The sequence below is a fragment of the Emys orbicularis genome, chromosome 6, assembly GCF_028017835.1.
Source record: "Emys orbicularis isolate rEmyOrb1 chromosome 6, rEmyOrb1.hap1, whole genome shotgun sequence".
Lineage (NCBI taxonomy): Eukaryota > Metazoa > Chordata > Testudines > Emydidae > Emys > Emys orbicularis.
In genome coordinates this window covers 5,526,682-5,658,337 of record NC_088688.1, presented here as the reverse complement: position 1 = coordinate 5,658,337, position 131,656 = coordinate 5,526,682, and the positions used below count along the sequence as shown (strand labels likewise).

At 50.9% G+C, this 131,656-nt stretch overlaps 1 protein-coding gene across 1 annotated transcript; it reads right to left on the bottom strand.

Annotated features, from left to right (window-relative positions):
• Nucleotides 1-66,130: 66,130 nt before the first annotated feature.
• On the bottom strand, nucleotides 66,131-126,701 carry NOL6 (nucleolar protein 6). The gene is made up of 26 exons (XM_065406314.1): nucleotides 126,660-126,701; nucleotides 124,010-124,231; nucleotides 122,286-122,402; nucleotides 121,602-121,781; nucleotides 120,505-120,673; nucleotides 119,303-119,437; nucleotides 118,530-118,693; nucleotides 117,690-117,810; nucleotides 117,148-117,206; nucleotides 116,737-116,838; nucleotides 114,300-114,415; nucleotides 113,567-113,744; nucleotides 112,777-112,899; nucleotides 111,623-111,771; nucleotides 110,618-110,693; nucleotides 106,899-107,039; nucleotides 105,901-106,018; nucleotides 105,516-105,670; nucleotides 102,720-102,883; nucleotides 100,748-100,900; nucleotides 99,015-99,112; nucleotides 92,332-92,456; nucleotides 91,805-91,894; nucleotides 76,250-76,450; nucleotides 68,056-68,157; nucleotides 66,131-66,624 (listed from the first exon to the last, which is right to left on the bottom strand). Exons 1-26 carry the CDS (start codon nucleotides 126,699-126,701, stop codon nucleotides 66,472-66,474), a joined length of 3,453 nt encoding a protein of 1,150 aa, XP_065262386.1. The 3' UTR covers nucleotides 66,131-66,471.
• Between the last annotated feature and the right edge of the window lie 4,955 nt (nucleotides 126,702-131,656).

Below are 131,656 nucleotides of genomic sequence, written 5' to 3'. Positions count from 1 at the left end.
TTTGAAAATATGGCCCTTCCGAATCTTTCGAAAATGGGACTAAGACGCTTTTGAAAAATGCACCCGTGATCACCTGAAGAATCAGCCTGGGGATGTTAGTTATGTGCGGCGCATTGAAGAGCTGCAAAGCCAGAGGAATCCCATTTGTTGTGTGGTGAGGGGAGCAGGGGGATGGAAATCAGAACTCCAGGGATGAAATCCGGGCCCCATCAAAGTCAATTGGAGTTTTGCCATTGACTTCAGTGGGGCCAGGACTTCATCCCGAGGTGGTATTCCCACTGTGCATCTGATGCCTTCAAAATAGGGCTGCTGCTGGACTTACGCAGCACACAGGCACTCTGCGTAGGGCTGAATTTCTGCCTGTATAATCACTGGACCTCTCTGTGCCTCAGTTTCTCCATCTGTAAAATAACAGCAACACTTAGCTGCCTTACACAGGTTGTTGTGGTGCCTAATTAACGTTAAAAAAGGGCTTTGAGATCCTCAAGTGCTAGGTGCTCTGGGACTGCAAAATGTTAATTACTATTTACTTATAATTATTATGAATCAAGTAGAGATGCCAGTTGTTTGTTTGTTACCCCTGCTGCTCAGAGGATGGCAGGGCTAGAGAAGTGGAGCCCAGTTAACCCAGCATTGCCATATGGATATTCTGATGACTACTATTTAACGTTTGTATGCAGTGCCATGGCTGTGCTTGGGGTCCATCAACACCCCACACTTGCGCACTGGGAGTGCTACTTAGGTGTGTAAATGCTCACTAGCCTGGTGGGGGCCAGCAGGAGATTGAGATGTGCTACAGAGTTCTCCACAAAAACAACAAGGAGTCCGGTGGCACCTTAAAGACTAACAGATTTATTTGGGCATAAGCTTTCGTGGGTAAAAAACCCACTTCTTCAGAGTTCTCCATGTGTCCATTGTATGAAGGTATTTGCTCCCGAGCACATAGGATAACAATGTTCCCAGTATCGATCAGTAACTAGTCAATATGAACGTTATATATTGTTGCTGTTAGTATTACTGTAATGCCCATAATGTTCCATGTACTTTCCAAACACAGAGCCCAAAATAGCTTGCAATCTAAGGAGACAAGAAAGTCACAAGGGGAGGAGAGGCATTAAACTCCAGGAAGGGAGAAAAGCTATGGAAGCTAAAGGACAATATTGGTACAAGACCAAAGGGGGATAAACTGGCTCTGGGTAAATTTAGGCTGGAAATGAGAGGGGTGGTTCCTAACCAACAGAGGGAGGTTCTGGAACAGCTTCCTGATAGAAGTAGAGTGGGCAAGAAACCTACCTAGTTTTAGAATGGAGCTTGATAAGTTTATGAACATGATTATATGAGAAGTTTGCCTGAGATAGCAGGGACTAGAGTCAATGGCCCAGCAGGTCCCTTCTAGTCCTATGTTCCCAGGAGAGTGGGGTAAAATATATGATTAGATAGATAGATAGTTAGATACACCTCTACCCCGATATAACGCTGTCCTTGGGAGCCAAAAAATCTTACCGCGTTATAGGTGAAACCACATTATATCGAACTTGCTTTGATCCGCCAGAGCGTGCAGCCCCCCCCCTCTTCCCCCCCCCGGAGCGCTGCTTTACCGCGTTATATCCGAATTTGTGTTATATTGGGTTGCGTTATATCGGGGTAGAGGTGTAGATAGATATTCCACTTCCCCTCTACCTCACCATTATGAATTGGAAGTATCTTGCAGGTATCATGGTAGAACAGGGTCTTGAGTAGGAGCCTGAAGAAGAACAGGTGGTGGGTTTTGTGCATTAGTGCAAAGCAGGTGTTCCATGCATGAGACCGCATGGACGAAAGTTCGGATTAATGGGTGAGGCGGATATCATTGGCAGAGCACAATGGACAGGTGGTGATGGATTAAGAGATAAGGTTGGACAAATAGGGGCAGGCAGTCATATGAAGGGCCTTGAAGGTGAGGACAAGAATCACAGAATCAGAGGCCTGGTCTACACTTACCCCCCAAGTCGAAGTAAGGTACGCAAATTCAGCTACGTGAATAACGTAGCTGAATTCGACATACCTTACTTCGAATTTACCGCGGTCCACACGCGGCAGGCAGGCTCCCCCGTCGACTTCGCGGTACTCCTCTCGCCGAGCTGGAGTACCGCAGTCGATGGGGATCACTTCCTGGTTCGATTTATCGCGTCCACACCAGACGCGATAAATCGAACTCGGAACTTCGATCCGCAGCCGTCGAACTACCGGGTAAGTGTAGACTAGCCCAGAGAATTGGAAGGGACCTCGATAGGTCATCTAGTCCAGTCCCCTGCACTATTATCTAGATCATCCCTGACAGGTGTTTGTCTAACCTGTTCTTAAAAATCTCCAATGACAGAGATTCCACAACCTCCCTAGGCAATTTGTTCCAGTGTTTAATCACCCTGACAGTTAGGATGAGCTAACCTAAATCTCCCTTGCTGCAATTTAAGACCATTACTTCTTGACTTACCCTCAGCAGTTAAGGAGAACAATTTATCACCCTCTTTTTTATAACAGCCTTTTATGTACTTGAAGACTGTTCTCATGTCCCCCTTCCCCCCCCCCCAAGTTTTCTCTTCTCCAGACTAAACAAATCCAATTTTTTCAATATTCTTTCATACATCATGTTTTCTAGACCTTTAATCATTTTTGTTGCTCTCCGCTGGACTTTCTCCAATTTGTCCACTTCTTTCCCTAAGTGTGGTGCCCAGAACTGGACACAATACTCCAGTTGAGGCCTAATCAGCGCAGAGTAGAGCAGAAGAATGACTTCTTGTGCCTTGTTTACAATCCTGCTAATACATCCCAGAATGATGTTCGCTTTTTTTGTTAGTCTCTAAGGTGCCACAAGTACTCCTGTTATTTTAGTGTTACATTGCTGACTCAGATTTAGTTTGTGATCATTATGACCCTGTAGAAGAGTTGCGCCGGGGCTCTACCCTCCAGGACGGAGGGGCGCCACACCGGCTCACTATAGCACAAACAGTCAAAGCTCAGGCCCCTTTACGTAGGGGCTGGGCGACCCACAGTTCAGTGAGCCCAGGTCCTCAGGCAGGGGCTGAGCAGACAAACAGTTAGTTCTGGGCTCAGGCCCTCAGGCAGGGGCTGAGCCAAACGACAGTTAGTCCTGAGGCCCAGGCCCTAGATCTGGGCGGGGCACAAACAGTCACAGATCAGGCCCTTTGGGGCAGGGCTGAGCGAGCAATCAGTCAAGGGGCTCAGGCCCTCTGGTGCAGGGGCTGAGCAGACAACCAGTTAGGGGGCCCAGGCCCTGGATCAGGGCGGGGCACAAACAGTCACAGCTCAGGCCCTTGGATGCAGGGGCTGAACAAACAATCAATTGGGGTAAGCCCAGGCTCCTACACCTGAGCGTTGGGTGAGGGGGGAGCCTGCCACCCGTGAGTGGGGGTGGCAGGGGGGGACGCAGGCCCACCCACTCCACTGCGTCCCAGCCCGGGGCCCTAGCAGCGGTTACTGCCGCTGCTGGTCAGTGGGGTGTCCTGACCGAAACACACTGACATCGGCTCACAGGTCTCTGCAGCCTGACCGGGGTCGGCTACCCCCGGGCTACTTCCGTGTTCCCCCTCGGGGCCTACCTCGTTGGCGACGCCGGGTTCGGGCCAGTCCAGCAGCATCGGTTCCTCGGGTGCGGGACTTGGGGGCCGGGCCGGCAGCTCTCCACCAGGGTAGCTGGCCCGGGGCAGGCTTGGCTCCTCCTCGGGGTAGCGGGCCCGGGGCAGGCTTGGCCAGTCCTCCTCGGGGTAGCGGGTCCGGGGCAGGCTTGGCTCCTCCTCGGGGTAGCGGGCCCAGGGCAGGCTCGGCCAGTCCTCCTCGGGGTATCGGGCCTGGGGCAGGCTTGGCTCCTCCTCGGGGTAGCGGGCCCGGGGCAGGCTTGGCCAGTCCTCCTCGGGGTAGCGGGTCCGGGGCAGGCTTGGCCAGTCCTCCTTGGGGTACCTGGCGAGAGGTAGGCTCGACCGGCGCGGTGGGGTGGCAGGCGGCTCGCGGCCTGCGGCTGTCTCCCAAGCGGGAGCTCGGCCCGGGACGTCTGCTCTCTCTGCCAGCCTGGGCTTCACTGAGGTCTGCCAGCGGGCTTTTATACTTCCGGGTCGGGGTCGGGGCCGTGACCTCGGAGGGGCGGGCGCCGGACCCGGTGGCTCCGCCCACGTTGGGGTTAGGGGAAGTTCGGCCCCATGCGGGACGGAGGGGCGCCACACCGGCTCACTACAGACCCCCAGATCCTTTTCTGTAGTACTCCTTCCTAAGTAGTCATTTCCCATTTGTGTATTTTGTAATGATTCCTTCTTAAGTGTAGTACTTAGCATTGTCCTTATTGTATTTCATACTATTTATTTCAGACCATTTCTCCAGTTTGTCAAGATCATTTTGAATTCTAATCCTGTCCTCCAAAGTGCTTGCAACACCTCCCAGCTTGGTATCATCTTCAAACTTTATAAGTGTACTCTCTATGCCAATATCCAAATCATTTATGAAGATATTAAATAGAATCAGAGCCAGGATAGATCCCTTTGGGACCCCACTCGTTATGCCCTTCCAGTTTGATTGTGAACCACTGATAACTACTCTCAGAGTACACTTTTCCAACCAGTTGTGTACCACCTTATAGGAGGTTCATCTAAGCTATATTTCTCTAGTTTGTTTATGAGATTAAGTGAGACAGTATCAAAAGCCTTAGTAAAGTCGAGATAAATCACATCTGCTGCTTCCTCCCTATCCACAAGGCTTGTTACCCTGTCAAAGAAGAGAATTATGTTGGTTTGACGTCATTTGTTCTTGACAAATCCATTTTCGTGCTCAGCCCCAGGCCCCACCCCCACTCCACCCCTTCCCCCAAGGCCCCATCTCCACCCCTCCTCTTCCTGCCCCTGCTCTGCCCTCCTCCCCCGAGCGTGCCCCACCCTCTCTCCTTCCCCTTCCCCCCAGCACCTCCTGCATGCTGGAGAACCGAGGGTACTCCAGGGGTTCACTGGCCCTGCTGATCAACTCCTCTTTCTGCTGTTCCCCGGCGTGCAGGAGGCACTGGGAGGGAGGGGGAGGAGTTGCTCAGCGAGGCCGGCAGCCCCGGACATGATTCCACCCCTTCCCTTGAGCACGCCCCATCCCCGCTCCTCCCCCTCCCTCCCAGCACCTCCTGCATGCCGCTGAACAGCTGTTCCCTGGCGTGCAGGAGGTGCTGGGAGGGAAGGGGAGGAGTTGAGGGAGGGAGGGGGAGGAGTCAATCAGTGGAGTTGGCGGACCCCCCTGGAGTACCCTCGCAGACCCCAGTTTGAGAAACGCTCTTTCTAGGATGTATTTCATCAGGCCCTACCGACTTGAAGAGATCTAACTTTTCTAAATAATTCTTAACTTGTTCTTCTCCTAGTGTAGCCTCAGATCTTACCCTGTTTACACTGATGCTCACGATGTTAGTCATCCAATCACTGCTAACTTTTTTGGTGAAAACAGAAACAAAAAATGCACTTAACACTTCGGCCTTTGCTGCATATTCTGTTATTGTCTCTCCCTCCTCATTGAGTAATGGGCCTATCTTGTCACTGGTCTTTCTCTTGCTTCTAATGTATTTGTAAAATGTTTTCTTGTTACCCTTTATGTCCCTAGCTAATTTAATCTTGTTTTTTCCCTTGGTTTTTTTAATTTTGTCCCTACATTCTTGTGGTTTTTTTATATTCATCCTTCATAAATTTGACCTAGCTTACATTTTTTGTATGACTTGTTTTTGAGTTTGTGGTCACTGAAGATCTGGTTAAGCCAGCATGGTCTTTTATTATGCTTCCTATCTTTCCTATATGCTCTGGGACAGTTTGCTCTTGTGCCCTTAATAACGTCTCTTTCAAAAACTGTCAACTCTCCTGAACTCTTTTTTCCCTTAGACTTGCTTCTCATGGGATCGTACCTACCAACTCCCTGAGTTTGCTAAAGTCTGCCTTCTGGAAATCCATTGTCTTTATTCTGCTGTTCTCCCTCCTACCATTCCTTAGAATCATGAACTCTGTCATTTCATAATCACTTTCACCCAAACTGTCTTCTGCCTTCAAAGTCTCAACCAGTTCCTCCTTGTCTGTCAGAATCAAATCTAGAACAGCCTCTCCCCTAGTTGCTTTCTGCACCTTCTGTAATAAAAAGTTGCCTCCGAGGCAGTCCAAGAACTTATTGGATAATCTGTGCCCTGCTGGACTATTTGCCCAAATCTGGGTAGCTGAAGTCCCCCATGGATGATGTTGTTAGTTGTTTAAAAAAATCTGCATCCATCGCTTCTTGCTGGCTAGGTGAGCTGTAGTAGACACCAACCATGACATCACCATTGTTTTTTATCCCTTTTATCCTTCCCCAGAGACTTTCAACAGGTCTGCCTCCCACTTCTATCTCAACCTCAGTGCAAGTGTAGACATCTTTGATTCACAAAGCAACACCCTCCTTCCTTTTTTCCCTCCCTGTCCTTCCTGAACAAGTTGTACCCTCTGTACCAATATTCCAGTCACTTATCCCACTAAGGGTAGGTCTACACTTACCTGGTAGTTCGGCGGCTGGCGATCGAACTTCTGGGTTCGACTTATCGCGTCTTGTCTGGACGCGATAAGTCGAACCCGGAAGTGCTCGCCGTCGACTGCGGTACTCCTGCTTGGCAAGAGGAGTACCGCGGAGTCGACGGGGGAGCCTGCCTGCCGCGTGTGGACCGAGGTAAGTTCGAACTAAGGTACTTCGAACTTCAGCTACGTTATTCACGTAGCTGAAGTTGAGTACCTTAGTTCGAATTGGGGGGTTAGTGTAGACCTGGCCTAAGTTTCTGTGATGCCAATTATATCGTAATTGTGATTAGTCACCAGTATTTCAGGTTCTTCCTGTTAATTCCTCATACTTCTTGCATTAATACACAGACATTTAAGATGTTCATTGCATTTCCCCTCTATATTCCCTCTTGTCTCTGCTTTGTCCCTGTTGTGATTGCCCATGTTCCCCTCCAGTTTCCAACCCTTCACCCAGGTCTCCATGTTCTGGATCTACATGTGGGCTTTTGTCTCCTGCCCCCGTTGAACCTAGTTTAAAGCCGCCTCACTAGGTTAGCCAGTCTCTATCCAAAGATACTCTTCCCCTTTCTTGATAGGTGGACCCCATCTCTGCTCAACAGTCATTCCTCTTGGAACTGCATCCCATGGTCAAGGAAGTCGAAGCCCTCCTGGTGACCCATCTGCACAGCCATGCATTTGCCTCCAGGATATGTCTGTCTCTGCCTGGGTCCCTTCCCCTGACCGGAAGGATGAATGAGAACACCACCTGAGCCCCCAACTCCCTCACCATCACTCACAGAGCCCTGTAGTCACTTCTGATCTGCTCAGGGTCATATTTGCATATCATTAGTGCCTACATGGATGAACAGCATGGGGTAGTAGTCAGAGGGCCAGATGATCCTCAGCAATCCTTCCATAATGTCTCAGATATGGGCCCAGCAGGCAACAGAGCTCCCAGGATAACAGGTCAGGTCAGCAGATGGATGCCTCTTAAAAGTGAGTCACCAACCACCGCCACCTTTCTTTTCTTCTTGGGAGTGGTGGCTGTGATCCTCCCAGCCTTGGGGGTACATGGCTTCTCCTCCTTCACCATTGGGGGAGATTTCTCAGCCCTCATTGCCAGGACAGCCATCTTCCTCCCAGTGAAGGAGACATTTCCTCTGCTGCTGCAGGCCTCTCTGGCTGGATTGCTTCCTCAACCTTGAAGGGCTCCTTAGGCATGTTTTCAAGAACCTTGAACGTGACATGGCAGAAAATGGGGAACCAGCTGAAGGGTTCACAGAGAGCGGCAATGTGATCAGATGCCCCGGGCAGGGCAATGTAAGTATGGGGGAGGCCAGAGAGAAGAAGGAGGCTGCAGTCATTGAGAGGAGAGGTGATGCTGTTGTGTGGGTGAAAAGCAAAGGCTGGATTGTGGAAATGTTACAGAGGAAGAGGTGCTTCAGCCAATACAGAACCTGGCTAAAAATAAAAGCCGTGTATCTTTTATGCTACCTGAATATCAGGAAAATTCACTGCACTCATAGTCTTATTCCTCCTATACCACGGGGACTCTATTAGGGGAATAACATTCATAGAGCCTTGGGATTTATACTCACAATGGTCCCAAGCCACAACGTTTGGGTCCCAATATTCCGAAAGGGCAGAAGCATTTGAATCTGAGGTCTTGCTTCAGAGCTACCATGAGGTTAGACACAGGCTGTAGTTTATTAGTCCAGAGGAATTTACCTAGGGCTGATACAATTTGAGCACGTTGCATGACAGGGCAGCTGATAAACCAAATGCCGACCTGATTCCAAGATGCCAGAATACATAGCGGGTCAGGGCCAGCGCAACCCATTAGGCGACCTAGGCGGTCGCCTAGGGCACTGCGATTTGGGGGGCGGCGACCGCGGTGGTATTTCGGGGGCGGGACCTTCCGCTGCCTCTGCGGGGGGCGGCATTTCGGGGTGGGACCTTCCGCCGCTTAGGGCGGCAGAAAAGCTGGCGGCGCTCCTGTAGCTGGTACCAAGCCAACACTGCTCACCATGTGGAGAAGAGCCAAAGGCCTCGAGATCCTCCAGGTTCCTGGTAAGTTGCCAGTGTGGCCCTTGGGCAAAGTTTGGGTCCCCCTGCTTAATCCCACCACGACGTGCCCAGGAGGGTTCTAAGTAGTGCACGGCTCAGTCTGGTGACCCTACAGTCCTGCCGGCGGAGAAGGGTGTTAGAGATATGCAGGACGCAGAGTTGATTTGCTACAGCCCGAGCAGCTTGCAGTGTCACTGCACCTCTGTTTACTCTAATGGTTCATAAATCACTAGCAATGGTGGAGGACCCCAGCCTCAGCATTAGCGTTTTACACCGCTGTCGTGAGGGCGTGTGGCGCCTGCCCTGCGTGCCACCCGGGATTGCTTTAGAACTCCCCAAGAGGAGAGGCACAGATCCCATTAGGAAACCATAGCTGTTCTCCAGTAGTAATGCAAGGACTCAGGCCTCCTGTTTCAAAGCTTTGGTGGCAGGAGGGAGTAAGGCCTAGGGATTCCTGGGTTTTGCTGCCAGCTCTGACACTGACGTGCTGTCTGGCCTAGGGAAAGCCACTTCACTAATTACTGCCTTGGTTTCCTCTGTATCCCGGGAGGATTGTGAAATCTGATTAAGCCTCAGACCCATGTGTGAGGTGGGAAAGTTTCCTTCTTCCTGTTTTAGAGATGGGGAAATGGAGGTGCAGAAGTTAAATGACATGCCCAAGGCTAGTCAGTGAGTCAGTGTCAGAATTCAGATGTTCCTTGTCCTGCATTGTGACCAACCGGATGTATATCTTTCCCTTGCACTGTGCACATATTTCTCTTTATAAACTGCTGTTCTGGGAGACAGAATGAGCTTGTGCAGAAGCTGGAATTTAGCACTGATTATGCAGGGCTGCCCCAAAATGCCATGTGCTCTCTATAGCAGCACTAGTTCCAGGACCGCAATGATTTAGCAACACTCTCCTCTGGTGTTCAGAGGCTGTTGCACCTCCACCTTTCCAAAAACCAGTCCCACTGAGCTGTACTGAGCCCCGGGTTGTCACCTTGCCATGGCCCATCAGGGTCGGGCTCCAGCATTCCGGGAGAACCAGTACCTCTAAGCAAGGTGTGATTATATCACATCTTTGGCACGTCTACACACCCCTTTTGTTCTGTGCCTCTCAAAGACCAAGGGGGCAGATTTTCCAAAAGATCTCCGGGGGCAGATTTTCAAGTGATCAGCACGCAATGGGTTGAGTTCTTCTGAGACTCCCGCCTCTTCTTTCAGGGCCTCATTGGGAACTGAGCTCTTCTGAATATCTGGCCTCAGTTATGTAGTGTAGACGGCACCTCTGGCCCCGTACCTGGGCCAACTCTTGGGTGCTCAGCACTTATCATCCGGTCCTAACTGTGGAATTCGATTCTCTTCTACCTCTGCCTGACGTGCCCCGGTGCTGAAGCTTGGAACTGGGGCATTTGCAAACATCCAGATCCAATACAAAGGCCCAAGTGTTGATCTCACTTGAGGCTGCTGGGGGGTCAGTAGGGGAGGAGAGCCACAAATATGCTGATGAAAGCCACCTCAGAAGGTAAATTGTCGCTGTGCACAAATCAGTGTTGTCACCTCTGAGATTGGCCAACGTGGAAAAAGCCAACGAGTCGCAGCATCTCCAGCTGTCGCACGCCGTCGCACACCGAGGGGCTCACAGACTCCGGAGTGAAGGAGTGGTCCGAGGGGCTCACAGACTCCGGAGTGAAGGAGTGGTCTTAGGCCAGATCTTGCCCAGCATCACAAAAACCACCAGCGAATCAGCAGGCCAAGGACTGAATGACCCCTAAAGGTGACACTCCTGTCTGGGCACAGGTTGAAGCGCACTGGTGCAGGGAGGGAAGCTGTCACCACCACTGCCCCTGCTGCACTTTTCCCAGCCTGGAGCTCATCCGTAGAGATCAGACCTTCGCCAGCAGCCTCTCAGGATGGCAAAGGTGCTTCTGAAACCCTTGTTGCCTTGGGCTTTCTTTAGGGTCTAGGATAATGGACACACCGTGGGTACAATGTGGGCAGCCTGGGCTCTCTCACTAATGCTCCCACTTCCATTGATCTAGCCAAGGGCCTGTCTTCACTGCAGAGTTCACTCGGGCGCCCATCTGGGCGTTGCCCCTGCCTCCCATCCACACAGAAACCTCTCACCTGAGTTTGGTGGTGGCCTTAACTCAGGCTAGTGCTCAGTTGTGGGTGAGGCTTTCACTGGGGCTGGCAACACATCCGATGAGGCTACTGGCTGCACCGCTCCAGTGCTGATAGTCCTCCAGTGCCTTCCCACAGTTCACTGGGAAAGGATTGTAGTGGCTCTGCTTGCTGCAAGGGATCATAGAATCATAGAATATCAGGGTTGGAAGGGACCTCAGGAGGTATCTAGTCCAACCCCCTGCAGATTTTTGCCCCAGATCCCTAGGTGGCCCCCTCAAGGATTGAGCTCACAACCCTGGGTTTAGCAGGCCAATGCTCAAACCACTGAGCTATCCCTCCCTCCCAGAAGGATGTCCTGCCAGAAGGCCTAGCAACACACCCGGGTGAGTGCCGCTGCACCAGTGAGGACTCAGGACTGGGGATAGGACTCAGGCAAAGCTAAACCAGGTGCTCAACCTTGCACACCGCTCACCCGCGTTAACTCTGCAGGGAATTCATACCCCAGGTGCTTAGCATCCCCTCTGTCAGCCACTGGGCCGGTGCTTGGAGGAATTAATACGACTGCCTGCTTAGGCCTGTCCAAAATATTGCTGCCAGGGACATGGATGTTCAACCCCTGCTCGGTTTTCCGTGTCTGTTGACTCGAGTTCAATAGCTTAAGGCGAGCAGCATCAGAGGGTCCATATCTAGGGACCTTCATCCAACTTGTAGAACCAAACCCACAGCCTGGGAGAATTCAGCCGAGTGCAGACACAATCCGGCGGTGCTCGGGGCAGGCTGGTGTTTGCAGAGCTCTGGGGAGCCTGCAACTGGAATAGCAGGGAGCGGGGGGCTGCAAGTCAGGACTGGGGTGCATTGGCAGAGCTGTGGGGAGGCAGGCACTGGAAAGACAAGGGGGGCTGCAGGTCAGGACTGAGGGGTGCTGGCAGGACTGGGTTGGGGGACATTTGCACAGCACCTGCCTATGCACCACACCTGGTTCCGGTGAGTGCTGTTACTAATCCGTCTCTTTCCCAAGCACTCCAGGAGGCCCAGAGATTAGAGCTGCTGCTGTATTGCTGGAAGCCAGCCTTGTGCACTCAGGGGCGTATGCGTGGGAAAGACCTTCCAGCTACTTGGGCGGGTTTAGCACCGAAGCCGTGATCGGGAGCAAGTTCCCTTGTTTTAAACAGACCCAGCCTTGATAAACGCTGCTTCACCCACAGGGTCTTTTCTCCTGGCGCCTCCCCAACATTAACCCCCAGGGGCCAGTCCTGAGTGATGGCCCCCAGGGGTTCACTCAGCCCAAGCCAGCCAGCCCAGCTTGACGCCAAACTTCCTGCTGGAAGATGCCAGAGCAGATAAACGATGGGCTGTGTGACAGCAGAAGAGGGTGAGGGAAGCAGGATAAAGGGAACCTGGGTCAGTTTCACACCTTGCTCAATTGCCTGACTAATCCCCGGGGTTACAATGCCGCAGGCACCCACAGATGACGCAGTGGAACAGAAAGGCTCCTGCAAGGAAGGAAGCATGCAGCTCTCTGCTTAGGCTGCTGCATTTCCAGGCCCCCCACGGCAGCCAGCCTGCTCCCACCCCACCTCCTCCTTCCCTCCCTCACACTTTGCTGCCACGTTCCAAAGCTTCGGCCCGCCCGCGCCGGGTGTGCCGGAGCTCACAGAGTGCCCCCAGGGTGCAGTGCCTACCTAGAACCTGCCACAGGGCACTCCCTGGGCACAGGGCACTGCATAGGACCACAGAAATGGAGGGCCTTGAAGCAGGACCAGGTAAATCTAGACCATCCCTGACAGGTGTCTGTCCAACCTGTTCTTAACAACCCCCAATAACGGAGATTCCACAACCTGCCTTGGAAACCTGTTCCAGAGCTTAGCTCCGCCGCTGCGCCGCTGTAGCACTTAAGTGGAGATGCTCTTTCGCCGAAGCGAGAGCTTCTCCCGTTGGCGTAGTTAATCCACCTCCCGGAGAGGCAGTAGCTATGTTGCGGGAGAAGCTCGCCCATCGACACAGCAGGCATGTGGATTTTTCACACGTCTCAGCGATGTAGTTCCACCGATATAGGTCTGCAGTGTAGACCTGCTCTTAGAAGGATTTTCCTAATATCTAACCTAAATCGCCCCTGTTGCAAACTAACCTGATTACGTCTTGTCCTCCCCTGGATGGCCGTGGAGAAGACCTGATCACATAAACAATAACAGCGCACAAGACGGGGAGCCAGGAGAGCTGGGATCTCTTCCCGCCTCTGACACATTGTGTGAACTTGGGCCAGATCCTTCCCTGCTCCAGGTCTTCACCCGTAGGGTTTTATCCTCCCCCCATCACAATAGCAGCAGTGCCATCCCCAGCAGACTCCACGGAGTCTTTGGTGTTTCTCCCATTTCCGAGTGAAAACTCTGCTTGGGTTTTCGGTGTGGGGGTGTTTAAAATGTTAATTTAATTTTACTGGGTTTGTTTAAGGTGGCTTGCATTCAGGGGCTTTGGTAGGTTGGGGTTTTGGGTTCGTGGAGGGTCATTCTTAGGGTGGAACTCATTTTCAAAGAGGAAGCTTTTGCAGCATTCCTAAAGTCTTGGTCTACGTCCTTCCTGCAAAACGGATGTGTTTTTACATGGAGATCGCTGGCTCAGGGTGAATCCTAGCACAGACAAGGCACAGGTCGATTTTACCTCGACGTAGCTAGTCAGGGTCAGCCCTATCCCTCCCACCTGGGGTGGCTCCTGACTAGCTACATCGAGATGGAAGCTACCGGGCCTGGTCTCCACTGGGATTTCACATTGAGATAGTGATCTCCGTGTAAAAACACCCCTTGTTTTTACAGTGACGGCGCCTCGGTTACCCTGTCTGTAAAATGGAGATATTGCCTGAGCCACCTTTTTAAAGCACTTGGAGATCTCCTGATGAAAAGAGCTCTCGGGTCCATCTCCATTTCCATTAGCCTTCATGCGTGCTCCAACCCGTCTGTTCTGCTCATTGGGCTCTGACCCGCGGTGGAGGCGAGAGGTGTGGCAGTGACTTTCCTACTAGAACACCCTCCCAGTTCTACTGCAAGGCAAGTTGCAGGACAAGGTGGGGCCTTGAGCCATTACTTGTAAAGCTCATGCCTAAAGCCAGCCCTGTCCAGGGCCAACGTACCTGCTTGAGCTAGCGCACTAAAAATAGAAGTGTAGCCCCAGCGGTGGGGGGAGCTATCCACCTAAGTACGATCCCCTCCGATACGCTAAGTATGGATTTGGGTGGCTCGCCCCATGGCCTCCCTTCTGTTCTTAGCACAGTAGCTCAGCCTGGATTCATGTGGCCATGTCTCCTCAGCCTGGAAATTCCACCTCGAGCTCGAAGTGGAGACAATCCCTTAGAATGGGGGCCAAGCAGTGACGCCTTCCACTCCCATTGCTGGAGCGGGGAAACAGGGCCTCCTCCTTCAGCCTCATGGCCAAAGCAGGGGAAATCAGCTGGCACGTTGTCTCCCTCTCCACTCCCACTGCTCGCGGGTGAGGGCTGAAGAATGAGTGACGCTATCAAAGAGCTGTTGGAAGCCCAGGGTCCAAGCAGACTCTAGTCTTGCTTGTGTTTTAAAATAACCTCTTTTCCTCCTTCATGATGAATGAGGAAGGCCTGGAAGGTTTGTGTGTTTTGTAAGAAGTGTGTGGGTGGGGGAACATCTGCTTGATTAGCTCTTCTCTGCTCTGGAAGCGGGGGAATTAGTGAAATGATGTCACAAGAGAGGGAACGTTTAGCAGTTGAGAAGGGAAAGGAATTCGCTTCTTGAAAACATTGGGTTTTGTTTGCTTTTGTTAACATCTCCTTGATCCAGTGCTTAATGAACACTAGGGAGAAAGGACATCTTCAGTAAAGACTCACTACCTGTCGGCGTACACACACTTGGGAGAAAGGACAAGCTCTCAAAAATTCACGCACCCCCATGCCCAGACACACACTGCCTTTTTAGTTAAGTTTCAAGAACATACAATACACATCCCTGAGACCTCCAAGGAGTTCTCCAACAAGGACCAGACTGAATAGTCCTATGGTGAAAAAAAAAACAACCAGAAAATCAACCAACTTGTTTTTTTAACCTTTCGGGCCTTCTTTATCCATCACAATAAAAAAACTGCACAACCCATTTTTTTTTTAATCCTGATAGGTCACCTTTGAGGCCACCCCAGCTTCCTTCAGTGTCTCTCAGCACTGGCAGCTCCCACTCCACCGGTGTAGGTCCTTACATGACCCCTGGCATCACCGACACTTTTGTTACTCCATTTCCTCCTTTTCTAGTCTGAATTTTGCAAAGGGGCGCTTGGTTCAACCAAAACCCAACTCTCTACTCACAGTTCTGCAGGCTGGGAACTTGCTGCATCACACTGGGGGTGGGGGCATGACTCCAGGAACAAAGGGAGCGAGGGAAGATAGATCCATCCCATAATGCTCTGGGTAACCCAGTTAACCCTATCAAGACCACTTTATCCTGAGCCTGGGCAAAGAATTCCCCAGCCAGCCCAGGACTCTGTCTCCTCATATTGCTTGATTCATACACTTCTCTCTGTCCAATTAGCTGCTCGTCAGCACCTCATTATCTTTAATAAGCAACAGAGGGTCCTGTGGCACCTTTAAGACTAACAGAAGTATTGGAGCATAAGCTTTCGTGGGTGAATGCCCACTTGCGTCTGATGAAGTGGGCATTCACCCACGAAAGCTTATGCTCCAATACTTCTGTTAGTCTTAAAGGTGCCACAAGACCCTCTGTTGCTTTTTACAGATTCAGACTAACACGGCTACCCCTCTGATACTTGACATTAGCTTTAATGTATTTATCCTTGCAACACCTTTGCACTCTTTATTAGCCCCACTGCACAGAGGGGGAACTAAGGCACAGAGAGCCTGGTGTGAAAAAAACCCACCCCTGACTGACAAAAGTTTTACTGACGAAAAGTGCCGGTGCGGACAGCGCTTTGTCAGCGGGGGACACTCTCCTGTGCTGCTGTAAGGTGTAGACCAGTGGTCCCCAACCTTTTTGTGGCCAGTAGCACATTCATGTTTTCAGAAGAGTGTGGCGGGCGCCAACAATTACTCACATACAGGGCTGACTCCAGGCACCAGTGGAGCAAGCACGTGCCTGGGGCAGCACATGCTACGGGGCAGCATTCCGTCCATTCGGCAGAGTCGGAGCGTTTGTTTTGGTTTGGTTTGTTTTTTGTTTTGGCAGCAGTTCTGGGCAGTGCAGAGAGAAGCCGGAGAGAAGCCGCGAGGACAGAGAACACCGGCGCCCGCAGCCTGCAGCCCCGGAGTTCTCTGTCCCCAGCAGGTGCGGGCCCGCGGCTTCTCTCCGGCTTAAGCTGCGGCCCTGCGCCTGCCAGGGACCGAGAACACCGGCACCCGCAGCCTGCAGCCCTGGAGTTCTCTGTCCCCGGCAGGTGCGGGCCTGCGGCTTCTCTCCGGCTTAAGCTGCGGCCCTGCGCCTGCCAGGGACCGAGAACACCGGCACCCGCAGCCTGCAGCCCCGGAGTTCTCTGTCCCCGGCAGGTGCGGGCCTGCGGCTTCTCTCCGGCTTAAGCTGCGGCCGTGCGCCTGCCAGGGACCGAGAACACCGGCACCCGCAGCCTGCAGCCCCGGAGTTCTCTGTCCCCGGCAGGTGCGGGCCCGCGGCTTCTTTCTGGCTTCGAGACGCTGGAGAGAAGCCGCAGCCCCACGCCTGCCGGGGACAGAGAACACCGGCGCCCGCAGCCTGCAGCCCCGGAGTTCTCTGTCCCCGGCAGGTGCGGGGCCGCGGCTTCTCTCCGGCTTAAGCTGCGGCCCTGCGCCTGCCAGGGACTGAGAACACCGGCACCCGCAGCCTGCAGCCCCGGAGTTCTCTGTCCCCGGCAGGTGCGGGCCCGCGGCTTCTCTCCGGCTTAAGCTGCGGCCCTGCGCCTGCCAGGGACTGAGAACACCGGCACCCGCAGCCTGCAGCCCCGGAGTTCTCTGTCCCCGGCAGGTGCGGGCCCGCGGCTTCTCTCCGGCTTAAGCTGCGGCCCTGCGCCTGCCAGGGACCGAGAACACCGGCACCCGCAGCCTGCAGCCCTGGAGTTCTCTGTCCCCGGCAGGCGCGGGGCCGCAGCTTCTTTCTGGCTTCAAGACACTGGAGAGAAGCCGCAGCCCCACGCCTGCCGGGGACAGAGAACACCGGCGCCCGCAGCCTGCAGCCCCGGAGAAGCCGGAGAGAAGCCGCAGCCCCGCGCCTGCCAGGGACAGAGAACACCGACGCCCACAGCCTGCAGCCCCAGAGTTCTCTGTCCCCGCCAGGCGCGGAGCTGCGGCTTCTCTCCCCTGCTGGGCACTCGGCGGGTGCACATAAATGCCCCGGCGGGCGCCATGGCGCCTGCGGGCACCGCGTTGGGGACCACTGGTGTAGACATAACCTGAGTGACTTGCCCAGGGTGACACAGGAAGTCTGTGACAAAGCTGGGAATTGCATCTGGATCCTCTGAGCCTTGGTGCAGTGTTTTAACTACCAGACCATCCTGGCCAGCCATAGGGAAGAGGGCTGGTGCTGGGTATGTGGACCATGTGTTGTGTAATAATGTGAAAAGGCTCCATTCTTATTAAACAAAGCTGGATCTTAAAGCAATTACTTATAGAGCCACTCCGACTGCAGCTTCGTGCTTAGCCATCTGACTCAGGCTGACTTCCCACCTCCTCCTCCCGACTCGTCCCTTGGGGAACCCAAAGTTCCAGGCAGGTTGCTACACATGCATACTCCCCCCACTCCAGCATCACATGCTTGTCCTGTCTTCCCTCGCTGGCAGTCATGCTGGGGACAGTACAACGATTACACCGCAGAAAAGCAAACCGGCTGGTAAATTAGGTCCTAGTGCAGTGGTTCTCAAACTTGTGTACTGGTGACCCCTTTCACATAGCAAGCCGCTGAATGCAACCCCCCCCCTTAAATATATAAAAAAGTGTTTTAAATTTATAACACCATTAAAAATGCTGGAGGCAAAGCGAGGTTTGGGGTGGAGGCTGACAGCTCGTGACCCCCCATGTAATAACCTCACAACGCCCTGAGGGGTCCCGACCCCCAGTTTGAGAACCCCTGTCCTAGTGGCATGACATTTTCCCACGCAGGGAGATGGGGCCATTAACCAGCGAGTGTCTGAATTCTCCCTCTTGACTGAGTCTTATCCTACTTTTCAAAATGATTTTCCTTGAAGTTCTCCATTTTGTGTTAATAGGAAATGTTACCTGAAAGCGTGCTGCCTGATGCACAGGAGAACACCGTCTCTGCTCCAAAGATCTCACAAGTGAGATGGTCCAGCGAACACAGGTGACTATCCAGCCATTCTCCCTTCCATCCAGGTACTTATACTGCCACCGTCCCCACTGTACCTGAGCATCTTGAGCATTCTGCTTGTGCTGCTCACGCTGCTTGTATGTTGCATCAGTCCCTCCTCTCCCCAATCCGTCCTGCCTATTTAGACTGTAAGCGCTTCAAGACAAAAAAATTTGTCTTTCGGGGAGGGGGACTTTTTTAAGCACCTGTGAACGACAAAAGTTTTGTCCTTCAATTGGCAGTGTAGACAAAGCCAAAAGCTGTGTCTTATTCTATGCATATACCGCACCTAGCACAATGGGACTCTGATCCCTGACTAGGGCCTTGAAGCACTATTGGAATCCAGCTAAATAATATGTGAAACACCCAAAACAGAAAGGAGGAGATGGGTCGAGGGCGGATGAGAGTTACAGTGATGATAGGCAGTCACTTTCGGTGTTTTGACTAATGTATGCTGGCTAGCATATACAAATTGGCCTATACTATACTATAGTTCGTCTCTCTGTGAGCTGAGGGGTGAAAACATTATATATCCTCCCCCTCCCCACCCTACCCTACCCCACCAAGGCTACCTTATCATTTATCTCCCCTTTTTTTTAATTAATAAAGAAAGAATGCATGGTTTCAAAACAATAGTGACTTTATTTCCTTTGTCAGCTGTGATCGAAGGGGGGAGGGTGGTTGGCTTACAGGGAATTAAAATCAACAAAGGGGGCTGGTTTGCATCAAGAAGAAACACTCACAACCATCACACCGTAGCCTAGCCAGTCATGAAACTGGTTTTCAAAGCCTCTCTGATGCGCAGCACGCCTACCTGTGCTCTTCTAATCACCCTGGTGTCTGGCTGTTCAAAATTGGCAGCCAGGCGATTTGCCTCAACCTCCCACCCCACCATAAACGTCTCCCCCTTACTCTCACAAATATTATGGAGCACACAGAAAGCAGTAATAACAATGGGAATATTGGTTGCACTGAGGTCTAACTTAGTCAGAAAACAGCGCCAGTGAGCTTTTAAACATCCAAAGGCACATTCTACCACCATTCTGCACTTGTTCAGCCTATAGTTGAACTGCTGCTTACTACTGTCCAGGCTGCCTGTGTATGGCTTCATGAGCCATGGGAGCAAGGGGTAGGCTGGGTCTCCAAGGATAACTATTGGCATTTCAACATCCCCAACATTACTTTTCTGGTCTGGGAAGTAAGTCCCTTCTTGCAGCTGCTCAAACAGCCCGGAGTTCCTAAAGATGCGAGCGTCATGCACCTTTCCCGGCCATCCCACGTTGATGTCGGTGAAACGTCCCTTGTGATCCACCAGTGCTTGCAGCACCATTGAGAAGTACCCCTTGCAGTTTATGTACCTGTTGGCAAGGTGGTCTGGTGCCAAGATAGGGATGTGCGTTCCGTCTATCGCCCCACCACAGTTAGGGAACCCCATTGCAGCAAAGCCATCCACTATGATCTGCACATTTCCCAGAGTCGCTGCCCTTGATAGCAGAACGTCAGTGACTGCATTGGATACTTGAATCACAGCAGTCCCCACAGTAGATTTGCCCACTCCAAATTGATTCCCGACTGACTGGTAGCAGTCAGGAGTTGCAAGCTTCCACAGGGCTATCGCCACTCGCTTCTCAACTGTGAGGGCTGCTCTCATCTTGGTATTCTGGCACTTCAGGGCAGGGGAAAGCAACTCACAGAGTTCCAGGAAAGTGGCCTTACGCATGCGAAAGTTTCGCAGCCACTGGGAATCATCCCATACCTGCAACGCTATGTGGTCCCCCCAGTCTGTGCTTGTTTGCCGGGCCCAGAATCAGCATTCCACTGTATCAACCAGCCCCACTGCTGCCATGATGTCCCAATTGCCACATCCCGTGTTTTCAGGAACGTCTTGTCCATGTCCTCCTCACAGTCGTCCTCGTGCTGCCGTCTCTTAGCCAGGTTCTGCACATACTGCAGTATAATGCGGGAGGTGTTTACAATGTTCACAACAGCAGCAGTGAGCTGAGCGGGCTCATGCTTGCCATGCTATGGCGTCTGCACAGGTAACCCAGAAAAAAAGGCGCAAAATGATTGTCTGCAGTTGCTTTCACGGAGAGAGGGAGGGAGGGAGGGGAGACGGACGACTTGTACTCAAAACCACCCGCGACAATGTTTTTGCCCCATCAGGCATTGGGAGCTTAACCCAGAATTCCAATGGGCAGCGGAGACTGCGGGAACTGTGGGATAGCTTCCCACAGTGCACTGCTCCGTGGGTCGATGCTAGCCACGGTAGTGAGGACGCACTCCGCCGACTTAATGTGCTTTGTGGGGACATACACAATCGACTGTATAAAATCGATTTCTAAAAATCGACTTCTATAAAATCGACCTAATTTCGTAGTGTAGACATACCCTGAGAGGTCAAATGTCCTTCTGAACTGTGTGGAGCAGGTCCTGGCCTAGCTAGCTCCAGTTCAGCTCAGCTTGGAGATATTTCTCTTTCCAATCTCTCTTTGAATTGCTCCACCAGTACTGGATGTCCCTTCCAGTTCCTTCACCAACCGAAGGCTAGCTTCACAACTGGGTGTCCCCTTCTTTTCCTCTCTTGACAAAGTTCTCTTCTCCTCAACAAAGCATTCCTTCTTGACAGCTCTCACTTCAACAAGTCCTGTATAAATCCGGTTCTCTGTGGGCCATCTGTGATCCAGAGTGTGGCTAGCAGGGCCGGCTCCAGGCACCAGCGCAGCAAGCAGGTGCTTGGGGCGGCCAACGGAAAGGGGCAGCACGTCTGGCTCTTCGGCAGCAATTCGGCGGCAGGTCCCTCAGTCCCTCTCGGAGGGAAGGACCTGCCGCCGAATTGACGCCGAAGAATGAAGCAGAGCGGTAGAGCTGCTGCTGAAGTGCCGCCGATCGCGGCTTTTTTTTTTTTTTTCCCGCCGCTTGGGGTGGCAAAAACACTTGAGCCGGCCCTGGTGGCTAGCAATAATTCTGCCAACAACTTTGTAAAAGAGTATTCAAACAAAAATCTGTCTCCTTCCCACTGCTTCAATCCCTTGCTTTGCACTTAAAAATGTAATCAGATGCTGCAATATAAAGTAGATATGTTACGTTAGCACTTACTGAGATGAACGGGGCAGTTCACACCTCGCAGAGCTATTGTTTCAGGGTCTGCAAAACTAAGCAGATGCGGCTGCTTCTGTTACACAGTTGTGTTTTTAAGGTTTTCTTTGCATCCATAAAGAACTTTTTTTTTTTTTCAACTGAAAGCTGAGATTCTGGAGAACAAGCAGGTAGCATGAGAGAGGTGCTACTTCATCCTAGCCCGGTCGGAGCCCCAATCATCTCCCTCGCTCACCCGGAAGAGGCATGTACCCAGGGGACATGGTAGCACTAGCCGTGTTGATCAGCTTGATGTCTATGAAGAATGCTCTGTAGAATGTCATTTGCTGTGCCCGAGGGCCCCATGGCTATGTTTGGCAGCCATCGGTATTTGCTGGCTATTTCTAATCCAGTGTTTGTTCTGCTACAATCTGGGCGTGTTTGTTTCCACTCCTTGAGCAAGGACGAGGTGGGGTTCACACCTGCAATGACTCGTCAGGCCATATGAATAATTAATACGCTTCATTAGTTTGGATTATGCCTGCTGGATGCACCAACCCTTGAAGATAAATTGGATTTTTGTCCCATTCTGCAGAGATCACATGTTCAACCCAGGACTGTCTAAGTCACACTCCGGCTCAGAGCCACTTCCACCATGATCCTATCCACCTCCTTGAAAACATACACATAAAGGGCCCGATTGGCCCCTCTCCTTTGCTCCAGTTTTACAACAGCGTAACTCAGCTTAATTGGCATGACTCCTGATTCACACCCGGTGTAAGTGAAACTGAGAGCAGAATCAGGACTAAAGCCTCTTTCCTTCTTTAACTTGCGGAGGGATTTAGTGCAGGTGACAGCTAGGCTGGTAGCCCTGGAGACTGAAATCTATTGATCCCCAGAAAAAGGTAGGGCATATTCCATGACTGTGCAAGCTTCCCCCGGCCTAGAGACCACACCAGTCCCCGAGCCCATTCACTCCTTGACCTGTCTGATTCATAGCATTTAAGGCCAGAAGGGACCATTGTGATAAGTCGGATTTCCTGCATATCACAGGCCATGGGACTTCCCTGTATTAATTTCGGCTTCAAGTCTATTAAACCGTGGTTGAATCTGAGCACATGATGAGACTGTGACAGCTGCAATGGTGGTTCTCGTAACATCGGCCAGCCAGGGACTGAGAACATACCAAGCTCGCCCGGCCCTGCATTGCCTTGGAGGGGGGTTCACTCCGGTGGATTCGCTGAGAACTTTCGGGGGCAGATCCTCAGCTATTGCAAACCAGGATGACTCCGCTGAAGCCAATGGCAGAATCAGGGGCGGCTCCAGGCACCAGAGCACCAAGCGCGTGCCTGGGGCGGCAAGCCGCGGGGGGCGGCCTGCCGGTTGCCGGGAGGGCGGCAGTCAGGGAGCCTTCGGCGGCATGCCTGCAGGAGGTCCGCCAGTCCCGCGGCTTCGGCAGCAATTCGGCGGCAGGTATGCCAAAGGCGCAGGACCGGCGGACCTCCCGCAGGCGCGCTGCCGAATCCGCGTGACCAGCGGACCTCCCGCAGGCATGCCGCCGAAGGCTGCCTCACTGCCGTGCTTGGGGCGGCAAAATACATAGAGCCGCCCCTGGGCAGAATTACACTGAATTACACCAGCCGAGGCTTTGACCATTTAACTCTACCCTCTGTGGCTCTCTGAGCACCCTTGCCCAGCAGGTTGCTTTGGCATGGAGCCATCTGCGCGCCTTTACCCCGCCCTCCACCATGCGGAGGAATCAACCTGACATTGAATTGGATAAGGCACTGAAGAGATGTTACCTAATAAACCCCAAATTACCTAAACCGCATTGCCCAACAATCTGTTACATAAGTCCCAGCCCATCCGGAGAGCACTCGGCCCCGCCACAGAGGGAAAAAAGACAAAACAAGACACAGTAAGGAAGAAAAAAAGGAAAAGAAAGGCAGTGACTTTAGGGCAGCTTCACGCCCCCTCCTCCCAGAATAGTCATGTAGGCCAAGGGGATGCAGCCACATTGTGAGGACAGCTTGAGGAAGGGGTATGGTGCTCTTTGCACCCATTGGTTATGCTGGTTCATTACATTTAGGGCTTGGCTACACTTGCAGATGTAGAGCGCTTTAAGTTAGACCAGCCTTCGGAGACCGCAGTAGGGAATGCGCTCCAGTCTGTCCACACTGACAGCTTCAAGCGCACTGGCGTGGCCACATTTGCAGCACTTGCAGCTGCATTGGGAGCAGTGCATTATGGGCAGCTATCCCAGCATGCAAGTGGCTGCAACGTGCTTTTCAAATGGGGGGTGGGGTGGGGTGGAGTGTGACAGGGAGTGTGCGGGGAGAGAGAGTGGGTTTCTGGGGTGCTGAGAGTGTGTCAGCATGCTGTCTTGTAAATTCAGACCTCCCTCCCTCCCCCGCCTCTCTCTCACTCACTCAAAGCAAACATTAGCTGTCTGTTTTTTCCTCAGACCAGATAAGCAGCCGGCACTCCGAAACAGAGCTTTGAAAGGGCACTTCCGCATCCCGAGTTCACAACAAAGACAAGAGAGGCCACTTCAGTTAAGGGGATTATGGGACGTTTCCGGAGGTCAATTAGAGCGTTGTAATGTTACTTCTCGTTTACACTGGCACTGAAGCGTCTCACCCAATACGCAATAGCTGTTAATCCTCTCGGGGAGGTGGAGTACCAGGAGCGCTCCAGCCAGGGAGCCAGAGCGCTCTACATGCCTTCAGGGCCGGTGCAAGGAAGTTTCGCGCCCTAGGCGAAACTTCCACCTTGCGCCCCCCCCCCCCCCCGCCCTGTGGCAGCTCCCCGCCCCCCCCTCCCTGAGGCGCCCCCCCCCCCCGCAGCAGCTCCCCGCCCCCTCTGCCCTGAGGCGCCCCCCCGCGGCAGCTCCCCCCCCCCCGGGGAGCCGTGTGGCAGCTCCCCACCCCAGCTCACCTCTGCTCCGCCTCCTCCCTGAGCATGCCACCCCCGCTCTAATTCTCCTCCCCTCCCAGGCTTGTGGCGCCAAACAGCTGATTGGCGCTGCAAGCCTGGGAGGCGGGAGAAGTGGAGCGGCGACAGCGCGCTCGGGGAGGGGGCGTAGGAACGCTGTAAAAAAAAATTGGGGGCACCGCTTTTTGGCGCCCCCAAATCTTGGCGCCCTAGGCAACCGCCTAGTTTGCCTAAGTGGTAGCACCGGCCCTGCGTGCCTTGCCAGTGTGGACGGGGAGTAAGGTAGAGCACTCTGAGAGGCTTTCTTGCAGTATAATGTGCAAGTGTAGCCAAGACCTCAGTTACAGTAAAACCCATCCCTTGATGCCATTGGGGCTGCTGCCCAGATGGGGTCTGGCCACTAGAATTTCTTTGGGCATTTCTACCGGGGCAATGGACCTGCATAACCACAGTGGAATGATTATTCTGCTATGGCTATGCTGGTATAACGCCTCCAGGTGGACTCTATTCCAGAGGTCACTTGCATAACGAGGCCGGTCAGTTTCCCTATGTAGATACGCCTTTTCCATCGTGAATCAGTTTGCGGGGTCTTTGCTGTGGAACAAAGGAGTGTTTAAAAAGAGACGAATAGGCCAGTTCTCTAAGTGTCTCTCTCTAACGCAAATGCTGCACACTATGTAACACACATGCTTGCCTGGCCAGTATGCCAGCACAGGGATCAAGGAATAAGAGGCTTGTTCAGCCTCCATTCCTAAAGCAATCCTGGGTTTCTCTGAGGCTGCCAGCAAGGTGCCAGTCCCAGGTATGGGTTGTACGCAGGCACGTGTCCACCAGGAAGCAGACCAAGCCCCCCAGCTTATAGGCCATTGACCACATCATAATAATGTTCAGCCACCTCTTACCTGGGCTGGATTTAATGTGGTGATGTAGAGGTAAAAGGTGACGTATTCCATTAAATTGGGCTTAAATTGCAGCAAGGGAGGTTTAGGTTGGACATTAGGAAAAACTTCCTAACTGTCAGGGTGGTCAAGCACTGGAATAAATTGCCTGTGGAGGTTGTGGAATCTCCATCATTGGAGATTTTTAAGAGCAGGTTGGACAAACACCTGTCAGGGTTGGTCTAGATAATACTTAGTACTGCTACGAGTGCAGGGGACTGGACTAGATGACCTCTCGAGGCCCCTTCCAGTTCTATGATTCTATGATTACCAAACCTCTGAGCCATCAAGTCTTCAAGGGGAAAAAAAACTGAATAATGTTGTTATCCGAACAAGTTTCCCCAACCCCGATTCCTCTTCCATTTGAAAGTGGCAGGGAATAGCCATAGGGGACATTTTAACACAGATTCAAATATCAAACTTCAGGGTGACAGCCATACTGTGCGGCTCATGGGGCTGGGACAGACTGTTAACCTCTGTACTGGAGATAGATACAGACTTTCAGGTCCAGATCTCAAATCCTCCGCCTCAAAGTTCACAGGTTCACAGGCCAGAAGGAACTTTTCAATCAGCTCTGGGAGTTTGACTGACGCCATCACAGAGCTGGCAGACAGCCACCACCTCTCTAGTCCTTTGTAGAAATACAGGACCACGTTAGACTTGGGTGAACTAAGGTTTGAAATTGAGTTGGGATATTAACAGGGGCAACAGGCTTTCAGCATGTAACCAAAAAGAATGAGATCATGAGAACGAAGAGTTGTTCTGTTCAACTTAAAGTGACCCTTGGAAATACCGGTGTTATCCTGCTTTGTGTTTGTTTTATTGGGTGACCGCTAGTTCTTGTGTTATGTGAAGGGGTAAATAACATTTCCTTATTCACTTTCTCCACACCAGTCATGGTTTTATAGACCTCTATCATATCCCATCTTAGTCATCTCTCTTCCAAGCTGAAAAGTCGCAGTCTTTTTAATCTCTCCTCATATGGAAGCTGTTCAATACCCCAAATCATTTTTGTTGCCCTTCTCTGTACCTTTTCCAATTCCAATATATCTTTGGGCATACCATGGATTTATATAGTTGCATTATGATATTTACTGTCTCATTCTCTCTCCCTTTCCTAATGGTTCCTAACATCCTTCTCCTTTGAAATATTATTTTGACCAGCTCTAACCTACAGCAAACAGAGTCTGAGAAATCAGCTCCCTCTTTCTGTGCTCTGTTGTGTCATGTTACATCTTGAGTTGCCTCAAGTCATTATCCTGGCTCTTTTCACAGTATCAATATCTGATTGGCTTTTGCGTGATACCAGTGGTAACATTGACCCACGTGTACTGGGAAGAAGCTGCACAGTGCTGGGAAGTAGAAAATGCGATGAATTACACGAATACCAGAAGGGCAAAGCAATCACGTCTACTCATAAGCTAAGAGAGAGAGACAAATTAAAAAACACTTTTATTTCTAGTCACCTTTCATCCTGAAGGATCTCAAAGATCAGCCAGCGAGAGTGACCTTGCAAGCACTGAGTTCAGTGGTGAAGTTCCAGTAACTTCAGTATATATCCAGGTACTGCTCATGGGTGGTGCGTGAACTGCCCATTCGGGGAGGCTAGCCCACAGCCCAGCCCCTTCTGCCTGAGGCCCCGCCCCTTTGACCCCCCCCTCCTCCGCTGGAGCCCCGAACCCACCACCATGGCTGCTACCCTCCCAGCCCTGGGCCACCTGAGTGGCGTGGTCCCAGCGCCCCCAGCCCTGGAGTGCCGGGTGGGTAGCCCCAGTGTCGGGCGGCCCGAGCCCCAGCCCCAGCCCCAGGCCAACCCAGTCCTGGCCACAGGGAAAGAATGGGAAGCAGGAGGGGGCCTCGGGGCGGAGTGTGGGCAGGGCTACGCCTGGCTGTTTGGGGAGGCTCAGCCTCCCCTGGCCTGTGATACTCACCACCCATGGTACTGCTCAATCACTGCTAAAATGGCTCCATCTCTGGGGTGGAATGTCGCAGCCATCCGGATCAGGGACTCAGCTCAGCATTTCTGGAGCTGTGTCTAACTTGTCCATTTAAAACTTCAGGAGGGGTCTGAGAAGCCGGAATGCTTTGGGTACCGTGGGCCAGATTCTGCGTTCCATCATGCCCCTGGATTTGGTGCAGCTATCTCTGAGGATGCTCACAAACGTAACGAGGGAGGGTGGCCGATTTGTTACAGGAGCAAAAGTCGGAGTGACAGGCATCCCAACCTGGCGCATGGGGTCGCATCACCACTCCCTCAAATTTGGCCGGGACGCCACATCGCCATGATGGAAGGGTGGCCAGACCAATACCTGAGCAGCGCTGCAACCCCACGCCCCAGGGGGAGGGGTCGGTGGACCCAGGCTACAACCAATTCCGGGAGACAACAAATGACAAACCAGGAATGGGAGTGAAGGTCATAAGGCCAAAAATCAGGTGGCCAGAAAGAGGCAGCGAGCCCCTGACAGAGCCCACTAGGGAGTCAGTACGCCCAGCAATCACAGACTACCCCCCATCCAGCTTCCTGCTGGCCGCCTTGGCCACTGCCAAGAGGAGGCTGATGAGATAGTCCCGGGACTTTGTGGGGCCATGGATGGGGTGGGAGTGGATGCGGAGGTGCAGGGAAAAGTGCAGCCGGACCCTCAGTCAGAGGTTCTGGAGGAGCCGGAAGAGGGGCTGCAACCTGATGCCCTCGGCATAGATGTGCGCCAGGGTCTCTCTCTCAGCACAGAAAGGCCGGGTGTCAATGGAATCGGGGAGCCCTGCCAGGTACACACCCGTGCTCACAGCTCCGTGAAGGAGCCATCCACTGAGATCCCCAGCAGGCTGTGGGACCGGAGGGGGGCACAGACTGGCCCACCAGGGCTCCTCGCCCTCCTCAGGTAGCAGCAGATCTTGCCACTTGGTGTCAGGCTGGGTCACGCGGGCGAGGAAGTGAAGCACGAGCAGGTGCAGATGGTCTCTGGGTGCGGTTTGGAGCAGACCGGCAGCAGGGTGTTTAGCTGACGGAGGCTGTGCATAGGGGGAGGCCGGGGGAGGCCAGGGGAGCACAGGGGGCAGGGGCCCAAAGACAAGGTCCGGAGGGCCCGGAGTGAGAGGTGGGCGGCAAGCACCCTGCCACAGGAGGTGAGGGCAGCCTTGCCTCCCACTTCTCTTGCCTCCTTAAGCCCACCGTTTGCCTGGGACCTACAAGAGGCAGAGCTCTGTGTAACTGACTCTCAGTAAAGATCTGACCTGGTTGTTGCCAAAAGAACGATGCCACACACTGTATCGCGTCAGCCAGGCTGTCAGTCACAGCCCTGGAATTTATTACGCTGCCAAAGATCAATGCTTATTTCATTGTTGTTGCTGGGTTGTTGTTTGTTTTTTTTTGACTCATGCGCGCTGACCCCTCCACAGCACCTGTGGCTCTTACAAACCTTGGCAGCCTTCCTAGCCACTCTGATTGCTTCCCAATGCTGCACCATTCTAGATCTGCACCAATTAGGTCTCAGGCCAGGCTTGCGGGTTGGTTTTGCACTGATATCTGGCGCTCCAAATTCTTGTTTAACGTGGCTGCGTGCTGGTAAACACCTGGTGTGTCCCATCCTGAGCAGTGGCTAAAGGGATTCCTTATCTAATATCTCTTGCCTCGCTCACCAGGGTGCTGTGGGCCTGGGTTTTGTGTAATGCTTGCAATGCCCTTTGGCAGGGCCGGATGAAAGGCACTATTGACTGAAGTGCAGTGTGGCTGCGGTTCAGCCCCGGGGCTATTCAGGAGTTGGGGGGTTGGAGCCAGTACTGCATACGCAGGCACAACGGCTTTTTGTATTCGCTGCTCATTTGCGAAGAGTCTGCACGTTACAGACTGATCATGGGAACAGCTACAGAACTTGTGATTTCCCGCCTCCCGGCTGTCAAAGGCCAAAGTCTACAGGGCTGACTTTGGACCTTGTGCAGTCATTAAGGAGGATTAAGATGCTACCATATTCGATAGGGTTCTCCAGGCAGTTTGCACAGTTATAAATGGCAACAGTGAAGCATCTATCTACAGTGCTTATATGGCCCCCATTCCCGTAGGCTTTGAGCACATCACCCCAGTAAGGTAGGGCAGTGCTGTGACCTCCATGTTACACATGAGGACCTGAGGCAAAGACAGGCGAGGTGACTTGCCCAAGATCACACAGCAAGGTCTGTGGCGGAGCAGGGGATTGATCCCTGTCTCCCAAATCTTAGGCTGGTGCTGTAAACAGTGGACCATCCTTCCCCTCACACTCTGCTCAGGTCCTCAATCCCAAATCTCGCTTTTGTTTTTGAAAACTGATAAGAAAAACCACCAACCTTGGAAATGATCCATCTTTACCTTTCTTATCAGAAGAGCAAGAGGTGATTTAACAAGTATAAGTACTTCATGGAGAGAAAACAATAGGCACAAAGGGGCAATTGAACCTAGGGGAGAAAGGCATTGCAAGAACCGATAGCTGGAAGATAAAGCCAGACCACTCCAAATAAGAGATAAGGGGCAAAATTTTAACAGTGAGGGTGATTTCACAAACTACCACGGGGAAGTGGTGGAGTCTCCATTTCTTGATGTCTCCAGATCAAAGCTGGCTGCATTTCTGGAAGAGATGCTTTAGCCATACACAAGTTATCGGCCTCAATCCACAGGCCAGATTCTCTGGCCTGTGTTATGCAGGAGGTCAGACGAGACGATTTAATGATAATGCACGTGAGACAAAGTGGCTGGTGTTACTGAGGAGTGAGGCTGAGACCAGCAAACTGACTGTACGAGTGAGCTGTATAATTCAAACTCAGATCTGAAGACCTATAACCAGGGGCGGCTCTATGTATTTTGCCGCCCCAAGCACGGCAGTGAGGCAGCCTTCGGCGGCATGCTTGCGGGAGGTCCACCAGTCCCGCGCCTTCGGTGTACCCGCTGCCGAATTGCCGCCGAAGCCGCGGGACTGGCGGACCTCCCGCAAGCACGCTGCCAAAGGCAGCCTGACTGCCACCCTCACAGCGACCGGCAGGCCGCCCCCCGTGGCTTGTCGCCCCAGGCACGCGCTTGGAGCGCTGGTGCCTGGAGCCGCCCCTGCCTATAACCCCACTGTACAGTCACTGTCACCTCTTGGATTAACAAATTTATTTGGGCATAAGTGGGTTTTAGCCCACGAAAGCTTATGCCTAAATAAATTTGTTAGTCTCTGAGGTGCCACAAGTACTCCTCATTGTTTTTGCTGATACAGACTAACATGGCTACCCCTCTGAAACCTCTTGGATTGTTGATGGTCAGACCCCCTTTCATTATTCAAAGCAGAAGAATGTGACGGGTCTGGTTAGCCCAGGGGATTGCTAATAGGCAGACAAAGTCTGTTACCTCTAGGTCACCAGTCTGAATCCAGGTCACTTAGTGACTGAAAACAGCCACCAGGTAATAACTGTTTGATGGTAAGGCAAGTTGGTGGGTATCCATCTAGCTCCCACTAAACAGTGCCCAGCTCACAGCAGCCGTGAGTGGTGATACCTGTCCCTTTTACAGGCAGCCTTGGCAAAGCAGCCAAGGACTGAACAGACATGGAATAGAAGCTACTGTCACACCTGTCCCAGTGATTTCTTCCAGGTGAGGGTTGAGGCGCGCTGCCAGGAGAGAGAGGGGAAGCTTGAATTGTTGCAGCATCTGTTCTTTGGATAAATAAGACTTCAGGCTGCAGAGTGGTCAAAACCTAGCACTGAACAAACACACGCAAGCATTTTCAAAACAAAACAAAACAATGCCACTTACTTGTCACCGTTTCTGCTTCTCATTCACTGGGTGCACCTAGCTCCTATTAGCCGATTACACTCGACATGTCAGTTTCGCTTTCTGGTTCTCATGCATTAGTCGATGCTGCTGAGTTTGGGTCTCCGTCATGGCTGGGACGTCTTTTTTAAATTCCCACTCCTTCCAGCCTCTGTTTTCTTTGAATTTTTTTAATCGTAATGAAAATATTTCCATTCATATTGGGCTTTGTAAAACCTTTAAACATCTCAAATATGGGCCCGCCACTTGATATTTAAAAATATGAATTACTCTTCAAACCCCTATGTGGGATATGTAAGGACTATCCCCAGTTTAAAGAAGGGAAAACTGAAGCACAGAGAGGTTAAAAGGTTTTCCCAAGGTCAAAGAACTTGGATCCCATGCATGTTCCCTTGTCTCTAATTTAACAATGGTCCTGTATAATTAGCAAGGATTTAGCCTCCCAGAGGCTTTTTCTCTTCATTATGCAATAATCTGACAAGATAAAAATGCAACTCATAGACTTTACAGCCAGAAGGGACCATCACGCTCATCTAGTCTGACCTCCTGCACGTTGCAGGCCACAGAAACTCACCCACTCACTCCTGTAACAGACCCATAGCCTCTGGCTGAGTTACTGAAGTCCTCAAATAATGACTTAAAGAGAATTACAGCGAATTCACCATTGACACTAGTTTAAACCAGCAAGTGACCCCTACCCCATGCTGCAGAGAGAGGTGAAAAACCCACAGGGCCTCTGCCAATCTGACTTGGGGGCAAATTCCTTCCCAACCCCAAATATGGTGATCAGGTGGACCCTGAGCATGTGGGCCAGACCCACCAGCCAGACAGCTGGGAAAGAATTCACTGTATCGACTCAGAGCCCTCCCCATCTAGTCTCATCTCTGGCCATTGAGGATATTTGCTACTTGCTGTTGCGGATGGGCCATTGTAGGCAATCTCATCAGACCAGCCCCCTCCCCTTTGTGGATGACTCCTTGAAACACTGGACTAGGGTGACCAGATAGCAAGTGTAAAAAATCAGGACAGGGGGTGGGGGTAATCGGTGCCTATATAAGAAAAAGCCCCCAAAATCGGGACTGTCCCTATAAAATCAGGACATCTGGTCACCCTACACTGGACTAACAAGACCGAAAAGCCTGAATCCTTAGCTTCACCATTAACTCTAATTTTAGAAAAATTGTAATTCCCTTCAGCATATGAGGGATCCAGCCATGGGAATCTGGGAAAGACGAGGAAGCAAAATTCACAGCCAGTTATTTAAAAGGAGAGTGGAATTATCACCCCAGAGAATCTGCAGACTAAGTGTAGATCAGCCCTTATGACTGTCCCTTCTAGGCTGTGTAGATATATCTTTATTTACACTAAGAGCTCTTAGAAAGCCGGCATCCCTCTGGGCAACCCTGACTAGCCCCGGGAAAGATTCTTGTGAGAGTATCGGAGTAAAAAACATCACTCTTAAGACCTAAGATTTCTCACTTCTCGATTCTTCAGTAGCAGTAAAGAACGACATAGCTGCTTGGCAGGAACAGGGGTTTTAATGGTTTTTGACTGGTAAATGTTGAAGTTACTTTCTACATTTTTTACTTGAGTTAAAGTCTTTGCACTAACATAACATTGTGTGTGTGTGGGGGGGGAATCACTCAGTATTTATTCAAAAGGTTGATAGCTGAAATAGTCAAGGTTTCCAACAGGTTCAGAGCTTAAATCGTAGGGGAGCAGTTTGCTGTGATGTGTAAAAATGGAAATGTAGCAGGACAGTCTGCTCCTTTAAGGGCTTGTGGAGCCAGGGAACAGCAAGCCCTAGCCTCAGGAGAAGCCCAGAAGGCACCTGCTGGGAACCAGCTGATCCAGCTAAGCAGCAGTTAATGATTGGCTCTGGAAGATATGAATGGGGGCCCAGCCAGTTGTGTGAGGGTATGGCAGGAGAGATGAATACTTCCCTGGGCAGCAGCAGAAGGCTGTAATAGGGCAGGTAGGGCCTGCAGTGGGACACCAAAGTGGGGGTGGGAGGCTGTGACCCTTGATCAACTGGGGTAGCAGACCCTGCAGTGCCAGGCCAGGCCTGTCACTTTTCCATATTGCTTGTGATCATGTGGTAGAAGACTAAAAAAGCGTGTGTAGAAGGGTGAAACAGAGCTGGGGGTGGCTGGCTGTTTCGTTCCCAAGCCAGTGAAGGTTAAGAAATCTTTATCAGTTGGATTCAATATTCTTTACTAGTGCCACAGATCTTTCTCACTCTCCCACACAGAGCTCCTATTAACTCAAACAATTCACAACACCCTTTTAAAACTTGTAGCGCCAGTTTTGGGGCAGAAGGTGAAATTGGCCGTTATTGACATTATTATTAATAATTTGTACCTAGGGAGCCTAGTCCTAGCCTCCCACGTATGCTAAGCGCTGCAGGAACACAGAACAAAAAGACAGGCCTTGCCCCGAAGGAGCCAGGTCAAGTCTTGCAGGATGCTGAGTTCCTCCTAGGTTTAGGCCCTACGACCTAAAACCTTCCAAGACTAAAGACAGGGCAGCCTGGGAAGATGTACAGCAGCCGTCGTTCCTGCACCACAAGAGAATGGAGCAGAATCGGAGGCATAACAAAGCTCTATAATAGTTGTGCCTTAAATGTTTAACCTCTGCAGAAAGCTCAGAGAGGCCACCCATCCTGTAGGACACGAAGCATCACCGTGTTTCTTTCTGACTCTGCTCCACAGACAGGAACCAATGGCCGAGAAGAAAGCCAGGCTGGATTACACCAGCATCGCTACGGGGTTTACTTGTTAAGTTGCCCTAAAACCTGACTATGTTACTATGACCCACTGCGGTAGAGCTCCAACAGGTGGCTGCACCTCCTACTAAGTTACATGCAACCCATGTGCTATGACAACTCTCCTCCCAGAACGCTGGCGGGAATGCAGAGGTGGCTACACCTAAATGGTGGCGCGATCCTAAAATCAAACCTTTTGTGACTCATAAAACGGCAAAGTGGAGAGCAGTGCAGCCTGACCTTTAGGGTGGTGGGGAGGCCAGGTACAGGATTTGTCTTATGCACAGCAAATATTAGCCTGGGAGACGGCGGGAAGTTGCATCTCTAGAAACATGGTCTGTAAAGATACAAAATGGGAAAGCTGGCAGCTAAGCCAGGTCATTCTGCAAAATGTTAATCTATCTGGCTCTGTAATTATATTTGGGGAGGGAAGGATCCACACCAACCATGTAACCATTAGCATAACCACTCCCTACATGGGCCATAGCTAGAGCTTCCCATCCTGTGGGGAAATTCTGCTATTTTGATATTTGTTTTCATTCCAAGTCAGGATGAAATGTCAAAATATCGTTTTGTGGTTTTGCAGAATGGAACGTTCCCCAAAATTTTGATTCAGAAATGTTGAAATATTTCATCCTCAGCTAGTTTGAGAGTGAATTGTTGTTGCCTCAGCTGCTGCAGTGCCTCCTGGGAGTTGTAATTTGTGTGCCTTGTGCTCCCGTTTTCCTTGATGGGCCAAGCTCGTTGGATGGACTACATCTCCCATGATGCACTGTGGTTGTGGAACTCTCATGAAGCAGTGCATTATGGAAGTTATAGTCCGGTCAGAGTCCAGCCCGCAGAAGAGAAAGACACTCAAATTATAACTCCCATGAGACACTGTGGCAGCATAGGGGACCCAGATTAATGTGAAACTGACCTGAAATTAAATGTTTTGATTTGTGTCGGCTTGACATGAAATTAAATATTTTATTTAGATTTTCCCAGGGGACATTCCCTGCCAGCTCATACTCCAAGACCTTCAACACTGCTGCCCCAGCCTCTGTCATTTGAGCTATAGGAATAATTTGGTTAGCTGGGCACAGAAGAAGGTGATTGTTCTCTGTTGGACCAGCCTCTAGAAGGAGATTCAACATAAACTTTGTCAGTGCATCACACCAGTTCCACAAAGTTCTTTGCAATTTTTTTTACCAGACTGGTTATTGGGGTAAAGATAAAGGGGGAGCTTTTCAAAGGCACAAAAGCTGGTTGAGTCCCCATTTCTGCCTTTGTAAAACTCCCCCATAGTGCACAATATTCTGAGCTTTGATTGTCCCACCTACTTGGGACACACTCTTTGGATCTGCCTCTCACATATTTTATATATTCGGGCTCTGAGTTTTGCCCTGACTTCTGTGGGAGCAGAATCAAGCTCTTAAACTGATGCAAATGGTGAAGAGGGGTGTGAAGAACCGCTGGCTCACCCTGTGAAGGGATTGGACATGTAACATTCTACAATCAAACCAATGGTCTGTCTAGTATGACCAGGGCTACCACTACCTGATGTCTCACAGGGAAGTGTTACCTTCACTTCTCCTTATGCCTAACCAGCTGTGCAATGCAAGTACCTACATGGGGAACAAATATTTGATAATGGGCTCCTCAGTCTAGCAGAGGAAGGTCTAACACAGGGTGGGCAAACTTTCTGGGCCGAGGGCCACATCTGGGTGGGGAAATTGTATGCAGGGCCAGGGCAGGGGGTTGGAGTGCGGGAGGGAGTGCGGGGTGTGCGGTGTGCAGTGTGCAGGAAGGGGCTCAGGGCAAGGGATTGGGGCAGAGGAGGGGTGCAGGGTGTATGAGGGGGCTCAGGGCAGGGGGTTGGGGTGCAGAGTGCAGGAGGGGGCTCAGGGCAGGGGTTGGGGTGCAGGAGGGGTGCAGGGTGTGGCAGAGGACTCAGGGCAGGGGGTTGGGGTGCACAGGGGTGCAGGGTGCAGCAGGGAGCTCAGGGCAGGGAGTTGGGGTGGAGGAGGGGTGCGGGGTGTACGAGGGGACTCAGGGCAGGGAGTTGGGGGGCGGGGTGCAGGCGGGGTTTGGGCTCTGGGGTGGCAGCGGCGCGCACCGGGGCCAGGGCAGGCTCCCTGCCTGCCTGCCCTGGCCCTGGACCCACGCCACTCCAGGAAGCGCTGCTGCCCCTGGGGGAGGGGGGACAGAGGGCTCTGTGCGCTGCCCTTGCCATGCCTCCAGGTCCCTCCCCCGAAGCTCCCATTGGCCCCATTCCCGGCCAATGGGAGCTGCGGGGGGCGGTGCCTGGAGCCAAGGGCAACGCACGCGGAGCCCTCTGCCCCCCCACCCGGGGCCGCTTCTGAGAGTGGCGCCGGGCCCGCGGAGCCACTGGGGTGGCAATCCCGCGGGCTGCATCCAAAGCCCTGAGGGGCTGGATCTGGTCCGTGGGCTGTAGTTTGCCCACCCCCGGTCTAACAAGATACAGTGGCTGGAACCTGAAGCTAGACAAATTCAGACTGGAAATAAAGCGTACATTTTTAACGGTGAGGGTGATTAACCATAGGAACAATTTACCAAGGGTTGTACTGGGTTCTTTATCACTGGCCATTTTTAACTCAAGGTTGGATCTTCTTCTAAAAGTTATGCTCTGGTTCAAACAGGAATTAAACAAAGAAACTTCTCTGGTCTGTGTTCTGCAGGTCAGGCTAGATGGTCAGAGTGGTCCCTTCTGTTCCTGGAATCTATGATCAAAGGGATGAAGAGAGGACATTAACGGTGAAGGCCGGGGGGGAAACTCAGGACCAGTGCCTAAAAAAATCCAGGCTTTCTCCAGAGAACGAAGAAGATCAACTCAGTTGTTCAGCCTGTGTGGCAGCCTTCTCTTCTCCACACCCTTCTTGCTGTGTCCAAGTCCCAAACATGCCCTGGCAAGACACTGGTGCAAGTACCACAATGAGTAGATAATTACCAGAGTGCTGATGCTCCTGCCAAGATTTAAGACCAGACTTGCCAATCAGTTTTATTAAGAATTTCCACTCTGCTACTGCAGATTACCTGGGAAGGCTTCAGTTCTCAGGTCAAGGAGTGGCACAAAACTGGGGGGCAGAGGCCCAGTCGGAGCTGTGCGTCAGATCTTCAGCTGCTGTAAATCAGCTCCCTTGGAAGGGGTGCTGTTTACACAGCTGACCTTTGGGTGTGGTTCTGAGCTTGCAAAATGCCTTTTAATTTATGGCATGCAATAAAGACAGTGGCCTGTTTTATGTCAACAAGTGGGAGCTTCAAATACATGTCAAAATAATTTAGTGGGGAAGTAACAACTAATGTGAAAGTAATTGTTAATTGTCACCATAAACCCACATCTCTTCTCATTCTTATCCCCTTTGCAGGCTGTTTCTCCTGAAAATGAGCCAGCAGAAATGTCTTCTCAATTGGTTGCATCCTGGTGGCATCTGCAATGCACAAGGCTCTGATGACACACACACTCACATCAGGACCCAGTCCCTGCCCCGAAGAGTATACAGTCTAAGACCCACTCTCCAAAGCTGTCTTTTGCTGTTATAAGTAAGAACTCCCCAGAAATGCCCCTTGGTCAGCTGTCATTAGTTATGATGTATTTGCATCACAGCAGCCCGGGGAGGCCTCAGCCAGGTCTATCTGTCTTGGGTACTTGTATGGTCCCCAGCCCTGTAGTATCTGAGCACCTCACAATCTCTGTGGGGTACAGCAGGGCTATAAACACCATGCTACAGATGAGGAACTGAGGCACAGAGAGACAAAGGCCCAGATCCTCAAAGGTATTTAGGTGCCTAACTCCTATTGGTTTCAGTGGGTCTGGGCCCAGGGTGTCTGTGGCAGAGCAGGGACCCAGTTTACATGAGTTGCAGGCTAGTACCATAACATTAAACCACCCGTCTTGGTAGGGGCTCCATTCTATTTATGTGCTGTACCAACATGTATTAGAAGAGGAAACAAACTACTCCCCAAAATGTATTATCTTAATTACTTGTAGGTATCGTGGTAGAAATGAGCCTTCTGGAGGGACTTAAAGGGGAAGGTAGTGGCTTTATGGATCGCATGCGTAAGGGATGAATTTAGTCCATCTCCTGGAACCTGCACAGAATTGTTCACCATGATATGGGTTTTCGGTGTGCTGTCTAGTTTACATGCCTGGCGTTTCTGCGGGAGACTGTTCCACCACGTGATAGATCTCACTGTCATGACGTTACTCCTGACAGCCTACGTTTTCTTTCTGAGTTTCATCCAGTTGTTTCTAGTTACACCTCCTTGTCTCACCTGAAGGAATTCCTTGCCTTTCTTTGGCCCAGCTTAGCCAAGCTATCCACAATGACCTCTTGTCATTGCTCCCCATAAGCAAGTCCCTCGAGCATTCTGATAATTCGTGTGTTGCTCTTCTCTACACTCGGTCATTGGAAGGGAGCATGTTCTCTCTCTGCAATCAAATCAGTATGAATGGGTACCAGGGCTTCAGGGTTGCCACCGGCGTTTGTAGTTATGCAAGCTAAGGGTCTGTCCACACAGGGAAATTGACCGCAACAGCTACTGTGGAATAAACTGTTCCACAATAGCTATTCTGCAATAACTCCCTATGTGGACACACTCGTTCTATGAGTGCCCTTTTCTGATTCAGTTTAATCCTCTTCCATAGCCCTGAAACCCTTTTACCCATTTCTATCGACTTTCATTTGGCTAGAGACATTGATGGGAGCTTTGGGTGAGGAAGGGCTTCAAGCCCATAATTAATGATAATAAAATTACCCCTATCATTATCTTCACTTGTGTAACTGCCAATAGCAAGCCTGCTTGCATTTCTAGCTAGTGAGGAGCCACTGAATGGATAACTCCGGTGATGCATAGAGGCAGAGGAGGGAAAATGTGTCATGCTGTGGAAAGTGTAAATGGAAGTGGCAATTTAGGTCTATTCCACACACAGAGTCAGATTGATAATGATGCTAATATTACTTGACACACTTTCTCCAGCTGCACCGTGGAACCAGTTTCCAAACCGGACTAGCAGGGGAAAACCTACAGCTGGGCGTCCGTCTTCTTCCCAGGAAATTTTACTTCAAATACAAAAGCCTATAGTCACCTTTGGTGCTAGGTGTGCATCTAGTCATGCTAGTCATCTAGTTTAACGCTAGCCTTGTGCAATAGCTCTCTTACTATTGCGTTACATGCACCACCTCACATTATCTCCCCTTGCAATCAGATCCTACTTGCTGAGCAAGTCAGAAAATAAACTTTAACACAGAAAAGCCAACGCAAGCTAAGCCACCCACAGCTGCAACAGAAACTGCTTTGGGGGGAAAGGGATGAAGACGCAGGCTGGTGGCCATAGCTATTAAAAACCAGAGTTGCAGTGGAGGCTGCTCGATGCAGGGGTGCGGGGGGGGGGGGGGGAGGCAGTTGGAGACAGTATGATCTTTACCTGGTATCCATGCCAGTTTCACCCCTCCACTGGTGGCTCTGTCCACTGCCATTGGGCACACTACACTAGTCACAGGGCACGAATATGCCACGGAGACACTTCCAGTAAATGGGTTTCTTGGGGCCTCCTTGGGCTTCTACTCCATCTCACTTCAGCCGCTGGGCAATGCCAGCCAAGTAGGGAGGTCTCAGCAGAGCTCCCTGCTCTAGCTTTATGCCCATGGCTAACCTCCCATTGACTCACTTTCGTTCTGTTTCTATCACGGTCTGATTATTTCCTCATCACTCTCAGTATATTCTGTTTTTAAAGGATCAGTGTGGGGACCAACAGTTCCGTATTTTCTGGATTCCTTTCATTTCCTCCCCACCCTCCCCTGCTCTTTAATCAGCTCCAAATGTTCCCTGAGGTTTTCCTCTCTGGGATCGGAGCCTCTGAGGCTGGTGAAGGGCACAACGATCTCTCTGGCCTTTCCGCCCCGGGATCTGCTGCCACTGCCAGCTAGCTGTGAAGCAGAGAACAGCTGTGGATTTATAACAGCCACACGCTGCTGTTTGAGCAACAGCTGTTTCTTCCCAGGTCCCACGCTTCGGGCTGGGGCTGTTTGCTAGATGGAAGGCTGCTGAGCGTGTTGCAGGAACCAATGGTCCCATCTGTTTAATGCAGGAGGAGTTATTAATACTGACCAGGCCTCAAGGCTCAGAAACGGCTGGTGCACAGCTGTACGCCACACTGGCACCTCTCTGAAGCTATTAGCTTGTTCTCTAGAATCTCATCATCATCAAGGCAAATCCCAAGGAGCCGTAGCCTCCTGGCAGATTGAGCGCCACTCAGCCAGTCTCTATTAGGTCCTTAAGACAGTCTGTCAGGGTGTTCAGTCTGTCTCCCTCACTGGCATTCTTATTGCACCATCAAAACTTTTGCCAACCACATGATCACCGGCTGCATAGTGGCATTCCTTGGTCAATGCTTTCATAATTTGTTGGTCTTCCATCCGAATAATTTGCTTGCACCGAGAAAGCCACTGTGCCGGTGATGATGGAGGCAGCTGCTGGTTCAGCTACAAATATCCTCGTTTGTTGCCGATCTTGTCTTGCCACCTCATATGGAGCAGCTGACAAAGACGACAGCTTTCATTTAAAGAAACCCCAACAAAGCCTAAGTAAGGGCAGGTCTGCACTTCAAACACTGCATCGGTGCAGCCGCAGTGCTCTAGCACTTTCACGAAGACGCTCTATGCTAATGGGAGAGAGCTCTCCCATCGGTGTAGTTAATCTACCTTGCGAGAGGCGGCAGTGCTGTCGACACCGGCGCTTAGGTGGGTGTAACTACATCACTCAGGGGTGAGGGGGAACCAAGCTCAACCAGATGGAGTGATCATATTTGGAACATCTGCGCAATCTACTGTAATGTCTCATCTTAGTGACTCGCATGGGTGGGGCTTATTTTATGGGTGGAGCTTAGAAGAGCACCACCACCATTCTCCCCCTCCTTACAATAGGACACCTGGATGGCCCAGAAAAGGGAGAGGGGTCCACAAACACAACACACTCAACCTGACACTGCATGCCAGGGGAGGAGAGGGGTGTAACAATCAACTCTGCAAAATTCACTATTTTTTGTGTGTGGAATTTTTGCACAAATGTTGTTTTGTGCCCTTTTGAACACCCAAGTCCACCACAATTTACTTCAGGGGACAAAAGTTACACTGGTCTGAGATTCCAGACCTGCTCTATTCAATCCCGGGCAAGTACCAGAGCCAGAAGTGCTAGACATTGGAGTGTAGTTAGGATCCTTCCCATTACTAATTAGACCAGGCCTGGAATCCAGGAGACCCTGTGGTATGACACTAGATAGAACAGGTGCTAGAGAGAACCGCAGGTTCTGGCTGTGTCCAGCAGCCACAGTAAGGAGAAACCTCTTTACATTCATTACAACTTAGTCATGGCTTTGCTTTACTGAGGCACATTGTAGAATGAAGGACCTGTGATCATTTGAAGATCCAATATTTCATGAACCCCTGGGGGCTAGGAATGAATGCAGTATTGGAGAGCTGGGCTCGTCCACTTTCCAGGAGAATAGTATTCATTTGTAGACCGTCAGATATTTGATCTCAAAACCACATGGAGTACCATCTTCCTCTATCCCCAACTTCAGCTCCAGGAAAATGTCAGTGCTAACTACCACACTAACCATTAGCGAGCTGCAAAGTGATGCTTTATCCCATCTGAAAACAAAGAGAATCCCAGCTATCAGTGCTAGAAGCATTCATTTCTATTTCTATAGCAGTTCATGACAGATCTGCTGCTGAAACCAACTTGGAATTTAAGTGTGTGTGTGTTTGGGGGTTGGGTGCAGGGGAAGGAAAGATGGCCTGGGGTGTTCCCACACTCTGTCCATGGCTGTTTCTTCTGGGTGGAGTGAAGTGTTTGGGTAGAGAGTTCAATTCACATCGAGAGGGATCAGGGATGGGCTGGTTAGCTATTGGGGGTTTCAGGTTCTCTGCACTCGAAAGCCAACAGAGTGGCACGTTCATAAAAGAATCATCCACCTAGGAAGCTGCACTCGCTGTCATCTTCAGAAGCAACAGACTCCTCCTTGGCCATAGTTGAATGAATGGAAGGCCGCAGGGCTGGCTTTAGGCACTGCAGGGCCCGATTAGGAAGAGCTGCTGCCGAAGACAGCCGCGGGACTTTGGCGGCAGCTCAATTGGCTGCCGGTGCCTTCGGCGGCAGGTCCTTAGGGACGTTGCGGGGCCCTCTTAGGGGCGCGGGGCCCAATTCGGGGAAATCGCCCTAAAGCCGGCCCTGGAAGGCCTCAGGGATCTGGAACCGAGGCCTGTAGTGCTACCTGGTAGCTGGCACCTCCAGGCTGCCACCCAACAGCAGATGTGAACAATCTGCGCTCCACTTTCCATGACCCACTGCGGATGCAGACCATGGGACGTTCCACCTCAAGGGTTTGACAGACAGCAGCCCCAGGGCACCTGATTGGCTCCCTGCCCTATATAAACCCAAGGGGCGCTCCAGGAAGTGTCCAGGCAACAGTGTTGATCTTCTGTAGCTGCCATGGCTGTTCCTGCTCTTTGCTCTTGAATTCCTGGCTTGACCGTGGCTTGATTTGGACTTCACCTCCCGAGTCAGGTCCTGGAGCCTGACTCAGACTCTGACCCTTGGTATTGTCCCTGGCCTGGGCCTGACTATGAACTCCTCAGCTACTCCCAGTGTCAGGTTTGCCCCTGCTCTGACCCTTGGCCCTGACTGCCCTTCTTGGGATCTGGACAATGACCTGCATCAGGAGGTGGCACTGGAAACTCAGGTTCTCTCAGCTTCCTGCTCTGAGAGACAGGAGGTCTTTGGAGAGGTTCCAGTACTGCAGTTTTAGTACTGGGGGGTAGCTGTCCAGTTGGCAACAGGTGGTTTCTGTGGAGAGTCTTGCTAGACCCTCTTCCCTCCTTGGGCCAAACTTTGTAGACAGGACGGTCTGGCAACCTCTCTTCTATGACGTAGGGTTCAGCCTTCTGATGGTCATCAATCCTGTGCTTTCCCTGGATTCCAGATTCCATATCAGAATCCAGTCTCCTGGTTGTAGGGCTTGATCCTTCCCATGGATAGTACATCTGGCTTTGCTGGGCTTTCTGTTTTTTCCTTGCAGCTTCTGTTGCTACTTTATAGGCCTCTTTCGACTGCACTCTCGGTTGGGTGACATACCGGAGGGAGGTTTCAGGGTAAGCTCCATCGGCAGACAATCCAAAGCACAAGTCCACAGGCAGTCTTGCCTCTCTTCCAAACATCAAAGAGTAAGGGGAATACCCGCTACAAACAGGCAATGACCAGAGGCCCCAACATGATCAGGCCCCATTATGCATTGCTAGGCATTGTGGAAACTGTTACGAGCACATGGTTTCTGCCCTGAAGAATTTACAATCTCCAGGTCTGATCCAGCGCCCATTGAAGTCAGTAGAAAGACCAGCCATAGGCACTGTGATGACATATAACATTCAAAGATATTGGAGTTATTATTAACATAGGATATTACCATGACACCAATTTAACCCGAAATCCCTTTATTAAATCTAGAGGCCAAATGGTATTTCTACGATTGTTCTAAACATGTCTAAAAAGCCTAACTAATAAGCATCCAAACAGTAATAAAACATTTATAAGCATTTGATTAGAAATACTTATAACCCCAGGGGTGGTTAAACCCATACTGGTCGGCTCCAACGTGGTCAGGCAGATATTAGCAATGAAACCTTTAAGAGTTTACCTTTTTTATACCGTTTAACATACACGTGATGTCATTGTATGTCTTCACACAACGCACAGTCAACCTGTGGAACTCATTGCCAGGGGATGTTGTGAAGGCCAAAACTATAACTGGGTTCAAAAAACAACTAGATAAGTTCATGGCGGATAGGTCCATTAGTGGCTATTAACCAAGATGCTAAGCCTCTGTCTGCCAGAAGCTGGAGTGGATGATGGGATGGATCACTCAATAATTGCCCTGTTCTGTTCATTCCCCCTGAAACATCTGGCATTGGCCACTGTCAGAGACAGGATACTGGGCTAGATGGACCTTTGGTTTGACCCAGGATGGCCTCTCTCATGTTTCTTAAGTTCTCGTCAAAAAAGATTGATTTTTTTTCTAAAATGAAAATTGACATGAAAAATCATGTATTACCACAGCATCTCAGCACCCCTGTCAGTCACAGACCTGGAGCCCATTGTCCTAGGCTTTCTACAAACACAGAACAAAAAGACAGCTGCTGTCCCCAAGAGCTTAATTGTGCCTCTTATTTTTAAATCAAAAACGTTATTGAAAGTTTTTTGGTAAACAAAATATTTGAAGATATTTTCAATTAAAATATTCCCAATAAAAAAAATTTTAAAACCCCAAATGGGTCAATTTCAAGCCCTTTCTAAACCAAAACAATGACATATTGAAATTATTCATCAGATCCCCCCGCCCCCTTTCTTTTAAAGCCGCCCCTCCTATAAGTGGTTAGGTTTTGTTTGTTTACAGATGGAGTTTAGAGAAATTTTACCTTCAATTCTGAATATAGGCTCCAATCCTGCATGAAACTCAACCAGAGGTAGAGCCTTCGCTGCAGAGAGCACAGAATCTGCTCTTACTACAGGCAGTTTCTGGGCGCTCTGAATCAAACCAAATTTACTACACTTTCTACTAAGGGTTCATTGGTCAGTAACTTATGAAGGGTTAATACATGATTAACCAATGTTATAAGAGATGATTAGTATGCATGATAAGTCATGGTAATAAGCAACCTATTGGCTTCTGTAACAATGAGTTACAATAGCTGTTTTATTGAACGGAGCTCAAAAGCTTGTCTCTTTCACCAACAGAAGCTGGTCCAATAAAAAATATTATTGCCTCACCCACCTTGGCTCTCACACATCCTGGGATCGACACGGCCACAAAAACATTGCAAACAACAATGGAAAATATCAAATTTTGCCGTCTGAAATGGAAACTCCACGTAGGCCTGAAGAAGAGCTCTGGGGAGCTCGAAAGCTTGTCTCTTTCACCAACAGAGGCTGGTCCAATACAAGATATTATCTCACCCATCTTGGCCAGATCTACACTACAGACCTAGATCGGTATAAATATGTCGCTCAGGAGTGTGAAAAATCCACCCCCCTGAGCAATGCAGTTAGACTAACTTAACCCCTGGTGTAGACAGTGCTCTGTTGCCGGGAGAGCTTCTCCCCTTAATATAGCCACCGCCTCTCGGGGAGATGGATTAACTACACCAATGGGAGAAGCTCTCCTGTCGGTGTAGTAGCGGCTTCACGTCAGCTGTTTAGTAAAACAGCTCCTACAGCTATTCATCATGTTTAACCCTTTACAAACTATTTTAAAATGTACCCTTAATATGCAGCGTGACTGATTTTTCCAATGCAACATTTAATGGGTGTTCTAGGCATTCGTTATTTTGCCAGCTAGGGGTGAAATCCGCACCCTATTGAAGTCAACAGCAAAACTCCCATTGACTTCTATAGGGCCAGCATTTCATCTTTGGCGGTTAGTGAATGCCACACCTACCCACCTGCTCCACCCGTCTGAATGAGTCGCTTTGGTGGGCTCACATTGGGTGGCAGATGCCTGAAGTCACCGCCGCAGGCTCATTGGTTTCTTTTGCTGCTCTTGGCAGGTGAGCATATGGACTCCTAATAGATCACCTGTAAGTGTCAGTGCAGGTGCATGGGAGGGGGATGGAAAGTGTAGGGCAGCACCAGGTGCCCGTTTGCACCCAGGATCAGCTTCAGAGGTGTTACTGGCCATGGTAACCGGCAGGGCTACAAATAGAACCAGGCACGTTCCACGCTGCTGCAGCACCCTCGTTGGAAAGACTGGCAGCACCAAATTAACGTCCTGAACCCGCTCACGGTGCTCTACCGGGTCTGTGCTGCTTGCTGGGCTCTCACACAAATCTTTTGTCCCCTCTGCCATTGACAGAAATGCAATTTGCTTGGTTAAAAAATTAAATCTCCGCAAACCCCCCCCCCCCCCAAGGGCTTTGCTGCTCTCCTGCAATAACCTGGCTGAGTTTTGCCTGGATCCGCGAGCCTGAGAGTCCAAAATGCTGTTGGTCCACAGCGCTGGTGGGTGGGGTAGGGTGCCATCTCCAGAGCACCCCCTCCTGGCCTGGAGTGGTCCTGCCAGTACACCCCCATTCCCTCCTGGGGCTCACAATAACTTTCCACAAACAGAATGCAAAACAAAACCTTCCTAGCAAAGTCTCTCTCTCTCTCCCTCCCACAAGAAGATCAGCTCTCCCCACCTCAGTCCTTGCTCTCCTGGGCTGGAGAGGCAGCCTTTCCCCACTTCTAATAGCTCTCCTTTAGCAGGGAAGAGGCAGCTTATATACTGCCCTCTTTCCCAGACCTTATCCTGATTGGCTGGGAGAGAGGGGAGCTTTACAAAGCTCCTGGTCGCAAGGCCTTAAAGAAACAGTAACCCAACTTTCCCCCAGACACTATTACCTCGGGTCCACTTCCTCTCCCAGAGTCTGCCTCTGCCATTTCCTAGGAGGCCTTTCTCTGCTTCCAAACACTTGGAACCTTAAAGGATTATGGCCTGGAGTAGGGGTTGGCTGTCCCCGGTCTCCGCTACCCCTTAAAGGGGACAGACTACCTTGTTACAACTGGTGTATCACAGATCATGGCAGAGCAAGGGTCTACCACACATAGGCGCCGACCCCATGGGTGCCCCAGAGCTGGAGCACCCATGGGAAAAAAATTGTGGGTGCTGAGGACCCAGTGGCAGCCCCCCCATCAGCACCTCCCCCTCCCTCACAGTGCCTCCCACCCGCCGGCAGCCCCACTGATCAGCACTCCCCCCTCCCTGCCAGTGCCTCCCCCCCCACCGTGATCAGCTGTTCCGCGGTGTGCAGGAGACACTAGGGAGAAGGGGGAAGGAGCGAGGGGCTATTGGGCATGTGCATTGGTCCTTTTCTTGGCGCTTTGCCGTTTGAACCTCCAGAGTCTGTCAGGTTAAATTAACCGGGAGGTCAGATAGCCCAATATTTTGCTTAGCGATGGGCCTGGCAGTAGAAGAAAGCACAAAAACAGTTGTGGGAGCATCCGAAAATGGGAGCATCACTGGCAGAGCTGAGGGGGCAGCCAGCAATCCCCTAAAGTCCCTGAAAACAGGGAGTAACCGCAGATGGGAGGTTACTGTCTCCCTGTCGCTCCCATGTAATCTGAGAATAGACTCTCCTGTTGCATTAATTTGTCCAGGTGTGCTGTTGTTTTACACCTGCATTCCCCCACCTACGTCTCTTGGCTTAAGCTGTTTTTACTGGCAGCACGTGCTGCCTGGGATCGTGTGTTCTTGACACATGAGTGCATCCCAGTAGCATTGAGAAGTCAGATTCCCTCCCACTGGTGTGTTGCAACACTTTTGTTATCGTGCATTGAACAGAGCAGGACAAGACATGCTCTAGTGCCGAGCAGAAGATGTTTGTCTGCCTGCCCAAAGAGAACTGCAGTCAGCAGTGGGAAACCCAGCAATCCTGGCTCACGGGGACTCATGCAAAATATTTTGCTATTCTTAGAAGCCACGAAGTGTAGAGCTGGCTCTGAACTTGCCCATCACTGGATGGGCAGAGAGTTCAGATTTCAGGTTCCATTTCATTCCCTTTAGTTTGTTTCCTTGGAGAGGGGTTCATGCCCCTGTGAGTTTTCCTCTTGATTTTCAGCTTTGAAGGAACCCTAGAGCCTCAAAGTGAATCTCTGCTGGTCACGGTGTCCCTGGTTTTACCCCAGATCAGGTTGCAACTTCCATGTTCCTCAGGGGTCCCAGCTGAAGCTTTAAATCTCAGATTAACTCATCCCAGAATTGCTGAAAAAGGTTCAGAAACTTCAGAGTGCCTGGCAGAGCCAAGCCTAGAAAACCCAGATCACCCAACTCATGTGCCTGCACTTAAATCACAAGAAAATTTGGTTCCGGGGATCCTCTGGGCTACCTCATGCACCAGCCCCTGTGGGATGGATTCTCTTGCAGTGCTGCTCTTTGCAGTCACGTCTGCTTCACTTTGCCCCGGGACTTGGTCAGCTGCATAAAGGTAACATATCTTGTCTGGGGACATGTTTGCTTCCCAGGGTGCTGTTAGGGAACCTTCTGTTCATCTTCATACTCTAGAGAGGTTGCCACTGCTGGGATATTTCAAGCTGCCACTATTAACTGTCTGGGAGCTGCCCCCAGACTCTTGGTAAGATGCTTGCTGACCTGGGGTGGGGTTTCCTTCCTAGGGCAGTTGGGATTGATGAGCAGAGGAGCTGGTGGGGGAGGATCTGACCTATACCCGGAACTCTCCCCTGGCAGACGTGACCCTACAAAAAGGGCCGTGGGAATTTGTAGGGGTCTGGGGAGACAGATCAGTTGGGCTGATCCTGAAGGAGATGGTGCAGCTAAAAAGGGACAGAGGGTGACATCTTCAGAGCGCTTACGTGACTTAGGAGCCTAAGTCTTATTTTCAAAAGTGACTTAGGCATGTAGCAGCTTGTGGCTTGTGGGATGCCAAAGGAACTTAGGAGCCAAAGTAGCTGAGCTGCTTTTGAAAATGGGACTTAGGCACTTTTGAAAATGTTACCAGAAGCTTCCGCTCAAGCCTTGCAAGCCTAGAGCGAATCACAGCTTTGGGCTGTCTGGTGAGCCCCTGTGAGGCTGGCACAGCATGAGGGCTTGAGCATGGTGGCTGGCCCTTCTCTGTACCTGTTATAATGAGCTGGGCCCATAGCTCAAATCCAAGCACCACCCAATCCAACCACCACTCGTCCAGCAGGCCCCAGATGCTCCTGTCACTATACCGCTTGGTGCCCTGCCCCCCAGGCGAGCGGTGTTCCATGAACAGGCCTCAGGGCTTCCGAGGCCTGTCCGAGGCCCATAGCCACCAAAGGATTTAGGGGAGTTAGGTGCCTAAATTCCTGGGAGGGTCTGGCCCTAAGTCACCATCTTCTCTAACAAATATTTTTTCTTCTTCTCTTTCCTGCCTTCGTTTGACATCGATCTGCTCACCAAACTGCTCTCTCCGCCCAGGTTCTCAATCAGGATCTTGTGTCTCTGGCTGGGCCTGGTCTCTTGCCGCTGGAACCTTGCACTGGCTGGCTGCATTCAAGTCATGGAGAAACGCCATCACCCCGAAGGTGGTGCTGGCCCCACCCAGCTGCTGGGGACACCCTACAATTATCGGCTTTACAGCTCTGAGCTGTTACAGTTTGCGGAGTCGGCTCTGCTTCCTGCTGAGGGGCCAGTTCTCTGCTTCTCCTGTGACGTGGAGATCGGCCGTGGGGAGCAGCATCAGACACATCTAAAAACAGAAGCAGCCCAGTCTGGGATGCCAGCCGCATTTGCCCGGTGTATTTACCCTGCCATGCCAGGCCAGCAGCTGCTTTGCTGAGCTTTAGCTCCTACGGTGAAGACACCCTCCAAGCCTTCCTCGGGTTCTCCTCCTCACGCTGAGGTTTTCGTGGTGCTCTCCCTCCCCTCCCTGCTGCTTGGCCCTTTCACAGAGCTGCTACTAATTTTCCGCCACCAAAGAGCAGGAAGCAAGCCATCTGCCATTTCCTAGGGAGGCCGCGCTGCAGGAAGCACCCAGCAGCTAATGCCACTCAAGCGTGGCACTATTTAGTCGTCAGCGCCTGGGAAAACGGTCAGTTTGAAGCTCATCAATTTCCACCCTGCCCGCGGCAGCTGAACCAGCTGCTGTGCTAACACCTGCTGAAATGCATTAGCCGCTTACTGGAGCTGAAAAAAGATCAAGTACGTTACTGCCTGATAGTCTATAATGGATTTCCGCTGAAACTCTGCAGTACATGGAACGGGTCAGTTAGAGATGCAAACACCCACTTGGAATAAACAGAAACTGGCGGCTTGTGCTTATTTTAATTTTATTCTTTGGACAAAAACACTTGCCCATTAGAATATTCATAAGCAGCCCGGAATAGAATGCAGGCTTGTTAGGAGAATGGTATCGGTTTGAGGCTGTAGTTCTCCCCCGCCCAGCCCACCTCCCCCAAAAAGCCAAGGAAGCATTACCTATTAGTTAGAGGAGCAAGAGACACCTGGCTTCTAATCCCAGCTCTGCTACTGATTCACTCTATGACCTTGGCCAAATCACTCCGCCTCTGAGTGTCTCCGTTTACCCGTCTGTAAAATGAGGCTAAAGATCCATACCGCACTGGGCTGGCCATAAAGATTATTTCATGAAGCGAGCTGATATTTGGAGATGACAGTGCTATAGCTGGGAAAGTATTATCATTATACCACACAATCATGCAGTAAAATCACAGGGCTTTTTATAGACTTTGATCTGCCTGGAAAGAAGGCAACAAACAGTAGGCATGAAATCCCTTGGGGAGGAGTAACATTGAGCATGTCAGAGCGAAGATGAGAGAAAATCATTCATCACGTCCACATTGATTCAATCTGTGATGCACAAGCAAAACTGGACATGCCCGGCCTGCAGCTAGATAGCGGAGTGCGCGGATACCCTTGCAAGGGGTGCTGTATCATGCCCTGGGCACAGGGACCGTTTTAAACTTTGCCCTCTGCAAGAGTGCTCAGTGTACATCCAAGAGGCGGGGCAGAGCTCACAGCAACGAGCACAGTAGAAAACCAGTACACGGGCGCTCTGGCGGGGGAGCTGTGCGGGCGCTGATGCCAGCTGAATTGCCTGGCGGTGAGCGCCTTGGGAGGTGCGCTCCGGAGAGGAGAGGGAAGACCAGGCAGGTGGGGAGTGCTGTATTGTGTGACTCTGCTTGAACGAAGTACCCAGTTTCCACCTCGTCACTTGCTTACTCCACATCAAAACACAACAAGCAGCCATAATAAGAGGCTGCTCCTGTGTCGTCTAGAGATCCAGCTCTCCCGTGGCTTCATTAGGTACGTGGTACTCTGGCTGGAAGAGTTTCCCACTTCGAGCTCATCAATGTCCCTGCACCACTCTCCTTAAAAGCCCCCTTATTCCAAGCACCCTCCTGGCCTTGTTTTCATCACCAGCAATCACACCGCGCTTTCTCAATGGCACTGCCGCACTCTGCCTCAGCTTGTCCGTCTGTCTTCAATTGTAAGCGCATCAGGGCAGGGAAAGTATCTTACTCCCTGTTTGTAAAGTGCTGTGTATACCTGCAGTGCTAGATAAAGGATAATTACTCATGACAAATAACAGTAGTGACTGGGGCTTATTGAGCGTTACTTACTGGGAAAAATTATTTTAAGAACGTAAGAGTGGCCATACTGGGGCAAACCAAAGGTCCAGCTAGCCCAGTATCCTGTCTGCCGACAGTGGCCAATGCCAGGTGCCCCAGAGGGAATGAACAGAGCAGGGCAATTATTCAGTGATCCAGCCCCTGTCATCCTGTCCCAGCATATGGCAATCAGAGGCTTAGGGACACCCACAGCATGGGGTTGCATCCCCGACTATCCTGGCTAATAGCCATTGATGGACCTATCCTCCGTGAACTTATCTAGTTCTTTTTTGAACCCTGTTATAGTTTTGGCCTTCACAACATCTCCTGGCACCAGGTCAACTGTGTATTGTGTAAGCAAGTGCAGCCTCTTGTCTGTTTTAAACCTGCTGCCTAGTAATTTTCATTGGGGGACCTCCAGGGGTTGTGTTATGTGAAAGGGTAAATAACACTTCCTTATTCACTTTCTCCACACCAGTCATGATTTTAGAGACCTCTATCATATCCCCCCCTTAGTCGTCTCTTTTCTAAGCTGAACAGTCCCAGTCTTTTTAATCTCTCCTCATATGGAGGCTGTTCCATACCCCTAAGCATAATTGTTGCCCTTCTCTGCACCTTTTCCAATTGTAATATATCTTTTTTGAGATGGGACAACCAGAACTGCACACGCTGTTCAAGATGTGGGTGTACCATGGCTTAATGTAGTGGCATTATAATATATTCTGTTTTATTATCTATCCCTTTCCTAATGATTCCCAAGATTCTGTTCGCTTTTTTGACTGCCACTGCACATTGAGCGGATGTTTTCAGAGAATTATTCACAACTCCACGATCTCTTTCTTGAGTGGTAACAGATAACTTAGACTCCATCACTTTCTATGTATAGTTGGGATTATGTTTTCCAATGTGCATTACTTTGCAGTTATCATCATTGTATTTCATCTGCCATTTTGTTGCCCAGTCACCCAGTTTTGTCAGATCCCTTTGTAACTCTTCGCAGTCTGCTTTGGACTTAACTATCTTGAACAATTTAGTATCATCTGCAAACTTTGCCACCTCATTGTGGCAACCCCTTTTCCCACATCATTTATGAATGTGTTGAACAGCACTGGTCCCAGTACATAGCCTGGGGAGGCCCAGTTATTTACCTCTCTCCAGTCTGAAAACTGACTGTTTATTCCTACCCCTTATTTCCTGTCTTTTAACCAGTTACTGATCCATGAGAGGACCTTTTCCCTTAACCCATGGCTGCTTACTTTGCTTAAGAGCCTGTGGTGATGGACCTTGTTAAAAGTTTTCTGAAAGTCCAAATACACTATATCCACTGGATCCCCCTTGCGCACATGTTTGTTGACCCCCTCAAAGAATTCTAGTAGATTGGTGAGGCATGATTTATTTCCCTTTACAAAAACCATGTTGACTCTTCCCCACCAAATCATAGAATCATACAAGATTAGCGCTGGAAGAGACCTCAGGAGGTCATCTAGTCCAACCCCCTGCTCAAAGCAGCACCAACCGCAACCCCAACTAAATCATCCCAGCCAGGGCTTTGTCAAGCCTGACCTTAAAAACCTCTAAGGATGGAGATTCCATCACCTCCCTAGGTAACCCATTCCAGTGCTTCACCACCCTCCTAGTGAAATAGATGTTCCTAATATCTAACCTAGACCTCCCCCACTGCAACTTGAGACCATTTCTCCTTATTCTGTCATCTGCCACCACTGAGAACAGCTGAGCTCCATCCTCTTTGGAACCCCCCTTCAGGTAGTTGAAGGCTGCTATCAAATCCCGCTTCACTCTTCTCTTCTGCAGACTAAATAAGCCCAGTTACCTCAGCCTCTCCTCATAAGTCATGTGCCCCAGCCCCCTGATCATTTTCATTGCTCTCTGCTGGACTCTCTCCAATTTGTCCACATCCCTTCTGTAGTGGGGGCCCCAAAACTGGACACAATACTCCAGATGTGGCCTCACCAGTGCCGAATAGAGGGGAATAATCACTTTCCTCAATCTGCTGGCAACGCTCCTACTAATGCAGCCCAATATGCTGTTGGCCTTCTTGGCAACAAGGGCACACTGCTGACTCATATCCAGCTTCTCGTCCACTGTAATCGCCAGGTCCTTTTCTGCAGAACTGCCACTTAACCAGTCGGTCCCCAGCCTGTAGCAGTGCATGGGATTCTTCCGTCCTAAGTGCAGGACTCTGCACTTGTCCTTGTTGAACCTCATCCGATTTCTTTTGGCCCAATCCTCCAATTTGTCTAGGTCACTCTGGACCCTATCCCTACCCTTCAGCGTATCTACCACTCCCCCCAGTTTAGTGTCATCTGTGAACTTGCTGAGGGTGCAATCCATCCCATCATCCAGATCATTAATGAAGATGATGAACAAAAATCATGTTCATCGACGTGTCTGACAATTCTGTTCTTTACTACAGTTTCAGCCAACTTGCCCGGTGCTGAAGTTAGGCTTACCAGCCTGTAATTGCCGGGATCACCTCTGGTTCTTTTTTTTTTTTTAATGGCATCACATGAGCTATTCGCCAGTCATCTGGTCCAGAAGCTGATTTAAGCCATAGGTTACATACCACAGTTAGTAGTTCTGAAGATTCATATATGAGTTCCTCCAGAATTCTTGGGTGAATCCCATCTGGTCCTGGTGACTTATTACTGTTTAATTTATCAATTTGTTCCAAAACCTCCTCTATCGACACCTCAATCTGGGACAGTTCCTCAGATTTGTCACCTAAAAAGAACAGCTCACATGTGGGAATCTCTCTCACACTAACTACAATGAAGATCAGTGCAAACAATTCATTTAGCTTCTCCACAATGGCCTTGTCTTCCTTGAGTGTTCCATTAGCACCTTGATCATCCTTGATCTAAAGTGGTGGTCCAGTACTTAAGGTGCTAGCCGGAGACCTGGCTCAATTCCCTGCTTCCTGTGTGCTATTGAGCAAGTCTCTTAGCCGACATGTGCATTGGTTACCTCACTCAGGCTTTAACCTGTAGCCCCATCAGACCCAGCTAGCGTGGGTTAAAAGCACCAACACACTCAAGTAAGAGGGGTTTGTGTGTGGACTGGAGAGGGGGGACAGGGGCAACACCCAAGTAAGAGCCCAAGTTAACTTCAGGGAAGACAGATCCTTAGAGGAGGTCTCATGAGGTCAGAGGCAGGACTTTGCATGACTTCACCATGCCCCAGCATACAGAGACACCACCGCCGGACTGCCTTATGGCCAGCGAGGTCACCGCGCTGCTCTCTGAGAGCCGAGATCCCGACGAGGCTGCCAGCACCGAGCGTGGAACCCAGCAGAGCCTGCCCACAGTTTGGTACTGTATCAGCGCCTCCAGTCTGGACCTCCAAGGGCAAGGTTCAGCACAGCTCCTCCACAGCAAAAGTGCTTTCCTAAGGTTTCCTCCAGCCAGGTTCGGAGCGGCTCCGAATTGATCTGATTTCGCAGTGGGTCACAAAAACAAGGGACAGCCAGCCAGGCCAGGGCCATGTCCCTTACACAAGACAGCTCTGGGTCTATTTTGAAGGAGTGGAAGACAGAGACTCATGCTGCTACAGGCTACCAGGCAGTTTTATTTACCTACAGCGCCGGGTACAACATAGAAGTGTCTCCTTTCACATTGCCTTGGTGGGAGCAACTGCAAAGATCAGAGGGTAGTTCAAGCCCAGTGGCTTAGTCCTGAGATTGCCAGCAAAGGGGCTGACTAGTGCCAGCTGCAGTGTCCTGCGCACCTTTCCTCCAGGAACTGGACCAAGCTCCACCAAAGAGCAATGCCCTGGGCTGGATTTGAACCTGTGACCCGTCTCGCAAGGGATCAACGTATTCCCTTCCCATCCGCTCAGAGTGGGGACACTAGACATTTCTGGTGCGGTGCCGACTCTTTGTGGGCTATTTTTAGCCACTTGTCGATGGTCAGGGACCGTCACCAGCACCGTGTTTTGTTCTCACAGCGAAACCAAATCGCTCCATGTGTCACCTGCCTCATTCCATGCAGCACAGCGAGCCCATTGGCAGCACTGCGCGTTCACACAGCACATCACGTGTTCAAAGCGCTCAAAGGGGACCCAGGGCCCATTCCCAGCTCTGCCCCGGACATGTTGGGGAAACTCAGGCAAGTCCCTGCCCCTCTCTGTTTCCCCAGCTGTAAAAGGGGGATGATGCTATTTGCCTACTGCAGAGGGTTCATGAGTTAATCTTTCTAAGGTGCTTTGTAATCCTCAGATGGAAGGCGGTAGGACTGGGATACGTAAAGGAAGGGGTTAAATACTTACACAGCCCCTTAAACATACACCTCCATGTGCAGAGGATGTAGAGGCAATGGCCATGCTCCCGGGCGCCCACTGAAATCAGTGCAGGCAGGAGCTTAAACATCTTCGAGGGTCTGAGCCTTGCTGCTTGGCTGAGCCGAACATGGCACAGCTGAGGACAGCCGCATGCAGGAGCCTCATTCATCAAAGGTGCACACGGGGAGGCTTCAGAAAAAGGGGGCTTTTAAGGTGGGCTTAGCAGATGGGATTGGAAGCACCAAACATCAGGACATCCCAAGCCTGCAGGTATTGATGTCAGTGGTGACGCTCCCATTGACGTCCGTGGGAGAAAGATGGGGCAGGGTCCATGTCTACCATTGTGTTTGTACAGCACCTGGCACAACAGGCCCCCATCCTGACCATGGTGTCTGGGGGTTGCTATAAGATCAATACTAAATAGTAATGCAGGCAGCAATCAGGTAGTTACTCCTGACTGGTGAATTATGGGTAAAAAGCAGGAGTGTTACAGGATTTCTTCACACAACGCACAGTCAACCTGTGGAACTTTTTGCCAGAGAATGTTGTGAAGGCCAGGATTATAACACGGTTCACAAGGAACTAGATAAGTTCATGGAGGATAGGTCCATCAATGGCTATTAGCCAGGATGGACAGGGATGGTGTCTTTAGCCTCTGTTTGCCAGAAGCTGGGAATGGGTGACGGGATGGATCATCTGATGATTACCTTTTCTGTTCATTCCCTCTGAAGCACCTGGCATTGGCCACTGTCGGAAGACAGGATACTGGACTAGATGGACCTTTGGTCTGACCCAATATGGCTGTTCTTATGTTCTAGGGTGTTACAGGCTGTCTCCTATTAAGTTCCTGGCCTACAAACAGAGAAGTTAGATAAAAATATAAAATCCTCTTGCTGGACAGTTGCAGCACAACTTTATTTCCTAGATTAGAGAACATTAGCACACAAGCAGGGTCACCCGGCGGGGGGCGGGGGGGGGGGGAAATGGGGCAATTTGCCCCAGGCCCCACAGGGGCCACCACGAGAATATAGTATTCTATAGTATTGCAACTTTTTTTTATGGAAGGGGGCCCCAAAATTGCTTTGCCCCAGGCCCCCTAAATCCTCTGGGCGGCTCTGCACACAAGCACCAAAACCAGCGAGAGAGCAAGCAGGCTGCTCCCAAAGGCAGCGAGGCACAATCCACCCACCTTGCTCGAGACAGCAGACTGACTGCTGAGGAGCCAGGTCACATGCTTCCCTATAAAGCAGAGGTTCTCAGGCTTTTTTTTTGTTGACAGACCCCTTTTCAAATGCAATGTTAAGCACGGACCCCCAACTGAGAAACTGATTGACAAAAGTATATGTGTAGTTCATATAAACACGCATTGTTAGTAATGCTTTAAGGAAAAGAGTATAAGACTAACAGATGACAGAGAGATGGGTGTCCTTGCTTCTTAGTACAGAATATAGGGGCCTAGGTTAGAGGTGGGGGTGGAAGGCTGGGGTGCTTTGGGCAGAGGACTGTTAGGGGATTCTTGGTGGGGGTAAGAGACTCACTGCCCAGTGGTGGATGGACGGGGAGTTGCTATAGGATGGGGCATGGTTTGGGCAGAGGGAGCTGGGTGCACAGGGGTGGTACGGACTCAGGACAGTTACAGCAATGGTGAATGAGGGGGTCACTGTGAGTCACGTCTGTGTGCGGGGCAGGGGAGGGAATCGTGTTACCTGTGCACTGACCCCGGCTGCTAGCGCTCCCCCTCCCACGCGCCAGCTGGCTTTCACGCTGGGCGCCACCATGATTTTTACCGGCTCAAAGCAGAGAAAGCGCCCCTGACCCGCCCAAGCCCGCATCATCCATAAATCCCACAATACCTGCTGTGAGGGGCACAAGTAGGAGAGACAGCTGGGTTCCAGTTGGCTTCGCCCCTCACATAAGGAATCGCGGGTGCGTAGAAAAGGTCAGTCATTTTTTATCGATGGATAGAGTTTGGGGGGCAATGCCCCTGCATCCCCCCCACTGCCACTCTCCACTTGGGACATGAAGTGAGATTGGTTTTTTGTAATATTTTGCAGCCCCCCCGTGCAGTCTCGAGGGAGCCCCATTTGAGAACCACTGTTATAGAGGCCCCCAGCCTGCATGCAGGACCAGGAAACCCCTTAGAATTTAGAGTTTGTAATTTTAACACCTTTTTCAATACACCGCATCTCCATGCGGGGATGGTCAGTTGGTTTGAACCTCACGTATCCCAGCAGGAGTTGGAAATGGTTTTCCTGCTGCTGCGGACTGGCAGAGTTAAGCAAAAGTTACAGGCTCCAGCTCCATGTTGTTCTCACACCGCCTACCGTCCTGGTGTGCTCCTGTTGGCAGGCGCAGAGGCCACACCCATGGAATCATTCTGCAGTGCCATTTCTCACCAACCATTGTGTTCTTGTATGCATGCCCTACAACGTGCTGCCTCCTAACACCCTCGCCCTGACTCGGAGAGAGGTTCATTCAGGAGCAGGACACAGGGGGAACGGGAGGGGCCCTGGTGTGAAATTGCTGATTATTCCACCTGGGCAAGCCTTTAGACAAACTCGTTAATCTGTCTCCAAGGCATAACTAAGCGATTTGGATCGGCCTCTAAGCCTGTTTGTTGGACAGCTGTTGGATAGGCCTCGCCCTGCTCCTCCTGTTCTGATACTACCCCGGGCAGAGGAGCATGACCGTTGTTATGTTCTCTAACGGAGCAGCACCAGTCGCAGAACTGCCAGTGCTCCCTAAAGTGTTACAATCAAACGTGCAAATGAGTGTGGCGTTCAGTTTCACAGGTGCTGAGATAACATTACCAGTGATCTCCCTGTACTGTGACTGACATTTCCTTGGCCTGCTCTTTTCCCCCATTAGTTGCATTTCTTTTAGAAAGGCATCCCATTTCGATGTGAAGACTTCAAGGGATGGAGGCTCTACCACGTCCCTGGGTAAATCGTGCCAGTGGTTACTGGCTTTCACCTTATTTCCAGTCTGAATTTGTGTGGCTTCAGGTTCCAGCCACTGCATCTTGGTCAGCCTTTGTCTGATCAATGGAAGAGCCCTCTGCCATCAGAAACCTTCTCCGCAGGTGGGCTGCAATAACTGAGCGTTGGAACGACCATCATTAAGCACTTGAACAGGGTGTTGTTAACATTCACTCAGAGCAAAAGAACAGTTTTGATCGCTACGACGCTCACAGCAATTTCATAGAGTTTAAGGCCACTAGATCGCCTAGTCCAACCTTCTATACAACACGGGCCATAGAATCGCACCTCTTCCTCCCGCAGTGACTTTAGTTAAACTGAAGCATGTCAGGCCCCAGGAGACTAAACTGTTGTGAGCCGTAGGCAGAAGACAGGAGAGACCAAGGTGCCACCAATACCTCAGGCCCCTGCAATGGGAGGGGATCGATGAGATGAGATATGCCCAGATGATCCCAGCAGGTGAACCATGCTGAAGAGGAAGGTGACAAACCTCCAAGGTCCCTGCCAATCTGACCGAGGGTGAAAATCCTTCCCAACCTCACATCTGGAGCTCAGCTGGACCCTGAGCATGTGAACAAGACACACCAGCCAGGCATCTAAGAGGGTTAACAGTACCACTGCAGAGCACAGGTCCACCCCGGCTGGTGTCCTGTGGCCAATCTCTGAAGCTTCAGAGGAAGGTGCTGGGGGAATGGGTGGGGGGGGGGGAACAGAATATATCTGGCCAATAGTGCATCGGGGGGTGGGGGAGGCTTCCTGACCCCTGCAGAAGACCGGCTGAAGCCCTGAAGCATGAGCAGTGTCTTACTCCAGAGCTGCAAGTGTTGTGAGCATTTTGAGGGCACTAGTTTCCTGCTGCTCCATGGCCTAGGAAGGAAGTGGAGGAACAGCGGGGTTCACATATCCCAAGGCCAGAAGGGGCCACCACGGCCGTACAGCCTGAATCCCTGTGCACATAGGCTGTAGAATTTCTCTCAGCACCTGGATTAAAGCCGCCCTTTGAGAAAGATATCTGATCTCATTTTAACAAGTCCAAGCAATGGTGATTGCACCACGTCCCTGGAAAGCCGTCCCCACGTTTAACCACCCTCTCTGCTAGGAAACTATCTCATTTCAAGGATAAATTTGCCTAACTTCAACTTCCAGCCATTGGATCTGGTTATGCCTTTGTCAGCAAGATTGTTTACCAGATATCTTTCCCCTTTACATCTCCCTTCGCACTAACTCCGTGCATTACTCTGACTGATCATTCCACTGCACTGTTTGTTCCTGGTAAATACGGAGCCAATTCTACTCAGTGCAGCCGCCTGTCTTGAACAAACATTCTGAACTGATTAAACGAAAAATGAAGACGTCTCATGTGCTCCTGGAGAAGTTCTGGAGACATCATATGAAAAACGGGGACTGTCAAAGTAGAACCAGAGATACAAGGTGGGTGAGGTCTGGACCTGAGGAAGAGCTTTGTATGGCTTGAATGCTTGTCTCTCACCAACAGAAGTTGGTCCAATAAAAAAATATAACTTGTCTCTAATATCCTGGGACTGACACAGCTACAACAACACTGTATAAAGTAGAACCGGGACATATGGTCACTTTAATGTTACCTCCCTAATTCTAATGGAGACTACATAGACACTTGGGTGCAGGAGCGGCTCCAGGCACCAACACAGCAAGCGCGTGCCTGGGGCAGCAAGCCGCGGGGCGTGGCCTGCCGGTTGCTGTGAGGGCAGCAGTCAGGCGGCATTCGGCAGCATGCCTGCGGGAGGTCCGCCGGTCCCGCGGATTCGGCGGCAGGGACGCCGAAGGCGCGGCACTGGCGGACCTCCCGCAGGCATGCCACCGAATCCGCGGGACCAGCGGACCTCCCTCAGGCATGCCACCGAATGCCGCCTGACTGCCGTGCTTGGAGCGGCAAAACACATAGAGCCACCCCTGCTTGGGTGCAAACAGCGCACTGCAATACAGCTTTGTTTTGTACGGCATTTTTTATACAAACCGTACCCTCTGAAGCCTTTACAAAGAGGTGCTGATCACCTGCAATTCTGCACACTGCTGGCACATAGAAATAATGACCCAATAGTAGGACTCTCCCATTAAAGCCAGTGGGAGCAGGGCCGCTGAGAGCCGGTTCGGGCCCCGGTGAAAAAAAAATTTCGGGCCCCCCAGCAAGGGCGGACCGGCTAAACAGGGCCGACGAGGGGGGTGGGTGGGGAGCCAGTGAAGCCGGGCCCTGGTAAGGCGACAAGAGGAAGGGGGGGAAGCCGGGCCCTGGGCTCCCTTCCGGACCGCCGGGCCCCGGTAATTTGTACCGGCTTCCCCCCCCTCTCGTCGGCCCTGAGTGGGAGTTGCGGGTGCACAACTTCAGGCCCTGTAATGATAAGCAGAGGAGAGCAGAGGGAGAGAAAAGCTAGGCCTAGGCTAGGGGAGAAAGAGAGTGTTAGGTGTTGGGTGTAACCACCTTTCATTCAAGATAAAAGGAAGTGCCTGAAACAATAGCCCTAGCCTCCAAAACACAGGCACACAGAAAAGCTTGAGTAGATGCTCAAGGGTCTCAAATGCAGGGACCAGAGCTTTGATTGGGGGAACTGTTTTTGTTTGTGTGCGAGCGACAAGAGAGGATGGAAGAGAGAGAACGGGCCAGAAGGCCAAGCAGACGATAACGGAAGTGGTGATAACATGACCCTAAGAGAAAGCTTTTTGGGCACAGAGTGCTGGCTGGAAAAGCAGGTTTGAAACAGCATGCAAAAGAACCGTCACCTGCTCTTTGGTTCCTACCGTGTTCAGGGAAACAGGACTTTGGCCCATGACTACACACCATGGCAATACAAAAAATAAATAAATAATGTACAAATCTTTGTAAATAAACAAGATTGCATCAAAGAAAGTACCTGACTATCAAGTTCTCCTCCTAGTGGAAACAACCCACAGAGCCTCGAACACGGGCTAGCCACTGGGGTCAAAAGGGGTTACAACAGGATTTGAGGATGTAGAGATACGGGAAGGCTATTCCAGATGATAGGAACTGCATAGAAGACTGGCACCAACCGTGATCAGAGGAGGGGGCGGCGCAGAGAAATGTGAATGTCAGAGAAGCAGTGTTTTGGAGTAGAAAGAGACAAGGTCTATTTTAAAAGGAAGGTAATTGTGGAACACTACAATATTTTGTAGGAAACAGTCCTGCATGGGTATTAGGCCTAGTAGGTATTTTCTCTCTCTAATTCTTGTGATCCTACAGTTTTTTATTGGGTCTTAAAACACATCCAGGCAGGCAGTTGTCTGAAGAGGGAGGTGAGATGGTCTTACTCCTTTGTACCCCGGAGAAGGCAGGCGGCAGCCTTTTGCAGACCCTGGCATCGGAAGAGTTTTTCCACTTTCCTTCATGTCTCAAAGGTTGAGAATCCACAGCAGTGGCAGCATAACCCGGATTTCCATGAACCTGTGTATGTGAAATGGGAGCACGCTCATCACAAATTGGTACATCTTTACCTTCAAGAGCTAGCCCAGCTGATTCCTATCTGCTTTTTGAATGCCACGCAAAACCCACTGGGTATAGTCTACATCTACATTGGCCAAAAATAAGGACGCGGCTCGGAATTTTGCATGTTGTGTCCAGTGGACGCCCTCTTCATCTGGAAAGTCCGTATACAAATAATAACCTGTAGAGCGAGAGGCAATCCCACTATTTTCATCACCCTCACAGGCCTGCAAAGTAGGTATCCATTTCCCAGAGGCTGTGTTCTCCTGATCTTTCTTTCAGATGAATCATCGGGAGGTTATCTGTAAATTGTAATGAGATAAAGGATTCCGGCACTTTGTCACGCCAGGGCAAAGCTCGTCAGCAATGAAATGATCCCGCTGAGTTTGTGTTCCCGAGAGCTCTAACAATAGAATTGTGACAATCTTCCACCTCATTTCTGACTTTAGTTGATCTCTGAATGCAATCTCCTTTAACAGACGTAACAGAGCTTGATTAGACCTGAATGATGGGGGATGCTGCTAGGGGAGCTGGGGAGAAATAGCCGATCCTGCAATAGATAGCGTCTACAGAGATCTAGAAAGTGCCACCCAGCCTGTTTCTCTGTCGGGGCAGGTTTGCTCCTATTGTAACATTCGCCACTGTTCCGACCAGTCTAGCTGGGACGGTGCCAAGCAAGGCAGCTTGCATCACCTCTGAACGACAGTTCCACAAGCTAAGAGCACACGCCTGATGCTCACACATGGTTTATGTTTCTGCTACAAGGGGGCTGCCCAAAGCATCCCGGATTTTGATTTTTCAACCAAGTTTTGTTTTGCTTTGATCCATTTTGATCCCCCACCCCCGTGTACTTCCCCTTTCAATTGCTAAGAAGTCGGCGGTCGGCCATCGTGTGAGAGGCAGAGCGGCACGCACACAGTTCAGAGAGCTGCCGTTTATCAACACTAATACCTAGCTGTCAAAACTTCAGACACCTGTCACCGTCTGGGAAAATCGCTTCCCTTTCACCAGAATTTTCTTGGGACCGAGGAGATGATGATGCAAACAGAGCTAACAGAAAGATTCAGGGTTAACTCCTCTGCAGGAATGGTGAGAGACCGGCCCCTCCGTATGCTAAACACACATTGTAATGGGACAATCCTCAACCAGCTCAGCATGGCGCCTAGGACCCATTTTCTTCTCATGCAAAGAAAGCTGCTCAGATATGGAAATCCATGCCAAGGTTTCCAAAAGTGACTCATGATTTTAGGTGTCCTAAAGCAGGCAGATTTTTAAAGTGCGGGCGCTCAGCACTTCTGAAAATCAGGCCTCTTTAAAGAGTCTCAAACTGGGCAGCCAAAAATACAAGGCATCCAAGAACCTCCTTCAAAAATCTTGGCCTCTAAGCTTAGCTCAATAAAGAGCTACTGCTGGAATAGTTAAAGGGATGGAAGACCCTAAAGCATTCAAGTAGCCCTGAGTGTGTCTTCATGGCTGTGCTATCTCATAGATGTTTCACTCTTGTTCTTTCTAGTTTGGGTTCCCTTTATCTCAGTGGTTCCCAAACTGGGGTTCATGAACCCCTGGGGGTTTGCAAAATGTTACAGGGGGTTCCCGGGGAAAAATTTCCTAATGGCAGACAGAGCTTGTCCCTAAGGACCCCGGGCAGCACGGGGCCAGCAGCCCGGGGCCCCTGGACTTCCAAGAGCTTAGCAGATCAAAGCAAGCATATCTGTCACACTAAGGAGATTTAAACTTCAAGACTCTTATAAGAAATGGAAAGGGAGGTGGATATTTTTTGCTGTTTTTAAAATTAAATAGGCAGCTAGTATTGTTTTTAAAATTATTCTGAAGAACAAGTTTAAGCTTTGTTGTAACGTGCGTTGTTTGCCTGGACTGCTCAAGACCTGAATGCTTGTGTAGGAGGAACTCTTTGAACTGGCATCTTAAATACGTTCATGATGTTTCACATCTGATACTCCTTGACGAAACATAGGAGCCCTGTCTTATAACGGGCTTATTCAAAGTGATACAAGCTATGAAAGTGAGATCTTGGAAAAGTGTTGCCGTTTTCATAATGTAATAAAAATACTGTAATGATAAATAATAAATAGTGTGTAATAAGCATGTCATAAAAACAAATTTTATATTTCCAAGATCACCGCTTTTATAATTTATACTCCGGTAAAGGAGAAAATCCCTGGAAATATTCATTTTTAGGACGGGGTCCATGAGACTTGATATTTTAGTGAAAGGGGTTCACAGGTTGTTAAAGTTTGGGAACCACTGCTTTATCTTAAACAAAAAGTCAGTCCAGTGAAGGTCTACGGCTGCTCATTGTGTATGGAAAACAATGGAACAGGCCAGGGGTTCAGATCAAGAACTGAACTTCCCTGCAGTTTGCAGTACAAGATGTATCCATTTGATCTGACTTTGCCTGGATCTGAGTGGATTCTTATTGTCAATGGGGGGAGGCAGCAAGGGAGAGCTAATGATCTCTTTAGCACTCAACAGACTAGTTATCTTGTGTAAGATAGAGGCTCATAATACTTACCCGCCTCCTGGGGTGGTGTGAGAATTGGATGTTGTTGCAGGTATTTGAAAAGTAAAAAGCACTGTCACTGTCTCAGGTGGGAGAGCACTCACTGGTGAGTCACCAGCACAGCAAGCTTCACCGTAGGAAGAAGATTGTCAGTCTCCAGGGTCCCTGCAATTATTTGCCTTTCTTCTGCGCCTTCAGCACTGCTAAGCAGCGGTAGCAGCTTTTGGACCCGTCCCAATAAGAACTGGACTGAGACGCACTGGGATCTGGGTGGGCTTAGAGACCACCGTTCTCAGCAGAAGAGTCTCAGACTCCCGGTGGGCGAACCGCCCTCCAAAATTAGTCTCCATTTCTATATTATCAACCCAAAGTGCTTTGAAAAAATCAGGCCTCAAAAACCCAACAATCGGATTAAACAAGATTTTTTTTTTTTTTTTTTTTATAAACAAAAACACCTTTGGGTTTCTTTTCATTAGCCTTCTGGCTTTCAAGCCTTTAGGGAACACTCGAGTCACATTTCCAAGCTGCTCTCTTGCAATCATGAGGGTTAGAAACTTACTTTCTTTTTCAATAATCCAGGGGGCAGGTAGAGTACAGGCTGTGGCCGGGCTGAGCTCCCTCCATGCCCACCCTGCAACTGGACCTCAGCCTGGACCTGGACCAGAAAGCGGAGTTCACCCACTATAGCAGAACCTAGGGTTTACCTGGACCAGCTACCCAGGGTGAGAACTACAGCTGCCTTGCCTGCACGAGGATTTTAACACATTAGAAAAGCCCTGCTTGCCCTAGGGGAGGACAAGGCCACAATTAGCAAGATGACGGTCCCTCCCACAAACCGCCCACAATCAAAGTGGGCAACAGGTGGATACAAACAAACCAGGCAGGGAGCTCATGAGACCAGTGTGAAAAGCCAAGGTTCCAGCACAGCAGCTGCCTAGCCATGCTCCAAGTTTTCCAAGGCATCATGGCACAGGCAAGTTTTAAGGGGGAATCTGGAGCAGCCTATTGTAAACCCCTCAAATTTCAGTTTACAGGGAGCATCTCCCATGCATAAGTGTGAAGGGGCTTCTGGGTAACTGTGACAATGAACAAGTAAGGCCGGGTTGGAGGACTCTAAGAGATGAGTAGCCAGGGCAAAGATACGTTGTGAAGGGCCTTAAAAGTTAAAACTGAGAAGTAAAAGCTTTCCAACCTGTTTTATCGCTGCTCAAGCTGTTTGCTAATGGAACGCAACGTGGGCCTGTCAGCATCGCCCCCCAGTTTCCAAAGTCACAGCAGAGGCATAAATCTGCTCTCGGATTTGATACGTGTTTCACCCACTAATTATATTTGACATTATAGCTAAATTGCACTAAAACCACCCTGGTGCAAACAGTGCTGGGTTTGGGGGAGGGGGGACGACGAGACGACAGTGCTACAAGAAAGGGTATTTACAGGCAATTTAACCCCTTGGGGGTGGCTTAACTCCTGGCATGTCTAAGTCCTCAACAATATTAACATACCCAACATTCAAAAATCGCGTCTGTGTCTCAGGAGACACGTTGGGACTTCTGAGAGCAATTTCAGTGAGACAGGAACACAGGCACTGCCATGCGGCATCGGACCCACGGTCCATTTAGCTCAGGATCCTGCCTCTGACCGTGGCCAGCACCAGCTGCTTCAGATGAAGGTGCAAGAACCCTGCAATAGCAGATATGGGATAAACTGCCTCCATATTAAGTCTCATCCTGATCTCTAGTAGTTAGAGGTTGGCTTAAGCCCTGAACCATTAGGTTTAATATCCCCTCCAGAATGCTTGTTAGCGGGAACTAAATGGGTATTGTGAATATTCAAAGTTAGGTGTCCAATCACTTTTTGAATCTTGCTAAGTTTTTGGCCTCAACGACATCCTGTGGCAGGGAGTTCCACAGTCAAATTACACACTGCATGAAAAAAAGTATTTCTTTTTACCAATTTTGAATACTTCACCCTTTAACTTCACTAAATGTCCCTTTGTTCTTGCACTGTAAGACAGGGAGAACAGAGGCTCCCAATCTACCTTCTCTAGCCCATTCATTGTTTTATATACTTTTATCGTGTCCCCGATTTCTCGCTTTTCAATACTCTAACTCTGGATAATCTTGCTCTCTATATAAATGCACACTTTGGGGGATTGGGGGGAGAGGGAGTGTATGTGAAGTGCTCTTATCAGAGAAATGCTATTGGTGACAAAAATAAAAGCAGTTATTATAAATATCTCTTTATTATACTAGGAAATGCCCTTCCTGTTTTACATCCCAGCAGATATTTGAGACATGGAAATTTTATATAAACGTTCACCATGATGAACAAATAGGAACATTTATGAACAATTCATCTCATCTTGAGATGATTTTGGAGAAGGTATAAAGAGGGGGTGTCTATGTCTATAGAAAATATTATCCCTTTTCAAGGGTTGCAATGCTTCTATGAATGAGATGTGTACCAGATTAACAGGATTTGAGATATTGCTCAAGAATTTTCTTCCCCTGAACAGCTTTATAAACAGAAAGGGTTACAGATATGGTACAGGAGGTCTAACAAGAGCTCTTGATGGTCTTAGATAGTCCATTTCTCTGTACGTGCCTCCACTGATCTGACCAGACCTTCTCCCAGGATCTCAAAGTCTTCTAGGATGGCTTCCACATTGGGAACGGTGACTAGCTCCTCACAGCTTAGAGATGCCATCATTCTTCCTTTCATGTTGGATGCCTGTAATACACATGCATATGAGTTGGGCTAACTGACATCTACATTTTGTGCCTAGCAATGCTGTATTCTTCTCCGGAAGTTAAATCTCTAATGCAACCCCTACCCACTCCTACCCCTCCGTAGTGAGCCCAACATGACAAGTAAATGCTACCACTGTCCGGTCTCACCACTTCTCTTCCAATCCTGTCCCCTTTTGCTAGCACTACGTTCACTTTTAACAGCTCCTGTTACAGTCAAGTGAGCTGCAAAATACACCGTGTAAACCAGAAGGCTGCAAAAGCATACACAACCAAGCAGCCCGCCAATATAACAACGATGCAATTTCCAATCACAATTACCCCTTATATGTGCGCGCTGAACACTGGAAAATTACTCACTGACCATCTTAGGAGGTGGGAACAGACGCAGGCAACCGATGCATAGAGGGTGTCTTAAAGGTCAACGGGTCAAAGACAACATGTCTGATCTGCCTTTGCTTTGATCTGTTACTGGCAGTTAAGAACCCGATCCAGCAAGCTACTGTAAGCATGGAATTATCTCACTGAAGTCAATAGAGCTATTCAGATGTGTAAAGCTAGGCATGGGCTTGGGGGCATCATCTCATTTCATGGCAATGAATGACTAGATTTCAAAGCAGCAGCACTGCAGGGCAGCAAGTGCCCCAGGCGCAGAGAGAGGAGCTACACGTGGTCCAAGGGACGGCAGAACAGGCAGGGTTGCCAGAAGAACTGTGGGCCATTAATCACAAGTTTCTTTGCGTCTTTGATGAGTTCCTCGTATAAAGCAGCATGAATCACATCCACGCCTGTGCATCAGACCCACCTTTACCATCCCCCAGGGACTCTCCAAGCCACACCTTTGCTCCCAAATAGCTTTGCACGTTAAACTGCGTGGCACAAACTCAGCATGAGCTCTGGGGTCCCAGTGCTGCCGTCCTGGACACCTACTGGTCAGTGGGAGCTACAGACACTTGGCACTTCTCAGGCCCGGGGGTGTCAAACTGGGCAGCCAAAAAACACAGGCTTCTTTTGAAAGTGGGGCTCTTTGCCTCAGTTTCCCTGTCAATGGAGACAGCACTCACCTACTCTCCAGGAGGGCTAAGGAGGGTGTGTGTGTGTTAGTGTTGGTCAAAGGATGTATGTATTGGGGGGTATTATTGCCTAGTGGATAGAGCTCTGGACTGGAACTCAGGAGACCTGGATTCTGTTCCCGATTCGGCCATTGGCTGGATGGCCTTGGGCAAGTCACTTTACCTCTCTGTGCCTCAGTTTCCCCGAGTGTGAGATGAGAGGATACTGACCGCCTTTGTAAAGCGTTTTGAGAGTTGTTCTGAGACACTAGGTGACACTATTGTTATTACAATACCCTCCAAACTTCCCACAGCACCGCAACAAACAACAAGAAACTAAAAGCAGAGGGTCAAAAACTCACCTTGAAAGGTTGGGGCTCGAAACTGGAGGGTTTCCACAAAACTCCAATCACCTCCCCGCCGTGCGAGTCATAGAAGAACAAGGCCAGGTCTCCAAAGGCCTCCTGGAAGAGGATTTGAAAGGAAGTCATGTCAGGCGTCACAAATCACACGTCACAAATCCTGTGTAATGCTCCCCAGGAGGGAGACACACCAAGGACACCGGCTCACGGCCAAGTAGGATCCGGTGAAAGATTCTTAGAAGTGCAGATTCTACAACTGTTCCATGGATTGCCACATCCCAACTTCAGTTAAAATGACCTGCTCTCCAAGGGCTGGCCACCGGGCTCCCCCCCACCCGTCCCGCAACAGAACCATACCAACTCCAATGCACTGGAACTTGTCATGCAGGAGGGGGGCGAGCTCTGTCAGCCACCGACTCTGCCGTAATAAATGTCACTACGAGGCAGCAACACCAGGGAAACCACTACAATAGGTAACAGCTCCCTGCAGCGTAGGGAAGAAAGAGGGGACTGCATCCAGCAAGCAGCCCCCAATGATCAGGGTTTTCCTTTTGCATCCCACAGCAGCATAAGGACAATATAAGAGGCGCTTAGAGCCACGGTGAAAGATCAATAAGAGACTTCAACCTGTCCCAGAATCTCCCCTCTAAACTAAGTCCTATCTCCCACTCTCTGGGCTGGACATAAATGGAGCAGACCGCACATTTAATAGAGAGGTGCAGTCCACAGAGAGTACAGTTCCCAGCAGGCCGTGCTCCCCTGGATCAGAGGGAGGACCATATTGCAGAACCATATGGTTTGCAATTAGCCTGCGTGCCATGCACTGGCCCTTCCTTGCTACCAAGTTCCTGCTCTAGTGAGGCTAACTCCTTCAGGATGAGAAACTCCTTTCTGCTGCAGGTCGCTCTTGAAAGTGGGGTGGGGAAGCCAGCTCATCAATGGACACAAATCAGACATCAAGAATTAGAACATTCAAAAACCAATAGGAGAACACTTCAATCTCCTTGGACACTCAATAACAGACTTAAAAGTGGCAATTCTTCAACAAAAAAACTTCAAAAACAGACTCCAACGAGAAACTGCAGAACTGGAATTAATTTGCAAACTGGACACCATCAAATTAGGCCTGAATAAAGACTGGGACTGGATAGGTCACTACAAAAACTATTTCCCCCCTGATGATATTCACACCTTCTTGTCAACTGTTGGAAATGGGCCACCTTGATTACATTGGCCTGATTAGCATTACAAGTGATTTTTTCCCCCTCCCTTGGTATTCACCCCTTCTTGTCAACTGTTGAGAATAGCCCACTTCCACCTTAATTGAATTGGCTCGTTGGCACTGACCCCCCCCCCCACTTGGTAAGGCAACTCCATCTTTTCATCTTTTCAGCCCACCAAAGCTGATGCCCAAATAAATGTGTTAGTCTCTAAGGTGCCACAAGGACTCCTCGTTGTAATCACTAGATCGGTGCACTAAAGCTAATGAAGCTCCTTCCTGCAGTTCCTCTCCCCCCACAGCCGAACTCCCACACCAATGCTCCAGGTGCGCTGCCAGTACGACACTGAAATGGCAAAATAATCACAAGGAAAGACTCGTGCCCAGCAATACAGCACCTTGGCTCACGGTAACTAGACAATTCAGTTTCCTTTTAAAAGTTTGCCCCTAGAACTGCTGTAATACTCTGTGGGGCTCTGCAGGGACTTGCTCTCATGGCATGAATACTTCAACAATGTGAATGACCCATCAAGTCCGTCCTCCCCCAGCCTCCTCAGGAGGCTGCCTGGAACAAGGGTTCAGAAGGAACGCTCGCAAACAATGATAAAAGCCCCAGCTTGATCGCCCTGGGCCCACACGACCCAACTCCAGTGCAGCAGGCGTGAGGGGGGAGGGTTGATGACTGAGCTACCTGAACACATGCCACCAGACACGTGGGGAACAGGGATCAGATCTCAGACACAGGGACAGCGACGGGAGGAATCATAGAATATACTGAGAAAGCAGATGATCAGTGAGTTATCTTAAGTGCCTGTACACAAATGCAAGAAGCCTGGGAAACAAGCAGGGAGAACTCGAAGTCCTGGCCCAGTTGAGGAATTATGATGTGAGTGGAATAACAGAGACTTGGTGGGATAACTCACATGACTGGAGCACTGTCATGTATGGATATAAACTGTTCAGGAAGGACAGGCAGGGCAGAAAAGATGGGGGAGTTGCACTGTATGTAAGAGCAGTATGACTGCTCAGAGCTCCGGTATGAAACTGCAGAAAAACCTGAGAGTCTCTGGCTACGTAGACTCTCTCCTCAGGCCCTACGCTACCAGCACTCCTAGCTCTATCTTCGAGACACCACTGACTTCCTGAGGAAACTACAATCCATTGGCGATCTTCCAGAAAGCACCATCCTGGCCACTATGGATGTAGAAGCTCTCTATACCAACATTCCACACAAAGATGGACTACAAGCCGTCAGGAACAGTATCCCCGATACTGTCACGGCAAACCTGGTGGCTGAACTTTGTGACGTTGTCCTCACCCACAACTATTTCACATTTGGGGACAATGTATACCTTCAAGTCAGCGGCACTGCTATGGGTACCCACATGGCCTCACAGTATGCCAACATTTTTATGGCTGACTTAGAACAACACTTCCTCAGCTCTCATCCCCTAACGCCCCTACTCTACTAACGTGGGGTAATCACTATCTTGACTGGCACTCTGAGGCTCAGTAGCGCATCAGGAACTTCTTTTCTCAGGGTCAGTGGGAAGAGCCAGTGACAACGTCTAGGCAGCCAGCCGGAGGATTGTTTCAGCATCCAGTGGCATTACAGAAGGAAAGTGACACCAGGATTGGAATTTGCCCATAGAGATTGAAAGTCACCAAGAAATTTGAAAAAAGGACAAACAGAAGAGCTACCATTTTTGTGCAACACACTAAAAACCAATGGCTGGGTTCCCAGAGATTTGCGTGGGCCTGCCAACATACTGTTCTGCATGTGCCAACCACAGAAGGAAAGCAGCCATGTTCTTTGGGCTGCATTAAATAAAAGGTTGCCAAATTGTAGGGGTAGGATTTTACATTTGTATTAAATATAGTATATATCAATGTATGTTTTAAGTTCATCCTGCCAGCCGTCCATTTTAAAAAGCAAAAAGAAATGACCCTCTGGGGCACTGGTAGAAACGCATCTGACAGACTGCCAGTGTCTGTATTGATTAAGGCAGAGATAGACCAGAACAGTCCTTATGACTGATTATGGTCACCTTTTGTTTTAGAATAAGCTGTATTATAAAAAAATGGGGCCTTGTTTCCTATATGCATTACAAACTAGCCCCTCTAGTCATTCTTTTTGTTTTAAGATCTAGTAAGTAAAAAATAGAATTTTAAATTGTGTTTATGTTAATTAAATTAAAGAAATGCTGAAGGCCCAAGCCACAGTGTAAACTATTTTAATCACAAAATTTAGTGAGGTTTAATTTCTAATGCCATTCTTGCTCAATATAAAACACTGCTGTTTGTATATCTTTGAAGGTCTCTGTAAAACCTGTTTTTGTAAATAAAAAGTGTATGCATAAAAAAAAAGTGTAAAGGCCGTTGTCGGAGCCAAATGGTCCCAAAGAAGGGGAGTGTAGGGGTAATTTAACAAACTTATCAACGCCAAAGAACCATCAACGCACATCCATAACTAAGGGAAGGCAAATTAACAACCCCAAGGTAAAGGCTGGCACCCCAAAAAACAAAACAATTAAATCAAATCAAAATGGCCCTCTCAAAGGTACTTTAAAATGTAACATCAAAAAATAACACCAATTAAAAAGTAACCAGTCATAAACTAACAGCAAAATCCATAGACTTCAACAAACACACACACACACACACACACACACACACACACACACAAAAGACTATTAAAAACAGGGTGCTTTGCCATGGGGCTTTGGGTTCGTCTTGCCACAACTCCAAAAGCATCGGATCGCGACTGACAGAGCCCGGCTCCCCATTGCGACCAATCTGGCTGGCCACTAAATTAATGCAGCCTCTGGACTGGTAAACATTGACTGGCGGGACTGTGTGCATAGTGTGTACGTGTATATGTAACTAAAATGCATATGCTAACTGCTGTATTCTCAATAAATGCGGCATGTTGCCTTCTCCCCTATAAAAAAAAAAAATCTCGTGTACTTTGTATGAGCATAACAAAATGAGTCGGCGAATCGCACAAGATAGATATGGAAGAGCCCCATTGGGCCATCTCCCTGACAAAGGGAGAGCTGTTCCATCTAGTATTGTTTACTGGTGCACTGTTTGGTCTTGCATGACTGAATTTTCACTCCTTTCTTTGGAAGATTGCTCCACAGACTCTGTAGGGAGACAGAGCATTGTTCTGCAATTTCTAGGAGGGTGTTGCAAACGGTGGAGAATAAAGAGTACATCAAGTGACTAATACATATCCTCTTAGCTGAGGTTAACCTCAGAGAGAATGTGGGAGAAATATTGGAACTATATACGGGCGAGTATGTGTACATGCATACACGCACCCACCCAACACATCTGCCTGTATACTACGAGTCACGGACTTGTTTTGCAATGTGACAACAGAGAATTTCCTAAAGCCACTTGCCAGATTCACCCGTCAGAGAGGCCTTTATTCAGAACAGAAACATTTCCTTTCTTCTAGAGGGAAGAGTCCACAGATTCCATCATATCCAGGACAAAAACCTTCTTCATCCCCAGAAGTCTATTTTTTTCCTCCTCTCACAGTGTATGAGCATATATATTTGCCCACCATTGCTTTAAGGCAGAAATAAAAGTTGTTTCGCAGTAGGAAACATTCGGAGTGAAATTCAGAAATTTCACTATGTTCAATAACTGTTAGTTAATCCTTAGAGAATTCAGTGCGTGGAAGCATCTCAAACCTTCCAGGATCTTCAAAGGGCTGGTCACTCCCATCCTGCCCTGAGACTTCTGGTTCTGCCACTCGGCAAACCGTTACAGGAGAAGACACACTGTCCGGGGTCTGTGGACCTACCCACCAGAAGAAAGGTTTTTCTTTTTCTTCTGCACACAGAAGATCCACAGACCCCTTACAGTGGGCTGTCCAGGAGCAGTCTGCAGTCAGGGAGGGTTTGATATAACAAAACTCTATGCAGCTGAGTAAATAGACTCTTAATCTGTGGAACCACAGCATGCAGAATCCTTTGCTCAAATACTGCTTTTGAGAAGCTTGTAATACTTTGTAAACTTATGCACGCTACGAAGAGAGTCCACAAAATCTTTCAGTCCAGGAGGTAGCCACTGGGGGAGCTCTGAGTTTCTGGCCTTGTAAACTTCTGTTTTGCACCATTGTATCCACCTGGACATGAATGAATGGAATAAAACAATGACCTTTCGCCAACAGATGGAATAAAACAGAAAGGAGTCTGATTTTCTGAACTCTTTTGTATCTTTGATGTAGATCTTCAACTCTCTCCTAACATCCAGGGTATGCCAAAGGTTTTCAGTAGGATGTGGACAGAAAGAGGGGAAGGACTCTCTTGCGCCCTCTGGAATACTGAATTTGCCTTGGACATGAAAGCTGCATTGCTTCTTAAAACTTCGTCCTGATGGAAGGTGCAGCACTGTGGTTCTACTGATGAGACTCCCAGTTCTGAAACTCTTCTTGCAGAAGTGAGAGCTGAGTGCTACAAGGAAATAAGGAAATAAGGACATTTATCAGAGGTTCAAAGGGTTCTTAGTAAGCCATTTAGCACTAAGTTTAGGTACCAAGGGGGAATCCTGCAAACTGGAGTAGGGTTGACACGAGACGCTGCTCTAAAAAAATCTGGGTGGGACATGATCCTGCGTTTTCCTGTTGTCTGGAAGATACGGAGGTTGCAGCCACTTGAAATGTTAATGTTTGAGGTTTAAAGAGCAATGTGAGACCTTGGTGCAGGAATTTCACCTTAGCCTTGATAGGATCTATCTGCAAGTCTTTACACTGGGTCTCAAATCTGGACCAAATCCTCCTTATGCCTTATTTGTGGAGCTTTTTCTGGATGCTAAGAGCATGCTTCTTAGGGCCACTGAATATCCTTTTTTGTTTTAGCTGGAACCTCACAAATACCAAGAAACTAGATTCACCTTCCATGGGTCGGGGTGGAGGATCGGTCCTCATCATAGAAGATCCCATCAGTGTGGGAGAAACACAGGGTATTCTGCCTGCTGCACCAAGTCTGAAGCCCAGGCTCTCCACGTACAACGCAGGGCCACCAGAATTACCTCTGCTGTCTGCTTTGTAGCCTCTGAACTGCGTTGGGGAGCGCTGCAAATCGTGGAAAGGCGGACAGCAGCAGCCCTTCCAGCCACGGAAAGGGTGCATCCATGGCTACAGGTCAGTGAACCCTTCACCTGGGGCAGAAAGTGGGAATCTCTGCATTGAATTGGGAAGCAAATGGGTGACCGAGGGCTCTGAGTATTGAGTCGAAGACCTCTGGGTGAAGACTCCACTTCTCTGGCTCTCTCCTCTGTCTGCTCAACCACTCTGCCCGGGTGTATAACTCTCCTCTTATGCCGAGAGCTCAGAAGGGACAGAGGGTTCTTTTCTCCCCATGAACGTAGCAGGTTGGTTTCTCGTAACATGGCTGTGGATCTGGTGCCTCCTGGTTTGCTGACAAAAGCTACTGTAGCTTGTGCTCGGACATCGTTAGAACATCTCTGTTGCTCAACTCTGCGGCTAGTGCTTTCAGGGATAGCTAACTGCTCTGAGCTCAAGCCAGTTAATACTACATCAAAGCTCCTTCTCCATCCGTGCCATTGTATGAATCTGTTCTTTGAATGAGCTCCCCTTTCTCTGAGACGGGCATCGAATGGAGAGAACTGCGGTCACAGCTCCGAAATCTTGGGGATCTATGAGTCTCTTGACTTCCAGACACCAGGAGAGGGATTTCCCCAAAGAGTCTACCCCCTGGATATGCAGAAGAGGCTTCAAAGTCCCTCCTTAAGAAGGGGGTCCATCTTCCCGTCCGTCTGGTCTTTGAGGAGGAAAATCACCCTCAGCTAGGATCACCATGTCTTGTACTAGGGATGGATCCATGAACATTATTGTGCCTCTGGGCCAGTCTCCATTGCCAGGAGACTGGTGTCACGCCTACTAGTCGCATTCTGCACCATGATCTTCCATGCAAAGCTGGGAGCCATTCACATGCCCTTCCCAAACCAGAGTGCTTCTCGCACAGCAGCTGATGAGACAGGGTTGCACGCCCGCAAAGCATCTGCTGCCCAGATTGAATGCTGCTAAAGCTGCTGCCACGTGCCCACTGGGTGGCTGACACAGGTGAGGGGATAAGGGCTTTGCCAGCGTGCACTGGTGAAACACGCTCTGTTTATCCACAGAGCAGGCTTCCCCTCGCTAACGTGTCTGAAACCAACCCTGGAGAGACCATCCTCCATGAGCGAATAAGGACTTCAGTTCCCATGGCTGGTTCAATCCTTAGCTTCCCTGCAGAGACTACTACGGAGCCAATTAGTGCCAGCGGCAGTGGTTTCCACCTTGTGGACACCTGCGGCATCCAGACTCATGACACGTAGGCTACCCAACAACCATCATGTGCAGCATCACCTAGATGTGGACACAGCCATGATCAGTCCCTGTGAGCCACTCATCCCGCCGCACCCTGTACTCCTCTTTTCTATCAGGCGCTCAAAGAGAGCTCTCTGCAGTGATCCCACTGCTCCAGCACCCACCACGGCCAGGTTAGGGGGCCAGAAGCATTAAATTAACTGAACCACGAAGACACTGTTAGGGCCACCATTTGCACTGGGATTGTGAGGTCCCTACGCAGGGCTCCAGGTGCTATCTCCTAGAACTGGAAGGGACCCCGAAAGGTCATCGAGTCCAGACCCTGGCCTTCACTAGCAGGACCAAGTACTGATTTTGCCCCAGATCCCTAAGTGGCCCCCTCAAGGATTGAACTCACAACCCTGGGTTTAGCAGGCCAATGCTCAAACCACTGAGCTATCCTCTGCTATGGCGATTCTTTCACCGGCTGACATCCCCACTCCCGTGGAATAGGGATGCAGTCACTATATGCAGGTGATGGAGAGGTTCCAGTATCCAATTCCTGCAGTGAAAGCAATCTGCACACAAGATACCCACACAGAGCAGCTGAGCATGCGTGCATACCCACCCCTGAGGCCCACAGCCACGCTTACCCTCAGCTCCTGGAGGTAGCACTGTACTGGATCATAACCCACCACTGGGAAAGTGAGGGTCTTGACCGGAGCATCGCTCTTCAGCATTCCCCGGCTGAACGACTTCGCCGGTCGGTCCACGCCCTCCAGGTGCCTGGGGACCTGCTTGGCATTCAGGTGGATAAGGATGTCATAGAAATCCAGCGGTGGGCGGAAGACCATCTGCAGAAGGGGAGGAGAGGGAGACAGGGGTAACACTGCTTGCAATATGCAAGATAGAGTATAGGAGCCTTGGATCTCATGCCCAGGTATCCCGGAGGAGGGAACAATACCCCACCAAGTTCCCGGCATCATTAACTCTTCAATGTCCCATTCCGGGCTAGCACCTGTTTCAGTACCTTTGCTGAAAGGGCTTTTTAATCAACCCAGTTAGGGATGCAAATAGCCTTTAAAAAAAAGTAACCGCTTAAACTATTCAAATTGTATCGGTTAAACGTTTAACCATTAAGGAGTTCACAACAGAGGTGGGGAACTAGGAGTGCGGTTGGGGGGGGGGGGTGTTGTGTTGCTGCAGCATCCCCATGTTTTACGTGGGGCTCCCCTGCCAGCCCCATGTGTGCCCCGGGTCCCGGCTGCCAGGAGTCCTGGGCGTAGGGCCCGCAGCCGAGTTTAAATGTTAACTGAATACATTACCAATAAAACTGAGGCTTATCAGTTAACCGGTGAACATTTTACATCCCTAGTTAGAGTAGGAGACCGGGAGTGTGATCTAGTGACTGAAGCAGGAAGGAGGAGTCAGGACTTCTGGGCCCGACTCGCAGCCCAGCCACTGACTTGCTACGAGACCACGGACAAGTCTACGCAGCAAAGACCCCGCGGCCGGCCTGTGTCAGCCGACTCGGGCTCCGGGGGCTCAGGCTGCGGGGCTGTTTCATTGCTGTGTAGCCAAGCTCTGGGACCTTCCCACCTCGCAGGATCCTAGAGCCCAGGCTCCAGCCCGAGCCCTGAAGTCTACACTGCAATGAAACAGCCCCGTGAGCCCGAGTCGGCATGGGCCAGCAGCTGGTGTAGACACACCTTTAATCTCTTCTTGCCTTGGCTTCCCCATCTGGGTAGTAGAGTTAATTGCATCTACCTCATAAAGCATTTTGACAGCCTCAGAACGAAAGATCCTAAGAGCAACATATTATGGTTACACCGCCCGGGTCAGTGGCATGCAAGATAGTAACTATGTGCATGTCACGGCAAACGATGAATCAGATTCACACTACGGGGGGGAACAGAGCAGCCCTCACTAATGGGTGCAACAGGGGACAGGAAAACCCTCCCGCAGGGTCAAGCAACATGTGGATATGCTGATGGAAGGATTTAAATCCCGTGTCTCAAACAGCACGGGAAGCTAAGTCAGGGTCTCTCTCGGTGTAGGACAGCCGCTGCATTACTTGCTCAGGGCACGTCTGTGAGAGTCATGACAGATTAAAGGGAGAGGGAATGGAAAGGATGTTAGATTATTCGTCAGCAGGCCAGGGAAGAAACCCCAGCATCCTAAATGCATTCATTTCTGGTGGGCTGCGTGCTGCAGCTTCCTCTCTGAAAAGGGAACCAGAGTTCAAACAGAGGGAGCAGGAAACAATTGAAAACCAGGATTCCTGGAGCCATGCTCAGTGTCGCCTCCCTCCTCTCATCAGCCTGGGATTTTCTGTCTGCTGCAAGGCCACTTGAAGCCAGCCATGAGGAAGGGAATAAAATGCACTGCCCAGCTGCTGTCGTGCAGTCTGAACTCTCTCACCCACCCACCGTTTGAGAAGAGCTGGTCATGAGGAAGGGAATAAAATGCACTGCCCAGCTGCTGTCGTGCAGTCTGAACTCTCTCACCCACCCACAGTTTGAGAAGAGCTGGTCACGTCGGATGATCGGGGCAGGGGAGAGGGCGGCTGCTTTCCACGCCAACCTGGGCTCCCAGGCCTGCGGAGAGACCGAGCCACTGTGTTCTAGCCAGGCGGTGGGGAGGGGCCAGCTGGGCTATGCTTCTCACTCCCCGGCCCACTGAAGCTGGGAGCAATGCTGATCAGCAATACCACCAGCTCAGAGAGGAGCACGGGAGCCCCAGACCCTCAGGCAGCCCTGGCCAGAAGATCTGACAGTAGCCTGCTTAGGGACCAAGCATATGCTCTCTCATCCTGGCTACGAGGCGGGTGGACCCACGGGGCCTCCTTCGTGTGTGAAACGAGGGTAAGGCCCAGGAGACAGAAAACTCATTGGGAGAGGGACAATGTCAGGGACCCTCAGGGGTGCAGTAAGGAGGCACCTAAAGATCACGGAGGTCAAGGGTGACATTGGCTAGGGAGACAAAGAGGATGTAGAGTGGCGTGGACTCCCAGCATTAACAGGCTCCCTGCAGAGGGCATGTGGAGCTGAACTAAGCTCAAGGGCATCTCTAGGGCTATGTAACACAATGAGACGGCCCCCTCCCTCAGAACCCCCTAGCCCCTGTGCCAGGGAGGTGGGGATTTCATCTCCGGCCTTCCACCGCCCCAGTGCTGCAGCCGGTCCCTCAGAGGACAGCTGAGTCTTCAACCACGCACAGGCGGAGGAGGAGACAGGTTTATTATTAACAGAGCGGAGCGATGCCGGACAGATAAATATTTGGACAGAGAGGAGATGTGGGGATTTGGCCGCTGCTGCGTTAAAATGGAAAAAGCAGCTCATCTGTGGAATAAATGATGTCGCCAACCACTGCCCCATCAGCATAGAAACACACGGGTTGGGGAACGCCGCCCAGGGAGGCGTGGAGGCTGGTCAGCAGCCAGGCTTTGTGGAGGGTAACAATCGGACAGCCCGGAATTCTTAGCAGCTCTGTGGCCTAGCCTGCAGGGCCAGGCGAAAGTTATTCAGACGGAGCCTCCCCCCCGCGAGAAGCTGCCGCAGAGCATCTGCCAAGGTCCCTTTGCAGGTGGAGGGCCTGCGGGCCTTTGGCTTGCTCTATTTGGCCTGCTCTGCCCTTAGGGAGAAGGAAGGTAAGAGAGAAAGAGCTTGGCGGGTGGTCCTGTCTAGAGAACAGGGCCCTGGGAAGTTTTGGCTTCTGCAGGAGAAGAGATTGGATGGGCGGGAGATTTTGTTCAGTGCTGCCTCCCAAAGGAGCCTGAACAGCTAGGATGCTAATGGAGAAAAGCAGGGGTCCCGCTGCCCTGGCAGAGTTCTGGGGCATAGACGGGGGGGGGGGGGTGCTCAACCCCACGGACCAGTCTGAACTGCAGCCCCAAGTGTCTCAAAAACATGAGAAAGGTCAGGGTGCAGCATGGCCTGGTTACGGCAGCCACTCCCTGCTCCGCATTCCATCCCTTCTGATTCAACTGAGGAGGGTGCAGCTCGCAGCTGCATTTTACAAGGCATTTTTCCCCCCACGGCCCTGGAAACCGTGTCCTCTGATCTCCCCAGAGAACGTTACAGCTCCGAGGGTAGACGAGCAAGCGTCGCCTGTGCTGCCCTGCTAAGGTGACTTAGGTCTGGAGGGACCACCTCTAAGACAGAGAGGCGAGTTCCATTTTCATAGCCCATTAGATCCTCAACTTCCCTGTTGAAACTGCCAATAAAGGAACCAACTAATGCCAAGCCCTCTGGCTGGGGCATTGCGATGTTAACGCCCAGCCACAGGGAACTCAGTCCCACCAGCTCCTTTCACTAGCCACAGCTTCTGTTATCTCTCTGCTCTGTCCTCGAACATGCAGCTGAAGGTTTGGTCTGAGAGTCATATCAACCACATAGAGCTAATTTTCGGGTACTGCCAGACCCCTCCAAGCCACTGTCCAAAGTAAAGGAAGCTAATTTAGGCCAGTCTACACACAAAGTTGCACCGGTTTAACATCATACAACATCACACCTTTAGTTGAAACAGCTTCAACTCTGGTGGGCAGACAAGCCATTAGCCTGATGAAAGGGATTAGCCACACTCTGGCTCTGCCTTTTGGTACGGCTGCCCTGCTCCTGTTGCTTGGCTTCTCCATTACTGGAAGTTTGCAACTATAGTAGCCTGTTCTGCTAATCTCTTTGTGGATGAATAGTCCTTTTGATCCACCCAGAAGACCACATCATCCATCAACGATCTTCTCTTTTTCTGCCTCATGTTCCTCTGCCATTAACTTTCCTTCCAGTGCCCATAAATATGCATCACCCACTGAACCTCTTAAAAATGTGCCCTGCAAATCAAATCTCTTTTTCCATAAGATCAGGAAACACTAGTTAGAGATTTCCAACCATCTCCAATACTTTTTCACTGGTTGTGCAGTCTATCCATGATATTTTTAGAATTTTTCTATAACACCATAAGTCAAAGGATTGTATCTTCTTTATTCTGGATTGTTTGAATGTCCATGTTTCACAGTCATAATTTAACACAGACCAAAAGTAAGTTTAAGAGTCAGACTTTAGTCTTCAGATTTATGTCTCTTCTCGTCAGACGTTTATTCTTCCAGGATGTCTCTTTCTCTTGCTATGCTTGTGCTAACTTCAGTATCCAATCTTCCATCTTCTGTAATAATGGTTCCTAAGTAGTAATAGTTTCTCACTTGCTGAACGGCTGTGTCATTCACTGGAACCCATTGCATGTTTTCCCAGGATCCTTGCATATCACCATAGTTTATGTCTTATCTAGAATTCTTTGAGGGGGTCAATAAGCATGTGGACAAGGGGGATCCAGTGGATATAGTGTATTTAGATTTTCAGAATGCATTCAACAGGGTCCCTCTCAAACGCTATTAAGCAAAGTAAGCTGTCATGGGATAAGAGGAAAGGTCATGGATTGGTAACTGGTTAAAAGATAGGAAACAAAGGGTAGGAATAAATGGTCAGTTTTCAGAATGGAGAGAGGTAAATAATGGTGTCTCCCAGAGGTCTGTACTGGGCCCACTCCTATTCAACATATTCATAAATGATCTGGAACAAGGGATAAACAGTGAGGTGGCAAAATTTGCAGATGATACAAAACTACTCAAGATAGTTAAGTCCCAGGCAGACTGCAAAGCGCTACAAAAGGATCTCACAAAACTAGGTGACTGGGCAACAAAATAGCAGATGAAATTCAATGTTGATAAATGCAAAGTAATGCACAGTGGAAAACATAATCCCAATTATACATATAAAATGATGGGGTCTAAATTAGCAGTTATCACTCAAGAAAGAGATCTTGGAGTCGTTGTGGATAGCTCTCTGAAAACATCCACTCAATGCGCAGTGACAGTCAAAAAAAGCTAGCAAAATGTTGCGAATCATTAAGAAAGGGATAGATAATAAGACAGAAAATATCATATTGCCTCTATATAAATCCATGGTGCGCCCACATCTTGAATACTGCGTGCAAATGTGGTCACCCCATCCCAAAAAAGATATATTGGAATTGGAAAAGGTTCAGAAAAGGGCAACAAAAATTATTCGGGGTATGGCGCGTCTGCCATATGAGGAAAGATTAAGAAGACTGGGAATTTTCATTTTGGAAGAAAGACGACTAAGAGGGGATATGATAGAGGTCTATAAAATCATGACTGGTGTAGAAAAAGTAAATGAGGAAATGTTATTTACTCCTTCTCATAACACAAGAACTAAGGGTCACCCAATGAAATTAATAGGCAGCAGGTTTTAAAGAAACAAAAAGGAAATATTTCTTCACACAATGCACAGTCAATCTGTGGAACTCCTTGCCAGAGGATGTTGTGAAGAAGGCCAAGACTATAACAGGGTTCAAAAAAGAACTAGATAAATTCATGGAGGTTAGGTCCATCAATGGATATTAGCCAGGATGGGCAGGGATGGTGTCCCTAGCCTCTGTTTGACAGAAGCTGTGAATGGGCGACAGGGGATGGATCACTTCATGATTACCTGTTTTATTCATTGCCTGGCATTGGCCACTGTCAGAAGACAGGATACTGGGCTAGATGGACCTTTGGTCTGACCCAGTATGGCCGTTCTTATGTTGTCCACACTCAACTCTAGACCAGTGGTTCTCAACCATGGGTCCAAGGCCCCCTGGGGGGCCGTGAGCAGGTTTCAGGGGGGCCACCAAGCAGGGCCAGCATTAGATCGCTGGGGCCCAGGGCAGAAAGCCGAAGCCCTGCAGCATGGGGCTGACGCCTGGGCCCTGAGATCTGCCCTCCGAGGCTGAAGCCGAAGCCTGAACAATATAGCTCTGCGGGGGCCACTGTGGCATGAGGCCCCAGGCAATTGCCCTGCTTGCTACCCCCTAACGCCAGCCCTGGCTTTTACATGCAGAAAACCAGTTACTGTGACACAGGTGGGCCATGGAGTTTTTATAGCATGTTGGAGAGGGCCTCAGAAAGAAAAAAAGATTGAGAACCCCTGATCTAGACTATACTCCCCTGCTATATTCATTTATCAGCTCCACTAACTTCATCAGACATTCTGAATCCCCAACAGCACTGTGTCAATCTGCATAGCAAATGTTAACAACCCATCTTCCATTCATCTTAATACCCTTTCCTGTTTCTCAATTAATTTCATAAAACACTCGCTATAAATGTTGAATAAAGTTGGTGACATTATACAGCCTTCTCTCAATCTCCATTAGATTACCATTTCCATCTCCCATTACAAACACATTCTGACTCCAGTATCACTGTTTTATTACTCAGCATTCATTTCCATCAATCCCTACAGCTCTACTGAGCTATTTGTAGTGGCAGATTCTGTCAAATGCTTTTTGGAACTCAATGGAACACAAGTATACTGGTTTCACCATTTCAGCTGATCTTTCTAATAGGAGCTTCAAGTTCATAATGGTGTTTATCATGTCCTTTCCATGTTTGAAGCTGTATTGTTGTTCACTGACTTAATCACTCTTTCTTTGTATTCAGTCTTGAACAATTCACAGGAGTATCTTAGAGGCCTGTGATACCATGCTGATTGTTCTGTAGTCTTTACAGTCCATAGCATTGTTCTTTTTGGGGATGTGGATACACAATGAGGTTGTAAAATCTTCTGGCAGTTTCCCCCATCTCAAACATCTTTCATAACCTCTGGCAGGGCTCTCAAGCCTTCATTGCCTATGGTTTTTAATAATTCAGCCAATATTCCATAACATCCTAGCGTTTTTCCATTCTGAAGTCTTTTTACTGCTTCCATGATTTCTTTATTCATTACTGGTGGACTTGGTTGATTTCTACTTGAGGTTTTTCAGGCCTATCGCCACCATATAATTCCTTGATATATTCTCACCATCTATCGTTCTTATCTTTAGGGTCTGTCAAACATTGTCCGTTTACGTCCTTAAGGATCATATTGATCACCTTCCTTCTGTAATTAAAGGCTCTTATCTTCTGATGCATCTTACTTTATCTTCATCCAATTGTTCAATTTCTTTGCATTTCTCATTCAGCCATTCAAACTTTGCTAATCTGCATTTATCCTTTATCACTGTATTAAATCTTCGGTATTCTTTTTCTGTTGTCGATCCTTGTGCTTTTACTTTCCCTCTTTCGACCATCACAGCAATAATTTAAATCTGTTATCCATGTTTTTTTTTATTAGCTAGTAACTTCTTCCCAACATGTTTATTTGCAACTTCTTTTATAGCACCTTCCAGATATCCCCAGTCATCTGGTGCTTGGCTTTGCTAAGCTGCAAACATTGCTTAATGGGGGTCATTTTGCTCAAGTCTTTGTACCACGGATATACTTATTCCCAGAATCAGAAAGAATTTCCATGTCACTGCTATAGTGAACAGAAAGCTGAACTGGCAGCTAGATAAAGACTGACTAAATAAGACTATATATTAGAAGGAAGCTGCCACGTCCAACTGGCCCCAAAATACATAGATTGAGATTTTCAAAGCCGTCTCAGGGCTTCAGAAACATTTCTTTAAATGATACTTATGGTGAGTTTCTCTACATTCCCTAAATTACTTTTGAAAATCTCAGCTGTAGATTTTTAATCTGGCTGAGGCCTGTTAAGCAAGACGGGGGGTTTCAAAATATATGCCCCCATTCCTACTCTCTGTACCCATGAACGGTGCAGGCATTTCCCGCCATGGAAGTTAATATTTTATTGATCATTCATCACACTGAAACTGCTGGGAAATGAATGGAGGTACCAGCATTGCAGAGTCTGGGAAAGACACAGACTTTCAGAGTTGCTGTTAGCTCCGTTCTAATGGCAGCTGCTCAATTTCTTTATTTTAAAAATAATACACTTCCCAGCACCTCTGGAAGTCTGGATTACATATCCCAGTTTGATTTGCTAGGCACTGCCAACCCACCCAAGAATATAAACCAGGTCAGCACAGCTGTATCATGACAGATTTGTGGGGTCAGGAATTTGTTTTTTCTCTAGCTACTATGAAAAACTTCTCTGCTCTCAAGTCTTTGTAGTTCCTGCCTGTTGACCTTCACAGGTCGATATGGCCCATTGGTTAGAGCCGAGAATTGAAGGGTCCAGCTCTGCCAATGACCCACTGGGCGAGTGAGTGCATTTTTCTGTGCCTCTGTTTAACCACCTGTAACAAAACCTCTTTCAGGTTTTGAAAGACTTCATTCCTGTTTGCACGTTGCTCTGTTATTATTCATTACAATCTACGTAGGCAAGACAGGCAAAGAGCAGGAGGGGAAACAGCGTCACACAGAGGGGAAGTGACTTGCTCAGCGTCACACAGAAAGGAAGTGACAGAACTGGTGTCACGAACATCTCCCCAGTGCCCGGAGTGAACGGGTGACATGCAAAAAGCATCACTTAACAGTTGCTGAATAAGACACGGTGATGACATCTCTGTGGTGACGGCAGCACAGCCTCCCCCTCTCTCTATCCTTATCCCCACTTCCAACCACTCCTATGGGCTTAATACAAACGGTTTGCCCTGCCTCCTCGCTAGCCCATGTGTGGGGCTTGTCCTGACTCCTGTCATCACAAGCCTCACTCAGGGAACCAGCCTCAGAAGCAGGGGCCGGAGCAGATCTGGCATGGAGCCAGCAGCAGGCAAAGAGAGTCAGGATGGCAGGGAGCCTACACAGAGGAAGGAGGCAAGGGGGAAGAGGGGTTACATGAGAGAAAAGCGGGTGAGGAAGCGGAGAGGGGGCAAGGCAATGGGTGGTGCTTTATCTCAGCTGGAGTCCCTCTTGGTAGGGCCCTAGGACCACGCCGATATAGCCCAGCATGTCAGAGCTGGGTGCGTCCCTTGGGCAGCCATTCTGGAAACCACACCACTTTCAGACACAGACTTACGAGTTTAGAAAGAGCTCTGCCCTCGTGCCAGGCCTGAGGAGCTCAGGATCCACACATCCCTACCCCGCACGCTTCTCTCGGCAGCGCCAGAGTCCCACCCTGGAAAGACAAGGCAAGCTTCACGGGCGCTGCCCATGCCCACCTCCTTTCCCACGATGCCTTTTCTTTCCAGCGGAGTAATTTAATATAAAAGCCAGCCCAAGCCAGAGGCAGCCTCCTCATGGAAACAAAACAGCAGCCAACAAAGGTGGCTCCTGAGAGTTATTCTAGGCAGCTTTCCACCAAGCTCGACAGGGAGCGACGTCAAGACACACGAAGAACCAAACTCCCCCGTGAGAGGGGCCCAGGCTAACCAGGGAAGAAAGCCGCACAAATACCCAACAGCAGCTGTCAATCCCTGACCCAGTGGAATGCAAGGCCTCGCCCAAGCTGCCGGGAGCCCTGCCAAGGGCTGGCTCCATGGAACACCTCCACCTGCCTTTGCAGCAACACAGGCCGATGGAGTGTAACAACCAGCCGTTGGGGGGAGGGGGGAATAAGGGGTGTGTGCACAAGGGGATTACAGGTGGAGCACTAGTGATAGCTGGAGTCCCAGCTGCCCGAGCCTTCCCACATAAACATCAGTGCGAGTCACTCATGACTTTCTGAAGTTTCCACTGCTCAGGGTGGAGCGTTCCAGGCTTGGCTTCTGCCCCACGGAAAATCTTGTGTGTGTGTGTGGATGCAAAAATTTCAACAAGCATACTCGAGCCATTTCTCGTGGGCAAAGGGGATTACAAATTCCCCAGTATTTAAAAAAAAATAAAAAAAAAATTGGTTTTTATTCCCTTTTAATTCTCACCCCCCACCAGCTCTAACATCAAAGTAGATGGGGAGCACAAAGACAAACCGTGGGAGGGAGACGGACAGCCCTCACGCAGAAGGCCCTTCGGTGATCCCGCAAAGGCTGGCTCCGACCTGGCAGTGAGCAGTCCAGTAAGTGTCTCAGCACCTTGAGCCATTTTTTTTCCCTACACTCCCTCCCCCCCCCGCCCAAACCGACAAGGAAGTTAAGTGTAAACCTAAAAAAAACCCCACACGTTTTAAAAGCAGCCTCTAAGTTTGGGCATCTCCAGAGGCCCAATTTCAGAGATTCTGAGCACTACACCTTCAACAAGAGCCATCGGTGCTCAGAACCTCAGAAATACCTGGCCTTGTACATCTCAAGTTGGGCACCCAAAATGAAAATGCCCCAAATTAGCAGACCCCTTGAAAAATGCACAATGTCCACAAAACACCAGGGACTGAGGTAGGAAACGTATAAGAGTCGGAAATTCACAGACATTGATGCCACAAGTTAACATAACCCCATACAAAAAGTCTATGGGATCACAGATGCCCCCTTGCGCGCACACACAAAACTGGCAGTCCTTCCGAGCAGTGAAGTCAGAAATAACTGGGATACACTTATGAACAACTTGAGAGCACAGACAATAAGAAAACAACACACATGCTCCAGGCTGCTGGAGCTGCAGTTGTCACAGGAACCAATTCCTATGCTTTACATCTCCATTCTGCTGTCATTAACGTTATTCTTTTGCACTTAAAAGTCTCTTTCCCTCGCCCCTCTTGGTTTCCTATTCTCTGCAGAAGTTGGCTGCCAGCTCCCACGCTGCCATTTAGATGAGTAAGAGGAGCAGGCAGGATTGAACAAAAGCCACTGTTTGAGAGAGAATCCTTGGAACTGCACGTTGTCCCTGACCTGGTTCAAAAAATAAAAATTTTAATTAAAGCTTTACCACAGCTTATTAAAATCCAAGATCAACTTGGACTCAGGAAGAGGACCTCACATGGCGGCTACAATAACGTAGTCTAGAAAAACAAGAGACATTTGTTATTCTTACGTAAAATTAAGCCCCAATCCTGCAATCAGATCCATGCAGACACCTGTGTCTATGTAAAGCTTTTTGCCTCCCTGTGAGGCTCAGTTCACAGACTCTGGGCCGAAGTCCCTGACCACCATGGGCATCCTCAGCCACAGAAGAATCATTTATTTTTGCTTTCATATTTAAAAAGCTTGGTGTCTATGGTCTACCAATGCAAGTCTGCGAGTGTTTTGCCAAAATAAACCCGTAGAGCCCAACCCTACAAGGTGTTTAGGGCCATTAATGACTCCTTGTTTGGACTGCAGTAGTGCGCAGAGGTTCCATCTCTGATCAAGCTAGGAGCTGCACAAACACACAGTAGCAGACAGACACTCCCTGTGCTGAAAAGCTGACAATGCAAAGTGACGGGACGGGCGAAATGCTGGAGAAAAAGCGCTGCTGTGCCCATTTTACTGAGCTCAGCTAGAGATTACGGCCCAGGTTTTTAAAGCTGTTCAGGCGTTGCGGCACTTAACACGATGCTGATTTTAACGACGCCTAAATAACTTTACAAAGCTGTGCCCAAGGCCACCCAGGATGTCTGTGGCAGAGCTGGAAATTGAACCCAGATTTCCTGAACGCCAGTCTACCTGTCTTAACCACAAGGCCAGTCTTCTTCTTAAGCCCTGCTAGCTTCAATGAGAGCTGGGGGTGCTCAGCACCTCCTAGCACCAGGCCCTGGAAGCTTGTGCTCCAGCAGGCACACAACATTAAAGAGGAAAAAAATAGAAAATGTTTGGGGCCAGATCCTGCTCACAGGCACAGGCTCAGGTTTTCAGAGGTCCTCAGGGATTGCTCCACTCGGGGCTGCAACACCAACAAACTGAAGTCCCACTGAATCCCCGTGACAATGCCAATTTTGAAAATGAGACTTGGGGCTTGCAAGAATTAAGAATCTGGGCCTATTCTTAGTGCTGTGACCAGTCTCGTTAGAAGTCATTAAACGCTGCTCAGGATCAGACGCCCAATATTTTCCTCCTCAACAACAACTTGCAGGCTCAATTAACGTTCTCCCTTTATGCCACAGTATCCAAAATGCAGGTAATTCTCCTGGGTAAAGCTCTAGATAAAGCACTGGCAACCAACAAATTAACTTCCTTTGAAAACAAGAATTCAAGGAATAAGCAGCAACTTATGGGGCTTCCCCACAAGGGGGCTGCTCCGAGACTGGAAGTTTAAAAACAGACCTGCTCTGGAAATGGAAAGTAGGGAGAGGGGACCAAACAAGAACTCACAGCGTCAGTAAAGGACTGCAGGGTAAAGATAAGGGCAGCCAAGGGAGCATCATGTGTTTAATGCTAATCCAAGCAGGCTATGATGTGGAATAAACCAGAGGGTTTAGACGTACCTCAGCGGAAAGAGGTGCTGGGGAGAAAATAAGTGTGGATAAATGATGGAGAATGGAATTAACAATTCAAGTTGGTGAAGACACTGAACCACATTTTCGATCTATGCCAAGGAACAAAATGACGTCGCTAACACAAGCAGGGAGTCCTTATAAAAAAAATAGCTCCTATTCGCCAGGACATTCCAGATGGGTGGACCCATGTGCCTGCACAGACCCCACTGACTTCAACAGGGATCTCGCCACACAGGGAAACCAGCAGGATTGGGGCCATAGCTCTTAACAGTGAGTAGATAAGAGGATCTGAGCCAATCAGTGACGTGCACCCTAAGAGAACAAGCAAACAAACGTATTGCACCACGGACGGTGATATTTGAGGAGACAAGGAACTATGGACGGTGGCAGCATAAAAACAGAAAAAGGAGACTCAGAACAGATCTTCAGGAGAGAGAAAGTGTGACTCTGGCTATTACTATCATCTAGCTCTAATCTGTTCTCAGCAACTGTTCAATTTCTTAGTGTAGACAAGACTTTAATATCACTGTTAACTAATTTTGCTGCTGATCGTTTTAGCAGAAACAGACAGCTCCTCTGGGCTTGTAGGAGGAGTTCAGGACTGTGGGCCGAGCTTAGGGCACAGTCTCGCCGCTTCCCACACGTACATGGGTACAACCCAATGCTCAGATCTCCCTTGGACTTCTCTTGCTGCACTCCGCTGTACTGATCTCAATCTGTACCTATAGCATGGTGCGTTGTACTCCAGTCTTACAGGCTAAGCGAGACAGGTACCTGTTTAGGTAGGGTAACCATGCGTCCTGTTTTGGCCGGGACAGTCCCTATTTTAAGCCCTGCCCCGGCCGTCCTGACTTTTTTGACAAAAGTAGGCACTTGTCCCGTTTGCTCTTGCCAAGAGTAAAGGGGACAAATGCCCACTTTTGTCAAAGAAGTGGGGTGCGGAGGAACATTGGAGGGAGTGGTGATGGTGATGCCAGCTCCGCGCAGAGGCAGGGCTCAGGTGGGGGGTGGGCAGGGCTCGAGTGAGCAGCAATGCCAGCTCCAGCCTCATGGGGGGGGCAGGGAGGGCTCGGGCGAGCTGCAACACCAGCCTCGTGCGGGGAGGGGAGGGGCGGAGCAGGCTCAGACCCACGTGGGGGAGGGGAAGGGGGACTCAGGCGAGTGGCTCAGGCCAGCCCTCTGCGGGGGTAGGGGGAGAGGAGGACTCGGACCCACGCGGGGGAGGTGAGGCTCAAGGTAACCCCACGCCGTGTCCCATTTTCCCTTTGGGAAATATGGTTAGCCTATGTTTAGGAACATTTGATTTCTGCAGGAAGCGACACTGGCCATTGAGTGAGGGGTGCTCCTCTTGCCGAGTCATTCCCAGACAAATGCCCAAGCCTGGTTTTAGGGGGTGATATTTTTCTGCTGACAGGTTAAACCTGAGATCCTTTTGCAAGAGTCAGGGCATGAGCCCCAAAGTCCGGACCACATTGTCACTCCAGTCATTACATTCTGCCCCCCAGAATTCCACCTGCCCTTTCAGTTAGATGCACCATCCTTCCCTTCCCGTTCTGAACAGCGGCGTAACGCTGCTGTGCTCGAACGATGCACCCCAGAGGTGGTTTTATTTCAATGGTGGAGGAAGCAATTCCGTACATCCCCTGCCTACCACACAGGAATGCTGGTGGCTTAATCCTCACCTGAGGCGCTTCAGACTCCTCTGAGCAATATTAAGCACCTCAAACACAGCAGGGAACAGCTACGGAAGATCATTACTGACCCCACATGGCTCTGGCCTAACGTGAAGAGTTTTTCATTTACAGAACAGCTGTACGGTACATGTCATCATCCTCACTTTCCCAAATGCTTGTCTCGGAAGAGGATCAGCCGCCTGAAGCAAGCGCACCCTCTTCTGGGCTCTTTGGAGAACGGCCACTTCCACAGCAATTAGTTTTCAAAATACAGCCCCCGCTCCATGATGCTAAGTAACTCAGACTGCAGCATAATGAGGAGGAGGAAGGCCAGGAGAGTGAGCTAAGAGGCTACCATTTGGCATTGATTGCACTGAAGAGAGGCCCAGCACCTCTACGGGGAAACTCTACAGAGCCCCACAGGGATCAGACTTGGCTCTCTTCTCTCAACAATATCTACCCTTGTCTTGGGTTTAACAGCAGGCGGACATTTTTCAACCGAGACAGATTTTCATACAAAAATGGACTTTTTCCAATTTTTTGGCTAAACGTTGACAACTTTTTTAGGGGTTTTCCTCCCTCCTGCCCACAAAACATCACGTCACCCGATGAAATGAACAGGAAACAAGTTTAAAACTAACAGAAGGAAGTACTCCTTCACACAAAAAGCACAGTCAACCTGTGGAACTCGTTGCTAGAGGTGTTCATGGAGGATAGGTCCATTAAGGGCTATTAGCCAAGATGGTCGGGGTGCAACCCCAGGCTCTGAGTTTCCCTAAACCGCTGACTGCCAGAAGCTGGGATGACAGGGGATGGCTCACTCGATAAATTGCCCTGTTCTGTTCATTCCCAGACAGCATCTGGCACTGGCCACTGTCGGAAGACAAGATCCTGGGCTAGATGGACATTGATCTGACCCAGCATGACCATTCTTATAAAGCACAGGGTGGGGGTTTTCAAACTGTGGATCGCGACCCCATTTTAATGGAGTCGCCACGGCTGGTGTTAGACTTGCTGGGGCCAAAGCCGACACCCGAGCTCCACCGCCCAGGGTCAAAGCTGAAGCCCGAGGGCTAAATCCCTGGGCAGCGAGACTCAGGCTTCGGCTTCAGCCCTGGGCAGCGGGGCTCAGGTTACAGGCCCCCTGCCTGGGGCTGAAGCCCTTGGGCTTCGGCCCCTCTGCCTGGGGTGGCAGGGCTCGGGTGGGCTCAGGCTTTGGTCCCGTCCCCCCGCCACTCTGGGGTCGTGTAGTAATTTTAGTTGTCAGAAGGGAGTCGCGGTGCAATGAAGTTTGAGAACTGCTGGCATAGGGAAAGGATCTGGGCAATAACCCCAGGTGCAGAAACAGCTAGCGGCCACTCACCCCTGCGCAGCCCCTCCAGGGCAGGGGTGAGGCTCAGGCGCGCTAAGGAATTACCTTCACATCCTGGCTCCCAAGCGGGTCCGTGAGCTGCTCCTCCAACGCCCGAAGCGATTCCAGCGCCAGCACGAGAAGGCGCTGCAGGATCTGAGGAGGGGCAGAGAGTTGGAGGGTAGAACCAAGGAGGACCCCAGACATCACACAGCCCCCGCACTGCGATAGGGACACCTCGCTAGCTGCAGGGGCAGGTAAGACACTTCCCGGCTCCAATGGGGGCAGGGAAGACACTGTCCTCAGCCGGACAACAGTGCTACAGTGAGGGGCATGAGGAAGGGAGGGACAAGGGCACAGGTGCTGGGAGCATTGCTCAGGTGCAGGGGGTAAACAGAGCCTGCACAATACCTGGCCCCTGGGTAGTGGCAGCTCTGCAGCAGGCCCAGCAAAGAAGCGCATCTGGAATAACCTTGACAGAGAAAGGGGATGGGAATCGGAGCACTCCAGTGCAGGGAGAGCAGAAGTTACCCTTGGCTGGTTACAGGCAGGCACCCCAGCGGAATGGCTGGGCAGGATGATTCCTGGCTCACCTGCGCAGAAGGCCGCTCTTTGGTCCACACTGAGCTCCGCTTGTCTCTGGGGGTGGCGATGAACATGACGGGGAGGTGAGGCCGGGCAGCCACAAACTCGTTCCTGATCTCGGTGTAATCTGCATCTGGGGAACACACGCAAAAGCAACATCCGAAACCCTGTCCATCAGCCCTGCCTGGGTGCCCGCCACGTCCCTCTTCGCCCCCAGCAGCCCTGCCCAGCACACGCAGCATGGGAAGCCACCACTCTGCGCTCTCACCATAGGAACACAGGACTGGCGGGGACCTCCAAGGTCACAGAATCCAGTCTAGTGCTATCACGGGCAACCCAGTTCCACCTTCCCCTGGATAAACTTACCAAGCTTCATTTTAAATCTAGGTTCCAGAACCTCCCTCCTCTGTTGGTTAGGAACCTTCTTCTCATTTCCAGCCTAATTTTACTCAAAGTCAGTTTATCCCCCTTTGCGATTGGGCCAATATTGTCCTTTGGCTGACACAGCTCTCCCCCCACCGTGGAGTTTTCCCTCCCTGATGTATTTACAGAGGGCAATCGGATCCCCCTCGGCCTTAGTTTTGCTGAGCTACATAGGCCAAGCTCCTTCAGCCTCCTCTCGTAAGACAGGCCCTTCATCTTTCTTGAACATGGGTGTTCGGAACGGGTCACCAAACACAAGGCTGAGCAGGGAACAGTCTAGGACTTGGGCAGCGGCCCTAGTCTGCATTTTCTGACGCTCTTAAGTTGGTCAAAGCCAACAGCTGAAGTGGGGAAGCAGAGTGAGGAGATGGTGGTGATGTACAGAGCAGCACCAATTAAATATAAAGCCCACAGACCAATCCAGGCCAAGCTGCTTCCACTGACATGACCCCAGGGTCACTCGCAGCCCATCTGAGGTCAGGGATATTCACAGCATTATCGCACACTAGCGCTGAAATCTCCGGTACCACTGACCCCACAGTCAGTGTCTGATGCCAGCTGAAATAGCTTAAGAAATACAACAGCCTCAGCCAGCACAGTGCCGATGCCTGGGGGTGCCACTGGCTCCCCCGTCTCTGCATCCAACGACTCTGCTCAGCAAAAGGACCTGGTTACAAACCTGCCCCTCCCAGGCTCACCAGACTTTGCATAAGAAGTTTCAACCCCACACACATTAAAACAACCTAGTAACAAGCCCCACAGCAGACGTTAAACTCTGAAATGTCGAGAGTCTTTCAACTACTGCAGAATTGCTACCTAGGCACAGAGGCTTGGGAGTCGGGGAGATCCCCTGTGCTCCCATCAAGTGCGTCTACACTGAAAGGGAAGTCTGCGATTGGAGCACGAGTAGGAATGTCTGCGCTAGCTCAAAGTTAGCCAGTTCACATAACAGTAGCGTAGATGTGATGGCAGGGATTCAGCACAGGCTAACAACCAGAGTACATACCTAGGGTCCTGGGCAGGCTTGTACTCTGGCAGCTGGCCCACGAAGCCACGTCCACACTACTACCGTTACCCAGGCTAGCTAGACTAAAGCTTGTGCAGGTATGCCTATTTGCACTACAATCGCACCTGCCATGTGGACATATGCTCAGGGCTCCTGGGACCACGCACGGTCCTACTTCGGGGGTGCACAAGATCTTCAGGAAGTTTCTTCTTTACCAGCCCAGCCCACAGGTCCCTCTCTTGGGCAGGCATAATACAGAGCCTAAGATCGGCCAAACGGGTCAGACCAATGGTCCATCTAGCCCAGTATCCTGACAGAGGCTAATGCCAGATGCTTCAGAGGGAATGAACAGAACCAAGCAATTTCAAGAGATCCATCCCGTCATCCAGTCCCCGATTCTGGCGTTTGGAGGTTTAGGGGCACCCAGTGCATGGGGCTGCATCCCTGACCATCTTGGCTAATAAGTTCATGAGGATAGGCTCATCAATGGCTAATTCTCTTTCGAACCAAGTTTTACTTTAGGCCTTCACAACATCCCCTGACAATGAGTCCCAAAGGTTGACTGTGTGTTGTGTGAAGTATTTTTTTGCTTATTTAAAATCAGATTTTTTTGATAAAATGCTTTTTGAGGGAAAAAACCAATCTAAAGGTAGTTCTAATTAAGATATATCTTTGAGCTATAATGTCTCACCATAGAATAGGAATTATAAATTCTAATTCTATAGTACGAGACAATATATTCATATAATGTTTAAGAAAAGTTTTGTAAATGAGTTCCAATAGTTCATGGATTAGGGACCCAATCTTATGGGGTTCCACAGGCTTCTGTACTGATTTCCATGCTGTATTTTGCGGAGGTTTCATCCACTCGTTTCACAAGGTTGGCAAGTTCATCTTCGCTGCCTGCCAGGCCGTAAATGTCATCAGCAAACCGAAGATTTGAGATTGTTCGCCCCCCAGAGCTGACTGTGCATCTGTGATCTTCTAGGGCATCGGTCACTATGCGCTCCAAGTAGATGTTGAACAGTGTGGGCAAAAGAAGGCAGCCTTGCCGGACTCCAACAATTGTTCAAAACCATTCTCCTATTGTGCCATTGACAAGAACTGCACTGCTGACCTTGGCATACGGTTGTTTAATGGTAAGAATAAGCTTACAACCAACATTTTACTTCTTCGTGGTTGCCCAGAAAGCTTCGTGCCATACTCTGTCAAACTCCTTCTTGAAGTCAACAAAGACGTAGTAGATGTCCTGCTGATGTTGTAAGTACTTCTCACATAGAACACGAAGATTGAAAATCTGTTCTGTGGTACTTCTTCCAGCACGAAAGCCAGCTTGTTCTTCAGCGATGATATTCTCCATTTGCAGCTTCAATCTGTTCAATAGGACTTTCAACATCACTTTGCTGAGATCATAAAAATCACAGAATATTAGGGTTGGAAGAGACCTCAGGAGGTCATCTAGTCCAAACCCCTGCTCAAAGCAGGACCAAAACCAACTAAATCATCCCAGCCAGAGCTTTGTCAAGCCGGGTCTTAAAAATCTCTAAGGATGAAGATTCCACCACCTCCCTAGGTAACCCATTCCAAAAAAAAAAAAAAAAAAAAAAAAAAAAAAAAAGGAAGTATTTTTGGCTAATCAAGCTTATGGTCACAATTTGACACAATTGCAGGTTGCCTTTCTTTGGCAGAGTGATGATTAGTGACTGTGACTGTGTCCACATGGAGGGCCACTCACCGGTCTGCCAAATCTTGTTGATTATATCTTGTTGATTACTATTTCTCCTCCGAATTTCATCAGTTCGGCTGGGATGTTGTCAATACCTGTAGCCTTTCCGTTCTTGAGTGATTTCACTGCTGTCTCCACTTCTTCAAGGAGTATTGGAAAGTCATCCTCCTCTATTGAATCTGGGCTGTCTAGGACACTAGGATCTCCATTTGTCTGGTGGTTGTATAGATCAGAGCAGTAATTTGTCCACCTATTGATGATGTCCTTTTCTTTTGTAAGATTGTTCCCTTCTTTGTCTTGAATTGCGTTAGCTTTGGTCCATCTTTCCTTCGTCAGATCTTTTACAATCTGGAAGGCTCGTTTGCTATTTTTATTATTGATACACTCTTCAATTTTAGAGCACTCTTTTTCAATCTGTATCTCCTTGGCCACCTTCATTCCTTTCTTGATCTTTCTGCCAATCGCTCTGTACTGATCAGCTCCCTCAGTGCTGTTCTTGTCTCTTGAGTTTCTTCTAATGTCTCACATTTGTAGTATTTCATTTGTGACATAAGGTTTTGTCTTCTTACGGAGTTTCCCAAGAATATCCATTGCTGCCTCATTCATTACAGCGTTGGAATTGTTGGTCATTGTTTCTACGTCTTCCTCTAGAGCAAGCAGCGGAGCAAATTTTCCACTGATCATTGCTTGGAATGACTCTGCAATGCTTCGGTCTCTAAGTCTTTCTGAGTCAAACTTGATTCTGGTGAACTTTGGCCTGACGATTTTCCTTAGCCGCAGCCAAAAGTTTAGCATCACAAGGTCATGATCACTTCCAATATCAGCACTAATACAAGTACTGTAGTGCAATCTCTTATCATGAAAGTTGAACTTACACATGTAGAATTAAAGTACAAAAAAAACCTGCATTCAAAAATAAAACAATGTAAAACTTTAGACACTACAAGTCCCCTCAATCCTACTTCTTGTTCAGCCAATTGCTCAGACAAACAAGTTTGTTTACATTTGCAGGAGATAATGCTGCTGGCTTCTTGTTTACAATATCACCTGAAAGTGAGAACAGGCATTCGCATGGCACTGTTGTAGCCGGCATCGCAAGACATTTTATGTGCCAGATGCACTCAAGATTCATATGTCCCTTCATGCTTCAACTACCGTTCCAGAGGACATGCGTTGATGCTGATAATGGGTTCCACTCAATAACCATCCAAAGCAGTGCAAACCGACGCATGTTCATTTTCATCATCTGAGTCAGATACCACAAGCAGAAGGTTGATTTTCTTTTTTGGTGGTTTGGATTCTGTAGTTTCCACATCGGAGTGTTGCTCTTTTAAGACTTCTGAAAGCATGATCCACACCTCGTCCCTCTCAGATTTTGGAAGGCACTTCAGATTCTTAAACCTTGGGTCGAGTGCTGTAGCTACCTTTAGAAATCTCACATTGGTACCTTCTTTGCATTTTGTCAAATCTGCAGTGAAAGTCTTCATAAAACGAACAACGTCTGCTGGGTCATCATCCGAGACTGCTATAACATGAAATATATGGCAGAATGCAGGTAAACCAGAGTAGGAGACATACAATTCTCCCCCAAGGAGTTCAGTCACAAATTTAATTAATGCATTTTTTTTTTTTTTTTAAACAAGCATCATCAGCATGGAAGCGTGTCCTCTGGAATGGTGGCCGAAGCATGAAGGGACATATGAATCTTTAACGCATCTGGCACGTAAGTATCTTGCAATGCCGGCTACAAAAGTGCCGTGCGAATGCCTGTTCTCACTTTCAAGTGACACTGTAAATGCTGCCCGCCTCTTATTATCTCCCATAAATGTAAACAAACTTGTTTGTCTGAGCAATTGGCTGAACAAGAAGTAGGACTGAGTGGACTTGTAAGCTCTAAAGTTTTACACTGTTTTGGTTTTGAGTGCAGTTATGTAACAAAAAAAAATAAAAAGATTTGTAAGTTGCACTTTCACCATAAGGCCATTGCACTACAGTACTTGTATAAGGTGAACTGACAAATACTATTTCTTTTGTTTGCCATTTTTACAGTGCAAATACTTGTAATAAAAAATAATGTAAAGTGAGCACTGTCTACTTTGTATTCTGTGTTGTAATTGAAATCAATTTATTTGAAAATGTAGAAAATCATCCAAAAATATTTAATAAATGTCAATTGGTATTCTATTGTTTAACAATATGATTAAAACTGCGATTAATTTTTTTCATCGCGATTAACACAAAAAATTGAATCGCGATTAATCAACAGCCCTAAAAATAATACCAACACCTAGCTCCTATATAGCACTTTCCATCCACAGATCTCAAAGGAGGTCAGTATCCTCATCCCCATTTTACAGATGGGAAAACTGAGGCACAGGGAGTGGTGATGACCAACCCAAAGTCACCCAGCAGGCCAATGGCAAAGCCACGAATTGAATCCAGGTCTCCCAAGTCCCAGTTCAATGTCCTATATTATCATGTCCACACAGCATCCCTGGTAGCGGTGCTAGCAAACATGACTCACAATGAATAGACTAGAGCGCGGGTATTGCCTGGAGGCAAACTATGTCCAGGAGGAAATGAGGTAAACTCCTGGGAAATCAGAGACAGCTACACCAAGAGATCTAAGCAATAAAACACAAAGAACCTACCTTCCCCCACCCCCAAACACCTGGGGGATTAAGACATTAAAACCTACAAGGAAAAAAACAGAACAAGAAACCAGCCCACATCCCAGGCGCTTTGAGTCCCAGCTAATCTGCTGCTTGGGTTCCCAGCTAACCACTCCAACGAGGAAGGCATTCCCAGACAGAGGGAGCTTTGGTGACTGGTCACAGGATACAGAGGCTTTCAGCTTCTGCCTCCAAACTGGCCCAGATCAGCAGCAGCTGAAAAGCAGCTTCTCCCAACAGCTGCTGAGTGGTCTCGATTTGGTTCCTAGCAAGGTAGCTGCTCTCACCCCCAAAATGGCAACCCAACCAGCCTCTGAATAGGCCGAGTCCCTGGCCTTTCCCCTCTTCCTGAACACATACACAGGGATGGTCCAAAGACCCTTGCAAGAGGGTTTAACTGAGGTAAACAGGACAGTACAAAGGCTTTCCTCACATGGCCCAGTCAATGCATCTGTCTCCTGCCACGGAGAGATCTCCCAGTGGAGAAGTCTCCATGGCAGCCACAGAGCTATTAGGGCCAACAGGGACAGTGATTTTTCTCTAACCTGTCCACAAGGAAGCGATGCCCATCAATCTTATTCCACAGAGCCTGCCCACCAGCCACAACAGACTCAGGCCACTTGGGTCACAGTGAGCCCCACAACTTGTGGTGGAAGGTTCCGTATACCCCATTACCAACCCCGAGCCGCCCAGTCCCCACACAGCGCCCCTGATTAGCAGCACCATCTGCAGGGCTCTCGCTGACAACAAGGCAGGCCAGGATCCGCTGGTGTCACTCATCTCCTCGCGGCCACACCTGAGCGAAGGGCAGCCAGAGGACATGCTGCATGGCGCCGTGGGCTGCGCGGGGTCCCATCGACTCACCTTTGAGGTCGGCGTTCAAGTTAACGATGAGGGGGCTGTTCTTCCAGTCGAAGGCCGTGAGCAGGTGAAGGAAGCGAAGGAAGCCCACCTGAGGGGAGCTGCGGGCAAGACAGAAACCACTGTAACGGGGTGAGAGAGAATGCGCCACCCGCACACAAAGGAGCTCCGAGCCAGGCACTGCAGAGCCCCAGCTAGGGGAGCGAGGGAGGAACCTCCTCACGGCCAGGGACCATGGGCATTTTGGCCTCTCTGGCCCATTGAGGAGGGACCGTTCATTGAAGTCAGGTGGGAGCCTCTCCCCCGGTCACATTCCTGCGACTGAAACCAGGGATGGGGCAAAACGTTCTCCTCGGTCCTCTCCATCTCCTGTGCCTGCCTCTTCCACACAGAGGCAGTTTTGTCTAGTGGTTACAGCGGGGGGGGGGGGTGGAGTGAGCCACTCTCTTAGTGGGCAAGTCGCTTCACCTCTGTGCCTGTTTCCCTCCCCATAAAACGGGGGATTATACATGCCAACACCACAAGGCAATGGACAGGCTTAATTAATGCTTGTGAAGTGCTTTGAGAGCCTCAGACAAAAGACTCCCTAGCAGTGTGTGGCATTATAAACAGCACAACTTATGGGGAGAAATCGGACCCTGCTGGGTCCTGTCGAGTCCACCTGCCCAGGGCCAGTGCAGGATTGGTCTCTATGGTATATTTACTAGTGTTTTGTTCCATCTAGTTTTAAACATGCCAAGTTTCCCCGGCTAACAAGCCAGGCTTCCGCTGCCAGCATGAAGCTCCCAACGTATGTATGGAAGCCATCTCATCAACATCATGAACCCAGGAGTCCTGACACCCATGCCCGTCTAGAAGCAGGACAGGAACAGCAGATGGGAGTAACTGGGGTTCCCGCTGTCCCAGCCTCACATTCAGCTGCGGGAAAGCGAGTGTGTGACCCTAATGGTTAAACCCCAGAGGAATGATTAGTACCAGGGGAACTGCACAGATGTTTATTCCCATAGCCCCTTGGTGTGACTGCATCCTCCAGAGCCTCCCATCCCCGACCTGGGGCACACATCCCCCTTTATCTCACAGCCCTTCTGCAGCCAGGCCCCTGTCTGCTGATACACCCTCACTTCCGAGCTGCAGCAGCCTGGAAGCTGGGCTCTGGGCTTCCATCCCCCCCCAGCCTTGGCTCCTGCGGTGGCACCAAGCTCAGGGATTCCTCCCTGGGCTTCCCCTCCTGGCAGCTGTAGTTGGGTAGCCCAGGCTTGGGGCTTTTGCCCTCTGCCAGGGTAGGCCGGGTTCAGGGCAACCCAGGCTCAGGGCTTCCGCCCACTGCTGCAGCCAGGCGCTGGGGTCTCCACTTCTGTCCCCCCCCAGCTCCGCAAACTCAGGGCTTCCTCCTCCAGTGGCTCCTGAAATCGTGAAATTGACCAAATTTGAAAACCCTCTGGCCCTGAAGTTGACCAGAATGGACCGTGAATTTGGTAGGTCCCTACTCATCGCCCACGGTGGCTCAGGGCTTTGGACCAGTCACCCATGCAGCTTCTCAGGGCTGAACTGGTCCCCAACTGCACTTCATTAATAAGCCATTAAAATCGCAGTGAGTGTGCTGGGGCAGACTCCCAGCCCCACCCTCCTCCTCTCCCAGCCCTGCCCTCGGTTCCCTCACCCAAAGCACCCCGAGAAAACAGGAGGGAGTTAATCCAACATAAAAAGCAGTGAGGCCAGGGCTCCCCGGTTCTCACCTCGGCGGGGTGAAAGGTGCTGGGTGCAGGAACAGAGACGCCGCCAGCAGATCCACGCACTCATCCGAGAGGCTGTCACTCAGCAGCTGGGCGCAGACCCAGCGCTTGGCTAGCCGGGAGGTGCCGCTGAAGGCGGGGTGTTGCTGCTGGAGCCTGCAGGGAGAAGGAAGAGAAGCAACAACATCACCTCATTATCCCAGTCACCCAAGCCACCCCAATGGCCTCTGCTTGCAGAGCTGGGAACGGATGGATCGTTTGCTGCAAGCACTGGATTTGCTGGAGTTTTGTGGAGAGGGAAGGGGGAATGGGTGAGTCTCATTCACTCTGTAGCCTTGCTGCTACAACTGCTATTACTTTGCTACTGAGAGACTGCCCAGACCCACCGGTCACCATAACTGGAGGGAAAGGTCTCTCAGATCTAGCAGAAAGCTGCCAATCAGTTCCCTACCCACAATGCACTCCTCTCTCCCGCTCCCCCCCACAATGCTTTGCCCGTTCCTTATAGACGTAGAGAACTGGAGGACCAGTTCCCTACTGTGACACTGAGCCAGAAAGGGTGACGCAACTAGCAGGCTAAATGACCCAAATGCAACCTTTAAAGACATATTAGAAACGTATGTAAATGGTAATTAGGACTATTCCTTATAAATAGCTAACATAGCCATGTCCGATAGACTGGAGCAAATCTACATTGTTAGAGAATTAGAGGTAAATATTAAAAGGTATTTGTATGTGTTTACTTATATCTTATTAGAGATTAACAATGTAACCAGATGGTTCCTGTCTGTTACTATATCTATTGATTCAGAGATTAGAAGGGATTAACAACATTTAGATGGAACTTGGGTGTAATAATACCATTACTATAAACTTCAAACAGAAATATAGACAAACTATCTATGAACTGCTTAATGGATAATTATCTTATGCTGATGAATGCAACTAAGTACCTGTGCGTACATAGGAAATAGAAGGTTTTACCTCAAAGCTGCATTGCTTCACCCAAGGAATACCTGCTGTCAAGAGGCTATTGATAGCCTGCCAGAGATCTATAAAAGAACTCTAGGGCCCTGATCCTGAATCTCAGATCTGCTTAAGCTTGGTCGGGGGAAACTTGAGTCACGAGACAGAAGCCTCCAGCTCCCGTCTGGATTGCCCTGCTATTTCCCATGGAAGAATTTGAACCAACTCTTTATATGGGCTGCCTATTCAGACTATAACCTGATGAACTGATTCTGGAAAGAAGTTTTTGCAACTCAGCAGCTCACCATCTCTACTATGAAACTGACCTAAGAACTCTATTCATATCTGTATGTACAATGATCTTTAACCAATATTCTCTCTTTTCTTTTAAAATAAATCTTAGTTTAGTTAATAAGAATTGGCTGTAAGTGCGTATTCCGGTAAGATCTGAGATATTCATTGACCTGGTGGGTAACGTGTCCGATCGCTTGGGATTGGTACGACTTTTTATATGATGAACAAGATTTTTCATAATCCTCATCATATTTGACTTGGCTGTCTGGGTGGGAGCCCAAGGCTGGGTTGCTTTAAGGGAGTTGTGGTTTTGGCTTCTGGGTAGCCAGGAAGGTACACCTCTACCCCAATATAACGCTGTCCTCGGGAGCCAAAAAATCCTACCACGTTATAGGTGAAACCGCATTATATCGAACTTGCTTTGATCCGCTGGAGCGCGCAGCCCCACCCCCCCGGAGTGCTGCTTTACCGCATTATATCCGAATTCGTGTTATATTAGGTCGCGTTATATCGGGGTAGAGGTGTATTGTAGAAGCTGTTTTGTTGCTGGCTTGGCGATCCTAATTATAACAACCACTAGTTTTGGGGATCGTCTGTCCCATTCTTTGCAGTTTGCCCTGATTAAGCAATCTCAGTGTGGCCCCTCCAGGCACCAACGGTCACACCTACCCATAATGCACTCCTCTCTCCCTGCAGGGCATACCCTCTTCCTTACCCGTGCAGAGAGCTGGTCAGGTAGGGCAGATGGAGTGTCTCCAGTTCCAGCTGCTGAGACTCCTCTGTGTCCCGGTACTTCAGCATCCCCTCTGGAGTGACCACCTCCTTCAGGATCTGGGGCTCCCTGTGGTAGGCCACTTGGAGACGGAAAACATAGCCATCCTGAGAGAGAGAGGGCAGGAGAGTGAGCCACAGCAGGTGGGGGCAGGAGCCCAGAGCAACATACACAGGCTATGCCTTGAACTTGTATCCTCAAGGCAAAGATGCAGAAAAGAAAAGTTACTTATAGTATCTGGAGGTTCTTGGAGATATGTCATCCCTCTCCATTATCCACTGTGGGTACACACGTGCTCCATGTGCCCGGAGCTGGAGAATTCTGAAAGCAGCGACTACTGGTTTGCATATGCACCCTGGCTCACCTGGTGCCTCCGACCAAGGAGCTAAAAGGCGGGGCGACCACCTCTCCAGTTCCTTCTCCACCACGAATCACAGAAGATCCGAAGCAGAGGGGAAGGAGGGTGGGTAGTGGAACACAGAGAGGGACCACGTATCTTGAAAATCCTCCAGTTATTACAAGGTAAAATAACTTTCTTTCCTTTTTTGAGTGCTGGTCCCTCTGTGTATTCCACTGTTGGTGACAGACAAGCAGGACCACAAAAAGAGGAGAGTGTGAGGTCATGGATAGCAGAGCCAAATCAAGGACCACCATTCCAGAAGATGCACCAAACGGAGGAATCCGCTACCAAGACGTAGCATCTCACAAAGGTGTGAAAGCCGCTCAAGCTACCCGGCTTGCGGATATCAAGTAAAGGCGCTTACTGAAACAAATGCCACGGCCATTGCTTGCACTCCTGTGGAATGAGCTCTTACCCCATGAGGCGGGGGAAAGACTAGACAGCCGGTGGGCTGTATTTTGCTCTGCTGAGATCCATTTGGAGATTCTTTAAGAGGAGATAGCCTGACCCTTCCCACTATGCTGACAAACAGTCTAGGAGAGTTTCTGATTGGTTTTGTTCTCTGAAAGTAAAAGGCTCAGACTTGCTGAACATCGAGGGATTGGAGCCTCCTTTCTTCTGAGGGCGAGAGAGGTTTTGGGAAGAACACAAGTAAGCGAACTGCTTGATTCAGGTGAAACGCAAACTGCTTTGGGGGTGAATTCAGGGTGTAAATGTAATGAAACCTTGTCCTTATGGAATACAATGCCCCAAACTCACCAACCCTCCTGGCTGAGGTGATGGCAACCAGGAATGCAACCTTCATGGATAGGAGAGACAAGGCGCAAGAAGCTAATGGTTCCTGACTGAGAGATGAACAGGTCCCTGGTGGTGTTCCCACACGGAGTCAAAATATTGTTCACTACAGAGTCGTGTAGCTCCCACTCACCATCAACGGCACAATGTCTGCTGAGAGAATCCGCTGGCACATTCTGGTTTCCTGGGAAGCAGACTGCCAACGCACCTGCTCCACAGACTGACCGCTTCTGTGCACAGGGGAATGGATCTCGCTCCTCCCCATTGGTTGATATAAAGGACTATTGTGATGTTGTCCATCACCACAATGGCACAGTGACCTTGAATGAGCGGGAGAAAAGCTTTGCAAGCCCTTCAAACGGCCCGCAACTCCAGAACATTGATGTGCACCCTGGACTCTCTAGATGTCCAGGTGCCCAATGTCACAACCCAATGGCCCCTCCCCCTAGGGAGTCCCCTGGGAAGGTAGATCAGCACCGTATATTGCTAACGCTGTTGCAAGCATCGCAAAGCATTTTGGGGAGGGTTAAAGGTGTGTGAATGGAGATCTGTCTTCCGTTGGTGGCTTGTGTTTGCAAGGTACCAGTGCTGCCGGATCGCCATCTGGTGCCGATGGGAGCCCTAGACTTGTGAGCTTTCTTGTCATGCTGCTGAGACTTAGGACGTACTAAGTTTTCTTGGGCTGGGCTTAGACACTTGCTCAGTTTAACCAGGGCTGAATCAGACTGCCTTCTTCAAAGTGGATTTGGAGGAAGACTTAGTCTCATGCTTATGAGAATGCTCCCTGCTCTCCTGAGAAGACCCCAACAAGAGATCTTCAGGGGTAGAGTCCTTCGCTCCTGATTCAGAACTCATGGCAGAAGGCACCCCTTGCTGAGGCAGGTCTATGTATGGGGGGCTGCCCCAGCCTGGGTCTGATCAGCCCAGAGTCCTTCGTATAGCCCACTACCAGAAACAGGGAATGGGGGTGGGGTGAGTGGAAGGAGAGCTCCCCAAGCCTGGAGAGAGACTAACTAAAAAACACTAAAAATGATCAGATAAAACTTTAAAACTCAAACCTCTAAAAGCTACTTACAGCTATCTCACTCTGTGCTCACCGATAAAGGAATAAAGCTGAAGCTTCAGACACTGGACGTTATGACCAGGACCATGCGGCAACGAGAAGGAACTGGGGAGGCAGTCGGTCCACCCCGCCCTTTGTCTCCTTGGTCAGAGGCACAAGGTGAGTCAGGGCACGTGTGCGAACCAACAGACGCTGCTTTCAACGTTCTTCAGCTCCGGGCACACGCGTACCCACAGTGGAACACACACAGGGACCAGCCTTCCAAGAAAAGGAGCTGCACGCCAGCCTCATGCCGGGTGGTGCCTGCGAACCGCCAGCCAGAATCCCAGCTCTGTGCCTGGCAATGTCAGCCGCTGTACACACCCCACAGCCCCTTTGGCTCCCTCACAGGAAGCCAGGCACAAAAGATCCTTGACTCCTGAGACCAGCCCATCAGAGAAGGATCCCTGCCTGCCCCCGCCCCAGATTCCCTTGTCTGTACCTTGTACACGTCTGTGTGAGTGGCTGCAGGCCGGCAGAGGAGTTGGTGCTGCTGGTTGAGGAGCTCGGCCAGGCGGAGGTGGAAAGCGGCTTTGACACGTTTGATGGCTTCTTTGTCCTGCGGCCACTGGCCACTCCCTTCCATGTGGCACACGACTGAGGGGTTAAAGCAGCAACAGGAACATGGTGAGCCCGGGGCAGCAGTGAAAGACCAGGTCACAATGCAGAGGGCTGGGCAGCCTAGTGGCTAGAGCAAGGCACTAGGAGCCAGGACTCCTGGGTTTGGTTCCCAGCTCCAGCACAGATGCAGGACTTCACACGTAACCTTGGGCAAGTTATTCCCCTCAACCCCCCCATGCCTCAGTTTCCCCTCCTTGCTACCCTACCTTTCATTGGGGCTATATACGCCGGGCAGGGCTTCTGAGCCAATGGAAGCAGCGACTCCTTATCCTTGATCCTCACGTGGTACGAATAATCCGGTTTCATGGGGGTTGGAGGGAAGACCTAGGACACAGCCAGACTGGAGTTTAATAGGGTGATATTGGAGAAAGCGGGGTGCATCCAGCGAGGCGGCACGTCCCTCCCAAACACGGTGCCATACTCGTGCCGACCATCGCAGCCAGCAAGAGCACGGCCACGCAAGCAGCCGTGTGCATGACACCAGCACCACACCGGTCAAGCCTCGTGCTCCAGGGCACAGGTGGGTCATCGGCTGGGGAAGCCGCACAGGAGACAGGACAGCAGAGGAGAAAAGCCACTGGGTCTGTTCCTCCGTGGCAGCTCCTAGGATGCTTGTGAGCGAGCGTACGTACAGCGCCCAACGCAGTGGAGCCTTCTCCCCGACCGGGGCCTAGGAGAATTACTGCAGTACAAATAACAGAACCAGGAGGAGACAATTCCCTATCACGGTACAGTCAGGGCACCATTCCCAGAGCTCCCAAGGTGCTGGATCACCCACCCCTGCGGTGCCACCATCCAAACTCCAGCCACCCAGGGCTGGCTTGGGGCCTAGTGCTCCCTATGGCCACATGCAAGACCTAGGTTGGCCTCCTGAACCAGCTCTTCCGCCCCTGGGGCAGGGACTGGGGAGTGCTGTGAAGGCCGGGGGCTCAGCCCCTGGAAGGGAGAAGGGGACCAAGCACTGCTCCCTAGCAAGGCTGGCTCCTCCGCCCAGGCTGGGTTTGAAGCGACAGCCGCAGCCTCAAGCCCCTTGCATTACCTCACAGCAGCCATTCCCTGCCCCCAGCCTTCCACTACCAGCTCCTGTCTCCATCACACGTAGCTCCTCACCATGGGTAGGATGTTACCCAGCCCCCCCATGCTGAGCCTGCTGGGGGGTGAAGGGGGCACAGTCATTCCCATCGCCCCCCAACGTTAGACTCACGTCCGTGTATCTGAGGGCCGGGTGGGTCCCCTGCACGGCCGTCACTGTCAGCGGCAGCCCCTCCAGGTTCCAGAGCTTGCGGCTCAAGTCGTCATAGGAGCGGACGATGCTGACCATGGCCTCCTCCCCGGTCCCTGCAGGCTGAAAACACCCCAGACGGTCAGATGGCGGTGCTCAGTCCTCCCCCCACCCCTTTGTAAGTGCAGGTGCAACTGAACCAACCAGGAACCCCTGCCCTCCACCAGGCTGGCATCCTCAACCACAGCAGCAGGGAGCTGCAACCCTCCTGCTGCTTCTCCCACGGCGCAGCTCTGCCAACTGACCAGTTCCCCCACCAACTTCTCTGCATCCTGCCAAGCACAATCACCAGGGACAGCGGGAGCAGTCTGCATACCGGCAGCTGCTCTCTGCCACCACAGGGAGGGAAAGGAGTACAAGGAGCCAAGCGCAGCGCTGCTGTGGGCTGTTCAACAGTTGCCATGTCCCACCCCAGAAGTGGCTTTTTTCAGTGGCAAGGGAAGAGATCCCTATAAAAGGCACTAAAGGAAACACAAAGAATTATACTGTACACACTAAGGGAGAAGCTGAGGAAGTAGTAAGGCGCGCGCGCGCACACACACACACACACACACACACGAAGAGCCAATAGAGAACAAATTAGAAATGTCCAGGGCAATGCAACATAGGTGCAAACAAGGGAAAAGCTACCAGGGAGAGGCACTGTATCATGGAGAAGGGAGGCACCAGTCCCTCCCGCCTCACAGCTCGGCTGTTGCATTCCATTCCGGGTATCACACCACTAGAGACAGTCACTAAGGGGGCGCTGCTCAGGGAAGAGCAACATCCACTGAGGGGGCTGACAGGTGGGACGGACAAGAGCCCAGCCTGTACAGCTTGGCAAAGCAACGACTAAGGAGACAGGCATCTGCAGAGTGTAACACCGAGGAGGGAGAGGAAATGTTGAGGGTGCCTAGCTAGCCCAGTGATGGGCACATAGTCAGCACAGAGGAGAGAGGGATTTCCATCCATCACCCTCAGGAGAGGGCCTGGACCAAACGAAAGAACAGGAACAGAGACAGATTTCAAGGACGCAGCTCAGAGGGACCGTGCTGATCGACAGCTATAGGAGGCCTGATTTTTATGGGACAGCAGCAGTGCCCTCTGCAGGACCAGTTGGTAATTGCCGATGGAAGTCTTTAAAAGGCTGCCCCAACAAAGGGTAGCAGGACGGTTTGTTCACCCTCTCTCCGCTGTCTCCCTCTCATTGCCCAATGTTCCCAAAGTCCCCTGGCCTGACTAGCAGGGGACATGCAAATAGGCAATACAGAGCCATAGCCTCGGAGGGTATGTCTACACTGTAACAAAACGCTTGCGGCACCAAATCTCAGAGCCCGGGTTAGATGGCACTGGGCTAGCGAGCTATAGAGCTAAAAATTGCCATGTAGACTTTCGGGCTCAGGCTGGAGCCCAGGCTTTGAGACCCACCCCCTTCGCAGTCCAAGCCCAAACGTCTAAATGGCAATTTTTAGCTCTGTAGGCAGAGCCCGAGTCAGCTGACCCAGGCCAGCCACGGCTGTGCTGAGGGTCTCTTATCCCAGTGTAGATGTACCCAGGCAGTGCAACAGGCTTGAAGGCCACGCTAAACGGGAATCACTGGCCTGGGTTAAGCAGCAGGTCAGAGCAGATGATTATAACTGTACCTTCTGGCCTTACTGGCTAGGAAACCCTGCACCTCAAGACCCTCCCCACCCTGCCCTTGCTCCCAGGCCCCATTTTGGATTCCTTCCTGCTCAGCTCCCAGAAGCAGCACTCATAGATGAAAGTTACTGGAGCATCTGTGCACAACCCTCGCAGCTCCTCGAATCCAGGCCCCAGCTTGCGAGAGCTATTCTCAATCCTGGCGCTAGCCTGCCATCCCAACTGCTCCCTGCCAGAGACGGGGGACATAAAGATCAGGCCACAGAACAGGTCTGGAGGCTTGGCTCAGGGTGTGGATTGGGTTTCTCTCCAACGCTGATCCAAGTTGTCTTTGGACGAGACAGAGGAATACGCTGTCCAGTTTATCGGGTGACAAAACTGACCCGCTTTACAGTGGTTTCCCATCCCAAGTGGGATGCTGTAAAAGCCTCCTTCCCGCACAGGACACAGCTTAGGTCGGAGGTAACATTAGCAGCGCTCAGAGAGCCGCCCCCAAGGAGGATGGAAAGGGCAACACGGATCCCTCTCAGCGCTACGGCTCCTTACGCTGAAAAGTGCCAAAGCCACCTGGAGACGTTTTCTCTCAGAAGACTGTGGGCCATGGGCAGCATCTAAGGGAAGCCACAGAACGAGCCACAGCAGGACCTGGGCAGCATTATGATCTCATGGGGAAGGAGTAAGGCTAAGATTTTGTCCTGGTTATTTTTAGTAAAAGTCAGGGACAGGTCACGGGCAATAAACAAAAATTCACGGAAGCCCGTGACCTGTCCCTGACTTTTACTAAAAATAACCAGGACAAAATGGAGCCCCGGGGGCCTCCGCCACCCATGGCGACTGTGAGGTGTGGGGGCCTCCGCCGGCTGACAGCTCCAGCTCCACCACCCCGGGGCTGAAGCAGAAAATGTCATGGAGGTCTCTGGAAATCACAGAATCTGTCATCTCCATGACATAATCTTAGCCTTAGTGATAAAACAAACAGCTCCGTGCAAATCTGCTTTGGATTATGGAAGTTAGAGATGGGTCCCATCAAATCCATCCCCCAGAGTCATGGCAGGACCGCTTCCGACGGTGCTTTTATAGCTTTTAAGGCAAGCAGTAGGGCTGGGTGAAAGTTTTCCATCTAAAGTGTTTTTCCAACAGAAAATTTGATTTTTGATTAAAAGATGTTTTTTCACAAAAAGCGTCTGCTTTCTGTGGAAAATTTCAAATTCTGATAACAAAAATCAAACACCCCAAAATCAAGTTATTCTGTCTAAAACCTGAAATATTTCTATTTAGATATCCTGCATCAAGAGAGTTTGGTGCCTCATGGGAGTTGTAGTTTGGTTTCCTCATGTGCCCGTTCTCCTCTAGGGGCTGGGCTCCGCAGCTGGGCTACATCTCCCAAGGACTCCCATGATGAGGAGAGATAGGGAGACTGGGAGGTGCACAAGGAGCAGGGACATGGTGAGATTATATAGCTCCTTAAAGGTGAAGATGAGGCACTTGGCTTGGATGGGGGCACAGACAGGGAGCCAGCAGGAGGTTGGAGGATGGGAGAGAGGGGACTGAACAGCTGGAGAGGACGTTAGCAGCAGAATCCTGGAGAGTGTGGAGGGGAAGGAAAGGAGGTTACAGGAACCAGAGCAAGGAAAGCTAATTGCAGACCTGGAGAGAACAGAGGAAAGGAGAAGAGGTGACAGGGAGCCCCACGGCTAGAAAAGCAGGAAGGTTCTGGGTCAGGATCGAGGGCGACAGGAGGCGGTGTTTGCGTGGGGAGCCTCAGGGCTGGAATAGCAGAGGAACTGCAGGAAAGGATTATGAGACAGCCACAGAGCCAGTGAATTTGCTGCACCGGCTCAGGGCCTCACTGAGCGTTCAGACAGGTACATTTCCTGTCCTTTTGTTAACCTCAGCATCTCACAAGTAGCAAGCCAGGAGTCCCTAGGCCCCAGAGCTACACCCCTCACACCCTGCCTCCTTCCACAAACCCCAGAGAGAAACCTCCTGTGCCAACCCTGGGATTTTAGACAAGACCTCACCTCTCGCCCAGCTCTGATCACAGACTCCAGCACAGCTCCTGAGTAGCAGATGGAGGATTCAGGAATATCTGCATGGCTACAAAGACAAACCAAAGCAAGAGGAGCTGTGAGATGCGTGGGGCCCCGCTCTTGGAGGTTCATCCTCCTGCAGAAATACCCCCCATCACTGGCGAGCACCTGCTGGAGCCCTGCGAATTCATCCCCCAAGGAAGGTTAGGGTTACGAGATGGAAGGGATCTAACACGTCGCCTCATTCCGCCCCCGCCCAGGACAAGGAGTTATCAGGAACACACCCAAAGGAACATGGGTTCAGAACTGCTGGAAGAGCTCCGAGAATGACAGGCTTGCTGGGTCCACAGCCAAAGCTCCCAACCTGCCAGCGGCACTGCAGCTGCTGTTCTCGGATCTCTGTGGGGCAGGGCTGGAAGGGACCAACAGAGCCAAGGGAAGCTTTTAGTTCAGGGTGAGGGTCTCGTTTTTGGACACTAGGCCTAAACTGCCAATTGCAGATGTCCAGAGCACTGGGTGGATGAACCCCCTGCACGGATACAGCACCTGCCATCTTAAGGTCTCAGAGAACTTTACAAGAGGGTAAAATCCCCCTTTTAGAAATAAGGAAACTGAGGCACCGAAGGATGAGGCGACTTGCCCCCCACCCCCAAGGTCACACAGAGCCAGTGGCAGAGCTAGGAATAGAATCCAGGAGTCCCTCCTCCCACCAGCCCCGGCTGTATCGACGGGGTAACAGAGGCTAATTGCCGGCATCCTCCTCGAGGCTCAAACCTCACCCAGTTACCCCTGTCCTGAGCCCAGTGACTTGTGTCTGAGAACAGCGTAAGTCTTGACGTGACATGGGGTGACCCCCATCCGCACCAGAGCTGGGACAGCCACGCAGAGCGAACCCGGTTCCAGCCAGCGGCTAACCCACCAGCTGACCCTCCCGCTCCACAGCGTCCCTGACCAGGCAGCGCGGCGGTCGCTCCGGAGCCACCATACCCTACTCACAGCCACAGCAGGTGCTTGACAATCTGCTCAGGGATGAGGCGCTTCTGGCACATGGTTTCTGCGCCCCACACCACGGCCTCGCAGATAGCGCCATCCTGGAACCGCCTCAGCTCGGACTTCTCCCCCCAGAACTTCCGGAACTCGGCCGCCTGCGGAGAGAGGGGTCAGAGCACCGCTTAGGGGAGCAGGCCGCGGGTTCAAATGCAGCCCATAGCAATTGCAACCGACAGCTGGGGGGGGGGGGGGGGGGGGGGGGGAGGAGATGCTCAGATTGTGCCCTGGGGCACAGCAGCCACTAACATGGACTAAGCAGAGTCGGGCACACAGGGGGCTTGGTAGGCAGAAAGAGCCTGCCAGGGAGTGACCACAGCCCCCAGCTCTATTCCAGTGATGCTCCAGACCCCTGTATGCCCAGGAACTGGCTAAAGCTGATGCAGCAGAGACCCCCCAGCCCGTGGAACTGCTTGAAGGCCTGAGGATTTTCCCTGTTATGTCAGAGTTGGGTCCAATCCTGATCCGCCCGGGGGTGGAGGAAGAGATCGGGTGCAGGGTCTCAGTTCAGCTCCATCGCTCCTCTTCCGGACTCATCCCTTTGAGCGCGTGGCCCCCCCTCTTTGCAACCCTCCCCTGGCGTCCCCTCCTCCAGCACAAACACAACACTGCGTCTTGCTCCCCGCGCCTTAGCCCCGCCTCTCCTATCGCCACCCACAAACCGACAGCAAGGGCTCAGCTCCCCTCTCTGCTTTGCCACTGCTGCCTGTCGCGGTGTCCAATTTCCCTTCCGGCACCGTGGCGCTTCCTCCCGGCCTGCCCCTACGCCGGGACGGCGCTCCCTGTAAACACCCGCAAAGCCGCCACGCCGTCCTCCTTCCGGCCCCTCTTTAACTCGCCCCTGCTGCCATGCCGACACAACGCTCAGCAGCCCGCGTGCTGGGGCCGTTGCTTAGCGCGAGGATTGTCTGCCATCACCTGCTCCCCCACCCGCATCTCCCTGCTGTCTCTGGTACTTGCATCGTAAGCTGCTTGTGCCAGGGAACCGGCTTTGTTAGCTCTTTGTACAGAACCTAGCATGACAGGACCCTGAGCAAGGCTTCCAGGGGCTCCTGCAATGTAAGCGCCACCCCAACCCCGGGTAGGAGCAGCCTCGTCCTCACCTCTGGTCGATCTGCCTCTGGTCCCTTCTCCAAAATGCTAGCGGCAAACTCAGGAGTGAGCAAGAGCCCGAACGACAGGTGTCCGGCATCCTTGTGCTTCGGGGGCTCTGCGCTGATAGGCCACTGGGGAGAAGCAGGGAATGCAGCGTGAACGGAGACACCTTTGCTAGAGCGGCATCTGCTCGGGCACCACTGCCCCTCTGCTGGGTAGATCCACCCCACCGTCCTGCTCCCCAGAACCCCTGCCCTCTGGAGCCAGGCAGACGGGGTGGCTATGTACTCAAAAGCTCTCCCCCATGCAAGAGCCCTACCCCGGCCCCCATCAGCCTCGGCTGTAGCGCTGCCGGGCAGGGGCCTGGTTATCCAGATCAGCTCCAGCCAAGCAATGCAAGTTCTCTCACTACCCCCATCAGCAATGGGTCTCAATCCCTGTCTGGGAGGGACCCCACCGAAAGAGGGGAAAGGGGGGGATGCAATCCCCATGGCCTCTCTGCTGAGACCACCAAGCCAGGACAGCAGGGAACTGGATGGAGTTCCACCCGTCTCAGTCAGCAAACAGCTACAACTTTTGACCCTGGACAGGATTTGAACCAGCAGTCTGGAAGATAACCAGACCCCTCTGGGAGGGGCACAGGGCACGGACTCTCCCTTCCCACCTTTCCCCGGGCAGCACAGCAATGGAAGGAGACAGGAGGCCCGAGGAGAAGGGGCACCCCAGGAGGGGGATATTAGAGAAGCAGCTGCTGCGTTACACAGGAGGCTCTGTGAAGGGGGAGGGGGGGGGGGTTACCTGCGGTGCCTGGGGCAGGGAGTGCGTCAGCAGCAGCACCCTCTCGGCCAGCCCTCGCGCCAGCAGGGAGGTGACGAAGGGCAGGGCTGCAGCTACGTAGTTCCCGCCTCGATCCATCAGCTCATTCAGCAGCTGCATCTTCTTGCAGGCTCCCTGCAGCTTGGAGACGTGCTTCAGGCTGCGGCGAGGGAGGAGAGAGCCTCAGTCACCTTGGGAAATGCCCCTGGGCTTCCCCCTGCCAAGCCACTTCAAGGCAGCGATGCCGGCAGGATGCTCCCAAGGTAGGAGGGATGCTGGGAGGGGGGCACGGGCCAGGAACTGGGCTACACTCACGGGATCGAGTGCACACAGCATCATCCAGCTGGCAAGGTAAAGTCTGATACAGCATGGACCAGCTAAGCTGGGATTCCCAGCTCTCCCCCAGTGTGTACTGGGAGTTCCCACCCTCGTGGCTCAGGGGAGATCAGACCCTGAAATGGCCACCTAGGCCAGCCAAACCAAACAGCTGGGATGTGTGCATAGCACACCCTGTCTGAGGCGGGGGAGCAGGGGGCTGTCACCCTGATCTGCAGGGGGAGTAGGAGGCAGCTGGGAGGGTGGATGACGACCACAGAGTTACCCGGGCCGCATCTGCGCTGCGCTTTTGCCAGGATCCCGCGCTGAGCCTGGGACAGCCAGCTGCTCTCGGACCGATCCCCCCACACCGTCCCCAAGCCACGGTGACCAGACTCACTGGAAGACATGGTCGAAGGTTCTGATCAGGGGCTTGGGGGTCATGAGCAGCCGCTGGAATCCGTCCACTGTTCTGTCGTCCAGAACTTCCATCGAGCGCTTGGCTTCGAACTGGACCTGAGGGAGGGGCAGTCGTGAACTGAGGGTAGGGGACAGTTCATTCCACTGGCAGGCTGAGCATAGGTCCTTCAGCGCCTGAGAGCACCCTGGCTTCCCGGTCATCTACAGCCCAGCTGCAACCCACACCCCATCCCGATCCGGGGGTGGAGCCCACAGGGAGTCCTGGCTCGGAGCCCAGCCAATCCTCGGCCCCAGATCTCACTGTTGGGCAGGAGACATCCTAAATAAATGACTCCAGGTTGGAGCCAATTCAGCTTAGTAAGAAGAAGGCACAAGGCTCCGGTGCTGAGCTCGCAGATCCACCTCTAAAGCATCAGACTCAGTTCCGGGGCTAGAGCCAGGAACAGCCGTGCCTGGGGAGCGGAACCTGGATCTCTCATCCCGTCCAGCGGGGTCTCTGCGTGGCCAGCTCAAAGCAGCAGTTCCCCCTCCCCAGTGGCTGGTTATTTCGGGCCCCCGACATTAACCTCCCATCGCCCTGGAGGGTAGCAGTATGTTCTGTGCCTCGAGGAGTTCAGGGCTGTGAATCTAGAGACGTTCACCAGCCCTGTATACGCTTTAAAAACCTACCGAGAGAATTTTAAAGAACGGCCCTTTGCCCTAGGAGCCCAAAGCAGCTTACACAAAACACTAGTAACAGAAAGGGATCGATTCACCCACACCACGGAAATGCAGCCACCTCTGAGGTGGAGCAAAGCAGCTGTTTAACTGGACTACAGCAACGCAATATACCTGGGCACGAAACCTTCAGCACTTCGGTAAATCCAACTTGCATAAAGTGCTACCAGATGTCACCTCAGCAACACATGCTAGGGTGAGCACATCACCCCCATCCTCTGCTCTCTACGCTGGCTTCCCCTAGAATTGCTAATCAAGTTTAAGGTCTCGGTCCTTGTCACACAGTGCTCCATGGCCTGGACCCAGGGTACCTAAAAGACCATTGACAGCTCCAGGACGGAGACCGTGGCGGACAACTTCGTTCCTCCAGCACAATGGAACTCGCACCAATAAGGGTAAAGCTCGTCTGTGCGGGAGACGGAACCGTCTCTCGGGATGATTGGAGACTGCAGAATTAACTGCCCCAGGAGCTAAGGACTATCACAAACCTCACCACTTTCCACTCCAAGTGCAAGGAGCAAGTCTTTGATCTGCCTTCTCCAACGTGAGCATAAGAACGGCCATAGTGGGTCAGACCAATGGTTCATCTAGCCCAGGATCCGGTCTTCCGACAGTGGCCAATGCCAGATGCAATGAACAGAACAGGGCTATTTCGAGTGATCCATTCCCTGTCGTCCAGTCCCAGCTTCTGGCAGTTGGAGGTTTAGGGACACGCGGAGCATTGGGTTGCATCCCTGACCATCTTGACTAATGGCCACTGATGGGCCTATCCTCCCTGAACTTGTATAGTTTTTTTTTTAAATCTAGTTTTACTTTTGGCTTATGAACCCCCTGTTCTCCCTGAGTTAACCCCTTGACGAGGGAGTGGGGCTAAGGGTCAAAGGACAGCTGGCTAGAGCCCTGTTAGCGAGCTCGCAGCCGCCCTGCTCGGCGCACACAGCAAAAGGTGCATTTAGCAGTAGCAACAACCAAAACAAGACACTCCACCACACACATTCCTCCCTCTTGGGAGAGGGCAAGAGACCAGCCAACACACGACGTGCTAGTCGCGTTGCTTAGTGCGCTACTGGAAGGCTCTCAGTTGCTACGGTGATATGAAAACCGACGTAGAATAGGAGAGAACACAACGGTTTAGGAGGAAGAATCCTGCATCCCTGGAGGGATAAGAAGGTAGATGTTCATACTCGGATCCCAGCTCCTGTGAAAAGTACCCAAGGGTCTCCAATGAGCACAAACAGGCAGAGAGCCTGGTTCTACACGGTCTCTGAAGACAGCACTTTAAGCTACACAGCTAACTCTAGAACCATGCTGGGACACTAGCTCAGCTCTCACTTGATAGGAAGAGCACCACCTACAGAACCCCGTCCCTCTGAGGTCTCCCATCCCAGCACACACAGGGCCTTACCCTGCTTAGCTTGCTGGGCAGGACACAGCACCAGCGGCCAATGCACAAGCTACATCCTTCCCTATGCTTGCTTGTCTGTAATACACTATGGCTGGGATAGAAAAGCCTCTGACTCTGAAAGGGGAAGGGGCGTCCCAGGCAAGGGGACATTGACTCCTGGTACCAAACAACAGGCCTGTGCCAGGACAAAGCCACGTGGCAAGACCAGCCTGGAAACAGCAGGCAGAGGGAGCCTTGGGGAGGAAACCGAGAGAGGCGGTACTATGTGAATGCCCATCAGTAACACTGCCGGTACCTGCTTGTACTTGTTAGCGGTCATGTCAGCGCAGAGGTTCACCAACCCCGAGGGGTCCACAAAGACCACTTCGAACGCCTGGTGGAAGTCGGCCAGGGTGGGCTGGAAGAGAGAGCATGCGGCTTAGCACCCACCGAGATACGTGCAGCAACAGACTCTGCGCTGCCCGGCCCCTTAGAGTAACAGCGACTCGCAAACACGGAGCACAGCCCATGTGCCGCGCAGGCCATCCACCCGCGCAGCACAGTGGGCAGGGGAGTATTTGCATCACTGGACAGAGAAGACGAAGGCATGGCAGTTAAGTGACTAAGTCAACGCTGAGTCAACAGCGGAGCCAACAACAGAACCCAGGAGTCCCTACCCCGCCCTAGCCACCAGACCATGCTGCCGGGGGCCACACTTGCTCCTTACCAGCGAGCTATCTGTGTCCTTTGACAGGCTGATCCCAGCTGCACTCAGATCTGTGGTAGCTGCGAACGAAGAAAGGGTCAGTTCTCTGTGCTGGGGGGAGTCTATCCTACCGCACCCCGGGACTGGGCTGTAAAATACTCTCCCTGTACAGCCATTTAACTCTGAGGGCGAGGCTCTAGGCTGCATTTTGCTGCAAGTTTCCAGACCATCAAATCAACAGGACTGTCGTGGTTTCTCACTCTCTCTCTCTCGAGCTCAAATCACAGGGCATCATCCTGCCTTCACCCCAGGGTGGGGGCTACAGAGGATCTGGCTGGTCTTGCTCAGGATTTACCTGTCTGCCATAGGACATTTCACTGGGGATCCTACAAGGACAGAGGCATGTCTGTCCTCCGGGCCCCTCCAAGCCCAGCCAGGGCTGCACGGCGCACAGAGATTTATGCACCAGCCTTACACCGTTGGGTTCTAGGCTCAGCTGTGATCCAGGCCAAAGGTGCTGCCAATGCCACCTCCCCTGCCCCGAGAGCCACCAGGGAGCTCACCCAGGAACTGCAGAACGCTCCTCAGCACCTGGTAGCCGCTCATCCCCTGGCTGATCTTGTGCTTGGCCAGCAGGTAGGCAACCAGCATGGAGGCCATGAAGCCGTTGAGACACCCCAAGCCCTGTTGGAAGACAAGACACAGAGGTAGGGCAAGCTCCAGGCCTGCCCTGGAGTCACAGGCAACTCCACAGAGCCCGAGAGCACGCAGCCTGATTCCCTGAAGTGCCAGGCTCAGCCGAGTAACGACGCCAGCTTCTGCTGCTCTTCACCCAGCGGCGCCGGCACGGGTGCCCTTGTCTCTTGGACCGCTCCGGGGATCTAAGCGCCTTTCATCTCCCATGACTCCAAAACCCCTTCCCCAGGGAGCCAGCAAGGGAACGTGGCAGGGCCGGGCGCGGACGCCAGAGACTGCCACTGGACCCTGACTGCAGACAGAGGGCAGGCTGAGGCCCTGCCTGCCCCAGGGCAACACCCTGCAGTTCACACTTCCCCAGCCAGGGGAGCGAACCAATCGCTTGGACTAGTCTGAATCGAGCATCATGGGGATCTTGAGGGACCAGGGACCAGACCTCAATGGAGCAGTGACCCTGCACACCCTCCATTCCTATCTACAGAGCAAGGACCCGGGGGCAGGAGGGAGCTATTGGAGATCAGCAGGGAGCATACCAGGCTGGTGCGCCTCCCACACACACACCAAAGGCAGAGCGAGCCGGGGACAATGCATCTCCGTCCCTTCCCCACACCTCATGTGGGAATAAAAGAGGCTAGGCCCCACACACGCCCTGGGGTCGAAGGGGCGGGGCAGAGCTGAGCAGGCCAGCCCACCCCCGACGAGGCTACCTTGTCGAGCTCCCGCTGGTGCAGCCAGACTTTGAGGAGGGTGACTCCGTCCCTCATGCCGGGGAAGTCGGCACCAGCGCCGGCGAGGAAGAGCAGGTTGGACTCCAGCCCCGTGTCACAGAGGATGGAGTTGTTGTAGTGAGGAGTGGGGGGCTCGGCGGCTCCTGGGGAGGGAACAAGGCAGCCCGATCCAATCAGACGAGTTACCGGCACTTTTAACCCAATCCAACCCTCCGCATCCTTCCCAGTTAGAGGCTCCCAGCGCCATGAGGGGCTGGCTGCAGAACGCGCCACCCCTTGCAGCAGAGCACTGCAGCGGGGGCTGGCTGCAGACTGTAGCTGGTGCTGCCTTGTAGGCTCCCCTACCTGCCTTCCCAGCTTTGTGGGGTGGGAGGAGCAAATTGCTATTTCCCCATCAGGGTGGGGGAAGGTCTTAGCCAGACTGCAGCAAGCAGGGAAAGGGAACGGTGCAACGCCAGGGCAGACCCTCTGGTGACTCAATGCCCCTATATGGGGTGTACCAAACAGGACCCAGACAGGATCCAGCAGGGAATGCTGATGGGTGCAGAGACCCTGCAGGAAGCGAGAAACCCACATACACACTCCCTCTCTCTGCTGCCGGCTCCACCATGACCCCACCCTGCAGGAAATTCTGCTCCCCTCCCCCGATGGCCTCTATCCCAGGATCAGCCACGCACCCAGCTCCCGCTGAGCTGTCTGGGCGTCCCAGCACACCCCAAGCCACAACAGAGCTCTGCATGCCCCGGCCCTACCTTCTCCGGGGGAGCCCTGCTCCAGGAACCAGGCCGTCCGGACGTTGTTCTTGCTGGGGTACAAGCGGCTGGGCTTAAAGAAGCCGGGGGCGGGACAGGCGTAGAGCCGGACTGTCACCAGCTTCTCATCTTTACCTGCAAGCACCATGGGGAAGTGAGGTCAGAGAGAGAGACACGGGGGGGGGGGGGGGGAATTAACCCAGGAAGGGGCCACCACCCCCTTCTCCTTGGAGGGACGAGAGCACCAGCCTTTCCCTTTTACTCCATAGAGCTCCCAGCAGGAGACGGAGACATTATCAGTAACGAGGACGATGAATCAACAGAGCTGACGATAACCCTGCCTAGTCGCCCCTGCCCATGTCTCCAGCCACCCCGAACTCTCATCCCTGGGAGCGGTCAAGGGAAGCCGCAGAACAATGTGTCTCTCATTCCCCTTTCCTAGCACCCTCTCTCCCCGCCCCCCAATGCTCCGTCCATCGCCCCCGGCTCTCCCTTTGCCTGACTCTTGCGACCCATGGCCGACACGACGCCCGGCAGCGAGCACCACATCCAGCAGCGACGGCCCACCCCTAGGATTAACCTGGGCCTTTTCCAGCTGGCCTGGAAAGCGCTATGGGCACAGAGGGCACTGCACAAACACTGAGTTAAGGGGGACCGGACGGGGTGTATCAGTGCTGCACGCAGTGGCATTTCACTGGAGTCCCTACTGTTCTCCAGCCCTTTGTTAATGCAGCCAAACAGACTCCTATCTCCGGGAGGACCCAGGATGACGTTGGAAGGCCCATTCCTCACCCCCAAGTGCTTTGCCCAGTTGCCTGGGCTACTTCCAAAGCCTTTAGCCCCCAGAGAAACCTGCTCCCAATAGTGTCTCTGCACTGCCAGTTGCTGTTGCTCGCCCTAGCCTGCGAGGCCAGGAGTCCAAGCCCGGCTCCCAGAGCGATGCACATCAACGGCGACTCCAGGCCAGTTTTCTCCCCAGCCCCATGTCCTGTGCACACAGGTACCAGTGTCAGACCCTTGGGCACAGCCCTGCCAGTGATGTGGGGGGGTTTGCACCATGCACACAGACCTGGCATTGCTTGATGTGATGGCGCCACCCGCTGGTCGAGCTATGCAACTTCACTGACAAGGTGAGAAGAGCCCCGGGGATCAGGAGGCCCTAGGGGAGTGAGGGATGGGTGGGGAGTTCACAGACATGGTACCTTGAGGCTTTAGGAGCAGGATCGGCTTGAGATGGTTGCTGTTCATGTATGTGAATCTCACGCTGCCAAAGAGCTTTTCCTTGGAGAGGTGCTGAGCAATGTGGGCCAGGTACAGAGCTCTCTTCCGGTGGTATCGCTGGTTCAGGTTGTCTTTGTCCTGGAGGATTGCCTGAGCAAGAAGGGAGACAGAGGAATCATCTCTGATGCTTCCAGAGCCCAGTTCAGCCCAACACACATGCCCTTCACTCCACTGCAGACATACAGCCACCTCTGGGGTGAGAAGGTGACAGCCAGAGAAACAGCACTGCAGAACGCAGAGCCATCCGCTCCAGCTCTAACAGTGCCAGCAAACTGCAACCAGCCTGCCAAGCATTAGCAGACCGCATGCCTCCTGCAGGGAAGTGCAGAGCTATTCTGCTGACTCACCCTGACAGCCAGCCCGGGTGGGTCACTTTAGCTGAAAGCCAGGCATATAAAAGGCAGAGTGGTTCTGAGGAGTGAGCTGAAAAGAGGGACAGGAAGTCCTGGCACGGAAAGTGCTCTTATGCGAGTTCTTGGCATATAACCTACTACAAGTGCAGGTGAATGGTGCAAAGGCTTCACCTGCTCTTCGACACAGGCTCAGGAGCAGGCCAAGAGCAGGCCGCATGGTGGCTAAGGAAGCCAGACTGCATCTAAACTCATTGACATTAAAGAAAAGGCCCAGTCCCTACCCAGGCAGAGGGAGCAGACAGGAGAAGGGGACAGGTTGTTTCTTCAATTGCGCTGGAAATCAAGCAGCAGGAAGCTTTGATCTGGTTAGATTGAGAGGAGCGGGGACAATGGAGTCCCCATGGGATGAGGTCCAACTCCCTTAACAACTTCTGGCACAAAGCAAGGCCTGAGACGATGCATCACCTGATCTGAGCCCTAGAACGGTAAGCCTGGCACATTAGATAGAGAAACCGGGGGCTGCATGCACTGGGCATCTTTACCCTGTGATAGCACTCAGCGTTAAGCTTCTATAGGAGAAGACACCGGCCGTGGAGCACGGGAGGTCGCAGGATCAGCCATGGCACCACACCAACCCCACGCCTGCCAGGCATGCTTGGACTCACCCGGGGCATCGTCACTGCCACGTCCACGTTGATCTCCGGCTTGATGCATGTGCCCAGCAGGTAGCTCCCCACCACCGTCACCGCGGCTGGCGGCAGGAAGCGGAACTTCCCCTTCACGCTGAAAGGCACCTGGAGGAACGGAACCTTCACGTCCTTTGGGAGCCAGGTCTGGTCGGCGAGCTGTGAAAGGCAGGGAGGGGTGAAGGACAGCCCATGCTCCAGCTCCCCGCAGCGGCTGAGCTCACCCAGCTACTAGCAGGGCTCTGCCAAGTGAACTGGGACTCTGCTACCCACCAAAATACTGCTCAGAGCATCAAAGGGGGAGTGTAGGACCCTGAACCAAAGGCCGTAACTCAGTGGCTGAAAACGGGTCCTGCAGGGATTCCCCCCCCCACTTCACAGTCCTCTCTCCTGTATTCTCTGTCTACACATCCCAGCCATGATATCCATGGACCTTACAGCTACAGGGTGGGGATGGCAGGATCTATGCACCCCAGAAACATGCTCCGGAGGGGGAGTGGCAGTACATCCAGCAGGGGTTGGGACGGCTGCACCACTCGGCTGAGTCGTAAACACAAGGCGTGAAACGCAAAGGGCAAAGCCAGATGGAAGTGGCTCGTTGCCAGCACAGCTCGTTGTTAAGCAGACAGCCCCGTTGCCTCCCCCGGCCGCCCCAGGACATACATCGGTTTCCGGGGTCTCCAGGACAGCACTCAACAGGGTATTGATTTCGTGGAGGAAGGCATCAATCTTCTGCTTCTTCTTCTCCTTTAGCTTCACCTCCTTCAGCAGCTCCTCGATCTGCAGAGAGAAGGGGAGACCATAAAGGGAAGCCTCAGCAACGGAAATCACTGCGGACTTTTATCCTGCCCCGATGGGTATTCCCAGCCTGGACCAGAGGGCAACGCTCTCCGTAGGGTGAGACAGGGGAACTCCCAGTCCCTCTCAATGACTCCTCTATGCCAGGGAGCTTTCTCCGGCACCTGGACATACGGGGAATATGGTTGCATGATACCAAATACCAACTGTTACTCTCCAAGCGGGATCCTCCACTGGCCAGTGGTGGTTCACGTGGGTCCCTCTGCTGCTGCTAATTCCTAAGCAGCACTGAAACTTCGAAATGTCAGTTCCGCTCTTGTCTGATGCCTAGCCAGAACAAACGGGTGCAGCTGACATCGGTTTCACTGTGGCTGGGAAGGGTGAAAGGAAAGAATCCCTGCTACAGCAAAAGACACTGCAGCATCCAGGAGCTAGAGGTAGGTGTGGGCTTGCCTCCCCAGCCATCAAGCTGGCACAGAATGTGGCTCAGAACTGCTCCTCTTCGACTGAGAGCGTTTAAGGTCAGAAGAGATGCTCAGAGCATCTATCCTGACCTCCTGTCTATCGCAGACCATTAAATTTCACTCACGTACTCCTATACTGAGCCCAATAACTAGCATGTATACTTTTCAGTTTTCCAGCCAGGGTTCCCGTGGGGTTTGAACCCCAGGTCTCCAAGACGGTAAACACCAGGCAAACCGCTAGGCCATCAGGCCGTTTTATCTGGTTCTGTGACTACCTACAATTCTACAGCAAATGCACATTCCCACACTTCCAAATAAAACGTCCAATGCCTCCCCACCCCCAACAGGCAAACGTGTCCCACCCACACCCAAGGCATCCCAGTGCACTATTCACAATTCCAGGCACACGTACAGCACTCACTCATAAAGTCAAGCCAATGTCCAATCAGCAGCCAAAATCAAGGGCCTCCCCAACCGCCTTCTTCCCCCAATGGAGGCCCTGATCCTGCAATTAGATCCCCTAGCGCTGACCCACGTGACACTGCGGAACCCCACAAGGAGAAGCAAAATCCAAAGCTCGGGACCCCGCACGTCACTCGATGCTAGAAACAGGCAGAGAGAGAGAGAGCTCAGCAGCACTGCTTCTCGCAGGAACAGTCTTGCGATATCACCGTGAAAACTACCATCTCAGGCACAAAATCTATTTCAAAAATTCTGATCCCCCCAAATTAAGGCTTTTTTGGCCAAAATTTTCATACATTTTTCAGCCAGCGCCACTGTCCACCCATCACGCTGCGGGTGAAGAATCAGAGAATCATTTGTTCACCCGCTGAAAATGAAATCGCCCCAGATGAACAAACCCATCAAATTTCCTCCCTTGCCAGGGGCTCAATGTTGTTATCCCCATTATACAAACTGGAGAGAGGTCAAGGGACTCGCTCAAGGTGGCAGCATGAGTCAGGGCTGAACTGGGACTGGAGCTTGTCAGTTCCCCGTGCAGTAATCCATCTGCTGCTTCCCAAGCCTCCCCAGTCTCCAACATTCTTTCCAGCCTGGAGTGTATCAGGCTACCAGGTTGAATGCAGCACAAAGTGGGTCCTATTTGACTCCCTGGCTTCTTCTGACCTGCAGGCGGAGAAGGCTGGAATGGAAGAGGTTCTCGGTCTCCTTCAGTTGGTTCAGCTCCTCATTGGTGGGCGGCTTGTACAGATCAGCCCGGCTGAGTTTCACCGGTTTCACAACGCCATCCGGGACTGAAGCCCTTTTCCTTCCCTGGGGTTTGCCTTTCTTGGGGAGATCCTGATTCTCCTCCTCTGCCTCCATGCCTCCCTCTGCATTGTCAAATGCCTGCGATGATATAAACAAGCCGATTAGAAGCCGTGCAGATCTGATCACAAATGCCACTGGGAGAAAGCGTGAGTCACCAAAGCAGAGTCAGTAAGAAACCTCAAGGTTGGGTGGGTCTCGGCCCAGTTCCTAATGGGTAAGTGACCTTAATACCCAAGCCACCTCCAGGACTGGCACCAACAGACCCCCTATATAGTAGTCTCAACAGAAAAGACGAGGACTAAATGGGCCATGGAGACTGAATGAAATTCTCTGCCTTACACAAGAGGGTTGAAGCGTGAGATGGGGAAGCTGGCACTGCACTGGGAAGGTAAGTTATATACCCAATCAGATTATCAAATGTCTTTTACTTCTTACCCACAGCCATCTGAAAAGTGCTTTACAAACAAAAACACCTTTGAAAGGTCAATACATGCTATCCCCATTTAAAGAGAGGGAAACGGAGGCACTGAATTTAAAAGAACAGGCACTTCTGACTGCCTTCCCTATTACTGCTACCGTAGAACCTTAGAGTTACGAACACCTTGGGAATTGAGGTTGTTCGTAACTCTGAAATGTTCGTAACTCTGAACAAAACATTATGGTGGTTCTTTCAAAAGTTTACAACTGAACATTGACTTAACACAGCTTTGAAACTTTGCTACGCAGAAGAAAAATGCTGCTTTTAACCATCTTAATTTAAATGAAACACGCACAGAAACAGTTTCCTTACCTTGTCAAATCATTTTTTTTATTTAAACTTTCCTTTTATATTTTTAATAGTTTACGTTTAACACTGTACTGTATTTTCTTTTTTTGAGGGGGGGGGGGGGATCTCTGCTGCTGCCTGATTGCGCACTTCCAGTTCCAAATCAGGTGTATGGTTGACCTGTCAGTTCACAACTCTGGTGTTTGAAATGCTGAGGCTCTATTGTACATATAGCAACTATGATCCCTGTTACTTATGTTAAACAAAAACAGCAAGGAGAGGTTTTAGCTGGTTTTCTTTCTGCATTGGCCAGCTGTGCGTGTTGTGTGCCTGTGTTTGGATACCACAGTGCTTGAGCACCTCACACATTTTTAGTGTCTTTATCCACACAACCCCTGATGAGGTAGAATAGAGTTGTCACCCCCACAGTACAGATGGGGAACTGTGGCACACAGAGACTAAATCACTCGCCCAAAGGTCACACAGGAAGCCTGGGGCAGCGCAGGGAATTCCAGGTCTGGGGCTAGCACTCTAACAGTTGTCTCATCCTTCCTCTGTAAAGTACTTTGGGATCTTTTAGAATGAGAGGTAATTTTGCATGGACTAGATGACCTCCCAAGATCCCTTCCAGCCCCAGCTCTTTGTAATATGTAGGCCCACATCTAGAGGCAATGTAAGTTACTACCCATTGCACTCACTTACCAGGATGTTTAACACAGAGCAGAAATGGAGAGTCAAGAAACCCAGCGCTGGGAAGAATTTTGCCTGCCAGGCCAATGATTCACTAGCTTCCTTTGTCTAACAACTAATATACACACAGTATCAGTTAATACCAAGGTGGTATTGCAGCCTCACCACAGGGCTTGATCTGGGACTTTTCACGGCAAGCTCCTCTGGGCAAGGATTCGTTTCCTTTGCCCTGGCACAACTACTGTGACAGTGCTGGGAGTGCTGGGTAAACTCCCGGAGTTTTAGTTAAACACCCTGACCCCACCTGAGCTCCAACCCGCAACTTCCTTACGGGTTACGAAGCACAGCCGTCCAATAGCGGGGTGCGGGGAGAGAGGGGGGTTACTCTGTTCAGGGGGCTGGGGGGTTACTCTGCCCCGTGCCGGGATTCATTCACTCCCAGTTACCCCTAAACCCACGCCTGGCCGGCGGGGCCTCTCACACCCATTCGCGGGGCTAAAAGAACGAACATTTCTCGTTTAAAGTCCAGGTTGCAAGAAGTGGAAGCCGATCCTCCCCCCGGCCCAGTGACGGGCGCTCTGACCCCCCCAGCCAGGTGGGGTCGGCAGCCGATCCTCCCCCCGGCCCAGTGACGGGCGCTCTGACCCCCCCAGCCAGGTGGGGTCGGCAGCCGATCCTCCCCCCGGCCCAGTGACGGGCGCTCTGACCCCCCCCCGGCCAGGCGGGGTCGGCAGCCGATCCTCCCCCAGGCCCAGTGACGGGCGCTCTGACCCCCCCCCCCCGGCCAGGCGGGGTCGTTAATCTGCCGCCCCCACCACCAGGGCCGTGTCTCGCCCGGGCTGGGACGAGACCCCGCTCTACCTCCCCCCAGACCCAGCCGGAAACATCTCCCCACAATGGGGTGGGGGAGGCCCGCCAGGCCGGGGGGGGTAACGACGGGGCCCCAAGGCGTGCTGGGAAGATAGGGGGTGGATCCCCGGCCGGCGGGGGGCTGGACCCGTCCTCCCCGGGCAGGGTAGAACGTGGAACCCCGGTACCCTCCCGCCTTACCCGGTCCCCGCCGCCCGCGGCCGCTCTCGGCTTCATCTTCATCTCCGGCGCCCGCCCTCACGTGGACAGCCCGCCTAGCCCCACGTGGAACTCAACCACTCCTGCTGCCACCCATTCCCGCCCCCTTAGCCGCTCCCGATTGGCTCAAGGGATGACTCCTCTCCTTTGATTGGCTAATTTGGCCACCCGGCGCTTTGTTTTCCTCTTAGCCCCGCCCACGGGTGCCGACAGCCATCAGCACGTTTGCCTGAGAGAAGACAGCCTCCTCCCCCCGATTTACGGCAATTTTGCGACTTTGGGGGAAGTTCAGCAGCCAGCGGCGCTGGACTTTATGGCGCTTTACGGCAGTAGGGTGGCCTGGCTGGGTAGGGGCTGTGGCCAGGCCCAGCTGATCCCCATTTAGAGGTGGGGTGATGCTCGTGGGCTGCTCTGGGTCCCCTTTGAGCCCCCTGTGGCTGCCCTCCAAGGGCTCACCCCAGATCCCTGCAGCCCCTTCTGCCACCCCAAGCCAGGCCCCTGGCCCATCTGTGAGCCAGGCCGCCCTGAGACAAAGCAGGGCCTGAGTAGGGTGGGGAAGCCCTAGTGAAGAGCACCTGGCCCCCGTTGGCATGATGGGGCAAGGTTACGCCAAGGGGGTGCGATCAAGATGGTGGGGACAGGATGGTCTGTTCTTCAAAATGGTGCCCCCCCTGCGGCATGACCCGGCATGTGCCCAGGGAGCGAGGTCTCACCGTTCCCAGAAGTACCAGAGTGTCGGTGTTCTGGGAATGCGTGAGCAGCCACCCTATACCTCCGCCTCACCTCCTGCAAGTGCCCACATATGTGCGGTAGGGCCAGAGAGTTGCCGCCCATCCCACTGGGCTGGACGCTGCCGAGCTGGAAATGCCAGCGGCTCTGCTAGAATCCCTCACCTCCTGCGAGAAGAACTATAGTCCCGGACACCGCTAGCAGTGCTGCCAACTCTCATGATGAATGATTTTATCATTCACCTCATGACATTTGCAGCCCTTGAAGCCCTTGCTCTTGGAGGCAAGTGATTACATGGGACTCAGCTTTCATTTAAGAAAAGCAAGCAAGCAGGTTCCTAGCCTTCACAGTTGCACCAAAAAAGCCTGAAAATGTAAACCAAGTCACCCTAATAAAGGCTCAGAAGGCAAAGAAAAAGAACCTCATGATTTTTAAATCAATATTGTGATTTTTGGGAGCCCAACATGATTTGTTAATGCTTGGAGTTGGCGATCCTGCGTATAGCCCCACAAACCTGTTTGCTTCATGCTAAAATTTAGTTGTTATTTGGGACCAGAAAGAGTGTGTCTATACTGCAAAAGAACACGCGTGGCAGTAAGTGTCAGAGCCCTGGTCAACTGATTTGGGCTCATGGGGCTCACACTACAGGACTGAAAATAGCAATGTAGATGTTCCACTCGGGTTCTGAGACCCACCTGCCTTGCCAAGTTTTCAGAGCCCAAGTAGGAACATCTACACTGCCACTTTTAGCCCCATAACATGAGCCAAAGTCAGTTGACCTGGGCTCTGAGAATTGCTGCTGTGGGTTTTTTTTTTGCTGTGTAGACATATCCAGAGAGCCACTTGCCACCTGGAATTTCCCACAGGGTCCCCTAATTTAATCCACATGAGATCCCGCAAACAAGATTTATGAGACACATAATAGGCCTCAATCATTTTCATCAGATTTTCAAGAGAAAGAATGTTTACTACATAGGCTAACAAATGTATTGGACTCAGATTTTCAATCCAGTATAATCTGTTATGTGATATGGGAGGCATTTGTATCCAGAGATTAGGTAAGGTTCAGGTTTGGTGCTAAACAAAGGCATCAGGTTGGGTTCATAGTGGATGGTGCCAAATTCTCACCAGAAAGTCTTATGAGATCTTGGCCATATACTGTATAGGAATCTTGCAAGATCAGCTGCAATTTGCAAGATTTTCACCATTCTGGGCAATATCTAAACTGGATCCAGGAAACAGGACTTTTCTGGTTTTGCATCTAAACTGGACTAGAAACTATATGTGACCACATAGCAGTGGGTTTGATTTTGGCAACTCAGATCCAAAATGCCTCCCAGAATTCCAAGCACAGAGAGGAAGGATGGCTCAGTTGTTAGGGTGCTAGCCTAGGAGACCTGGCTTTAATTCTTTGCTCTACCAGAAACTTCCTGTGTGATCCAGGGTAAGTTACTTAGCCTTTCTGGGTATGTCTACACTGCAATAAAAGACTCCTGGCTGTGGCTGACCCAGGTCAGCTGACTCAGGCTCACAGGGTTCTGGCTGCTGGGCTAGAAATTGCAGGGTAGACATTCGGGCTTCGGCCAGAGCCCGGGATCTGAAACCCTGCGAGGTGAGTGCATCTCAGAGTCCAGGCTCCAGCTGGAGCCCAAACAACTATGCTGCAATTATTATCTCAGCAGCCCGAGCTTTGCAAGCCCAAGTCAACTGGCCCAGCCTCTGAGACCTGGTGCCACATTTTTTTTATTGCAGTGTAGACATACCCTGTATGTTACCCTCTGCGACTTAGTTCCCCATCTGGGACATGGCGATACACTGCCTTTTCTCAGAGGAGCGTTGTGAAGCTAGACGAGTTATCGATTGTGAAGTGTTCAGATACTACAGGATTGGGAGTCAGGTAAGATTTCTGAGTTGAGGGGATTGAGCCTGGGCCATCTCGAATTATGATAGAAACACACAAAAAGTTTAAAATTAGGGGGGAAAGAATTGTTTCTAATGCATACAAAGCTTGATTTACAAAAATACAGTTGTTACACCATGCCCATCACTCCATAGTTGATACTGTGTAGCTGGAACTCAGGAGCAGAGTCCACTCAGCAGAATTAAAGTCTGGCATTATATGATGAATGTGGGTAGACATCCCATATCTAACCTGCAGAGAGCACAAAGGAAAGACTGCAGCAACAGCAGCTTGACTTGAGTTGGCAAACTCCCAGTAGGGCTGGAGCACACAGTGCAATCTGATCCAGTTTGCCCGCAATGGGTTTTTAGTGGGGGGAAATACACTGTTAAAATGAATTCATTCTGGGTTGGAGAAAAGACTGAAATAAAAGTCCAGATCTAACCACCCCCGGACGTAAGAGCCCAACCAAGCCCTGTGCTCCAGCGAATAGAGCATAGAACTAGGAATCAGACACTCTGGGTTCTAGTAGCAGCACTTCAGCTGGCTTTTTGGGTGACCTTGGATATCTCACTTAACTTCTCCATGGCTTGGATCTGTAAACTGGAGCTGTGACACTAACAGCACTACCAGATATGAGGGACCAGTTCCAGGGGCAGGCAAGCAGCATGTTTGCCCTGGGTGCCATCTTCTAGAGTGCTGATGAATAGGAGCCAGGACTGGGAGTCAGAAAACTTGGTTCTAGGCCCATCTCTACTATTAACTGCTGCATAAGCTTGGCCAAGTCACTTCGCTGTTTTCTGTCCCACCCATTGGTTATTTAGATTAGAACCTTTTGGGGGGCAGGACTGCTGTGTGTACAGAACACTGGACAGGGAACCTGGGTTCTATTCCTGGCTCTGCCACTTGCCTGCTGGATGACCTTGGGCAAGTCACTTCAGCTTTCTGTGCCTCAGTTTCCCCATCTGTAAAATAATGAGACTGACCTCCTTTGTAAAGTGCTTTGAGACCTACTGATGAAAAGCATTAGGTGAGAGCAAGGCATTATTATTAGTAGGCGTTTGTACAATCCCTAACACAATGTGGCCTCAACCTAGGCTCTAGGCACTAATAATAAATAATACCATAAGAACAGCCATATTGCATCAGGCCAATGGTCTGTCTAGCCCTGCATCCTGGCTTCTGACAGTGGCTAGTGCCAGATGCTTCAGAGTCAGGGGAAATGAATAGAACAGGACAATTTCTGTCATCCAGTCCCAGCTTCTGGCAGTTGGAGGTTTAGGGACACATGGAGCATGGGGTTGCATCCCAGCCTATTTTGGCTAAGAGCCGTTGATGGACCTGTCCTCCATGAACTCATCTAGTTCTTTTTTTAACCCAATTATACGCTGGGCCTTCACAACATCCCATGGCAACAAATTCCACAGGTTGACTGTAGAATTAGGTTGTTAATAACATAAGCATTGGCCAGGTATTTTGAGGTGACAAAAATTCCATGCAGGCTAATTAGATATGATTTTTTTCAGATGGCCTCCTCTCTGTATAGTGAACCAAACCAGGTCCTTAGAGCCAAACACCACCCAAACTCCAGGGAGTTTATAATCCAGGTTTTCAAACCAGATCCACATTTTGGAGCATGAGTCCTATATTGCACTTAGATTTTGCTAAAATCAATTTGTGGAAATATTAGAGGAAGTGTCTCCAATCAGAAAAATATTCAGGTCTATTCACAACCTATGATAAGGCACCATGAGATGAGAACCTAGTTTTCCACATACAAAATTATTATTTATTTGTATTACAGTAATACCTACAGGCCCCAAATGAGATTGTGCTAAGTCAGGCTTGTCCAACGTATGGCCCATAGGCCAGCCTTAGCCTGTATGATATATCTACGTGGCCTGCATGACACATTCAGATTTCTTTTTTAAAGTACGTTTCTAGTTCTCATTCCTGCAGAGGGAACCTCCTAAGTACGAAACGAGTACAAAATGAGTCTGCAGACAGACTGAAACAGGTTTTCAGGGTGGATCTTGGGCCTACCCTGTTTATCATTTTTATCAATGATCTGGAAGAAAATATAAAATCGTCACTAAGAACGTTTGAAGATGACACAAAAATCGGGGGAGGGGTAAATAATGAAGAGGCCAGGTCACAGATACAGAGTGACCTGGTTCACTTGGTAAGCTGGGCACAAAGCAAACAGTGTGTGTTTTAATACAGCTAAATGTAAATGTATCCATTACAGGATGGGGGAACTGGCTCCTGGGAAGCAATGACTGCACAAGATGAAATTGTATTAGCAGAACTATGTTAGAAAAATTACCAGGTCAGGGGTTTGGCTCATTGT

Bases quoted from the DNA above. Each gene is read 5' to 3' on its own strand.
- NOL6 (XM_065406314.1), bottom strand. From the start codon at position 126,701: ATGAAGATGAAGCCGAGAGCGGCCGCGGGCGGCGGGGACCGG. The intron at 124,232-126,659 runs GTAAGGCGGGAG...ATATCATCGCAG, and splicing joins CCGCGGGCGGCGGGGACCGG to GCATTTGACAATGCAGAGGG. The intron at 113,745-114,299 runs GTGAGTCTGGTC...CCCTCGCCGCAG, and splicing joins ACCTTCGACCATGTCTTCCA to CCTGAAGCACGTCTCCAAGC.